Below are 144179 nucleotides of genomic sequence, written 5' to 3' on the forward strand. Positions count from 1 at the left end.
TCGTTCAAACATTCATTTATGAATTCCTTCGAAAAATACTCCAGAAATTAGTTCGGAAATAAATCAAGAAATTTATTTGATAATTCCTTCAGATATTCCTCCAAAAAGTTCCTTTTGAAAAGCCTTAGAAGATTATTTTAGGAATTCTTCCTATTTTTTGGGTATTCCTTCGGAGATTCCATACAAAATTTCTCCGAAAATTCCTCAAGAATTTTCATTACGGATTTCTTCAGAAAATCCTTTACGAATTTCTTTTGGAAATTTCTTAAGGAATGCTTTCGGATTTTTTTCCATGAATTCCTACAATCTCCTTCGGAAACTCCTTGAGGAATTCCTTTGGATGTTTCCTTAGCAATTCCTGTGAAAATTCCTTAAGGAATTCCTTAAAATATTCCATTCGTTCTTTTAAGAATTTCTTCGGAATTTTGTTGAGAATTTCTTCGAAAATTTTTCCTTTTGAAATTGTTTCGGCATTTATTTCATGAATCGCTGGAAAAAGTTTTTCTAGATATTCATAAGGAATTAATTCAAATTTTGCCTAAGGAATTTCTTCAGAACTTCTTCCAGCAACTCCTTTAAAAAATCTTCGGTAATTCTTCCGGTACTTACTGCAGGAATTTCTTCAAAAATGCCTTAATCTTGCCTAAAGTCTTTGTTTGTTGTTGTTTATTTTTGGATTTTTTTTTCGAAAATTCAATTAGTAACAACGTTGCAAACAATTTCATTTTCAATAAATTTGATAGAAAAAAACCTGGAGGAATCTCCGAAAGAAATCTTGGAAGTTTTACGAATAATCTTTTAAAGAAGTCTCTAGAGCAATATCCGAATGAATTCCGGGGGTATTTTTTTTTTCTTAATTAAGAAATAAAATTCTGGAGGAATTCACAAATAAGTTTTTGGAGGCGTTTTTAAAGAAATTTGTATTGGGTTTAGTGCAGCAATTTCCAAATAAACTTTTCAAGGGATTCCCAAAAGAGAACCTGAATGGATTTTCGAAAATAATTCCTAAAGGAACTTCTAAAAAAATTTTTGAAGATAAAATACTTCCCTAAAGAATTCCTAAAGGAATTTCCAGAGGAATCGATAAAGGTATTTTTGAAGGATTTCATGATGGAATTTCCGAAGGAATTCTCAAAGGAAATTACGGAGAAAATCCTAATAGAATTTCAGAGAAAATGCCTACTGGTTTTTCTGATGTAATTCCTAGGTTTCTCCAAGAATTCCTTTGGAATTTTTCTCAGTAATTTATTCGCAATTTCCTCCAGAGATTCCTTTGAAGATTCGTCCAGGAATTCCTAAGGAAATTGCCTCAAAAAGTTCTACAAAAACTCCTCCGTAAACGAATTCCAGAAAATTCTTCGGAAATTCTTTCGGATATATCTTAAAATTTACTTCGGGATTACGTCAGAATTTCCTCCACGTATTCCTTTGTTCAAGAAAACCTTAGGAAATTCGTTAAGGTTCGTTCTTTTAGAAATTCCTTTGAAAATTTCTTAGGAAATTGCTTTAGGAATTGCTTCATAAAATCCTTTAGGAATTCTTTTGGATATACCTTCCGAAAATCATTCGCAAATTCCTTTTGAAATATCGACGGAAAATATTTTAGAATTCCTTTAAAATTCCTCCAGGAATTCATTTACAGATTTCTTCGGAAATATGTTTAGTCATTGAAAGTTTGCTTAGGAATTTCTTTGGAAATTAATACGGAGGATTATTTTAGGAATTCCTTCGGATTTTTTTAGAATAAAAGACGTTGGAAATTTTATAGAAATTCCTCTAGGGGTTCCTTAGCAAGTTCTTTGACAACTTTTCCTGAAATTCCCATAGGAATACTTTCAACAATTCCTTAAACAATTCCTTGGGAATTTCTACGGATACCGTCGTGCGGGGCTTCTTTTGATTCCGGGGGCTACTTTGGATTTTTAATTTTTTGAAAAAACTAAACGGAAAAAAAAACAAATTTGTAACAGAAAGTTGCCGTCCAACTATCAACAAGACACCCGATTGGTGATAATGACAATTTTATAGTAATTTTCTTTATAATTCTTGTTTTAAAATGTCCAAAGTAGCCCCTGATTTTTCAAAAGAAGCCCCGCACGACGGTAATCCTTTGAAAATTCTTTGGTAACTTTAGAAATAAGTTCTTGGACATTTCCCTCAATAATTCCGTCACAACATTCTCAATTTCTTTTGCTTTTTTTCGGGAATCACTTCAGAAATTCCTAATTCAAAGAAATTTCTTCGGAAATTGCTTTTAGGAACCATTCGGAAATTCTTCTAAAAATTCCCTAGAACATTTTTTCCGAAATTTTCTGAAAAGATTCTTTCTGATTTTTCTGCAGGAATTCCTTCGGTTCCCTAATGTAAACTATTTTTGAAATCCGTGCTTCCGGGCAAAATTATAAAAAACCTATACATATAATAAGCAAGGCCTGCGTGCCCAAACCTTTGTTCCTTATGACGAATAAACGAGTCTACATTAAGCAAGGTTTTGTATTTTCTTGGTGTGATTTGTGGGAAATGAGTCGTGGGATCAATAGTGAATCTTACACTAAGTTCTTTCGAAAATTCCTTCAAAAATTTTGCAAGAAATGTCTTTATAAACACTGAGTGCTTTCTGAACCCCTTCGAAGATTTTTTCCAGCAATTTCTTCGGAAATTGTTTTAGGAATTCTTTCGGGAACTATTTATACTCTTTCGGAAACTAATTTTCGAATGAAATCCTGAAATAATATTCTACGGCAGCGGTTCTCAACCTTTTTGTTGAGAGGTACCCCTTCAAACTTTTGCATTAATTGAGGTACCCCCTCTTGAAAGTAGGCTTCCAAGCCTCTTGAAAGAATAATTCCGAGCCTTTTGAAGGGAGGCTTGATAGCCTACAAAAAGAAGCTTCTTAATCTCTTGAAAGTAGGCTTCCGCAGCTCTTGATAATAGGCTTCTAAGCCTCTTTTAGACACGTTTTCTAGCCGCTTAAAAATATGATTCTTTTGCATCTTGAAAGGACGCTTCTGAGCCTCCTCAAAGTATGCTTCCAAGCCTCTTGAAAGAAGAATTACGAGCTTCTTGAAGGTAGGCTTTCGAGCATCTTAAAAAGAGCCTTCCGAGTTTTTTGAAAGAAGGCTTGTGACCTTCTTAAAAGCAGGCTTCTTTTGCATCTTGAAAGGACGCTTCTGAGCCTCTTGAAAGTATGCTTCTAAGCTTCTTGAAAGAAGAATTCCGAGCCTCTTGAAGGGAGGCTTCCGATTCTCTTAAAATAGGCTTTCGAGCCTCTTAAAAAGAGCCTTCTGAGCTTTTTGAAAGAAGGCTTCTAGCCCTCTTAAAAGGAGGCTTTCGAGCCTCTTGAAAGGAGCTTCTGAAAGTATGCTTCCGCACCTCTTGATAAGAGGCTTCTGAGCCCCTTGTAAAGAGACTTTCGAGCATCTTGAATGGTGGCTTTTGAGCTACTTAAAAGGAGGCTTCCTATGCATTTTTAAAGGATGCTTCTGAACCTCTTGAAAGTATGCTTCCAACCCACTTGGAAGAAGAGTTCCGAGCCTCTTGAAGGGAGGTATCCGAAACTCTTGAAAGTAGGCATCCGGATTGCTTAAAACGAGGCTTCCAGGCCTCTTGAAGGGAGGCTTTCGAGCCTTTTGAAAGAAGGTTTTCGAGCTTCTTGAGAGGAGGCTTCCATGCCTCTTGAAAGAAGGCTTCCGAGCATCTTCAATGGAGTCTTCCGAGCCTTTTGAAAAGAACCTTCCGAGCCTCTTGAATGAAGACTTCCAAGTTTTTTGAAAAAAGGCTTCCGACCCTCTTGAAAGGATCCTTCACAGATTTTTGAAAGAATGCTTCCGAATCTCTTAAAACGAGGCATCCGGGTCTCTTGGAAGAAGACAAAGGCCTCTTGAGAGGAGGCTTCCGAACCTTTTGAAAGAACCCAGTCAACACAAAATCATATATGATGCAGCATAAGATGCTAGAGTGGAGACGATATAAGTACATGTTGTATGGGGAAGTACCTATATCGCCTCCTTTTTAGCATCTTATTCGGCATTATATACAATCTTGTGTTGACTGGGAAGGCTTCTGAACATCTTGAAAGGAGGCATTCGAGCTGCTTTGAAGAAGGCTTCCGATAAGCGTAGAAGAATGCTTCTTATTCTCTTGCCACAAAGCAACCGAGCTTTTCTGTCAAAAAAAAGCCTTCATGCCTCTCAAACGGAAACTTCCTAACCTTTAGATTCTAGATTCTAGTTCAAAACCATGTTTCTAACATACTTGTCAACATTTTGTTTAGATAAGGCAGATTGCAATAAATATTTTTTTAATTTGCTTTTTGTCCGATTGTTTTTTTTTTCGTTCAGCAACCCTTCACACGCTGTTCTGGTTTAGGAGGGCAGGGTTCAATTGGCTTTGATTTACTGATCGCCATGCATATTATGTACAAGACAAAGTTTTGAAATAAAATATACACAATTATCAAAACTTTTTCAATAAGCTCCGATTGGAATTGAAATACGTCCGCCATTATGCATTTTTGCCCGAGGTACTCCCTAGGACCAGTGAAGGTACCCCCAGGGACACATGTACCCCAGGTTGAGAACCGCTGATCTACGGTTTTACCTGTGGTTTTACTAAAGGAATTTCCCAACGAGAACCTTAATGGTTTTTGAAAAAATGCCTTCATGGAGTTTCCGCAGAATTTTTTATAGGGTTTTACAAAGGAATTTCTAATGATACTTAGACAAAAAATTGTAGTTTCCTCCGGAAATCCCTTCAGGAACTCAACGAAGAACTTTTTGGCATATTTTACCAACTTTTAAGGAAAATATTCAATTTGGTTGGTCATCGTGCCCAAGTCTTATTCAGCCAGTGCTCATTTTAGTTATGTTGATCATCTATTGAGATTTGTGCATACAAAAACGCGAGTTGGGGAGTAAACTATCCATTGTGGTTGTCATAAGTGGACTCCATCGTGAATGCCCTTCCAGGATCTAAGGGTCACAGCAGATGAACGAAGTAGCACTGCAAATTCTCTAAATATACTAGATACGCAGCCGCTCAAACATTGCCCAATTGTATATGTAACTCAAAGAATAGTAGTTGGATTTTTTCTGAAATTTAGATATATTGAGAAGTAAATCGACTGGAGTTCCTGAATTGGGAATCCTGAATTGGGAAAACTTTTGGAAAGAAATATTAACAAATTAGTCCTTTGACACCAAAGTCTAATTCTCAATACTTCTCAAGGGATACGAAAAGTGCCATTGATTTTTTCATCCACGCCGGTTCACGCCGCCGCCGATAAAAGCCAACGGCGCGCCGCCGTGACGCCGCCGCCGCCGCCGATTATATGACCGGCGCACAGGTCTAAGCAGCATCCCAAATTGACACCATGTAGTTAAGCCTGGAGTGCTCGAAAGAATGATACAATTTAAGAAGCTCCTTTAACGGTAGCATTTTAGAAAGCTTCCAAATCATTCCACAAATGCAACTAATCTCCTTTTAAAGTCTGCTTATATGATGATTCCAGTTGAGATGAGAATCAAAAATAAGTCCAAGGTATTTAAAGTTGTCAACTTTATCTATTGTTGTTGAGTTGAAAACAAGGTCAGTGTGTGGTGAGACTTTCATCCGAGGTGTGTGGAATATCATGTACTTCGTCTTAGATAGGTTTAATGATAAATAAGAGGTTTTCTTCAAAACAGTTATGGAGTAGGCACATATCCTCTTTCATGTGATAAATTATGTCAGTAGAGCTCGAAGCTGTTTACGAAATGGATGTATCGTCTGTGAAAAGACGTGGCTTGTCATGTAACCGGAGATTTGGAAGATCATTTATGTAGATCAAGAACAACAAAGGACCTAGGTTGCTTCCTTGAGGAACACCTACATTTATAGGCGATGAGCAGCTATTCGCACCGTGAGAGCAGACGTATTGTTTTCTATTGGTTAAATAACTTCGAATTAATTCATTACAAGTTGCTCCTACGCCATAATAATCCAGCTTCCGAAGAAGTATTTCGTGATCAATTGTGTCGAAACGACTTTTTAAGATCCAGAAAAAGCACACCGACGATCTTACGATAGATGTCATCTACTAAGTCATTGGCTGCTGTCAAAGTACTCGAGCCGGATCGAAACTCATACTGGTTCCGATACAGAATTTTCTGTTCACGGAAGAACCCTGTGAGCCTATCCACAAGAACTTTCTCTAAAACTTTACCGAGCACCGAGAGAACCGATATTGGACGATAATTATTAACATCCGTCTTGTCGCCAGACTTAAATATTGGGGTGACTTTAGCTGTCTTTAGGCAATCCGGATAACTACCATTTATCAGACATTCTTTAAAAGTGTCACGGAGTAATACAGAAAATAATTGATGATGATTCTTTACAAATGTTGCAGCGACTCCGTCGGGGCCGGGGCTTTTGTTGATTGCGAGGGCATTGATTTTGAGAGTTATTTCTTGCTCAGTGGTTGGAGTGACAAAGATAGAGTTCGGTAAACGATTGAGTGTGTTGAACTTATTGACTTCCTTGTTGCTCCTTATACCAGTGGCTAGCTGGGGTCCGATAGATATAAAAAACCGGTTGAAGTGACTGGCTACTGCTGCTCCGTCGGATGTTATCAGGTCCCCGATCTTCAAGGTCACTTCTTCCGAGGGATTGTTTCTTCTTTCGATGATATTGTTGAGATTTTTCCACGTTGATGTTTGGTTGCCATGGAATAGTGCAATATAATAATTACGTTTAGAAATGTCCTACTCCTTCTGTACTTGACTGGAAACGTGTTCGAACATCGCACGTGCAGTACTGTCTAATGAACGCCTACACACAATTTTGAGGCAATTTTCTTTTATTCGTATCTACTTCTATAAATGTAGAGTCATCCATGGACATCCTGCTTTAATTTTAGCTTTAATAGTAACATTCTTAGTGAACTTAACGCGAAGTTGTTTGTAGATTTCAATAACATAGCTTAGTTTTTCCTGTGCTGACCCCTGGGGAATTTCATTCACTGACAATAAAAAAGCTTCATTGAGTATTGAGTAATATGTCTGCTAGAAGGTTTCAAATAAGAAGCTCTCGGCTCATGTAGGAAAATTATAAGCTGAGGTGGTAAAACAGGTAAGTCAGAAGTAAAAATGTTATACAATATGGGCTCCAGTGTGCTGCTTTGGGGAACACCAGCTCTATCAGATTTCTAATTCTGATAGTTTACCTGCAGTGAGTGATCTGATAAAAAATTTTGGACCAGTTTAATAATGTATAGAGGAAAATTCATCAAGTTTACCATCAAACCTTCATGCCAAACACACTATATCAAAAGAGCAACTCTAGACGAATATCCTTCAGATTTGTTGAGTCGTATTCAAATCGTAACTCTTAATAACTAATGAGTGGTCAGCAAAAATAGAATTCGGCATCAACATTTCAAAAGGGCGTAATTGCTTTTGTACACAAAAGCTTCTCACGTCGCTGGTGGGTTAATTTGAGCCCACCCACGCAATCCAATACCACTAATGGAAGCATAGAATCCTCTCCTTTCATTTAATGGTGGTGGATTGCATGGGTGTGCACAGATTAGCCCACCAGAGACGTGAGAAGCTCTTGTTTACAAAAGCAGTTTTGCCCTTTTGAAATGTTGATGCCGAATTGTCATTAATATGAACCATCATTCTATTTAAAATAATCTTTCCAAACAGTTTGCTTGCTGAAGAAAGCAAACTGATTGGGCGATAACTAGAAGCCTCAGCTGGATTCTTGTCCGGCTTCAAAATTGGAACAACTTTGGCGTTTTGAAAACATTTGTAACCTCTTTAAGCGCTGGGATTGGCTTTTGAGGTTTTTTAAGAATTTTCGTTAATTTCCAAAAAGGTTTTGAACTGGGTTACAACTTCGAGACATTATTCTCAAAGTTGGTATTTCTCAGAATGGCGAAACGTTTTATAATTTACTTTTGCAAATCTTGCCAAATAACTTTCAACGCGGGATCATGAGTTTTTTGTTATTGCCTTCGCCTCACATTTTTAGGACAGATCAGTAGCTGAAGATCGTCGTCAATAATAATGGAGTTGAATTTAATTTCACATTTAGGGATTGCAATGCCTCTGGCTTCGACAATTAAATTTGTCAAAGATACATTATCAGAGCATTATCAATATCACTTTTGGTATCGAAAGGAATAATATATAAATCCAAATCAGCTCTATGATAATTAAAAGTAGAGCTGATTGGATTGTTAATGGGTTCTTGTGAGATTTCAAATGCCACAGGAAGGTGATCAGAGTCAAAGTCAGCATGAGTTACCAATTGGCCACACAGCTGTCAAGACGATCATTTCGGTAAATATTGTCATTTCGATCTCTTTGCAGGCAGCAAGGACTATGTCCAAGGGCTTGACTATCCCTCCCCAGGCCATCTGCGAGCTGTGATGGTCTTTCGTGTTTGCTATTCAATATTGCTTTGGAAGAGGTTTCGGATTAACACGAGTGGTACAATTTTTAATATGTCCGTCCAGCTATTTAGCTTCGCCGACGACATAGATATTATGGCACGTTACTTTAAGAAGATGGGAGAAGCCTACATCAGACTGAAGTGGGAAGCTAAGCGGATCGGACTAGTCATCAACACGTCGAAGACGAAGTACATGATACGAAGAGGTTCAAGACAAGACAATGTGAGCCACCCACCGCGAGTTTGCATCGGTGGTGACGAAATCGAGGTGGTAGAAGAATTTGTGTACTTGGGCTCACTGGTGACTGTCGAAAATGATACCAGCAGAGAAATTCGGAGACGCATAGTGGCTGGAAATCGTACGTACTTTGGAATCCGCAAGACGCTCCGATCGAATAGAGTTCGACGCCGTATCAAACTGACAATCTACAAAACGCTCATTAGACCGGTAGTCCTCTACGGGCACGAGACCTGGACGATGTTCGTGGAGGACCAATGCGCACTTGAAGTTTTCGAAAGGAAAGTGCTGCGTACCATCTATGGAGGGGTGCAGATGGCGGACGGTACGTGGAGGAGGCGAATGAACCACGAGTTGCATGAGCTGCTGGGAGAACCATCCATCGTTTACACCGCGAAAATCGGACGACTGCGGTGGGCCGAGCACGTAGCCAGAATGTCGGACAGTAACCCGGTGAAAATGATTCTCGACAACGATCCGACGTTCACATGAAGGCGAGGTACGCAGCGGGCAAGGTGGATCAATCAGGTTGAAGATGACTTGCGGATCCTCCGTAGACTGCGTGGTTGGCGACGTGTAGCCGTGGACCGAACCGAATGGAGAAGACTCTTATATACCGCACAGGCCACTTCGGCCTTAGTCTGAATAAATAAATAATAATATTGGATCTGTTTTGATGAAAATACCAGGTTTTGAATATGTTTCAGTTATAATGGCAATGTGCACAATCTGGACTGATAGGAAGTTGAATAATTCAGCTTCCTTGCCCTTTAAAGAGCGGGCATTCCAATTTAAAATTTTCAAAGAATTATTTGGATCCATTAAAACGAAGTCCAATAGCAATTTTTTGAGTAAATTTGATAACAACCTGAACAGCATCAGTTTTGGTATTTGCTTTGAACATTGCATCAATCATGTGATGCAATTGTTCATTTAGAAAATCAAAGTCGGAAGCAGACATGCTACCTGAGTCGTCAAAACGAACGTTATTTTCCGTTGAAGAATGGGTATGAAAATCATTCATCGTCGGTAGATTTTCCGAAATGATATTTTGCCTGCTTGCTGCGATGCTTGCATAGGTAGGGTAAGACGATATAATATGCCCCCCTAAGGCAACTCCTTGATAATTTTTTACTTTTCAACGCAATTTATGCAAAGTTTGTGTTATTTGGTAGTCCAGGAAGTCGCAAATGCATTAGCCATGAGTATTCATATAAAAATACTACAGATAACGCGAAATAAAGCTTTTTTGAAAAATCATGAAAAAATGGATATCAAAAAGTGCCTGGGCAATACGCCCCACCTTAACCAAAGACGTTTAATTGCCCTTCATTAGTATTTTATCAATCCCATAATAAAAAAGGCTACAAATCCTTATGCGCTTGACATTAAAAAAACAACAAAGGTCCATTCAAGCAGGTGTGAATTACATTTCAATATTTTCCATACAATTTGGAAGCAACTGCTGCAGGCTCGCTGCGCTTGTATCCAGTTGGTAAGGGCATATCGTCCTGCCTACACTGGGGCGTTTTGGCCAGTGACCATGCCTGCCGTATCCTAATGGAACTATCAATTCTATACTTTCGCCTCTAATGCTATCATGAACATGTACGTCCAAGTTTGGAAGATGATATTAGCATTTCCATATCACAGTGAAACATGTTTTTGAAAATCGTAACATTTTTTAAGATGTAAGCAATTGTATATCATATTAACCACTGAGAAAAGTAATTTTGTTGCCCAACTGAGTGTTCCAGTGCAAGTTTTGCGGACAGTATGCCAGAGTTAAGGGTAAGCGATAACACATTTTTTCCAGACGAAACGAAACGAAACGAAATTAGAAATGCAACTGTTTAATCGGAACGAAGCGAAACGAAATTCAAATTTTCTTCCGAAACTTCGAAACGAAACGAAATCCGGGTCCATTTAATTCGAAATTTTACGAAACGAAACGAAATTTAATTTTTTTCCGCGAAATTTTTATTAAATAGCTTTTTTAGCATTATATGAATAATGCAAAAAAACGAATAAAAAAAATCCGCGGAGAAAATAATTTTGTTTAATATTTTTTGAGTCAAGGTCGTAGATTTTTTTCTCTAAAATAAAATGTTGATGCGACAACCAGTGTTGTAAAACGTCATTTGCATTCTTTTTCATAATTTTTCCAGAACTTTTTTCAGTAGTTAGCTATCAACTATCAAGTATGGCGAACTTATAGCGCTTAAATGTAGCTACAACTTTGTCTAACAAGAAATTGCTATAAGCAAATTATTTTGAGCTTTTTAGTGGAATGTTTTCACCTGTCATAAGACGAGTTTATACAATCCCATTGAATTCCACCACTTAATTGTATCTTGACAAATACGTATTTCGACCTCAACAGTAAGGCCGTCTTCAGTGTCTCGTACTTGACTCGACTTAAGTCGAGTCACAGGTAATGGAACCAATTTTGTGAACAAGGAATGGAGACAGTTTGCGGTTGAATGGGAGTTTCAGCATTCCACGTCAGCCCCTCATCACCAGCAAGCTAATGGAAAATCCGAGGCAGCAGTCAAAATTGCGAAAAGATTGTTGAAGAAGTCGGAAGAATCGACCGTTGATTTTTGGTATGCTCTATTACACTGGCGTAACATACCAAATAAAATCAGATCCAGCCATGCAGCCCGCTTATGCTCGCGCAGTACACGCTGTGGGCTGCCAACATCTTTCGCCGAAGCCTGTTCAAAATGTTCCCAACAGTATCGAAGAGACGCGGCGAAAGGCCAAATATCAATACGACAAAGCAACAAGAAATTTACCGGTGCTGGAAACAGGATCACCGGTCTACGTACAGTTACATCCCGAATCGACCAAACACTGGACTGCAGGTACGGTTACCAATAAGATGAACGACCGTTCTTATCTGGTGAACGTGGAAGGATGATTTGATCAATTTGAAGCCATGAATGTACGTCGCCAGTACAATGTACGTCGAGTCAAGTACGAGACACTGAAGACGGCCTTACTGTTGAGGTCGAAATACGTATCTGTCAAGATACAACTAAGTGGTGGAATTCAATGGGATTGTATAAACTCGTCTTATGACAGGTGAAGAAATTGCTGTAAATATGTAATATGGGGCGTGGGAGGCAAAATATCATTCAAATGACATTATGTCAAATGACACGTGACATTTTGGAGAGATTTCACTCTCTAGCCTCAGATGTTATATTTAGAGTAATATACCTTTGGACAAAAATATAGCACTACTCAAGCGTTATGCGTGCATCTAAAATTTTGAAGTAAATTTGGCTTCCGAAGAAAGTTATGAACAAATTAGTCAAATGACATGCAGATGACATTTAACAAGCCTGGCGACAACATTAAAAAATTCGGAAAATTATTCGTTTTGGTGTATGAATGCGTCATTTTATCCACGGATCAATCCACTTTGCAATTACGGCACCTTTCTTGGCAGCAACAAAATGATTTCATTAAATTGAATATTTTTAAAACGTGTGTTCACGTGTGTGTTCGTTCTATTTTGTTCCAGATGCAAACTAGAATAGTGATCGAACATTTGAAATGAAACTGAATCACTACTGATTTCATTCTACATAATTGTTACCCAAATGCCATAGGACTGGCTTAATTTTACAAAAGGACATAGGTAAGTAACAGATCACTTTGGATCTATTCACCATTTTCAAAAGTATGCCCCTCACCATAAACAACGTGAGAATATTCATCGCTTAATATCGCTCAATATTTCCAACAGATTTCATATTGATTATATCTGTTCATCATTTTGAAAAGTATTACAGATTCAAAGTGCCACCCCTCCATTTCAATTAACATTTTAAATAAAGTCTCCAGGTAAATTTTCGACCAAATTCATGAAGATTTATTGAATCTGTAAAATTTTCCAAAATGGTCTTTTCAACAGATCTAAGCAGTTGATTGCAATACAAAACTCGACTTTTTCAAGTTTTTTACTAAGGTCTGTTGGAAATATTAAATTTTAAATTTGAAGTAATTTTTTTTACGTTGTGAGTTTTTTATGATGAGGGGCATTTTTCATCCATCACTTTTTTTTATGGAGTTAGCCTTGGAAGATAAACGAAAATCGTGACTGCTAGATGAAAACCTTTTTTTGTTCCATGACTTTTTCACAAATTCTTTGGCGCGTGGGATGCGCTGACTCTAGCAACACTTTCAAGCTATCTGCATATAGGCATTAGCTTACAGTGGCTAAACGTCCCGGATTATGTGGAACAGTTTACTTGCCTCGCATTTCCTGGTGCCCCGGAAACGTTCCGAATTCCATGATGAATCTGTAAAGCCGTTATTTCTGCAGCTCAGCAAAATAAAGAACAAATTTCCGTGAAAAATACGGTTATTTGCTGATTTTAGCAATAAAATGAAAGCTAGACAGAGTCGTAGCGTGGACTTCCAGCGCCCTTGGCGAATTGTTTATTGGGCGCCCCTCTTCTACTAAGAGAAATCAAATACGTAAATTTTACATCGGGGCAGCAGGGACTATGTCCAAGGGCTTGACGATCCCTCCCCAGGCCACCTGCGAGTTGTGGGGCTTGCCTAGGATGTGGTGGGATTTGACAGTGGGCCCTGTTAAACCTCTATAAAAAGCTGCATGTATCCGCAAGTAGGCCCCACCAAAGCGACCGTGTGCCGCTCAAAGCGCACAAGCCCAAGTCCTGGTGTTAGGTGGGACGCTAAACAGCCCTGACACGACGGCCCTCCGACGAGACAGGAGGTTTGCGCAGGCCCAATAAGCCGCCTAGAAAACCAATCATTACGAACAATATAAGAGATAATGCGACTCGATATAATCGGCAAAGACCTAGGCGACGAATACAGGATCACGATTGGAAGCTTGGAATATGGAATTGCAAGTCGCTAGGTTTCGCAGGTTGCGACAGGATGATCTACGATGAATTACATCCCCGCAACTTCGACGTCGTGGCGCTGCAGGAGATTTGCTGGACAGGACAGAAAGTGTGGAAAAGCGGGCATCGAGCGGCTACCTTCTACCAAAGCTGTGGCACCACCAACGAGCTGGGAACCGGCTTCATAGTGCTGGGTAAGATGCGCCAACGTGTGATTGGGTGGCAGCCAATCAACGCAAGGATGTGCAAGCTGAGGATTAAAGGCCGTTTCTTCAACTATAGCATCATCAACGTGCACTGCCCACACGAAGGGAGACCCGACGACGAGAAAGAAGCGTTCTACGCACAGCTGGAGCAGACATACGATGGATGCCCACTGCGGGACGTTAAAATCGTCATCGGTGACATGAACGCACAGGTAGGAAGGGAGAAATGTATAGACCGGTCATCGGACCGGATAGTCTGCACACCGTATCGAATGACAACGGCCAACGATGCATAAACTTCGCAGCCTCCCGCGGAATGGTAGTCCGAAGCACCTTCTTTCCCCGCAAAAATATCCACAAGGCCACATGGAGATCACCCAACCAAGAAACGGAAAACCAAATCGATCACGTTCTAATCGACGGTATATTCTTCTCCGACATCACGAATGTCCGCACTTACCGCAGTGCGAATATTGAATCCGACCACTACCTCGTTGCAGTATGCCTGCGCTCAAAACTCTCGACGGTGTATAACACGCGTCGAAGTCGGACGCCGCGGCTTAACATTGGGCGGCTACAAGACGGTAGACTAGCCCAAGAATACGCGCAGCAGCTGGAAGTGGCACTTCCAACGGAAGAGCAGCTAGGCGCAGCATCTCTTGAAGATGGCTGGAGAGATATTCGATCCGCCATTGGTAGCACCGCAACCGCTGCACTAGGCACGGTGCCCCCGGATCAGAGAAACGACTGGTATGACGGCGAATGTGAGCAGTTAGTGGAAGAGAAGAATGCAGCATGGGCGAGATTGCTGCAACACCGCACGAGGGCGAACGAGGCACGATATAAACAGGCGCGGAACAGACAAAACTCGATTTTCCGGAGGAAAAAGCGCCAGCAGGAAGATCGAGCCCGTGAAGAAACGGAGCAACTGTACCGCGCTAATAACACACGAAAGTTCTATGAGAAGTTAAACCGTTCACGTAAGGGCCACGTGCCACAGCCTGATATGTGTAAGGACATAAACGGGAACCTTCTTACGAACGAGCGTGAGGTGATCCAAAGGTGGCGGCAGCACTACGAAGAGCACCTGAATGGCGATGTGGCAGACGAAGATGGCGGTATGGTGATGGACCTGGGAGAACGCGCGCAGGACATAATTCTACCGGCTCCGGATCTCCAGGAAATCCAGGAGGAGATTAGCCGGCTGAAGAACAACAAAGCCCTGGGGTTGACCAAATACCAGGAGAGCTATTTAAACACGGTGGTGTAGCACTCGCTAGAGCGCTGCACTGGGTCATTACCAAGATTTGGGAGGAGGAAGTTTTGCCGCAGGAGTGGATGGAAGGTGTCGTGTGTCCCATCTACAAAAGGGCGATAAGCTGGATTGTAGCAACTACCGCGCAATCACATTGCTGAACGCCGCCTACAAGGTACTCTCCCAAATTTTATGCCGTCGACTAGCACCAACTGCAAGGGAGTTCGTGGGGCAGTACCAGGCGGGTTTTATGGGCGAACGCTCCACCACGGACCAGGTGTTCGCCATTCGCCAAGTACTGCAGAAATGCCGCGAATACAACGTGCCCACATCATCTATTCATCGACTTCAAAGCCGCATATGATACAATCGATCGGGACCAGCTATGGCAGCTAATGCACGAACACGGTTTTCCGGATAAACTGACACGATTGATCAAAGCGACGATGGATCGGGTGATGTGCGTAGTTCGAGTTTCAGGGCATTCTCGAGTCCCTTCGAAACCCGCAGAGGGTTACGGCAAGGTGATGGTCTTTCGTGTTTGCTATTCAACATCGCTTTGGAAGGGTAATACGAAGAGCAGGGATTAACACGAGTGGTACAATTTTCAATAAGTCCGTCCAGCTATTTGGTTTCGCCGACGATATAGATATTATGGCACGTAACTTTGAGAAGATGGAGGAAGCCTACATCAGACTGAAGAGGGAAGCCAAGCGGATCGGACTAGTCATCAACACGTCGAAGACGAAGTACATGATAGGCAGAGGTTCAAGGGAAGACAATGTGAGCCACCCACCGCGAGTTTGCATCGGTGGTGACGAAATCGAGGTGGTAGAAGAATTTGTGTACTTGGGCTCACTGGTGACTGCCGAAAATGACACCAGCAGAGAAATTCGGAGACGCATAGTGGCTGGAAATCGTACGTACTTTGGACTCCGCAAGACGCTCCGATCGAATAGAGTTCGCCGCCGTACCAAACTGACAATCTACAAAACGCTAATTAGACCGGTAGTCCTCTACGGACACGAGACCTGGACGATGCTCGTGGAGGACCAACGCGCACTTGGAGTTTTCGAAAGGAAAGTGCTGCGTACCATCTATGGTGGGGTGCAGATGGCGGACGGTACGTGGAGGAGGCGAATGAACCACGAATTGCATCAGCTGTTGGGAGAACCATCCATCGTTCACACCGCGAAAATCGGACGACTGCGATGGGCCGGGCACGTAGCCAGAATGTCGGACAGTAACCCGGTGAAAATGGTTCTCGACAACGATCCGACGGGCACAAGAAGGCGAGGTGCGCAGCGGGCAAGGTGGATCGATCAGGTGGAAGATGACTTGCGGACCCTCCGTAGACTGCGTGGTTGGCGACGTGTAGCCATGGACCGAGCCGAATGGAGAAGACTCTTATATACCGCACAGGCCACTTCGGCCTTAGTCTGAATAAATAAATAATAATAAATTTTACATTTGTAGAACAATTTGAATATCAATACCTAAAGAATGTTTAATGGTTTAAACATACTTCAAATAGCATTCAATATTCAGAGATGTATTGGAAGCAGATACCTGAAATCCACAAAGAAGGATTGAATAAAATACCCTTAAATTATTTGAAATTTTGTTGTACTTTATTACGCAAATAATGTAAGGAATCTTACAGAGTCGGGTTAGAATCTTATAATAAGGCTACGTTTTGTAGTATGGCCTCTAAATCCCTGAAGAAGGTAATGAAATATACAGCGACACGTCGGAAAATAGACGTAACAACGTTTCAGCTGCTTTATAAGACTGAAAGAGACGACAATAGTCATACAAAATAGAGCATAACAGTCGGAAGCATCCCATTAAAAAGATAACCATTTAGATATTTAGACAGATATCGCGATAAAGGGGTCGAGGGGAGGAAGTTTGAAATCAATCATTTTTGCGTGATGCACTAAATGAATACTTCCTTTATGGTTTTTGCAAGCATCTGTAATCTGTGTTCGGAAATGAGATTGCCAGAATCGCTATCGGAACTAGTCGAATCATGAAGAAAAGTTACACTAAAGTGGATTGGTTGAAGGCCGGAATCGCCATCTGGAGTAAGCCCTTGGATGGTTTTTAGATGCCACTGGACCTAGTTGGGTCAATGAAATAAGGTAGGTTTATCGGTGTTCGGAGTTGGTTGGAATCACTATTAGACCTCTTCGATCAAGTGGGTTGGATGGTGGATGAAATCAACATCGGATCTATTCAGATAAAGGAAAATCCTATTCTGGATTGGGGCTGTTGGTGGTCTCGAGGCTCTTATACACATAGTTTGGTCAAAAGAATCCAACTCTGAAACAATTTAGTCGAGGGCCGGAAACGCCATCGGAAGCAGGAGGACGAAGGAAAATATCCAACTCTCGATTTGATTAATATTAAAAAAGAAGAAAACTCTCCTAGCAACAATTCTAACAAAGCAAATATTTAGGAGTTATCGATATTTATCGATACAGCCGCCGATATAACTCAATGTCATTCAGACTACATGGAGTTTTTCTAAATTAAACAAGCAAATTGATATCAAATCGCAAAACCAAACCACTACCACTACAAACCTAGGAGCAAAAGGACCCTTCGAAATTCTGGATTGGCTGGACTATTTACGCGCTTTTTGTACAATCATTTTATGCCAACAACTCGAACGCAGACCTTTTCGATTATTGCTAAATATTAATTGTTAAAAGCAGCAGCACGTCCAAACTAATAACAAACTGCCCTACGGTAAACGCACCGTACCTGTACGATTGTGACAGAAAATTGGTACGATTTTGAAACAATTTAATAATCTGGATCTGAAGGATCTAGAAAATGTGAGAAAATTATAGATTTCCATAATGTACGGAATCAAAAATATCTGAAGGTAGAAGCTTAGGTCATGACAATGATCTCAATCGGAAAGATATGAATCAGTTCCAGAATCCGAAATAAATGAGATACCAGAGAATGTCTCAAATCTGGAGCATTTTTAAATCTGCAAATATCTAACAATCTACTAAATCAGGAAAACTTCTGAAACGTCACCATCTCCATTTAATTGCTTTCAAACAATGATTCTTTAAACTGAATACTTTCAAAAGACAACGGAAAACGGACAATACTCAGTAGTCCAGTGAGGATTATTTCGCTTATCGAAGAGTTTCTACAACTTGAAGAGCAGAAATCGAACAAGCGCCTCATAATACATTACATATTTCATACACTAATCAGTTAATTTAAATAAAAATATAGCATACCAAAACGATGAGATCTACAAATTATTTTACTTCACTGAACAACATTATTGAAATTAACAAATTGAAAGCTAAATGCGTTTCTGTTGAAGATACAGAATTGTATTACGTAGTGAGATTTAGTAAACGAATTTATATGTATAAAATATTGAGTAGAATTTTAATGGCTTTATTCATCATTCATAAAATAAGGAAATTGGAATTATTAAAAATTAATTTCGAAATTCCGCGAAATTCCGTTTAATTTCGTTAAAACAAAGATTTGCAGTCGAAATTTTTGAAATTTAACGATACGGAACGAAATCAGAAAAACAGATTTCGCCATACTCAAATTCCGCGGAATTCCGCGAAATTTCGTTTCGAATGCCCTAAAACGAAATTTTTCAAAATACCGCATATGCTTAGCCAGAGTCGCTCCAGAATATTGAGCAAACAAACATGAAAAGTTACATCAAAACTGTAACTTTTTGTAATTTGCTATTATTTTCATTGTGTAATACAAAAATGCTTCCACATTTACATAGTATGATGGGTTTACAAATACTTATAGGTACCAACTGTTTTTGACCCTTAATTAGTTATAGTTTTCTAGAAATCAAAGGGGGCGTTTTGCCCAGGTGGGGCGCATTATACCGTCTTACCCTACTAGGTAGGCATGTTTGAAAAATTAGAATTCGACGAACTGTTCGTTACCCGGTGAGAACAGGAGCAAAATTTGTTCGTTGATTGTGGTGGGTATGAATTGCTCGACCGGCAAAAGACTGCGGATTTTGAGCGTTTGAAATATGTTCACCCGGTGAATCTGGGTCCTATTGGAATTTCCCATCATCAATTATGCACGGGAATTCAAAACTTTTTTGCGTGAAGAGTATTCCCAGAAATTGGATTTGTGATTTCCCCCACAATTGGCACATTCAAATTTATTGGAATCTTCCCTCACAGGTTGGGTGACCATATGCAATTTTTCCAAAGGAGGACAATTTCTTCAAATTGTGCCGAAAAGGAGGACATTTGGTTGAAAAAGGAGGACAAAAGGACCCGGCCAGAAGTCATGAACCGAATAACAAAACATGATATGGACTTGATTGAAATAAGAGATAAAAGAACAGGCAACAATATCAAAAATTTTCACCGAAATATCATTTAAATATCAATATATGCTATGGATAAGAACAAACTAATGGCACATGATATTGATCACTTATTACATATAGCATAACTTGATCTTCCCATGATATTTTAGTGCAAAATTTTGATATTATCGTCTGATCTTTTATCTCTTATATCAATCATGTCCATATCTCATTTTGCTATCTTATCAACATTTGATATTAATGAGCTATTTTCGTCTACTCGGGGAGGAATGAAATTATCCAACCAAAAATTTCCTGTATTTGATATTAAATTGACTGATTTTTCAGGGCGTCGAGTCAAATTTATTACGAATTTATTAAAATAAAAAAGAAAGAATAAACTCACCATCTTTGTAATGAAATTCTCGTAAACAAGCTTCAACCTATCTGAATAATGGTTCACAAATGTTTGATATATCAATATGCTAGCATTTTAGACAGGACTGCACAGAATTTTAGCAAGAAAAACTGAAATATGATTATTTTCAAATAACTTTACTATCGCATATATCGCAACGTTGAGTAATAGACAGCTGATTGTATATTACTTAAGACACCTACTAGACTTGCGGAGATTATTCCTTGAATGCCAACAAGTTCATGACATGCGAATAAATCTAGACGGCTTACACCATGACCACGAGTCTTTCAATAGTCGTTTATAGAAATTCAAAAATGTTTTCAGGCTGGATACAACTACGGAGATTTTTATGACGATTTTGAAGCTTTCAGAGTATTATTTTAGGATGATTATAGAATGATGAATCCAAAAAAGATAACAATTATTTTTTCATTTTATGTAAATTTGGAACTTTATGTTTAATTAGAGAGTAAATATACACAATGAGCTTCCAAATATAGTCCACGTTGAATGTAGAATAGGCAGTTAACTTTGATTCATTATTCAAATCCATTCTTACACCATTTTTTAGGAACATTATTATTCTCTTTTTGTGGCATGTCTTCACCTGTTATGGCTTATGGGACGAGTTTTTCACATTCCATAGTAGTACAGGCGACCAGGTTTAGATTTTTCTAGGCAATTTTGAAGAAACATACCATGTGTTACGATCAAAAATTATTCAAAGTATGCTTTCTCGCAGCAAACCTTGAGAAGCGTCATTTTAATCATAGCCTTTTACTCACAGTTTCGTCAAATTACCAAACAATTATTTTCAAAACCTTCTGTTGACATCTATTAATACACTCATCTAATTTACATTGATTTTTATCGAAAACTAGATTGAAATGTTTTAAATTAGAACGAAATTAAACGCAAATGTATATTTACAACCCTATATGAAAGTACAAGAATTCAATTTCTTCTTCATTTTCAAACTAATTAAATACAACATAATTTCTGGTAATTGTTCGAGTTTTCTGTGCACGTTGCTTATTCATTCCCCAATATACTTATCAGTTGATCGTGTATTGCATCAGTCTTGAGCAAAGTATGTAAATCCATTCACCGCAGGAGATGATTCATCGCTGAAACAAGATAATGCCTCCCGGGGGCATTGCTTATCACCGCATGTTGTCCCTCAGTAAAATTCCACACCATTTCAAAGATTTCCGTCGTTTTCCAATCAGAACGGAACCGCAGCATACTTTTCCCAATCGATTTTCCAACTGCCCTGCTACGTTACCTACCCGTTACCAGGGCTGTTATCGCCTGTTCTGCCCAGGCAGCGCGAGATGTCGACACCGTGCCGGCTGTCATCATCATCGGCGAAACGTCACCACGCCATGCAGTTAAGTGCTTTACCGCCATGCAGCGCCACCGGCGCGTCATCAGCGACCTTCATTCAACCTTTTGACGTCTCGTTCTGGCTCAAAATACTGGCCACAGTCGTTCGGTTCATTTAAACTGTGTGTGCACGCCTTCCAGTAAAGGTCGCTAGAAGCTGAAATTGTGCTCTCGTTTTTTTGGTGAAGTAGTGAGTACTATTTTAATTGAAATCTTTATCTACTAGTGAAGAAAGTTGATTATTGTGGTGATTTACTGGAGAAAGGTGCAGTGATATATCGTAGGTGGTGACTGAGCGGGGGTTTGTAGGAAATATCTTTTCGCAATGATGTCGTAATGACCCGAGATAATTTGCAACGATAGTGCAGAACGAGTATCGCTCATATCGATAGTGTGCACAATGGCTGACCTCAGCTCTTCAGATAGCGGATGAGTACTATTGTTTTGGATTTTTTAAATTTTATCATTTTGGGATTGCTACAACGTGTAGATTTTATAGATTTGACATTGATTTAACCTTATAATCATGGGAAAAATTTAGCCGAATTCACTTTCATTTTCGTGAAATTTTCTCCTTGACCGAGAAGAGTTAGGGAGGATATTTCCCCTCTTTCCCTTCCAGACTAGAGGTGGTATCATCGCTCTTGCACCTTTCAGATGACCTCTAGCTGGTGTACGTCGATTCGAAGAACGGCATGGATGGTTCCTTCTAATGCTTCTTACAACAGAAATATGCATTTTTATTTAACCAATTGTTATAATTCAGTCGTCAAACTATGAATTGTCTCACAATTCATATGCAATTTTGATACCCACTCTGGATCGTCGATAGATTCTGCGCATATTGCCAATCAAGTCATGTGAGATTTTCTTTGACTGCTTTCGATTTCGAAAACAAATTAGTCTATCCACCTTCGCCCTCGACAATGGCGTTACCCAGTTTATCCAACCGTAGTTCGCAGTAGCTGAAAATAGCTGCATTCTCTGAGACACGTGTTTGTTTGAAGGGAAGCGATTCTGTAGTTTAGATTGTAGTTCCGAACTTCGATCTTTGAACTTTGAGGTCATGGAATTTTCCAGTGATCCAATCACCGACTGCTCGAAAGAACTAGGAATCGAAGAGATAAGAACCGTATCTCGAAGAAATTGTCTATTTTCACTTTCTCGTTTTCGTCTACCGCTCAGAACATGAGTTTCTCCGACGTCATCGTTGCTGCTGTATAGTCAGCAGCGGGTATGCGAGATAGAGATGACCTTCTTTGAGTCTGTGGGTCAAGTTCAATTACGCTTGTATGGTAAGTAACGACTACAGCTGATAATGAGGCATCCTAGACTGTGAATTTTGTTGTTCAAAAATAACTACACTGCACGCTTATGAACAATTCCGAGCAGTAGCAATTGAAGATAATTGATACGAAATGCTGCTTGTTGTGGACTTCGAGCGGCATGGTTCACTTCAGGGCGCATACACTCTTGTATGTGACTAATCCGAGTTCTAACATTGTGGATCGATTGCTCTTGTAGTATGAAATCTTCTTATTTTAATTAACCTTACGAGTCTGATTGAATCACGTTTTTCAAATGCAACTTTCATTTAGAATCTTTTTCTTCAAAATCGAACACTCTGACGTAGTCAGACAACCGCAAGCTCCATTATGTAACGAACGGTCGGTGCTGCGCATGACAGCGTTCTGTTGTTGTGAATGAAACGGTTCTCTACTACTCCTACCCTGCTATCTAGAACCTCGGTGCAGGAAAGATTAATCGACTTTCGCTTTCGTTTAGGATGCTGACCGACTACTGTGCATAAGCAGCGTATAGGTACGTGTGCCAACGATGTTTGGCTCATAGAAACCAAGCCCAAACTATTATGACGATGTGGTGTCTAGCTGTTTTGTTTGAAAATAGTGTACCGTTGATTACAATAATATGATGCAGTACTGTTGACAAGGACGTACTGACACTTTGAATCATAAAAATATTTTCAATCAATAGATAGATATATTTGGACAACATATTTTTTGCTTTTCCAATTATTCTATGCAATCTTCAAAATATGTTATTGTTTCAGAATCATTTCCAATAAAAGAAATAAAACTTAGCAAAGTTTCGAATGTTTATGATATTTTAGAATAATTTGTAACTTGTGTTATTCCACTGTTTATAGAATACTCAGTTGAACTGAGTTCTGACTGTATTTTTCAGTCATGTTATTTTAATCACATCAATGTTTCTAGTACACACAAAAAAGGTTTCTTATTTCAAATGTATTTTCTCGCAGATATTAGAAGCATGCAAACAAAAAATTCAATCAACCGTACTGTTGTTTTAAATAAATTTGAGTCCAACTTGTGTTAAAACATTCCACTGAGAGAAAATAATTTTCTTATGTGTAAGTTTGCAAAATTCAATCCAATTTTAAGTCATGTCAAATGTTTATTTGCTTGGTGGGAATAACTGCTTTTTTTACATGTGATTGAAGGTAGCCTAGGGCCGAAAATCTCGTAAATAAAGAGAATACAATTCAATTCAATGTGATTGAATTTCCAATTCTTTGAGGTGTGTGGTTCGATTCAATTATTAGTATTGTGTCGATGGATACCATTCAATGTTTAGAACCAACTTGCCTAATTAACCCTAATTTTTCGTTACTCAAATATCGAATGTTTCATAATATAGATAAAAGCACATTGTCTACTTTCGAAATTACATAACTTTAAGCAGAGCTCTAACTTTAGTGGATAATACTTCTGGTTTTTTGTCAACAAATAAACAGAAATAAAATCGAAAAATGAATAAAACTGTCAAACACAACATACCGTAGGGCATCAAAATCCGTAAAATTAAGCACACCAGTATATGAAAATGCTTGTTCAAAATTGGAATCAAATGCAAATGAAACGGTTTTCATCAATACAGATGCACATTTGTTCAACATTTACACATTCAAAACTACGAAAAACAAGATAAAATAATTAATTAAATCAATACTTCCTAAATCCACGGTGCCCCGGTAGACCGTTATTATAAAAAAAAATGTCCATCAAAACCAAGTACAGGGCTCGATTCCTGTGGTAATTCTGCACCTCTTGACCAATTTTAAAAAAAAATCCCTAGGAGGAATCTCGAGAAATCTTGATTTGAAGTTTTTAATTAAGAAATTTCAAAAGAATCTATATTTTAATTCAATAATATCCCCAAAATACCTTCAAAGCCATCCAAAAAGTGGTCCAAGTTGTTTTCAACCAGTTTGCATTTGTTGCCTTATTACAATTATAAATTTTTACAACTGATTAAGCTCACCAAACTGACTTAGGTATGTTTTTTGTATGACTTGAAGTCTGTCTTCAAGTATGCTACCTCTCGTTCAGAACCATTCATGAATTGACGTGCAGGCTGCAGATTCTTTGTTGAATGCCATTCAGATTAAAGTTTGTATTTTTTTTATTGTATTCACAAATGTATTCGAGCATCAGAAGTAAAGATTGTAGTACGGAACAAATTGATAAAAAAAAAACAACAGCTTAAAGATTTGTTTAAAGTAGTGTAGCTGTTAAGCATTATATAACAGGTTAGATCTTCGTCAGATGCTGTAACAATTGAATTGACGGAGCTTTGTCATATTCTGAGATTTCCCCGCAAAAGGATCATCGGACTGGTAATGACTTCAAAGATGGCGGTAAGGAAAAGCTACGATTTTCCAGAGTGAGCTCGGCATATAGAATGAGACCTCGAGAACCAAGAAAAACATCAGGAAAAATGCACAAGAGAAAGAAAAAAATCTACAAGCTTTGTGCATATTCTTTTGGGTTTTCGGTTACGACGAAGATAAAATATTCAATTTTTGAACTTTTGAAAACACTTTAATAAAGAAACAAAATGAACCTTTGCTTATCTCCGTCACTACACATCTAGTTCGGAATTGTTAAGGTGGTTATACAACAAAGCCACAAATCGGTCATCTTGGAAACCACGTGCTTTTTCTAGTGATTTTTCAAGAGCACGAATTGAGATAACAACAACGCCCATGGGGATCACAACATCTGTAGATCATTTGATTACTCATGCTAAGCAATCGACTTTAATTTCAGCATTGTACAAAAAATATTACGCTGGTTTTGAACTTTTGATAATAGGAGTAGAAAACCGTGTGGTGAATTTGAAATTCACCACATGGATTGATTGTATAATCACCTTAATACGATTTTAAAGATGCTCAAGAAGCGCCATGTTGAGTAAATTTATGGGTGAACCAAGTACAGATGAGGCATCAACAAATTGCATAGAGTTCACTAGAATCCCGATCATTCGGATTACGCCATTACTATGCTTAAACATTAACAATTTTCTAATTAATATTTCAATCAGCAAGCTCTGAATGATTTCACAAAAGTGTACGCAAGATACAGCTCTTTGAAACTCGAGCATGGTTTTGAGGCAGTAATTGATGGCTTTGCTAGCAGCTGGAAAAAGCCGCAGCTTCCATTCTCGTCAAAGTACCATATCTTGAATTATCATTTCTCAGAGTTCTGTAGAGGTACCGGAATAGGTTTTGGCTTACATATCAAACATGCTTTTTCTAGTACTTTGTTTAGAACTTTGACGAGATTTGGCATCAAAGATCGGTTAATATGTGCTGTGATCGAGTATAACAGCTTCTAACTACTATTATTCTACACGAACTCTGGTCTTACTTCTCTCCATTATGAACATAAACACTAAATTCAAATTAATTTTTACCTTTCATTCTATTAAACATTGAAAGCAACACTTATACTAAACTCGAGCAAGTTAGCCATACAAAAACATACTTAAGTCAGTTTGGTAAGATAAGTCAATTGTAAATATTTATAGTTCTAATAACGACAACGCATGCTTAGAACCATCTTTGGCGTTGTGCAAGAGAATGGTGTGTGGCGGCGAAGGATGAAACAAGAGCTCGCTCAGCTCTACGGCGAACCCAGTACCCAGAAGGTAGCTAAAGCTGGAAGGGTACGATGGGCAGGGCATATTTTAAGAATGCCAGACAGCAACCCTGCAAAGCTGGTGGTTACTTCCGACCGGCAGGTACAAGAAGAATTGAAGGACATCTACTAGGTGGATTAATCAGGGTTTTTGGTGATATTTTTGGATTCTTAAATGGATTCTTTTGAAATTTCTTAACTAAAAACTTCAAATCAAGATTTCTCGAGATTCCTCCTAGGGATTTTTTTAAAAATTGGTCCAGAGGTGCAGAATTACCACAGGAATCGAGCCCTGTACTTGGTTTTGATGGACATTTTTATTTTATAATAACGGTCTTCCGGGGCACCGTGAAATCAGAATCCGTCTACCGTGGACGGATTTCGAATCAAAGGATCAAAATCCGTACAGCTATGAATTAACTTAGGTAATATTTGAATTAAAACAGACTGATTAACTAACCAATCACTGTAAATAATCCAATACGCACCTTGAGAAGCGAACCCTTCGATCTGTGTTCCGCTTATTTTACTTCACGATTTGCAGGTTATAATTAAAACACATTTACTTTTGGTGGTATTATGTTCTAAACGAAAACAAATGGTGCCAGAAACTCCGCGATTGGGTTGGTGGGTGACGATTTATTTTTGATTTATTTCTTTTAAATTTCAAAGCCTACTGTTTATCTCATTGATTTAAAAGCTTACTGTCAAGTACATATATGAACAAGATTAGATAAATTTATCACAAATCAATTACCCTAAGCCCCCTTCAATTAATTAATATCTCGTTAAGTGGACGTACGTTTTTCGGTCCCCCGCGGTAAACACCATACGTCGGAGGAAGATCTGCTTCTACGATGAGCAAACGAATAAAATGTTATCGACCTCTACTAGTGAAAACGCTCAAAAAGATAACTTCTATCTCGTCGTCATATACACAGTCGTTGAAGGAGAAATCCTGCTTCAAATTCCAGGGGATTCGCATACAACATTGAAACAGATTTAGTTGAAACAAGCTTCCTATACTTTGGAAGTGTCCAGTAGGTATGGGAAAAAAATTGTCATCGAATTTCAAAAACGGCATTGCTCACAAGTTTCATTACCCCAAAATATGACCCCATGCTAAATTTGAGCTCAATCGGACATGATTTAGGGGTGCCTAAAATTCAACAAAGTTTTTAAATTTTTACCCATGAAAATTTTCACAAGGAAACCAAAGAAAAAGTCGAAAATCGAATTCTTGTTTTTGATGCCAAATGACTTAAAGATGCATGAAACGTCAAGATCTGATGTTATTAAAAAAATGAAAAAATTGATTTTTTCTCTTAGAACATTTTTGGGACTTGGAAATTTTTTCAGATGATGAAAATGTTTTCATCGAATTTTAACCCCGAACGATACACAAACGTTTTCGTAGCCACAAATATCCCCCTATGCATTATTTGAGCTAAATCGGACATGATTTGGGGGTGCTCAAAATTTATCAAAACTTTTTTTTTGTCACAAGGGGAAATTTTTGTCTTATTTTTTTTTTTTTTTTTATGCCATAGGATTCAAAATGCATGAACTTTGAGAATTAATTTTTTGAAAAAAAAATCAACTGTTTTGAGAATTCAAAAATTTCTCATGGCGAAAAAAATTTTTCATCGAATTTAAAAACCGAACGTTACGCAAACATTTCATAAGCCATAAAATATGCCCCTATGCAAAATTTGAGCTCCATCGTACATAATTTAGGGGTGCTCAAAATCTCGCTATCAAAATTTTGATTTTTTTTGTAACTTGATCTTTACATGTTGTGTTTTGAATTCATGCGGTACCGTGTAATAATAACCGCGTAAAAATAAACCTCAGTGTAATAAACATTGCCTAGCAATCTGATAATTTTCTCAGTAAATCTGATCTCAAAAGTTTTCAAAGTTACAACAAATTATGTAGGATGGAGCTCAAATTTTGCAAAGGGGCATATTTTAGGGCTTATGAAATGTTTGCGTAACGCCCGGTTTTTGAATTCGATGAAAAATTGTTTTCCCAATAAGAAATTTTTTCAAAGTCCTAAAACAGGCGATTTTTTTTTATTTTTTTTTTTCAAAAAATTCATTCTTAAAGATTCAAGCATTTTGAGTCCTTTGGCATCAAAAAACCAAAAAATATTTCCCCCTTGTGACACCTCTAAATCATGTCTGATTTAGCTCAAATTTTGCTTAGGTGGATATTTTTGGCTACGTTTGTGTATCGTCCGGGGTTAAAATTCGATGATAAAATTTTTACCTTCTGTCCCAAAAATGTTCTAAGAGAAAAAATCGATTTTTTTCAATTTTTTTTTTTTTTTGAAAAAAAGGTTTCATGCATTTTTAAGTCCTTTGGCATCAACAACAAAAACTCGATTTTCGACTTTTCCTTTGGTCCCCCTTGGGAAAATTTTCGTGGAAAAACTTTGATGAATTTTAAGAACTCCTAAATCATGTCCGATTGAGCTCAAATTTTGCATGGGTCATATTTTGGGGTGATGAAACTTGTGAGCAATGTCGTTTTTTTAAATTCGAAAATGTAATTTTCATTGGCACCCTAGTGTCCAGTTCAGATATTTTGGAAGAATGATTCAGCTACAAAGCAAAGGCGGCTGGTTTCGATTTCCGGTCCGGTCTGGGGAATTTTTAGGTTGGAAATTTTTTCGACTCCCCTAGACCTAGACTGATAATTCGAAAACCATTACAATATTTTCGGGAGTTTGCTCGAACCTCAATAAATTTCGGGAATAAAAGTCAAAATTAGTTTAACCATAACCAGCTATCGACACAACACGGCTATCTAGGCTGTTCGTGGAGAGAAGTTCTATCAGTCCTATCTCTGCTGGATTTCCCATTAATATGGGACAAATAGGCGATCTTGGGCAGTATACTGCTTTCACAAACTACTAGTACTTTATTACGACGTTCGGAAAAATACTCACGGATCTGCAATTGTGTATCTTACGATATTTCCGATCAGCCAATAAAAATGATGAAAATTCTTGGGCACTTCTGGTATTTAATATCGAGGCGACTCAGTCTTAGGATGAATGAAAATCCGAAAACATTAAGTTAGATGGCCTATTTTGGCAGCGTTGCATTTCTTGTTCTAAAGCAAAAAGCATTTATCAGAACATGAGTAGAATATGACAACAATAATTTGTCATCTGAGCCGTAGCGTGAGCTCCAAGCGCCCTTGGTGAAACCTACCTTTGTTGGGCGCCCCTCTTTTACTAATAGAAAATAAAATGCCTAAATTTTATATTAGGAGATATATTAGGAATATTTTTCCTCAGTATTGAGGGTCATGGGATTAAATTATATCAGCATTACAGAGTTTCCAAAATATCAAAAATCATTCTAAAGCTTAGATATCAAACTGGAATCTTAAAGGAATATCTGAATTTAAGATTTTTTGGACACATTGTGGTCTGTGAAACCATTAGCAATACTCCATTTCTTATAAAATGCTTTCGCTAAAAATATTAAGCATTATGAAATCCGCTTTGAAATTCTCCGAGAATTCTGACAACAATATTTCTTGAGCTGTCTCGTTTTGCCTTTCTCGTACACCAATGACCACTTCCAAGACGATTTTGTGATAGAAGGTCCGGAGACCCATAGTGTTATACACCAATCATCTCAGCTCGACGAATTGAGATGTTTATGTGTCCGAAATAAAACTCACTCATCTTTTAGGCACTTATCTTGATCTTTGTTTGATGATTTGTTGGCAATAAGTTGCATTTGTCAAAGAATCGTGTCCCATTGTTTCCTATTGAAAACAGGCCAGATCGGACTATGGGATCAAAAGTTATGGCCAAAATATGATTTATATACAAAAAAAAACACGCTAAGAAATTTTCACTCATTTTTTTAGTATATCTGATATACGAGAAAGGCACAAACACCGATAGGTGGATCAATCAGGGTTTTATTTTTTTGAGACGTGATTTTCACAAAACAAACATTAATTTGTCAACAACAACATATCTCCTTAATTTCGGCTCCGTAACGCCTTACGGCAAATGAGCCTTCCAAATAAACGAAAGATTAAAAAAAAAAACATATCTCCTTATTGATGATTCCTTTCAACATTGTCAACAATATAATGACAATTCAAGCAATTCAACGATGATTATTATAAATCCTAACAAATTCTAACAAGACAAAAATCTTATCGCGAAAACTTGTTTATCATGCTTTCTAACTATAGCATAGGCTATAAGTTCCACGTTAGCAACAGCAACCGGGTAGGTGCAGACAGCTTGTTTGAATACAAAATCTATCTTCAGCTCCGGCTCGACCACTTATCGACAATAAACAAAACCGGCGCAAATGATTATTCGTCTACTGAACGCACACATCTGGTTTGCGCGACCTGCCCGCGGCAGGTTATCAGCTGCGAAGAAAACAACACACCTCCCATTGCGTCACCCTTTCCTAGTCTCGAGGAGGTGTTTCTGAAAGCATTGGACGAAAACCGCGCTGCATAAAATAGGGGGACTGCTCCTGGACTTCATCTCATAGCTCCGATATTGGTCTCACGAAAAACAAAGCAAAGTATTTGGTTTGTTTATTATTTTTGTGATTTTTTTCAGCAGTGAGCACGCATGTTAGCAAAAAGAAGCGACGAAATGGACACCGCATTTCTTTGTTTCGCGAAGAGATGAATATATGTTCAGTGAGATGGAAAACGGAACAGTTCCCCTATGTAATTATGAATTTATAGACTTTTATGAAAACAAATCTTCAGGAAACTCAGTTTCTTAAAATACATTGAATCACATGTCTGTGGTTGAATATTTGGCTTTATTGGGGGAAGAGGTTCGGTTATGGGTACCCCTACGTATCTTTTGACAGATAACAGATGCTGTCATTCTGACAACCATCATTTGTTTGCTATAGTAACATGATGTTTTGTACTCAATATCAAACCAAATAGACATCTCTACTTTGAACTATGAACAAATTAATTAAAAACAACACGAAAGTTTCATTTACATTTTTCAACGTGTCATCAATTAAACTGATTCAATTAAAAAAAATGAGTTCCAATGCGTATTTATACAGTAAATTTAATCTATTTTGAGGATCAATAACCATTGCCACGATTGCCATCCATTGCCATTTCTTCACATTCCAAAAAGGCTAGGAAACTCGGTTGTGGGCACCCTAATTTTAACAACAACTCAATCAGTGCTGCTGAAGTTATCCCCTAACTTATTTTTAATGACGTTTTCAAGCAGTTTTTATAATTATTTAAACAAAATTGATAGAAATAATGAGTTTAATTGATACTTTTAATTTATTGGGCATGTCTAGTTATTGTAGACATACTTTTTGGTACTGAACGTTGACCGATTTGCTTGCATTCGACGGGAAATCTTGTCCTATTGCTTTCTGTTGAATATTTTTCAAATCGGACTAAGGGATCAAAATTTATGGCCAAATATGTTTTTTTTATAATGAACGAGAAAGGCACCATTACCGCTAGGGCGATTGATCAGGGGTTTTTTAATGCAATATACGTAATTCAATGGAAAAAAGGAAATCCATTTACCTGTAAGTGCAATTTTAAGCTTTTCTTACGTTATTGTTTTCAATATCCTTCCCAATGCACGAGAAAGGAATGACCACTGAAAGGTGGATTGGTCTGATTTTTTAGTGCCTCCTGGCTATTAGAATAAACAAATTATTCCTTTTCTTTAAAGCTGAGTGGTTTTGATTTTTCTTCTTTATTTTCTGACGAGGTCTAAAAGATGCCCACAACCGAACCACAAAATTGAAATGTTCAAAACTGTCAAATTTGCGAAATTGTCAATAAAATTTACAAAATCGTCGAAAACAATTTAATTTCTTTGCTAATAGTAGGGTTATTTGTCTAGCTTTCCATTGGTATACAAATGTCGGCTTAAGATAAACTAGGACCAAAGTTAAGACAAAAGGGTGCCCACAACCAAATTGTTTTTTATCAATACAGTTTTAAAAGGAAGTCATGAGTAGTAAAATCAATGAAAAAACGATTATCAATTTGTAACGAAACAAAATAATTCTTATTTTTGGGAAACAACGCTAAAAACGGATACCAAACTTTTTGAAAAATCGCAAAATTTATAGAAGTAATCACATGTTTACTAGTGGACGTTCAATAACTGCAAGTCATTCTCGTTTTATCATAAGAAAACAGCATTAGAAAACGAAGTTTTTGAAAATATAAACATTTTTTAATGAATATCTTGATCAACTATGACTTCAAAGAATATTTTAGCAAAGAACATTTTAATATTCATAGTGAAATGTTTGACCATGCTTAATAAAACTGAGTGCAGTATCAAACTTTTTACAAGATTTTTGGTTCAATGTAATAACCATAATCTGTCTAGTCAAGAAAATCGTTTTCAAATACCAGCTTTGCCTCCAGACGCTATTATTAAACAAAATATGTCAACCGACGAGTTCTATATCGCTCAAAGTTTGATATCTACATACTTCATGCCATTCAGGTGCTTTATATGTGCTTGTCATGTATTTTCACCGGCTTTTTATATGTCTTATGAATCGCAAACCGGTCAAACACCTTGAAATCTTGCACAACCTAAGCTATGCTCCGGGTGTTCAACAGATTTGGCGACGTGTGAACCGGACCGTATGCAGACGATATGCCGGCGGACGCCGATTAGCATTTCGCAAGTGGACTTCGAATTCCATCACATCCACAACGATGCACTATACACTGACTGGTTTGAAATGTTTCATGCTCTTATCGTCGGGATCGTCGGATGTCTGATGGAGGAATAGAGGTAATAAACTATAGAGGACGATTGTCGCTGCGGTTCCCTTTGTTATCGTCCCCAAACATGTTGGGTACCTATCTGTCAAAACGTTCTGATTTTTCCCTTGTTTAGTGTTTTTCCCATTTAGTGCCCTATCCTCGCCAGCAAAAGATGTTTCGCCAGTGACGACAGCGACAAGCCTCCTCTATAGTGGATTACCTCTATTGATGGAGGTGACGTCACCGTTGACGCACATGCGCCCTCCGTTTGCTTAAAAGTATCGGTGCACATTACGCCCAATCATCATCGTCAGGCAAATACTATCACACTTTTGTTCTGTATAGTCGGGACACTCACCGTCATCGCAGCAGCACCATCTACCTTAAAATCACCACAATAAAACTGTTCGAACGAACCGGGGCTATATCGGAAGAATGTTACCAAACTGTTATAATACTTATAGGATTCTCCATCGTTTTAGATATCCAAACCGCAAACCTATCAACATGACTACCTACTTCAACTACCCACCAAAGGAAGTCCAGGAGGAGCTGGCCGCCATTGCCAAGGCTATTGTTGCCCCCGGCAAGGGAATCCTGGCCGCCGATGAGTCGACCGCCACCTGTGGCAAGCGTTTCGCTGTGAGTATTCAATAATATAAATAATTTGTAAGACAGCCATAGAGTATCAATAGTGAATAAGTTTCATTCCAAATTTTCGAACGCTATGCGCTATTCTAGTTTGAATCTGGAGTAAAATAGAACAAACTCGCTGGTTTCACTAGCAATGTTCCATTTATGTGCGAAAAATTTCCAATTCAATGAAATAATTATGTTGCTGTCAACAAAGGCGCCGTAATTGCATAGTTGATTGATCCGTATATAAAATGATGCATTCAGAAACCAAATTAATTGAAACATATTTGCATTTCGTGATTCATTCGTGGTTCGAATCTGCAGAAAATAGAACTGAGCGGTATAACAGTTTAAAGCTTTTGAAACTCAATTGTTTGTACGGGGAAAATGACTAGGGTCGGTGTACCAATTGTCGCCATACATAAGAACAACTATTTTTTTAAAAATAAGTAAAAGGCATGTGGGTGGACTTTATATATCAAGCGAAAGGTTTTACTTCATGCTCCTTAGAACAGCTGTGAAAACCACAATAAAATTTGTTATTATCCTCAAAATTGATTAATCCATAATAGGAACCCATGCACCAGTTGTGGCACTATTCTTAATTTTGGTTCCTTATTTGGCAAATCCCATTGTTTTCTTATAGGACTGGCCAAATAGGGACCACTAGTGCGACAACTGGTGCAAAGGACGTGAAAAATTAAGCAAAATCAATTTTTACAATTATGCTTTGCTTGTTTTGGAGGAAATCAAAGGTGTTATCGTGTCATATGAATATGCTTTATCGATATGAACTTGGTTCGCGGTGATTTGATTGGTCATTGGGCATATAAAGCACTAGTGCGACAACTGGTGCTATAGCCACAACTGGTACACCTAGCCTATTTCATATCAAATTCATATTCAAAATTACAGCCCCGAACGATTTGATTCATTTCTGGCCTGAGCATTCTTTGTATGTCAATGCATCTTGTGCGGAATTTCATAAAGTTCTATTAAAAAAATCAACTGACAATAACGGAACAAAACATTTCAAAACCATCATCTCATCTAGTAAGCGGTGCTTATTGAAATAGCGTTGGCTGCTTTAGTTCTTGTTCACGCATGTCGTGACGCAGCAAAGCAGAAATAATAAAAATGACAGTTGTGCGTTGCTTCCGTATTGAGTGGAGTGCCCTTGAAAACGCGAGTACTTTTGAGTTTGGATTTCATGAGGACTGAGGAGTGTCTTTAACCAGTTGATTCAAAAGTATAATATTGCTATTAGGTCGTTACTGTTCGCGTGACTAACACCTGGCAGCCAAAGTACCGGTACTACAAGTGTCAAACCGATGTTGGTGATGAAACAAAACATGCACTACAACATGATGCATAAATTATGGCCAATTGAAGCTTGTTGAAGCATAATTTGGCAAAATAATTTAATTGACTACAGCGCCACTAGCGTTCTAGTACTTATGTTTCTACTATTTAACCTCGGTATTTCTAGTGGTGAATAGGGCCAGGGTTGTAATGCTAACTGCGGTTTTCTTAGTCCCATTTTCAATTTGGTACAGATATGTGTTAAGTTGTACAAAGTTTAAGAACATATTATAAATCAATAACATTATAAAAACTTGAAGAGAAAACGTTCAATAAATTGTGTTCAAAAATTTAATTTCATTTGTGTTTGCTCAGAATTAGTTCTGGTTCGCGCGAAATAGATTCCGCGTCGCGCGGATTCGATATTGCGAATCATTTAAAAACGGACGGTAAAAAGCTTCACACAACAATGATTTGGTTGCAGCAACTCAAATGTGGCCATACTTGGTTGTATATGAGTTACGTTAACTTCTCTACAACATATGTGCTGCTTGGGTGTGCTTTTATGCCGAGGATATTTTCCAACCCAAAACTTTTCTAGACCGGTCCGTGAATTAAACCCACCCACCTTCGGCATTGTCTTGCTCTGTAGCCGCGCATCTTACCACACGGCTAAAGAAGGCCTACATTCGTAATCAGTGAATAAAAATTGAATCGATGCACGTGCGAAAAAATCTATCAAAGTGAACCTGCGACACAGCTTTGTGTTTTTGTCGTAAATAATAATGACAAAGAATCGTTTTTTTTTTTGTCAGCAGTTAAGGACATACGCATTGGCTCAACTATCCCGTATGGACATGATTGGTTGATATCGTTTTTATACCAGGCGTAATTGACTTGGTAGACCATTTGGGCTGAACTCCAGAACGATTTGGAGAACCTAGAACATCGGATTACAACAATTTTGATTTGTAAATCATGCGCATTGAATCTATGTACCTTTACTGATCACCTAGGACCTGTGAATCATCATCGTCCTCTAGTGGAGAAAATCTCTAATACCTTGTCCAAGAACACAATACATATAAATAGTCAGGATCTTTAGATCCAGGTTCTCAATATGAATGAAATTAGACCTGTGCGCCGCCGCCGCCGGTGGTTTTACTCACGCCGCCGCCGCCTAAGATTTTGGGTCGGCGCGCTGCCGATCATAATTTTGCCACGCTGATGACTAATCGCAATAAAAAAAAATAACTTGAGCCGAGTCGCGTAAAATGCGGGACATCGAAGATGGCCTTACAGTTGAGGACGAAATACGTATCTGTAAAGCGATACAATTTGGTGGAATTAATTGGAATAGTACTAAATTCTTCTTATGATAGTTGTTGAAACAGGACAAGGGCACCGCTCTTTCAGCAGGGCAAATTGCAATAAAACATTAGATGCTTTGCTTACCGCATGCTACAAAGCTAAATAAACTTTATTAAAATAAATACATTCGATAAAAATAACATAAATAACTTACAACTGATGGTGTCTCTAAGTCAGTGTGGTGACATACATTGTCTTGGTTAATGAATAGGTTAGTTGATTAGTTTGTGAGTTTGAATGAAGGTTTATCTAGTAAATTTAATCTACTAAGTAGAATAAGCCATGAAATGTGTAACTGATCTTAGACATTCGTTTAAGTCAAGCCCTCATTCAGTTGGGCTCCTAAAACTGTAGATGATTCGTAAATTATGTTTGTTCCGGTACATAAGCTTTTGTGAGGGCATGAATTTCCAAAGCGCATATTCTTTCACTGGTTAAGGCAATCTAGGCAATTTTCGGATTGGAAGTTGTTTCGACTTTCCTGGGCATAAAAGTATCATCGTGTTGTTATGAATTCCTTCGGGAACCCTTTAAAGAATTCCTTCGGAAGTTTATTTAGCAATTCTCTGGGAATTCTTCCAGATCTTCCTGCAGAAATTCCTTCGAAAATGCCTTCATGAGTTCTTTCCGAAATTCTGTCAGTAATACATTTGGAAAGTTTTAGTGTTCGTTTATTTTGTTTTATTCTTTGAAAATTAAATTAATAACTCCATTGGAATGGAGGACCTCCTTAGCTGTGCGGTAAGATGCATGGCTACAAAGCAAGAGCATGCTGAGGGTGGCTGGGTTTCGGTTCCCGGTCCGGTCTAGGAAATTTTCGTTGGAAATTGTATTGGGTTGGAAATTGTGTTGACTTCCCTGGGCAATGGGCATAAAAGTATTATCGTGTTAGCCTCATGATATACAAATGCAAAAATGGTAACGTGACTTAGAAACCTCGCAGTTTATAACAGTGTAAGTGCTAAAAAAAACACTAAGCTGCGAGGCGGCAATGTTCCAGAAGAAGAAGAAGAAGAACTCCATCGGAAACTATTTAATTATCTAATTATTTTCAAATGATTTCCTGGAAGACAATCCAAAAGAATTTCTGAGGAAATCTACGAAGGAAACTCGGAGGCTTTTCGAAGAAACTTTTAAAGAAATCCCTGGGAAATATCCGAAGAAATTCTTGATGATTTTTTCTTTGATTAAGAAAGGAAAAAAAATCTTGAGGAGTTCCACATAATTTATAGGCATCTTTGCCCTAGAATGTTGTCCTTCTATGATTTTGAAACACTAGCGTACCTAGCAGTGGAAGTTAAGCTTTACTGATCAATGAGCATGAGAGCACAGAGAACAGACATACTGGTCCATTCTCAATCGTGTGTAAGGAATTTAACGGTCATTTTGGAATGCAACACAAGTGGCAATCTCGTGGCGGCGCTGGCATCGCAAAGTATCTCTCATCAAGAAGCTGTCAACATTTTAGGCGCCACCACCCACCATAAACATAAAGAACAGATCCTCCTCATCACACTGGATTCAATTCCATATGCGATGTTTCTTTCTCACACTAACGCAAGTGGTTTTGCTGCCATCAAGAAGTGCATGGTTTGTTTTGTGATGAGATGTTTCATTGGTGAACAGAAGCAACCACCTTTGACTGTATTATCATTATTGTAATTCTTTTCAATATTTACTGTCCCTTCCATTAGCCACAGCCACAGTCATCGTCACAGCCAGCAGCGAAGCACTAAAAGGATGAAAACGGCCATAATTTGTGCTCAAGGATATTCATGATTTTTTTACCATTCATTTATGTCCCGCCTAGTCGTTCCATTCGGGTTATGCATAGGAAACTAACTAGCATTTCCGGCAGTGAATTGTTTTGAAACACTATCTCTCTTTTCGATAGTAGTCTACAATTTTAGCTAATCGTAATCTGAACATATTATTAAGAACATATATTTATTCAACAATATGCAATTGAGAAGTGGCACCAGTAGTAAACTCTACTTGGTAATTGGTTGCTTGAGAGAACAAAATGCATTTTGTAGAATTTGTTTTTTGACCTTGTTGGTTCCATAGTGAACGAAAAATAAATATCAACAGTTACCACGTGCTGGAAAAGGCGGCAAGCTTGGTTTCATCTTGGCGCGCAATATTTGTTTGATGCAATGTGACAGCTGGTACGCATTACTCCATGAATGACACCTAGCGCCACCAAACGACGTATTGCCACAGTCAGTATTTTAACGTACTTTGATTTACACAGTTTTTTTGAGTAAAATTTGTTCTAGCCTGTATGTCTGTTATCTCTGATGAGAGAGAGCAGCAGTGCATGCTTTTCTTTTTCTTTCTTCCAGTGCCGTTCGTCGATTGTTGATACACAAAGAGCTCACTTTGGAAATTACGGTTTGTTCTATCATGCCTATCTGTGTTGTGGGAGTTCTCAAATGAATTTTTGGAGGTGTTTTTGGAGGGTTTTGTGCAGAAATTTAAATGAATTTTCGAAGGCATTTTTGCAAGAAAGTCTGAATGTATTTTCAAAAATAATTCCCGTTAGAACTGCTAAAAGAGTTTTTGAAGGTATTTCTAGAAGACTTCCCAAAAGAATTCCTAAAGGTGCTTCCGGAGGAATTCATAAACGATTTTAGGAAGGAATTTCTGAAGGAATTTTCAGAGGAATTATCAAAGGAATTGATAAAGAAATTCCTAATAGAATTTCGGAGGCAATACCTTATTCCTCCAAAAATGTTTGTCTTCATTAAGGAGACTTTCAGCCCTAGGCTGGCTCCCCTCCGACAATCCTGCAGAAATTCTTTTGGAGATTAGTCCAGGAACTTCCTCGAGAATTGCCTCAAGGTGTTCTACAAAAACTCCTTCTGAAACGAATTTAAGAAAGTCTTTCGGAATCTTTCGGTTATTCCTTGAAATTTTCTTCAGGAATTAGTACGAAAATTTTGTTAGGAATTCCTTCGGAAGTTTATTTAGCAATTCCTCCGGGAATTTCTTAAGGAATTCCTCAAGACATTCTATTGAGATTTTCTTTGAAAATCGTTTAGCAACTCTTTAAATTTTTTAAGCAATGCCTTCGGAAATTTCTTCGAGAAATCCTTTTCTTCAGAAATTAGTTCGGATCAATTAGAAGAATTAGTTCGCATTTTCCTTGGGAAAATCATTAAGGTATTCTTCCGAAAATTCCTTCAGAAATTCTTCTAAGAACTCTTTTGGATTTTTTTGAAAAGTTCCAGGACGATATTTAAGAAATTCTGAACAAGTTCCTTAAAGAATATCCGAAGAAATTCCTGAAGGATTGTTTAAAGTAACTCCTGAAGGAACTTCCTTAAGAAATTCTGAACAAGTTCCTTAAAGAATAGAATCCGAAGAAATTCCTAAAGGATTGTTTAAAGTAACTCTTGAAGGAACTTCCGACAGTCTTAGATTTCTATGAAAATTCATTTTGACATTCCGTCAAAACTTCGTTCACAAATTCGGAAATACTTTCTGTAAATCTTTCGCAAATTCCTTTTGAAATATCTACGGAAAATGTTTTAGAACTTCCTTCGGAAATTGTCAAAATATTTTCTAAGAACTTTTTTCTATGAAATATTTTCTAAGAATTTCAAAAATTTCTAAGAAATTCTTCCAGTCGCCCTGTACGATCATGAAGCATAGACGTTAAAAGATGCAGACCATCAAATTCTCGGAGTATTTTAGTGGAAAATACTACGCACAACACTTTGCGGTGTGGTAGAAAATAATGAATGGCGCAGCCGCATGAATCAAGACTTGTACCAAGGGTAAAAAATGCAGAAATGGGTAGGCTGATAAAATACGGCAGATGACAGTGAGCCGACATATAGTGCGTATGCCGCAAGATAGACCGGCAAAAGTCTTGTTTAGCAGAGAACCTGGAAGAGGACATGGGCTCCGGGGTAGAACCCGCATTCTCTGTCTGTGTGCAAACGAGGCAGATGCGCGTGCGGCCGGCGTGCAGGGAGACTGGCGACTAGCGGTCCAAGAATGAGTGACCTGAAACAAGACATTACAGTCGGTTTTGCTCCGGACAACAAGGAGTGTACAACCAACATAGGTATAGGTAATTCCTCTGGAAATTTCTTCGGAAATTTATCCGAAAATTTCTTCTAAAATTAATTTTGGGATGCATTCGAAAATTCTGTTGGGAATTCCTTTGAAAATGTCTGGGGGATTTCTTCGAAATTTTCTTAAAAGGTTCCTACTGATTTTTCTTTGGGAATTCCTTCAGTTTCCAATGTTCTTCCGGAAATTCCTTCAAAAATTTGCAGAAAATGGTTTCATAAACTTTCTTCGACATTACTTCAAGAATTCCCTCGGATAGAAAATTCACTTAAGAATTTCATCGGAAAATAGTTCATTCTTAAATAAATTTCCGAATGAATTCCTGCAGGAAGTCACGCTTCTCGAAACCCTCCCTCCTTCCTCTATACTTTCCTCCAAAAATTCATTCAAGAGCTCCATCAAGAACTTTTTTGGCAAATTCAACAAAATTTCAGGAAAAATATCTAAAAAAAAAAATGCAGCCACTTCAACATTGCCCAATTCTGTATGTAACTCAAAGAATAGTAGTTGAAATTTTTCAGCAATTTAAATATATTGAGATGTTTCTACATTCCAATTGAAACTTGGTCTGCTTTTCAACTTAGTATTCTATTACCATTTCCTCAATTATTAATTGAAAGCTTTTCTGTGCCCGCCATTGCATGAGTATGTATCTCGTGTGGCAAGTACAATGGATACACTATGCCCAGGAAGTCGAGAATGTTTCCAACCCTAAAACATCCTAGACCGAACCGAGAATCAAACTCGCCATCTCCGGATTGGCAATCCTACTCCTTTGCTCGCAAGGCTACTGGAGACAAATTAGTTCTATGACACCGAAACCTAATTCTCAACATTGCTCAGGGACTAGTGAAGCATGATTTATAGTTTGAATTTGATTCATCAAAATCAGAGAATAACAAAATAGTGTTCATTTAAATAACATTTTGAAATCAGGTATTGATTAGTGTCGCCGGCAATTAACTATTTTAAATGTGCTGTTTGATGATCGACAAACGTAGAATATTGCAATTTTAATCCACTGAAGTCGATTTTTATACTAGTGGTTCCTACCCCGTGAATCAAACCGCTTGAATCCATAAATCCGCGTTAGAATTTATTTTTTCAGCCATTGATTTTTTCATCCACGCCGGTTCACGCCGCCTTCGATAAAAGTCAACGGCACGCCGCCGTCGCCGGTGCAAAAGTGACCACCACGCCGCCGCCGCCGATGATATTAAAGGCGCACAGGTCTAAATGAAATATGAAAGATCAGTTGCACCATCTAGTGAAGAAATTCAGAGTTACTATAGTCAGATCCGGTATAGACATGACAATTTGTATATTTTAGCCGAAAACAAGTACCCAACTAGACAGGGTTCGTAGATGTGGCTTGATATCTTGTGTATATGAAAGAAGAGGCAGTATTGGCGGCACCTAGCGGATAAATGTCGATATTTCTAATTCTTTTCGTATAGATCAAATTCTTTAGAACAAATTTGCTGAATAGATCCTGTGAAAATATAATGACCATCATGAGAAAAAGCACCTTTTTATGCCCATTATGTTTATCATATGAAGAGTTTTCCTAGAAAAGCTCCAAATATAATAGACACTATCGCGATCATGTGAGTTAATTCTGAATCAAATTGATCACCATGTGAATGATATTAGTTCATAGTAAAATGTTGTCAAAGACATGTGACACTTTCTCTTTAGAATTTCTCAGTAATAATCGGAAATGCAACTGATCTATAAATAGTTCACTGGCTGTTAAGCGTTACTGATCTACAAATAGATAACTGGGCGCTAACGGGTTAATTACCAGGGATTGAATATGAAGCGGAATGAAATAAAAATCTCTAACTTATCATCTCTGTATACATTCGCGATATGTAGCATACCATGATAGACGATTTTGTCAAGCTGTCAACGATAATTTACTGATTCGGAGACTATACTCCATGATAAATTCCTTCAAAAAAGCTCCAATTGCAGAGAGGAAGGCCCGGTCCTAACGGAGGGAGGGTTCCTATCTGATTAAATAAAATCGATAATCAGAATTTTCTTTAGATATCCAATTTTTCTGATTCTCTATATTCAATTAAATTTTTAAACATGGAAAATGTAATTTAATTAATACTTTTTAGTTTGTTACAGTTGTTCATTTTTTTTCATTCTATTCCGTATTTCCGATTTGTTCAAATTTCTCGATTTTTCTATTCTTCTTATGAGTCTCGTTACGATGTAAAACCGACTGAAACCATCCAAGGAGGGCATGACAGCAAAATAAAATTTCCATATAGAATTTAAAAAAATTATAAAAAATAGGAAATTGCTGATTAAGAAATCAAGTTGGAAGCATTTTTTTTCTTTTCTTTTTTCAAGTGATTTTTCATGCAATAAATAAACAATAAACAACAATGAATTTTCAGATAACAAAAATATATTATCCATATCGAACGCAAAATTTTCAATTATAAAAATAAAAATTCCATCAAGAATCAAAATTTAGCATTGAAAAAAAAAATTTTTTTTCTATGATTGAATTTGTATCAAACCAAAAAACATGAATAAAACATAAGAAAGTTTCCATAGAAGAATTAAAAACCTATAAAATTAAAAACGAATAAAATATTTTTTTAATAATAATAAACGTTTTCAAAAAAGGACCTATAGAAAAAATGCTATGTTTTATTTCTTTATTTTTTTTCTGGAAAAAAATATGCAGAAAATTTCATAATGAATTGTTTTTTTTTCTAATATTGGTTTATTTATGGACACTTTTATGTTTATTTATTGCTTTCACCCTGAAAGATTGGAAGTTTTCTATTTATTATGAAAAATTTCTATTTTTTTATTGGGAGTTTTATTTAAGTCGAATAGCTTTCACTTTCCTGGAATCGATCAATGCAATTATTACAAGATACCTCGTACAATGGGATAACGTTATGTGCTTTTGAAACCATACGATATTTTCAATTGGCTATGTGAAAGCGCAAAAGGAAAGTTTGTTGGGTGACAACTAAAAAACATCGATTCTCGCTGTTATAGTTAACATACCGCAAAAAATATTTTTTGAAGAAAAAATTATGCTGCGCGACGATGCTAGCTTCCACCAATTTCCATGAAATGGGAAACAAATCAAATCAATCAGAGAATACCTTTATCTTTTATCATCAAAAGGTAAACCCTGTCCAAAATTTAGTAGCATCCTCATAGTTTCTATTTTTTCCAATTAAGTACGTTAGTTCACGAACGAACTGCTTAAATTTATCGTTTTCACGGATAAATTCACTCGATACTGTTACGCCCATCAATACTAGAAATGTTTCCACTTTATTCATGAAAAAATAATTCTCTTTTATTTCATCGAAACTAAAAACACATAAAATCCGTTCGAACAATGATGCACTCATCGAAGTTGTAGTTTTATGTAACGTCCCTTCTTTTTCCCCGCTTTGCAGGACATCGGTGTCGAGAACAACGAGGACAACCGCCGCCAGTACCGTCAGCTGCTGTTCACCGCCGACGACCGTCTGCAGGAGAACATCTCCGGCGTCATTCTGTTCCACGAGACGCTGTACCAGAAGGGCGATGACGGTACCTCGCTGGCCGCTCTGCTCAAGAAGAAGGGCATCCTGGCCGGTATCAAGGTCGACAAGGGTGTCGTCGATCTGATGGGTTCCGAGGGCGAGTGCACCACCCAGGGTAAGTAACGATTCGCACCGGTCATTCTGTGCTGGATGGAGAGGCGTGACTATAAAAGAAAACGGGAGCAAGGTTCGAATGCGCTCCAATTGTGCAACAAAACATAACAGTCCGCCTCGGGATTGATTGGGTGACGTAAATAGTTGTTGATTTATTTTTCAATTGTAATCAACCTTCGTAACGCAAGCAATGTCGGCCACTCCAGAGACATTGGCGTAGCCAGGAGATTCCGTGGGAGGCGGCTTAACCCTCCGCGAATTGCTTCAATTTTCATAGCGTAAGAACTCGCATGTTGTAAATCCGTTATATTGACCAATTTAAATGATATCAACGTAATGCTTTCGGGAAAATTGCAAAAGGGATAAATACTCACACGGAGGACATTTTTAGATCCAAATAATAACATACTGGTCCTTTGGCAGACCCGGAACCAACGGAACATCGTTGAAAATAGATTATTGTCTCATGAAAAATATCAAATACAACAATCGTACTGTGGTTAGCATACGATAATACAATTGCTCAATGCCAATAATGCACATTCGGCATGTTTTGTACCAATTTCTACAAAAAAATGTAATAATATTCTTTAACTAAAGTTATAAAATTTAGAAATGGTTCCCTTGCTACGCTAGTGTGTTGGGATATTTATACAAGTTGAGAAAGTAGGTGAAAAAATTCTTCAGTCGATTGTAATCAGGGTATTTTCCCGACTAGTTCGATGAATTGAAATGCTCATTCAATCGTGTCACGACTTCTACTGAAATCCCGTCCCGAGAACTGCTCTTATGATGGCCGAAGAGCTTCTAATTGGACCAATCGCAATCGTTATTTAATTTGTTACGAACAAAATGGGAACTGCACATCAGGGTACAGGATATTCTTTGATGCATGTAACAACACAGCCCTGTTTTTTCTTGTACGTTCTTGTGGCGTAACTGAGATGCAAAAGTGGAAACAAAACTATCAAGCATGGTTTTTTTGTTGTCGCTCAATTTTGTTCAGCTGCACAAAATTGTTCCACTTATATAAGACGCAATCAGGAGGACAAAATAAAAGCTATTGAAAAGAATCAACCGGTGGAAGGGGAAGGAAAAACCTACATATAACAGAATCACAAGCAGAGAAAAATCTTAAATTGGAGTTTTAATCTGTGCTTCAACACTGCTGGTTTAATTTCTAGGGTGTGTAAAAAATGAAAAGAAGTAATGCAACTTGCTACGAGAATCTCGGTTGAGGCTTAGGCTTTGGTCCGATTCGTGAATTAAAATCGAATTAAACTTAAAAGTGACAGTTCGGAAATTATGAAATCCCCCGCTCGTAAAAATGGCTGGTGCTACCCAGCAAGAACAACAAAACATCTATCAAAAATGATTCAATATCTGTCAAAAGTAATCTTGCTCTGCGAGCAGGGTTATTGGGAAATTTTTGAACTGTCACTTTTAAGTTTAATTCGATTTTGATTCACGAATCGGACCAAAGCCTTAGTATATGAAAAGATGGTTGATGTTTTCTTGGCTTCTGTGCACACTGACAGGCATTTGCTCAGCTCATAAAGTTGAGTCGATTGGTGTACGTAGAGTGTATGTAGAGTTTTCTGTTGGAGTCAAATAATATCCTTTCAGTACAAATTTGTATTAAGATAAAAGCAAAAAAGTTAATGATATACCTTCATTATACAGAGGAAGCCTCTAACACGAAATTTAAATTTTTATTTTATTTTTTTTTTGTGTATTTCATTTTGAACTGTTTATTTTCACACTCTAGACGCGTTGGTTCTTACCAGCACACCCTAGTGAGAGCCGGCGCTTCATCTGTCACTAGCAATTACGTTGGAATGCGGCATATCCAGCGGTGGTCGAATCTGGAGCTGAGCTTGGTCGCGGTTTATTGCTTTACATCAGCTGTAGGGAAAATGAAAATTTCTTTTTTCCCATGGAAAAGTGTACAACTGCATGTTTAAAAGAAAGCAATAACGTAGGTAGCCTGCTGATTGACGGTTACCGCTGGGTGCTTCACGAATGCTAACAAGATTCATAATGTAATGCATTAAGTTAGGTCTAATAGGCAGTATGCTTTGTTGGTCTTGAATGAGGATTTAACCAGATTTATGTTTTATGGAAATTTTTGAACATATTAATAAAGTTTTCGAGAGTAATTTTATTCATAGATATTCCTACACCCAAACCAAAAATTGCAAGGATCTGTATCAATCATACATATAAGAAAATGTCTGTCTGTCCATGTGTATGTTTGTGCGTATGTGTGTATATGTGCACAAAAGCCAAGGAATTACTCAAGTTGATTTTTCAAGGAAATTCAATGGAATTTTCCGAGGAAATTCGAAGGAATTTCCCGAGGAAATTCGAAGAAATTTCCCGAGGAAATTCGAAGAAATTTCCCGAGGAAATTCGAAGAAATTTCCTGAGGAAATTCGGAGGAATTTCCCAAGAAAATTCGAAAGAATTTCCCAAGGAAATTCGAAAGAATTTCCCAAGGAAATTCGAAAGAATTTCCCAAGGAAATTCGAAGGAATTTCCCAAGGAAATTCGAAGGAATTTCCCAAGGAAATTCGAAGGAATTTCCCAAGGAAATTCGAAGGAATTTCCCAAGGAAATTCGAAGAATTTCCCAAGGAATTCGAAGGAATTTCCCAAGGAAATTCGAAGGAATTTCCAAGGAATTCGAAGGAATTTCCAAGGAAATTGAAGGAATTTCCCAAGGAAATTCGAAGGAATTTCCCATGAAATTCGAAGAATTTCCCAAGGAATTCGAAGGAATTTCCCAAGAAATTCGAAGGAATTTCCCATGAAATTCGAATGAATTTTCTAAGGAAATTCGAAGGAATTTCCCAAGGAAATTCGAAAGAATTTCCCAAGGAAATTCGAAAGAATTTCCCAAAGAAATTCGAAAGAATTTCCCAAGGAAATTCGAAAAAATTTCCCAAGGAAATTCGAAAGGATTTCCCAAGGAAATTTGAAAGAATTTTTCAAGAAAATTCGAAAGCATTTCCCAAGAAAACTCGACAGAATTTCCCAAGGAAATTCGATAGAATTTCCCAAGGAAATTTGAAAGAATTTCCCAAAGAAATTCGAAAGAATTTCCCAAAGAAATTCGAAAGAATTTCCCAAAGAAATCAGAAAGAATTTCCCAAGGAAATTTGAAAGAATTCCCCAAGGAAATTCGAAAGAATTTCCCATGAAATTCGAAGAATTTCCCATGGAAAGTTCGAGGAATTTCCCAAGGAAATTCGAAGGAATTTCCCAAGGAAGTTCGAAGGAATTTCCCGAGGAAATTCGAAAGAATTTCCCGAGAAAATTCGAAGGAATTTCCCGAGAAAATTCGAAGGAATTTCCCAAGGAAATTCGAAGGAATTTCCCGAGGATATTCGAAGGAATTTCCCAAGGAAATTCGAAAGAATTTCTCGAAGAAATTCGAAATAATTTCCCGAAGATATTCGAAAGAATTTCCCAAGGAAATTCGGAAAGAATTTCCCAAGAAATTCGAAGAATTTAAGGAAATTCGAAAGAATTTCCCAGGAAATTCGAAGGAATTTCCCAAGGAAATTCGAAGGAATTTCCCAAGGAAATTCGAAGGAATTTCCCAAGGAAATTCGAAGGAATTTCCCAAGGAAATTCGAAGGAATTTCCCAAGGAAATTCGAAGGAATTTCCCAAGGAAATGCGAAGGAATTTCCCAAGGAAATGCGAAGGAATTTCCCAAGGAAATGCGAAGGAATTTCCCAAGGAAATTCGAAGGAATTTCCCAAGGAAATTCAAAGGAATTTCCCAAGGAAATTCAAAGGAATTTCCCAAGGAAATGCAAAGGAATTTCCCAAGGAAATTCGAAAGAATTTCCCAAGGAAATTCGAAAGAATTTCCCAAGGAAATTCGAAAGAATTTCCCAAGGAAATTCGAAGGAATTTCCCTAGGAAATTCGAAGGAATTTCCCAAGGAAATTCGAAGCAATTTCCCAAGGAAATGCGAAGGAATTTCCCAAGGAAGTTCGAAGGAATTTCCCAAGGAAATTCGAAGGAATTTCCCAAGGAAATTCGAAAGAATTTCCCAAGGAAATTCGACAGAATTTCCCAAGGAAATTCGACAGAATTTCCCAAGGAAATTCGACAGAATTTCCCAAGGAAATTCGAAGGAATTTCCAAGAAATTCGAAGGAATTTCCCAAGGAATTCGAAGGAATTTCCCAAGGAAATTCGAAGGAATTTCCAAGGAAATTCGAAGGAATTTCCCAAGGAATTCGAAGAATTTCCCAAGGAATTCGAAGGAATTTCCCAAGGAAATTCGAAGGAATTTCCCAAGGAAATTCGAAGGAATTTCCCAAGGAAATTCGAAGGAATTTCCCAAGGAAATTCGAAGGAATTTCCCAAGGAAATTCGAAGGAATTTCCCAAGGAAATTCGAAGGAATATCCCAAGGAAATTCGAAGGAATTTCCCAAGGAAAATCAAAGGAATCACACTAGAAAACTGGAAGGAATTTCCCAAGAAAATTCGAAGGAATTTCCCAAGGAAATTCGCAGGAATTTCCCAAGGAATTTCGAAGGAATTTCCCAAGGAAATTCGAAGAAATTTCCCAAGGAAATTCGAAGGAATTTCCCAAGGAAATTCGAAGGAATTTCCCAAGGAAATTCGAAGGAATTTCCCAAGGAAATTCTAAGGAATTTCCAAGAATTCGAAAATTGGAAATTCGAGGAATTTCAAGGGAAATTCGAAGGAATTTCAAGGAAATTCGAAGAATTTCCCAAGAAATTCGAAGGAATTTCCAAGGAATTCGAAGAATTTCCCAAGGAAATTCGAAGGAATTTCCCAGGAAATTCGAAGAATTTCCCAAGGAATTGAAGGAATTTCCCAAGGAAATTCGAAGGAATTTCCCAAGGAATTCGAAGGAATTTCCTGAAATTGAAGGAATTTCCCAAGGAATTCGAAGGAATTTCCCAAGGAAATTCGAAGAATTTCCCAAGGAAATTCGAAGGAATTTCCCAAGGAAATTCGAAGGAATTTCCCATGAAATTCGAAGGAATTTCCAAGGAAATTCGAAGGAATTTCCAAGGAAATTGAAGGAATTTCCCAAGGAATTCGAAGGAATTTCCCAAGGAATTCGAAGGAATTTCCCAAGGAAATTAAAGGAATTTCCCAAGGAATTCGAAGAATTTCCAAGGAAATTCGAAGGAATTTCCCAAGGAAATTCGAAGGAATTTCCCATGAATTCGAAGAATTTCCCAAGAAATTCGAAGGAATTTCCCAAGAATTCGAAGGAATTTCCCAAGAAATTCGAAGGAATTTCCCAAGGAATTCGAAGGAATTTCCCAAGGAAATTCGAAGGAATTTCCCAAGAATTCGAAGAATTTCCCAAGGAAATTCGAAGGAATTTCCCATGAATTCGAAGGAATTTCCCAAGGAAATTCGAAGAATTTCCCAAGGAATTCGAAGGAATTTCCCAAGGAATTCGAAGGAATTTCCCAAGGAAATTCGAAGGAATTTCCCAAGGAATTCGAAGGAATTTCCCAAGGAAATTCGAAGGAATTTCCCAAGGAAATTCGAAGGAATTTCCCAAGGAAATTCGAAGGAATTTCCAGGAATTCGAAGGAATTTCCCAGGAAATTCGAAGGAATTTCCCAAGGAAATTCAAAGGAATTTTCCAAGGAAATTCGAAGGAAGTTCCCAAGGAAATTCGCAGGAAGTTCCCAAGGCAGGAATTTCCCGTAGAAATTCGAAGGAATTTCCCGTAGAAATTCGAAGGAATTTCCCGTGGAAATTCGAAGGAATTTCCCGTGGAAATTCGAGGGAATTCGAAGGAATTTCCCAAGGAAATTCGAAGGAATTTCCCAAGGAAATTCGAAGGAATTTCCCAAGGAAATTCGAAGGAATTTCCCAAGGAAATTCGAAGGAATTTCCCAAGGAAATTCGAAGGAATTTCCCAAGGAAATTCGAAGGAATTTCCCAAGGAATTCGAAGGAATTTCGCCACGGAATCCGACGGAATTTCCACAGGAAATCCGAAGGAATTTCCCCGGGAAATTCGAAGGAATTTCCCAAGGAAATTCGAAGGAATTTCCCAAGGAAATTGAAGGAATTTCCCAAGGAAATTCGAAGGAATTTCCCAAGAATTCGAAGGAATTTCCCATGAAATTCGAAGGAATTTCCCAAGGAAATTCGAAGGAATTTCTCAAGAAATTCGAAGGAATTTCCAAGGAAATTCGAAGGAATTTCCCAAGGAAATTCGAAGGAATTTCCCAAGGAAATTCGAAGGAATTTCCCAAGGAAATTCGAAGGAATTTCCCAAGGAAATTCGAAGGAATTTCCCGAGGAAATTCGAAGGAATTTCCCAAGGAAATTCGAAGGAATTTCCCAAGGAAGTTCGGAGGAATTTCCCAAGGAAATTTGGAGGAATTTCCCAAGGAATTTTGAAGGAATTTCCCAAGGAAATTCGGAGGAATTTCCCAAGGAAATTTGAAGGAATTTCCCAAGGAAACTCGAAGGAAATTCGAAGAAATTACCCAAGGAAATTCGCAGGAATTTCCCATGGAAATTCGCAGGAATTTCACATGGAAATTGCACAGGCATCGAGATTAAGAAGCTTAAAAAAAGGTTTTGAATAATGCCAACTTTCTTTTATATCAGTTTGAAACTGATTTCGAAAAGCTTTTGATACCGATTTGTTGTTCATGTTTTGTCAAAGTCTGATCTTCATGTGCGTCTTACATTTACTTTTAAAACCATTGCAAGAGTCGATGAACTAGGCAGATAATAATCTTCAAGAAGTTTTGGTGTGAGCGATCAAGAAACATATTTATTGTCGTAGGATTTATATACTCTTGTAATTAATCATAAAACTAAAATTGTTACTTGGGCGTTGAATTCAGCAAAATTTCCCGTAGAAATTCGGAAGAACTCCTCATAGAAATTTGAAGACTTTCTCGTGGAGATTCGGAAGAGTTATTTCGGATGAATTTTCCAAAGGCACTCGAACAATTTTCGTAAGAAGTTAAAAAAACGAATTTTGAAAAATTTTCTCTAAAAAAATTTCGCTAGAAAAAAAGTTTAGTGTAAATTCGAATGAATTTTCTTTGGAAAATCTTTTTATTGAAATTCGGAAGAATTTCCTGAAGAAATTTGCAATTTTTTCCTGTGGAACTACGAAACAATTTTCCGTGTAATGAAGGAGAATTCGTAAGAATTTTCTATGAAAACTTGGAACAATTTCCCGTGGAAACCTGGAACTTATTTTCGTAGAAATGCGATTGATGTTTCCCAAGGACATAACACATAACTGATTTTCCCAATGGAATTGAAATATAGCACGGAAATGTTGAATGAAAATTTAATAACCAACACATCGAGAAAATTTCGCAGCAGCTCAGCATTATTTTCCATGGAAATTCGAGAGAATTGCAGTCATAACCAAACAGACGCAAAAAAAATGTCGGAGCGCCTTCACAACAAACATACTGCCCCAAAAATGTGACCCAGCTAACCTCAGCATGGTTGAACTTTCCGAGTTTCGGATTTTACCACTAATAAGCACTTTCTGTGGTTCAATTGTAGCTTTTCATTAGAGCAGCATTTTCCTAATTTTATTCAACACACGGTCACAACAGTCGAGATAAAAAAAAGCTGTTGTTATTTATTTTCCGATTCTATTTAATGACATGAATTATGGTTCTATCTCCAGTTTCGTTAGTGTTACAAATAAGCTTATTTCCAACCAAAAATATTTACCCAAATAGTTTTTACAATCGTGCTGATTGCAGCCACACATTGCAAATTGCACACGAGTAAACACCAGCACTCATCCATCCCCTATTAGTTCACTGTCACCCATCAACTGCGCTATCATCGTCGAGTCGGACGTAATTATCACACCATAGATCATCAACCAGCACCACCTCCTCCCATTCTCCAGCAAATTTATTATTGAGGCACTGCACAATTACTGTGGTCCCTCCGTTCGCACTCCGAATATGTTGCCTCATCATGGTGCACCATCGAACCCGCTCCTATAATATCAGTAACTTATGCGAGAGCTGCATATCAACTTCGCACCATCCAGTTCCACCAACTACCAGCCACTGCCCCTACTTATGTGGTGCGTGGTGGTGCGCATTAGGGTTGGTGTCAAGTGGACTCGGACCGCAAACAAGTATGGACACGCGACTCCCGTTTCTATCCCGTTGAGTAAATACGGGCGCCACGGCAGGGCAGAAATTTTCGATGTGGCACGTAGGTTGGTTGGTTGGTTGGTGGAGCACCATCATCATCATCCATACGGGAGCCATTCCGCCAGAGTGTGCAAATAATCAGCGGACAGGTAAACAAGTAGAGTGACACACTCCTCCCGCCACTACTGCTGGCAATTAATGGGAAAAATGGTATTATCCCTGTATCTTTGCGGGAATGGTGATTATCGTCGGTTTGTTTGTTTTCAATGGGAAGGATAATTTAATTTGTGTACAACGCTCATCATGGAGGGTATCGGCAGGTTATTGCGCTTCGGCACACCCATCTGAAGCCACATTTGCATCTTTAGTGAGTGAGAACACATGATTACGGGAGTTTTGTTAAAACAATGGTTTTTGGGCATGTGCCGGGAATTGGACCCTGCCGAGAATATCATCGGTAACCCTAGATATATTTTTTTCAACGAACCTTCTCCCGTCTATTTCTTAAAGAATCCCACACTTTTTCTAATGATTATATTTTGTATTTGTCCCTTCACCAGGTTTGGATGACTTGGGTGCCCGTTGCGCTCAGTACAAGAAGGACGGCTGCGACTTTGCTAAGTGGCGTTGCGTGCTGAAGATCGGCAAGAACACCCCCAGCTACCAAGCCATCCTGGAGAACGCCAACGTGCTGGCCCGTTATGCTTCGGTGTGCCAATCGCAGCGCATCGTGCCAATCGTTGAGCCCGAGATCCTCCCCGACGGTGACCACGATCTGGAGCGTTGCCAGAAGGTTACCGAGACTGTGCTGGCTGCCGTGTACAAGGCCCTCAATGACCATCACGTCTTCCTGGAGGGTACTCTGCTGAAGCCGAACATGGTCACCGCTGGACAGAGCGCCGCCAAGAAGCCATCCCCGCAAGAGGTCGCTCTGGCCACCGTTCTGGCTCTGCGCCGTACCGTGCCGGCCGCCGTTCCCGGAGTCACCTTCCTGTCCGGTGGACAGTCCGAGGAGGAGGCCTCCGTCAACTTGAACGCCATCAACCAGGTACCGCTGCTGAGACCGTGGGCCCTGACCTTCTCGTACGGACGTGCCCTGCAGGCTTCGGTACTGCGCGCCTGGGGTGGCAAGAAGGAGAACATCAAGGCCGCACAGGATGAGCTCGTCAAGCGCGCCAAGGTAGGTGCCCCCCGACGGAATGCATTTTTACATTACTCGCGGATGATTGTTTCGTTTTGTGTACTACTTTATGAGTTGCTGTTTCTCTGCGTGGGACTGTGGGTTGTATAATTGTTTGGTTGGTTCGACAAGGACGGCCAAGATGACGGCACGTGGCAATCAATCATCGTCTCGTTACACTTTTCCAGCCATCCAATTTCATCATTTATTATAAGAGACGGTAATGTGCGCTCGATTCCAACTTGGCGAATAAGTGAACGAACAAACGGAATGAAAGGAAAAAAATGCTTCCTTCGGAATGGCCTCCACCGACTGTCTTCGCTCGACCATGTCAAGATGGAGCAGCGCCACGGGTGGACAAGATTGGCTGGCGGATTCTCCGAGCTGGAAGAAATCTGATATCGCTCAGTTGCGACATGCATTGTTATGGCCTCGAAAGGCACGATGCTTCTTGGTCGCCGTTAACCCAGTGCTATTGTGGTGTGTTTGAAAGGTCAGACCGGAATAACCGCAGCCGGTGGGGGAGAGGAAATGGGGAAGTTAAAGATAGTTGGTGACAGCATGCTGGAAAATTGATTGGAAATATGTATAAGGAAGACCTACTGAAACAATAACGATGAAATGGGACGGGATGGTTTTATTTATGCGTCCAACACGCCTCTTATTGAATGGGCGTAAATAAAGAGGATGTAGTTTTATTTACGGTGGAAATTTCTCATTCATATTACGAACGTGTATTTTTAAAAGCAGCAATGAAATTAATTTCGGCTTTGGTACGGTTTTGTGGCCTGGTCAACAATACGTATCCTGTGTGCAATTTTTTAATTGTAAAATTTAATGAAAACAAAATTGAAATAAATTTCGCTATTGCAATCAGCGAACAAACCCTTGATCTGATTACAAATTACCGCAAAACGTAGTCGGAATGAAGTTATCCGATCAGATTTTTAGCTTCCGGACAGCTTCCGCCAGAGGCAAAGCGCGACGATAGTTCTGACCAGCAGCATGATGGTACCCATAAGTAACAGGTACGTCTATTTGTCTGCGCTTAATCGTTTCCGAATCTTTAGTTCCTTCAACTTAGACTTCAACTGAACAATTCGAACACTATAATGTTTAACCGTTTAAGACGAGTTTAGTTCTCTCTGTTTTCAAATTTGTTTGAGAATTTCCTAAATATTTGTATAAGAAATATTTTCAAACATCTTCGAGAAATTCCTTCGAATTCTTCAAATAAATTCCTTTGAATTTCATCTGGAAATTGCTTTCAAACTGCTTTAGGAAGCTCCAACAAATTTTCTCGAGAAAAGATTTCATATTTCCACGAGAAATTCCTTAAAATGTATTCGGGAAATTCCTTCGAAATTCCTCAGGGAAATTCCTTCAATTTCCTCGGAAAATTCCTTCGAATTTCCTCGAGAAATTCCTTCCAATTTTTCTCGGAAAATTTCTTCGAATTTCCTCGGGAAATTCCTTCAAATATCTTCGGGAAATTCCGTCGAATTTCCTCGAGAAATTCTTTCCAATATCCTCGAGAAATTCTTTCCAATTTCCTGGGGAAGTTTCTTCGAATTTCCTTGGGAAATTCCTTCGAATTTCCTTGGGAAATTCCTTCGAATTTCCTTGGGAAATTCCTTCGAATTTTCTTGGGAAATTCATTCGGATTTCATTGGGAAATTCGTTCGAAATTCCTTGGGAAATTCCTTCGAATTTCCTTGGTAAATTCCTTCGAATTTGCTTGGGAAATTCTTTCGAAATTGCTTGGGAAATTCCTTAGAATTTCCTCGGGAAATTCCTTCGAGTTTCCTTGGGAAATTCCATCGGATTTCCTTGGGAAATTCCTTCGAATTTCCTCGGGAAATTCCTTCGAATTTCCTCGGGAAATTCCTTCGAATTTCCTCGGGAAATTCCTTCGAATTTCCTCGGGAAATTCCTTCGAATTTCCTCGGGAAATACCTTCGAATTTCTTCGGGAAATTCCTTCGAATTTCCTCGGGAAATTCCTTCGAATTTCCTCGGAAATTCCTTCGAATTTCGGGAAATTCCTTCGAATTTCCTCGAAATTCCTTCGAATTCCTCGAAATTCCTTCGAATTTCTCGAAATTCCTTCGAATTTCCTCGAAATTCCTTCGAATTTCTCGAAATTCCTTCGAATTTCCTCGAAATTCCTTCGAATTTCCTCAAATTCCTTCGAATTTCCTCGAAATTCCTTCGAATTTCTCGGAAATTCTTCGAATTCCTCGAAATTCGAATTTCCTCGGGAGATTCCGTCGAATTTCCTCGAAATTCCTTCGAATTTCCTCGGAAATTCTTCGAATTTCCTCGAAATTCCTTCGAATTTCTCGAAATTCCTTCGAATTCCTCGAAATTCTTCGAATTTCTCGGAAATTCCTTCGAATTTCGGGAAATTCCTTCGAATTTCTCGAAATTCCTTCGAATTTCCTCGGGAAATTCCTTCGAATTTCCTCGAAATTCCTTCGAATTTCCTCGAAATTCCTTCGAATTTCCTCGAAATTCCTTCTGAATTTCGAAATTCCTTCGAATTCCTCGAAATTCCTTCGAATTTCCTCATGGAAATTCCTTTGAATTTCCTCATCGAAATTCCTTTGAATTTCCTCATGGAAATTCCTCCGAATTTTCTCGGGAAATTCCTTCGAATTTCCTCGGGAATTCCTTCGATTTTCCTCGAAATTCCTTCGAATTTCTCGGGAAATTCCTTCGAATTTCCTCGACAAATTCCTTCGAATTTCCTCGAAATTCCTTCAATTTCCTCAGGAAATTCCTTCGAATTCCTCGGGAAATTCCTTCGAATTTCCTCGAAATTCCTTCGAATTTCCTCGGAAATTCCTTCGAATTTCCTCGAAATTCCTTCGAATTTCCTCGGAAATTCCTTCGAATTTCCTCGGGAAATTCCTTCGAATTTCCTCGAAATTCCTTCGAATTTCCTCGGAAATTCTTCGAATTTCCTCGAAATTCCTTCGAATTTCTCGAAATTCCTACGAAGTTTTTCGGGAAATTCCTTCGAATTTCCTCGGGAAATTCCTTCGAATTTCCTCGGGAAATTCCTTCGAATTTCCTCGGGAAATTCCTTCGAATTTCCTCGGGAAATTCCTTCGAATTTCCTCGAGAAATTCCTTCGAATTTCCTCGGGAAATTCCTTCGAATTTCCTCGGGAAATTCCTTCGAATTTCCTCGGGAAATTCCTTCGAATTTCCTCGGGAAATTCTTTCGAATTCCTCGGGAAATTCTTCCGAATTCCTCGAGAAATTCCTCCGAATTCCTCGGAAAATGCTTCCGAATTCTTTGGAAAATTCCTTCAAATTTCCTCGGAAAATGTCTTCGAATTTCCTCGGAAATTCCTTCGAATTTCCACGGGAAATTCTTTCGAATTTCCACGGGAAATTCCTTCGAATTTCCTCGGAAAATTCCTTCGAATTTCCTCGGAAAATTCCTTCGAATTTCCTCAAGAAATTTCTTCGAGTTACCTCAAGAAATTCCTTCGAATTTCTTCGGGAAATTCCTTTGAATTTCCTCGGAAAATTCCTTCGAACTTCCTCAAGGAAATTCCTTCCGAATTCCTCAAGGAAATTCCTTCGAATTCCTCGGGAAATTCCTTCGAATTTCCTCGAAATTCCTTCGAATTCCTCAGGAAATTCTTCGAATTTCTTGGAAATTCTTCGAATTTCCTTGGGAAATTCCTTCGAATTCCTTGGGAAATTCCTTCGAATTTCCTTGGGAAATTCCTTCGAATTTCCTTGGGAAATTCCTTCGAATTTCCTTTGGAAATTCCTTCGAATTTCCTTGGGAAATTCCTTCGAATTTCTTTTGGAAATTGCTTCGAATTTCCTTTGAAAATTGCTTCGAATTTCCTTTGAAAATTCCTTCGAATTTCTTGGGAAAATCTTTCGAATTTCCTTGGGAAATTCTTTCGAATTTCCTTGGGAAATTCTTTCGAATTTCCTGGGAAATTTCTTCGAATTTCCTGGGAAATTTCTTCGAATTTCCTTGAAATTTCTTCGAATTTCTTTGGAAATTCCTTCGAATTTCCAAGGAAATTCCTTCGAATTTCCTTGGGAAATTCCTTCGAATTCCTTGGGAAATTCCTTCGAATTTCCTTGAAATTCCTTCGAATTTCCTTGGGAAATTCCATCAAATTCCTTGGAAATTCCTTCGAATTTCCTTGGGAAATTCCTTCGAATTTCCTTGGGAAATTCCTTCTGAATTTCCTTGGGAAATTCCTTCGAATTTCCTTGGAAATTCCTTCGAATTTCCTTGGGAAATTCCTTCGAATTTCCTTGGGAAATTCCATCGAATTTCCTTGGGAAATTCCATCGAATTTCCTTGGGAAATTCCATCGAATTTCCTTGGGAAATTCCATCGAATTTCCTTGGGAAATTCCATCGAATTTCCTTGGGAAATTCCATCGACTATTCTTGGGAAATTCCATCTAATTTCCTTGGGAAATTCCATCTAGTTTCCTTGGGAAATTCCATCTAGTTTCCTTGGGAAATTCCATCTAATTTCCTTAGGAAATTCCTTCGAATTTCCTTGGGAAATTCCTTCGAATTTCCTTGTGAAATTCCTTCGAATTTTCTTGGGAAATTCCTTTGAGTTTCCTTGGGAAATTCCTTTGGAAATTCCTTCGAATTTCCTTGGGAAATTCCTTCGAACTTCCTCAAGGAAATTTCTTCGAACTTCCTCAAGGAAATTCCTTCGAACTTCCTCAAGGAAATTCCTTCGAACTTCCTCAAGGAAATTCCTTCGAACTTCCTCAAGGAAATTCCTTCGAACTTCCTCAAGGAAATTCCTTCGAACTTCCTCAAGGAAATTCCTTCGAACTTCCTCAAGGAAATTCCTTCGAACTTCCTCAAGGAAATTCCTTCGAACTTCCTCAAGGAAATTCCTTTGAACTTCCTCAAGGAAATTCCTTCGAACTTCCTCAAGGAAATTCCTTCGAACTTCCTCAAGGTAATTCTTTCGAACTTCCTCAAGGAAATTCCTTCGAACTTCCTCAAGGAAGTTCCTTCGAACTTCCTCAAGGAAATTCCTTCGAACTTCCTCAAGGAAATTCCTTCGAACTTCCTCAAGGAAATTCCTTCGAACTTCCTCAAGGAAATTCCTTCGAACTTCCTTTGAACTTCCTCAAGGAAATTCCTTCGAACTTCCTCAAGGAAATTCTTTCGAACTTCCTCAAGGAAATTCATTCGAACTTCCTCAAGGAAATTCCTTCGAACTTCCTCAAGGAAATTCCTTCGAACTTCCTCAAGGAAATTCCTTCGAACTTCCTCAAGGAAATTCCTTCGAACTTCCTCAAGGAAATTCCTTCGAACTTCCTCAAGGAAATTCCTTCGAACTTCCTCAAGGAAATTCCTTCGAACTTCCTCAAGGAAATTCCTTCGAACTTCCTCAAGGAAATTCCTTCGAATTTCCTCAAGGAAATTCCTTCGAACTTCCTCAAGGAAATTCCTTCGAACTTCTTCAAGGAAATTCCTTCGAATTTCCTCAAGAAAATTCCTTCGAACTTCCTCAAGGAAATTCCTTCGAACTTCCTCAAGGAAATTCCTTCGAACTTCCTCAAGGAAATTCCTTCGAACTTCCTCAAGGAAATTCCTTCGAACTTCCTCAAGGAAATTCCTTCGAATTTCCTCAAGAAAATTCCTTCGAACTTCCTCAAGGAAATTCCTTCGAACTTCCTCAAGGAAATTCATTCGAACTTCCTCAAGGAAATTCCTTCGAACTTCCTCAAGGAAATTCATTCGAACTTCCTCAAGGAAATTCCTTCGAACTTCCTCAAGGAAATTCCTTCGAACTTCCTCAAGGAAATTCCTTCGAACTTCCCCAAGGAAATTCCTTCGAATTTCCTCAAGGAAATTTCTTCGAACTTCCTCAAGAAAATTCTATCGGACTTCCACAAGGAAATTCCTTCGAACTTCCTCAAGGAAATTCCTTCGAATTTCCTCAAGGAAATTCCTTCGAAGTACCTCGAGAAATTGCTTTGGTTTTTCTTTGGGAAATTCCTTCGAACTTCCTCAAGGAAATTCCTTCGAACTTCCTCAAGGAAATTCCTTCGAACTTCCTCAAGGAAATACCTTCGAAGTTCCTCGAGAAATTCCTTTGGTTTTTCTTTGGGAAATTCCTTCGAAGTACCTCGGGAAATTACTTCGAATTTCCTCGGGAAATTCCTTCGATTTTCCTCGGAAAATTCCTCCGAGTTCGAACGATTCGATTTGCTATTTTCTAAACTAAATTCTTTCTAGTTTCCTTCAGATTTTTTTAGAAAATTCTCTCGAAAAGTCAAAAATTTGTTTTGATTTTTTTTCTTTTCACCACGCAAAATATTCCATTTTATTCAAATTCTTTTAATTTTCATAATATTTTTTTTTTTTAATTTCCTCTGAATTTGTTTATGAATTTTCTTGGAAAATTATTTCGAATTTGCATAAGATTTTTTTTCAATTTCGACTAAATTCTTTCCCATTTACACTGAAAATTTTTTTGCATCTCCATTCTCCAGTTTTCCACGGAAAATGTTTTCCTCGATTCCTTAATTTTTACTTTGGAATTTGCTTTCATTATTTATTGAAAAAAAATCGTCATGAAAAATTTGTTCACATGAAACTCAATTCTTTGTCTATGGAGTCATTTGGGGTTAAAAAAAACGTTGATTCCGGCAGATTGGGTATTTTAGTTCAAAATTGAATTATTATTTATATTTAAAACAGACCTTTGCCTCATATGCCGCTCTTGAACAATCAACCAACCGCATCACCCACATAATACATTTAATGAAAATCCCACGCCCCACGCAGAGACGAAGAGCAACATATACCTAGTTAGTGTTTTGCCTGCACAGTTTGTCATCGTTATACTTCCTTCTTGCGTAATAATAACCGCCAGCTCGCAGCAAGTACTTCCCGAGAATGGTTCCCAAACCTTGAATGAGCCCATGTTCATAATAACTGCGTTGTTTATTTTCCATTTACTCGTATTTTCGTTCCATTTATTATCCCGCAGTTTCATTTCATTTCTCCTGCATAATATCAATACCCGCCCGGTCCGCCATCCTAACCCCGTCGCACCAACGCAACGTTGAGTTGCGTGATTTCCTCCGGTGCAGCTTTTGCAAACGAAATTGTATCACAGTTAACAGCGTTGAGTAACGTCGGCTCGCACCTCACGGCACTGCACAGCCACACAACTTGTCAAGTTCACGGAATCCGAAATCTCGGTCAAAGTCGTTGTTTCTTTTTTTATCTAGGGTGAGAAACATTGGAATTTACATACCAACCGTGTTTGAACATGAAAAATGCTGTGTTTGCTTTTGCGGCAACCAATAAAATTTTCAAATTTTTCTATCCCAAAATTTGAATTTAATTGAGACCGTTTGAAAAAGAAAATGGTAACTAGACCTATTCCGACTGTTGTTCTTTTTAGTTGAATTTTAAAAATCTTGCATGCTAATATGGTTATCACCCTAATTGCTAAACGTATTGACTCTATACCGTGGTGCTTCGATATTCGTAAGCCTAAACACTTCAATACATGTGAAAGTGACTCCAAATGTTCTTTCTAACCTTTTTTCGTTAAAAATAATGAGAATACCGCGTTTCGTTTACCATATTTATTACTTTTCAATCCTTGAAGGTAATCGAAGATTTATGTAGAAGATGGATATCAATCCTATACGGTAGCAGCTGATTTCAAGTTTACTTTGCGACACAGCGCGTATGCTAACCAGCGTGGTCGTTGAAGATCCATTTGTGTAGAATCCGGATTTTATAATTGGGAGCTTGTACCCCAATCTAAACAGAACGAGAGCTGTGTACTATAGTCTGATGAAGGTTGTTGCCTACCAGCAACGGCTCGTTTCGGGAAACTGCTTCGGGTTTGATGATTTATTTGGTAACGATGATATAAAATGTGGTTCTTAATGGAGGTAATTGATGTCGGATTTGTGTTGGTGGATGGAATAATGACACAGTTATACCGCTTTTATAATTGGCTTGTTCAACATGTTGACTACAACCCAAAAAAATCTAATTCTAATTTCTAATGAAATTTTCCTTTGCAAGCTCACTTCAACTATTCCTTTTATCCAGATTTCCACTAATAATTTTAACCATGCTTCTCCATAAAATTTCTCACCTCATTCCTAACCGCATCCTCAAAATCTCACCAAACCGCCCCCAATCCGAATTGGCTTTGTTTTCTTTTGTTTTTGTTTGCTAAAAAGACCCTCGCATTTTCAGGCTAATGGATTGGCATGCCAAGCAAAATACGTCGCCGGTTCGATTCCCTCGTACGCCGCCACCGCCAGTTTGTTTGTAAAATCACACGCTTACTAAAAACCGCGCCTGTGACCGCGCGCACACACACATACAGACACACAAATCTGGCAACACTGTACTACCACGGTCTGCAACACTGGTTTGATTGGGCTGCTCCACTCAAGTATTGTCGAATACAAATACGCGCACACATACACAAACAGAGCGACACTTGAGCAACAACAAATCAACGCGGGCAGCATCAACGAACAATCGGACCGAATTGGTTGTAAACGCAGTAGGGGTGCGGTGAAGCACATACAATCCTATTGTTATTGTTGTCCAATGAGATTACATCCGCATTTACACGTTTTCAAACTACCTCCTTCTGAATCGGAACACACCGGATGAGACAGATCGATGTACTTACAGTAGAACCATGTTTTGGTAATTTAGAACAGGAGAGAGCAATAGGACTAACTTCAATGGGCATTCATCGCAGCGAGAAGGGAATGCGTGTGTGTGTGTGTGTAAGCAGGAACTGAGAGTCGAACCGCGATGAATCCAGATGAATCGAGAAAAAAATTGCAAATTTCTGTTCTTCCCCTTATTAGATTAGATTGTATCTAACCTCGAAAAAAGTAATCCCTTTGCTTATATATGTGTGTGTGTTTCTAATTATGATTCCCCAATTATTTTAGCTTGTTGCTTGTTTTAGAGCTAGGTTGAAGTCGATCACTATTTACGTTTAAAGTTATGCTTGGTTATGTTAAAAAATGAGAATGGTTTTATGAAACAAATATAATTGGCACCTAAAACTGCACGATTTGGCTTTTGGTTTTATTTTTGCTTTAAAAATACTGTTTATCCGCACTGTATATAGTTATTAAGATATTATTATAGGATAAGAAAAGACTTTGCCATCAAAAGAAAGAAAAATATTATATTGAAAAGGTACAGGTAAGATTTCTGCATAATCAACTTTTTATTCCACGTTTAAAGACGCTAGTATACGCTTATAGATTTTCAATATCACACAAATTTACCATTTTACTGTTGAGATTTCATTATATTGTTGGCTTAGCCACGGGCGTCCTATGCAGCATTCGTATAAATCACTTCAATGCAACTACGCATCGTTTTACTACAATAAATTTTGGTTGATATTGCTGATAACTGACCTAAGTCCTTTCATCAAAATTATAGTTTCCTCTTCTGCGGATAAAGATCCGTACACTGTAAAAATTTCTGCGAAATTTCCTCAAATGTTTATAATTCAGCCGATTTTTTCATTCCACTTGCTAAGATGTATTTTTAAAATATTTTCCAAACGTTCTTTTGTATTTTTTTCTATGAAGAATAACTACAGAATTACATGAATCGAATTACTCATAATATTGGTTTAACACTCGAGTACGCGCATTGTTATGTTTTGTACCGCACTAGGGAAAAATCATTGCTAGCGCTACACAGCATTGAGCGATCCATGGCCGCCCACGTTCCAAAGGGTTAAGATTGTGAAGAGCCAATTTCAGAAAATTCATTGAGTAAAAACGAAAACTAACATTTTTCAATACTACATTTGTGAATTACATATTGAACTCCACTTTTTACTTTATGTAGTGGAATTAAATGGAATAGTACGTCTTATGACAACTAAATTCATTCTACTAAAAGCTTAAAATAATTTTCTTATCATGAAAAAGCATTTTTTTTCTGACTATTTCGTGAAGTAAAGTCACTCATAACTTCATCCATGTCCAGTTTTTGCGCCATGTCCTTGTGGAAGTGCAATATGGCCACAGAATTCAGCCGCTGTTGTCCCATGGTGGGCGCAAGTATGTCTTCAGTCTCGAAGTCCCGAAAATGACCGCTCACGTGTTGCAGAACATAAAAGTCGAATTTCTCAAAAACTCGGCAGATCTTGCACCAGAATCAGAAACATCACTTTCGGTCAAAATCGTGAAAAATTCAACCAAAACGGAATAGTTTGATAAAACAGATGACATATACACGAATTTGTCTGTCCATTCTGTTGGGCACAAAGTTCGAAGTTTGATGGAATCTTTTGATTTAATAGACTGGAATATCGCGAGCTGTTTTGGTGAATCCCTGACGAAGTTCAGGAATAGTCTTTATGGGGTCTTGCGCCACTGAAAGAATGAGTCAAGCAATGGACAAACAAAGATCTCCTTTCATTATCAAGAATGTTAGCTTGCACTTAATTTTGGCCACCAGCCTTATTCCTTGCTTGGTCATAACACTGCCCTCTACAGCTGGACAGCGTCAAATCAATCAATCCTTAATGAAGGAATAAAGCGTGGCGGATGTTTTACATTTCACTTCCTAGAAACAATGGCTTCCGAATTATTTCTGCCAAAACGGATGCAAAATGAAAAATGTTCCTTCCATGGAATATCTGCCAGGTCTTGCCGCACATAATAGCATAGTAAACAGCTAATTTTATCAACTCAAGGAGTTACCGAAGTAAAGGACGAGAATTTCGTTTTGGATAACATGGCTACACCAAGTATACGATTCGCGTTTCAATCGAGATTTCAGCCCCCTGCATTTTCACAGCGCAAATTCAACAAATTTATGAAATAAGTTGCATCATCATTGTGACCACGGATTGCTAGACCCTGAGAAGCTAAGTATACAATAGCAATTACAAGATCTTTTTCAAGCACGCCCAGTTAACAATGTTTTCTCTCTTTTTTGATCGGAGATCTGCGCAAAAATGTTATCTGATGCTCGCAAAGCTATAGGGTAACGGTACCAATAGTGGAGGTATTAGTAGATCTACAAACGAAAATATTTAAAAAAAAATGTTAATTATGGGAAATTTACAGCTTTAATATCTTAGCCAATAGATAAACTATTAAATGAGCTGAAGAAGGATCCCACGATCAAGAGCTCGGCCTTCCGGGAGCTCATTGCCAACTCATTGGGCAGTGACGGTAACGTAAGAGCTCTAACGCAGGAAGCAGTGGTCGAGTGCAGAGACCTGGACGAGATGGTGACAAAAATGAGATTGATGTCATCTAACATAAACAATTACCAAATATTGCTTCCACCACTAATGGGTACACTGTTCCTTTAGTGGCGGTAAAAATTAATTTTGGTTCCCATAGTGGTGCTATCAATGGATTTCTAACGGGACTAACCACAATTGGTACAGTTGCCCACTATAGGTGCAAGGAAGTCAATTTAATTAAGGAAAATCATTGTTTTCAATAGTTTTTCTAGCGATATCTTAGAATAAGTTGCATTTAACAGGATGTTTAAAGCACGACGCATCAACTCAAACCATCATAAACGGTATATTTATTATGAGACGCTCCAAAATAATTAATCGGTATATTTATGATAAATCTCATTGAAACCCCACTACCTCCACTATTGGTGCTACTTCCACTAAGGGTACGGTTACCCTAGTAATCTAGAAAATGCCATAGTTTCGTGGTAGGTTAAAACTGACCATGCGAAGGCCACGCTACAGGTTCCGAGAACCCGTAATTTCCGGTAAAAAAGCCAATATAGAACTTCAAATCAAGTCAGTCTTCCGACACCTCGACACCCGACACCACGATTTCTAACGAGATTTTGATAAGTTTGAGGTGTCGGAAAACTCATTTGTTTCGTACTTTGATGTTGGCATTTTGTACCCGAAACTCCGGCTTTGCAGAACCTGTTCTGTTGCCATTGCGTGACTAATTTCACTCTACCATGAAACTATGGCGTTTTCTTTATTTCTCGTGAGATGCTGAGAAGTTTGAGGCGTCGGAAGACCCATTCATTCTGTGGTTCTATGTTTTCCTGGGTTTCTGGGTTTCGGTGGTCATCCGGAAGCCAATTTATGTCTGTATGACTATTGTTGTCAACCATTCACATTGACCTTTAATTACTCATACTAAAACACTGCTATGACGCTCAAAATTTCAAAATACGTAGCATGTGCTCAAAAAATGACTTATGACCACACTTCAAAATTCCCCCGTCTGAAAGACCCGTTACTTTCTGGAACTACTATTCCCCTTGGTCACAGTTGAAACCGCTTGCATTTTGGTTGACAATTGATCGAGAACGAGCTGTTTGAAGTTGTCCATATTCGTCCCGACAGTTTGAGGGTTAAAAACGGGTCTACTCAAAATTTGTGTAAAAAATACCACTTTATTAAAATGCTTGTAACATGGCAATCGTTTAGCATTAGCATTTGTCCCGGCCACGTCCTTGCGTATGCTGAGGAAGGGGAAGGATGGTTTGTTGGACACCTACTTAAGAAAGATGTAGAGAGCTCTACGACCTCTCATAGATGTCACGGGAGGTTTTGGGTTTGTGTGGCAGGTTATAACAGTAGGAATCATTTTGGTAGAACGTGAAACACAGAAAGAACTAAGATAGAAATACAAAGTATGTAAGGTACGAGCCTGGAATTGAATCCACGACCTCCTGCTTATAAGGCAGAAGCGGTAGCCACTAGACCACCGAGCTCGTCACCCCATTCCGAGTCGATAAATACGTATTTAATTTTCTTTTAGAAAACGTCTTCAGTGTTTTGTTGGAAATGTTCAACAGAAAACGAAAAGCATCTTTTACTTAATTTTTTGAGGTTATCCTATTTTCAACAAAATTGCGTTGGATTTAACGGAACTTTTAGTACGTCAAGCTTAGAGTGTAAATGTTAATAATAAGAATTAGTTTTTCTGATAACTTTGTCCAGCAGGCAATCGATCTCGCTATCTCCGGATTGGCGATCCTACTCCTTTGCTCGTAAGGCAACTGGAGATCCAAACGGCACTTCTGCAGTTTCACAAAGTCTCGAAGTATGGCTTCCATCTGGCAGCCACCTCGTTCTTATCTGTCAGCAAATTTCTTTCTTGGTCATTGAACATGGCGGTAGCTGGCGCTGTCTTCCTCCACACTTTATTGATAGTTCCATATAACCTCCGCATTTCGTTCTCCATTCTTTCCTGCCCTCACTAATCATTTGATCTTAACTGTTTTTTTCTTCCTGCGGTGGAATTGTTTTTCGGCTGCTCTTGCTTCCCTAACAGATTCAACAGATCCTATTTTCCTGGGAAATAAATATATTTGACATAACCAGCACAGCTAAAATTATTACAAAAGTGCAAACTTTAAGAATTGACTACGTTTTTACCTTTCTTGTATTTTTTATTTATTTTATAATTTAATTATACAATGAAATGAAGGCTGTTGAGTATGCCACCTTTGGCGCGATTGAAACACCTATTGAAAGCAGCTTTTTGTGAGCAGCTTCAATGCTGTATATGATAAATTTATTTTAGCATATTTTCATACAATATTACTTAAAACTACTTACATTTTAGTGCACGAATCGCGATTTGCCAGAGGCAGGTTCGTTTCACACCAACTTTGAGTTCATACTGATTTATTTAACCTTGAACAGTGTTGCCAGTTTCACAGTACTAATTACTACCCCAACAAAGGCATTGTAGTTAAATACGTTTTCTTATAAGATGCTTCATATTTCGATGTCATAATTCCATTCGTCTTCCAAAATGCTAAAGTTTGATACCCATTTTGCCATAGTTTGTGATATTTTGAAAATGGCCGATTTTAGTGCCCCTGGAGGCTTCCCAAGGGCCTTGGAACTGGCCCCAGTGTGGCCAATATCCTCAGAATCATATCTGGATGTCATGATTCCGCTAGTCTTCCAGAATGCTGAAGTTTGATACCCATATTGCTAGTATGGAGCAAAAATATTGAACTGTCCATTTTGGGCCGGTTTCCGAAGGGTCAGTTCAAAGAAACCACGGTGTTGGCCAATTCTGGAACAGTTGTCACCATGATTTTTGTGTTTGACATAATCTCCACATACAAATCTACCGAAATGATATGAATTGAGCAAAGCAACATTTTATTGGACGTATAAAGCCAAAAAAGGAAGTTGTGGTCAAATTTACTGCATCTGACCCAGTGACCCACCGGAATAACTCCGGATAGGAGGACCACATCACAAGTCCCAACATGTATTCTGAATTCTGGGATCCGTACGAGCAGAACAGTGATAAAACCAGGCCAATACGACAAAAATGACGAAATGGCAGTGATTTGATTCTTGTTCCTTCACTCAGACCGATACAAACCTAAAATATGTCGAATTGATTATTTCATTATTCAAACAATTGAAAAAAAAACTAAACATAATTTAGGTACCAGGTTTAGCGTAAATTGGTTGACGTTTGGTTATTTACTGTGTAATTTGTTTTGGTTCAAGGCAAACCATTTGAGTTCCAATCTTCTTCTTCTTCTTTCTTCTATATATAAAAATGAGTTAGCATTCGCTTTGAGACGATATAACTCACGAACGGATGGACCGATTTGCAAAACTTTCTCACTAATCGATTCGTCTTGAGATCAGCTGTGTTTGTACATACTCAGAGTTGATCAATTAAACGAGGAAAGTAGGAAAATTGTCAAAACGTTTTATATTTCATGAATGTTAAACTCGAAGAAACTCACGCCGCCATTATCAAGCGCAAAATACTGGAATGGGCTGGAAGGTGGACCAAATCGCCGGGTCTATTCGGATCAAGTCAAATCCGAATCTGAAAAGGATTTTTCGGTGGCTTGAGATACTTCTGCACATAGTTGGGTCAATAAAATCCAACTCTGAAGTGGATTGAATTATGGCTCCATGTACTACGAGTTACAAGGTGGGGTTAGTGGATTTGGAGAAACGAAGAAAAATCAAGAACATGTTTCTTCAAGAAATTGATGCCTTAATAGCAATTCCAACAAAGTAGATATCTAATTACCGGAATTCCTCGATGAAGATGCCGATGTAACTCCATGTAATACGAGTTACAAGATTTTTTTCTCAAATTAACACAAAACTTGTTTGAGAATTCGTGACAGAATTCTTTCTTGTTGAAGATTCCTCATGAATTGTGTCGGATTAAACTGACTTGGGGGTCCTAAGGCTACTATTTCGCCTATCCTTGCTGGAGGTGGTTGGTTCCCAATCCCAGGTCCAATTTAATTTCCTTCTAAATAACTTTCCCTACACTCCTCATGTTCCAGCAGCCGCTTGAACCCAAAATGGATTTCCAAACCTCTTCCATCTTAGTCCGATGATATGTTATTTGGCATAAACCGTTTGACATACAAGTTGTGTTATCACTGATTTATGGACTAATGCCAAATATGTTCAATTCTTTATAATTATTGTCATTTGAACATTATATGAGCAATGCTGTTTTTGTGAAGTGAATTAGAGAATGTACATAACAATTATGTCTCGTAGGTGCATTGGTAGTGTCAACGAAAATGTTATGCTATTTACCTTTTTTCACTTATCGTCTTTTTGCCTCTGGGTAAGGATATGTTACTAAAAACCAAGTACAAAAATATCGGAAATGCGAATATGAAAATTGAAAGTGATCATTAGCAAAAACTATTTTATTTATTATACGAAAAAGGAAAATTCAATGAAGGTAATACTAAAGGAGATCAATCATCTTATTGTAAGCACACTTTGTCCTGTATAAGTCGTGGAATTGTATGCTTCCATCCTCAAAGAATGCATTTTCAAGACAATAGGCAAAGGAAAATAGGATTACTTCTTCCAAAGAATGCATTTGCCCGTCATAAGGCAAGAAAGGATATAGTTCCTTCTTTCAATTCAGGCAAGGAAATATATGGTCCTTTCTTCCAAGGAATGCATGTTTCAAGTAGAATGCAAGAGAAAACATCATTCTTTCTGCCTGCATTTTCCCTTTCTTGATTTTAAAGCATGCATACATTCTGTCGAAAAAGAGAAAATATTATTTGTTTTTGTTAAAAGATCACTCCAAATTGAACTTTTGATAGAAGGCGCGGGGGCCTATGAAGTTATATACCAATAGACTCATGAAAATGGGTCAAATCAAAACGGGGCGAAATGGGGCAAAACAGACCACAAAATAAACAACTAGAATTTCCAACCCTCGAAATGACCTTCAAACGGGGGTCTGATGTTTTGGTTGTGTTTTCGTAGTTTCTTCTGCTTTTCGTTTATGGAACTGTCAGTGTGTATCGCATCTATCTCTTTTCTTCTCGTGATTATCCTTATGGCTGTCAGTGCGGAATTTTCAATGTTGACTACGAAACAAACCGTGGTGGAGGTATACAAGTGTCAGTCCCGTGCCTCCAAAGGATTTATCTGAATTTTTCCGTCAGGAACACATTTTTGGGTCAACTAACCTTGGCGGATATAAAACATCCGTTTTTCTCCTCGAATTTTCCCACTGTGTAATGTGGGGAAATTTGGTAGTTCCTTTTGGAAATCTTTAACTAGAATCTGTAAACATTGTGGTTGTGACGGTGTTGTAAAATGTCGTTTGCATTCATTTGTTGAATTTCTTTACCAAACCATCGGATGGCAGATTTTAATACAGTTCTGCATAAGAACCTTACAGAAACTGTATAATAATTTGGCATTTACAATTTCGGAAGATTTTAATACAATTGTTGTATTGAAATCTTACAGATTTGTATTATTTTAATACAATATCTGTATAAAATGCTTACAGCAAGATTTTATACAATAATTGTCAGATTTTTTGGGTGTTCATACGCTACGTATTAACCCGTAAGGTATGAACTCATATAGCGCTGAAATGTGCCTCGAACTTTTGCTGAAAATTGTAATCTGAAGCGTGAAAGCCAAAATGTTATTCAAATGACATTTATGTCAATTCGCTTTCATGTCTCGGATTCCATATTAGAGCATTGAACTATTCAGGCATTGTCAGTCAACTGTTATAAGATGAGCTTAGAACTATGTATTACAGTTAATTCCGCCACGTATCTGAAAAGATTACAACGAGGTGAAATTAAATGGAATAGTACTAAACTGGTTTTGTGACAAGTGAAGACATTGTAAGAGCTTATCCATGAAGAAAGTTGTGGCGATATGACAATGACATGCTGGTCCATTTGATAGCATGCATGTGGAGCTTCCTTCAGAGAGCAAAATGCCTTCTGCGGTAAAAGCTTCAAACGTGTATACGCTTACATATTTTTACAGATTTTTGGCATACCAGACCCAACCGGTGGATTTTAGCTTTTCTAACAATTCTGCATAAGAATCTACCAAAACCTGTAGAAGAACTGAGCATATGCCAAAATGTTAGATTTTTATACAAGTATTGTATAAGCATCTAACAATTTTGTAAGTTTTTCTAACAATATTTGTTTGATAGCTTACATTTTTTGTATAAGAATCTAACAATTTCGCATATGCCCAGTTCTTATACGGGTTTTGTTAGATTGATTATACAGAACTGTTAGATAATCCAACAATCGCCGGTTGAGTGCAGAAAGAGAGCTGCGGACGCGTGGTGTATTGTTCTCTAAGATCTGCCACCAACATGCTTTTTTGCTTCCATGACGTTTTTCGGTAGCTGAAAATCATTACTTTTTCAATGGTGAATGTTGCCAGGGGGCTCTCGAAATTTTTTTGAAACTTAGGAATGCCATCTGCTAGCTGTGTTTATTGACTGTCGCATGAAGTACCTACTCACGTTAAGGAAAACTCGTTTTGCTCAAAGTGATGATTTCAACTTGCGCATACATAACAAGCGATGATTGTTTTCTGAATAGGTGATGAAAAGGCCATTTTGTCAGAGTGTTAATCAGAGTTGGATGTAAATTTTTCTACAGAAAAACAATCACTAAACAATATGATTTAGGTTTCTATTACGAAACAAACAAATTAATCATTGATTTGAATTGGCAAATTTTGATTGTGGCGAACACCTGATATGTTTGCAGATTCGAATGATCACAATATTTTGCTTACGCTTTGCAGAGCTTGCAGCTTGTTTTTGGCACTTTTCACCCTGAAGAACAGTGTTTTCGTGATGCCTGCCGGACGTTATCCCACGAGCCGCTTGTCTTGAAAATCAATAAGTTTACTACGAATGGTCATGATACAGCAAACAAGTTAGTTAGCATCAATATGTTATATTTCTAATAGATATTCGGCTTTTCTTAGAAATAAGAATGTTCGTCCGATAATAATAATAACAGATTTTTTGTTTTTACAAAACAATCATAAGCAAATGTTTTTCAGCGTGAGACAATGAACAGTTATTAATGATTACATATTTAACTTTTTTGGTCTACCCGTGCCGTCCCAAAAACACCCGGCCCGGGGCCACCACATGGTTGCTCGCCTAGCACCACAAACCTAGAATCAACTCTCAGTTAGATTTGATTAGCAGCTCAACCGGTCTCGGCCGGTCCTCTCAGGAATGAACGGTTTGAAAAATTGTGTAACCGAGCGGCTGTGGGCGCACATCATCTGAACCTGTGGAGCAGAACCGCTTCTGCGATTAGCACTTGAAGATTTTTTCGTTAGCACAATCCGCAGACGGCTGGCTGTTTACCGATGCAGCAAGCCAACTAGGGAGAGTGGTTCCCGAGTTTCATTGACTGGAATCGCTGTCGAGTGTTTGTCTAGGGGAAAAAACAGCTTCACAATCAATGCCGCGTGGAGGTGCTGAATAAGTTATGAATTCTGACTACACCATCGGCCATGAGAGTTGTCGCGTGCGACATCGTATACCCACTGTGCGATCTATACTTGGAGTAGAGTAGAACCACGTGGGTTACAGGAATGTTGATGACCGAATCATCATATAACAGCCAATAATTGAGAATTTTGTTATATCGCGAATTCTGGCATTTGCATCTTAAAATTAATAAGGCAAAGTTGTTTTGACATTGACAAATATCGGTGAAATATTGATCCACGAAAACCTAAGTTCTGAGTTTGAACTTTTTCATTATTCCGTGGTAAAAAAATGCATAGCGAACAAACTCAGTGAACCCCACTTGCAACAGTTCACGCCAAGATTGATGAGTTGTTTTCGATCCGATCAAACTTCTCCCGTTGGTGCCATCCGTCGGGGTCGGTTTCCGGGAAACAACCGCAAAGTAACCTTCACCTCAGTTCCCATGAAATGTTGCCCATTAGATCCAGCGACAACAGGGCTGACTGGTGCGTGGTGGTAGTTTGGATGGCACTGATGATGCCCCTTGCCCGTACCATCGTCGTTGTGATGTAACCATCTGGGGTTGAGCGTAATTAAAAACTTTTCCGTACCGGACCGGACGGGCTCATATGTGTTCGTTCACTTGTTGTTTTCTAATGCTCGTTTAGAGGAGTGCTTTCCACGGGTGGTGGCTCAGAGAGCCATGTGCCGTTTTCCCAAGTGGAAAAGGGATTATTTAGGTCAAATCTGTTGGTGGATAGGTTTCTGAATATTATTCGTGAAAGCAAATGCGATGGTTGTAATTTAAAGTTGAGTCATGAGGTAAGATAAATAACAAATTTGGTTTGCAAAAAAATATTTTAGATTCATAGAAATTTTTAAATTAGTTCTCGTTAGACCTTCCAACTTCATATCTTCTGCGAAAACAAGTTTCTAATTTGATGGTAAAAAATGCAATAAATCGCGTATTTACCGAGTAGCATTGCACATCGATTAGATCAATCCGAACGACCGAACCGAAAAGGTCCATCCAACTGGATATGGATGTTGATTCTGCCCTATGTGAAGCGAGCCAAAACAACTTTACGACTTTTGGAATCGTTGGCTTTATATTGCCATTACGATGCGATGCTAGAAACAGCTGCAGCTCCATCTACATTACTTGATTTAGATGTTGATTCGATGAGTGCATCTGGCACCCACTTCCCAACAACAACAACATGAACTAACCCAACGCAACGGAAAACAACAAGGTCACGGCCAGAAAAGACTTCATGGCGACGACCGTTTGTGGTTGTTTGGGGGCGCACGCTGTGGGATAAATTTTATGACGGTTTCTTTGGAATCAGCTGATGGAGGAAATTCCGACCGAGTTGTCAAGAGGCTCGCCTAGGATGTTTACGGTGATCTTTCGAAAATAGCGCAGCCATAAAACTATTTACTGCCCATGAATTTAAATTCGGTGTAAATCATTTGCACATCAATACGTTCTGGATTCCTGAGCGATAAATCACTAATTGGATGATTTGGGGTGATCGGACTACATCGTTTAGCTTTACGAGTGTAGCCTTAGCAACTCTGTATTAGATCATTGTCGAGTTTCGTTTGACGGTTGTTGATATTTAGCTTGACTGCAATATTAAATTCAGTCTTTTTATCCGCTTTATATTTTCGATACAAATTCTTCATGATTTGTTCAACAATAGGATGGGAATATGCAAAGAGACACCTAAATATGCGAATGAGGTCTGTTAATCCCTCTCGATACAATTAGCATCGGCAGTTGGTCCGACCTGTTCTTAGATGTTATCCCAATTTCTTTGCAACTCAGCATTTTAAACAACCGTAATGGTCTTATGGACTTCTCTGGTTTTACACATATACAGTCGAGTGATTCAAAATTTGGCTTTTTCGCTCCCTATGCTCAAACAATGATATTTGCTGTTTTAATAATCCTCCTTAAACTATAGCTAATTCCGAAGTAATTTGACTGAGCACGTGCATTTTGAAGTTCGTATCGAAATTGCTATGAAAACAGAGAAAATTCTCTCTGTTTTCATTTCGTTTCGTAGTTGACAGTCATGCTCTTTCTGTCGCAGCAGGGTCGAATGCATGTTAGATGGAAATCTTCTGAGCGCTGAAGAATAACTCGGATTGTGATGGTTTTGTGGAAAGCATTTTATATGATGAAAAATAATGATGATAATTATTTATTCTCCACTTATTCAACATGAATTGTTTAAAAAACAGATGCTCTCTAGAATTAACATGAAGTATTTAACTTAAACCTAGATTTAATAGAACAAATCGAATAAATTTTCAAAGTTCAAGAGCCAATGCGGAAGACAATTTAAAACGTAGGAATGGTTGTAAAACGAATATATTTGATAAATAAACATGATTTCATAAATTGTTTCAATTCTGCTCCTTGAATGGCTTAATATACTTTGGATTTCAACATTTTTCACGTAGGACAACTGTACGATTTGAATGGGATGTATATATAAAGTAGAATATATTAGAATATCAAACACGATTTTCTGTTGGTTCTCAGAGTATATTGGTCATTAGTTTCCATCGTCATTTTACATTAACAAGTTATTCTACATTATTGATATATAAACATAATTCATAATTCAACTAGTATATTCCAGTGACTCTGGCAACACTTCTACCAATTCTGGTTTGTTTTGATTACTCATAAACATTTGTAGTGCAATCCAATATTGCTAGTGATGTTGCATGCAAGTCCAGGGTGGGGATAATATTCTGACGTTTATTTGACAAGACGTCATTCAGTCTGTCATCCAAATTGTTTGTTGTGATCGCATATTCCGCGACGATCGCGATCACCTCGCGAAAAGTTTTTTAATTAATCCGCCGGTATTTTCGCGTATTTTAACACTTCCCCGCAATTTGGATGTTGAGACGTCCCAATAATCTTCGATGTGCGTCTCTCGGGAGGCCCTTGGTGAATGCATCAGCCGGTTGATCCTCGGAACGGATGAATTTTAGTTGTAATCTTCCTTCCTTGATGTGATCCCGTATAAACATGTATTTGATGTCCAGATGTTTCATTCGTTGGTGTGATCGAGGTTCCTCCGCGATACTAATACATGGAACATTATCTTCCATAATAATGAATGGAATGCTACCCACATCCAATTCTTTGAGGAATTTCACAAGCCATATTCCTTCAGTTACAGCTGTGCAAAGTGCAATAAGTTCTGCTTCGGATGTTGACAAACTGACCGTTTGTTGTCGTTTCGTTGACCATGAAACTAAGCTTCCAAAAATTCGAAAGCATATCCTGAAACCGATTTTCTATCATCAGGATCATTAGCGAAATCTGCATCCGCATATCCCTTGACAATGTGTGTGTAAGGTCTCTTCTCATATTTTATCATTGTATCCGTAGTCCCTTTCAGGTATCTAAGAATACGTTTCAAACCAACCCAATGAGCATCAGTCGCACAACTCTGATATTTACTTAGCGTATTGACTGCCGCGCTAATGTCAGGTCGAGACGTTAGTGTTGAATATTGCAAACACCCAAGCAGTTCCTTGTAGGGATGAGCAGTTTCTTGCTGATTTGTTTTAGACCATTTTACATTTGAATCGAGCGGTGTCACCACAGGTTTACAATCAATCATACCGAAACGTTTCAAAATCTTCTCAACGTATCTTGATTGTGATATTTCTATCGTTTGATTGTCAAAATCTCTTTTAATTTTCATTCCGAGAAAATATTTGACCTCATCAAGGTCCTTCATTTGGAATAGCCTTCCAAGTTCTTCTTTTATCCAATCCAAATTTTCCTGATCGTTGGCTAATATCAGTATGTCATCCACATACAAAAGCAAAATAATTCCTTTTGCTTTGGATCTATATACACAACAATCACTTTCAAGGAGAAAATCCCAATTCTTTGACTGCATCGTCAAACTTCTTATTCCAATTTCTGCTTGCTTGTTTCAATCCATACAAGCTTTTATGCAAACGAACAGTCTTCGCTTTACCATTTTCGTCTGCTGGAAGTTTCATAAAAATATCTTCATCTAGATCACCGTACAAAATGCCGTTTTACATCCATTTGGTGAACAAGCATTTTGTATTCATTTGCAAGAGCCAATAATAATCGGACGCTGTCCATTTTTGCTACTGGTGCAAATGTTTCACTGTAGTCAAACCCTGGGCGTTGTGAACATCCCTTTGCTACAAGTCTTGCTTTGTATCTCCCATCTTCTTTCCTTGTGAAGACCCATTTTGATTGTATTGGTTTGATGTTGTTTTTGTAGTTGACCACTTCCCATGTTTTATTATCGTCTAGTGATTTCATTTCATCGTCGATTGCCTCCCGCCAGTGCTCCCAGTCTTCCAGTAGTTTTAATTCAGTGATTGATTGCGGAATGCAACCATCAATAACTGGCGCTATTTTTGCAGAGAAATTATGAAACGTAGTCTGTTTTCTGTTTCTCGTGCTTCGACGTAATTCTAGCTGTTTCTCTGTGGGTTGTTCGTAATTATCTGACTCCGATGTATCATATGCTTGTGCATGATGATCGTTTTCGACGATTTCTGATTCCGATTCTTCGAATATGCCATTATTTTCCACGGAAATCGTTTCTTCAGAATCTTCCCGATCCTCTGATGCAATTTCTTCTGGAATTTTGGTTTCCTCGTTGCCATATTTCTCATCGGTATTCTCTTCACAAGTTTCTCTTGTAATTATTTGAGAGAAAACCAAATCATTTGAACCTGCAGACTCACCGATATATGGTGTTTTCGATTCATCAAATACTACATTCCTGGCAATTTCAATTTTCTTCAAAGCGCCATTCCATAGCCTATAGCCATTATTCGCGTAGCCCACGAATATCAATCTTTTAGATTTGGAATTTAATTTTGTTCTCTTTTCTTTTGGAATGAGTTTGTATGCTGTACATCCAAAAACTCTAAGATTTTTTTTAAGTTTGGGAGTTTTCCAAACCATTTTTCATATGGCGTCTTATTTTCTTGTAATGCTACCGTAGGGGACTTGTTTGTAAGGTATGTCGCTACATAAACAGCCTCTCCCCACATTTTCTTAGATAACCCACTATCATGAAGCATTGCGCGTACTTTTTCCATCAATGTTCTATTGAAACGCTCGCTTACTCCATTTTGCTGAGGAGTATACGGTACCGTATATATCATCTGAATTCCTTTACTTTTACAGTAATTCTGGAACTCTCTATTTTGATATTCCCCACCGTTATCTGTACGAAATTTAGACAGTTTCTGACCGATTTGTGCTGTACTACATTCGTAATATTTCTTAAATTTTCGAAGACTTCATTCTTTGATTTCAGAAGATAAACCACGGCGAAGTGCGTAAAGTCATCGATAAATGTTACCAAATAACGATAACCATCATGAGTTGCTACCTCCATAGATCCACAAACATCGGAATGAACTAGTTCCAATGGTCTAGTAGACCTTGGCAACTGCAAACTATTAAACTTGTTGCTAACTTGCTTCCCCGCAAGGCAACTTTCGCAAACATCTGGCAAACTGCCAACACTTTCTTCACCACAGTCGATACCTTCAACCATGCCATTTCTTACTAATTTCAGCATATTACTTTTGCCTAAATGTCCCAATCGTTTATGCCATGTTTCGACATTTATCTGGTCCTTTCCTACTAATGCTGAGGTTACATTGCCCTCCAACTCCAATTGCAAATAATAAAGACCATTCTCCATTATCCCATGGGCGATAACCTCCCCACCATACATAAAAGTAACTTTCTTTCCCATAGAATTCACCCTTCTAACTGAAAGGAGATTCACATCTAGCTCCGGAATAAAAAGCACATTATAGAATTCGAGTTTCTTTATTTTGTTTTCTCCGACAACACTGCTCACTCGTACCTTACCTCTCTTCGTACCCCGAAGAGTTGTTCCTGATTTAGCAGTTGCAATGACGACTGGCTTCTCCAATTCTTCCACATCTTCCAGCATTCGCTCGTCATTCACCATGTGGTCGCTGGCTCCTGAATCGACCACAAATCTCACTTTCCGTGATGTTTCACCGTTGCCGCTGGTTTGAGTCATCAGTGCATGATGGCGACTCTGGTTCTTTCCCTGCCATCGGGGATGTTGACATGCTTGTTGACCATTCCATTGTCCTTTCTTCTTCTTCAACGGGCATTTGTTTTGTAATGGCCAGTTTCTCCACAGCCAAAGCAAACGTTCACGTGCTTTTTGTTCGACTTCAGTGCGACGTCATCGAACCCTCTGATCCGCCTTCCACCCATTGTTTCACTATCGATCATTTCTGCATCCAAATACATGCGTTTTATCTCACCTAGCGGTTTACGACACAACTCATCGTTTGGTAGCACAGTCAATGCACCCTCCACATGCTTAAATCGGTTTGGCATCGCAATAATTAGAGCATGGATCTTCTCCGCTGGCGTTAGTCCAGCTCGCATTCTTTCCAGCTCTCGAATGATCAGATCGTATTCATCAAACAAACGCTGAAGGCTATCAAAACGTTTATGTTTGAGATTGAATAGACGATCTCGCATCGTGATCATTGCTCCAGTTCCAACTTTCTGGTATGTGCTGACCAACACATCCATCACTTGCTTCGCATAATCTAGGCCAATCAATTGATTTAAAACCTGATTATTCACCATCAGCACTATTTCGTCTAAAGCGTCCATATCTTCTTCCATCCGTTTCTTTATTTTTCTTTCCTCGCTGCTTCTTCTTCGGGTTTCGCTCCCGGCACCGGGTGGGCATATTCTTCTTCCACGGGAGTCCTCAACAGCGTATGCACCAGACGCATCTTATTGAGATGGTGCTCAATCCGCCATTTCCAAGCAGGGAAATTCGCTTCGTTCCCGTCGAATACGCACGAACGGTCTCCACGATAGAGCGCCGCAACGGACGACGGCCCTCGCTCAAGAGGAATGCGTTCCGTCTTGTTGTTTACTACTGGTTGACCACCAGCTAGTTCCCCATCGGTAACCCCGAGGGCAATATCTTCCTTCTTACCAGGCATCTTCTTCAACTAATCGCTTTAGAATAACTTCACTTGGCTCGACTTTCTACCAGTTAACCACTGGGCCCATAACCTATTAGAATATCAAACACGATTTTCTGTTGGTTCTCAGAGTATATTGGTCATTAGTTTCCATCGTCATTTTACATTAACAAGTTATTCTACATTATTGATATATAAACATAATTCATAATTCAACTAGTATATTCCAGTGACTCTGGCAACACTTCTACCAATTCTGGTTTGTTTTGATTACTCATAAACATTTGTAGTGCAATCCAATATTGCTAGTGATGTTGCATGCAAGTCCAGGGTGGGGATAATATTCTGACGTTTATTTGACAAGACGTCATTCAGTCTGTCATCCAAATTGTTTGTTGTGATCGCATATTCCGCGACGATCGCGATCACCTCGCGAAAAGTTTTTTTAATTAATCCGCCGGTATTTTCGCGTATTTTAACAGAATAACCTTAAATAAAACGTGGATTGGTAATGCATCAATTCATCCAAAATTCAGTTTAAATTATATCACATTCACACGATTCGATTTTGTTAGAAGCTGTATCATTGATTGTCGAGTAGAACGCAATGGTTCAGTTTCCATTTTTGAAAAAAAAAATACTGAGTTGCCCTTCATACATGGAGATACTGGTGGAAATACATTTTAGTTCGATAATATTTCTTGAAAATTGGTCCAATCGTCCTTTTTTTATTTATTTGTGAGAATTCCCAAAAGTATTTAAATTTTTCTATCAAATCTCCGTTCGATCATAGTACAAAAAACTTTTTAAACTTAAAAATAAATTGAGGAATAGTCTGATTCCCCGAAGAACGGCGCACCCAACTAATGAATGTAGCTTCGCTCATTATCCTTAATGAGAGCTTCAAATCAAGACAAAATTTTCAAAACGACTTATCTGCTTTTGTAAACAAAGAGTCAAACGAAGATTTGACGAATCTGATAGCTCTCCCACGCAAACCAACACCATCAATAGGTAGGTGAAGGATTCCGCTACCTGTTGATGGTGTTGATTTGCGTGGGAGAGCTATCAGATTCGTCAAATCGTCGTTTGAATCTTTGTTTACAAAAGCAGATAAGTCGTTTTGAAAATTTTGTCTTGAAATATTCTTCGAAAATCCCTTTCCATATATTTTTTTATATTTTTTTTCGTAGAAACTTTGTTCAGAAAAATGTTCGATTGTCGCCCCACAAATGATTGATTTCGCAAATTAAATTTTAAAACTCTCCTTGAATTCAACCCTGTATTAGCGTGCAAATGAGGAAACATGGAAACGTCAAGATATATTATCTTGCTGCAGTCTGAACTACTCGTAATAATTGGATACCCTCTCACTTAACAAAGTCATAAATAGCCCAATCTGAATAGGCTATAAGGAACCAACTCTAACCGACGGTTTTGTTTGCAGGGCAAGGAACTTGCGTTTCCTTTTTACTTCTGCTGACGGGGTGGCATATATTTTCAATCATCAGAAGAACCCTCGCAGAGTGGCCACTTTTACCTGAAAGTAAAACAGTCTACTAGACTGTACCCGTATACCAGTCAAATGGAACGTGAATTATGGAAAGGCAATATTCAATAGATTTGCAAGCATCGAAGTAGGCTTTATATGAACCACAATGGAGAGCCATTAAAATATTATTCAAAGAAATCGTGGCCATTCTTCATATCAGTTAAATGCATTTGGCGATCCTGCTCTGCCCATGATAGCATAAATGTAACATTTGCATTTTGGTTGATTTTGTAAATCGTATGTCAATCCTCCCCACAAACTCAATCATTTCCAGCTTACCACAGATAAGAAAGATAGTAAAGCCTATTTTACTGTTGTGGGATTAGATGCAGTAAATTAAGCTTTCTGAGAGATTCACAGGCTTTTTACAAAATGAACAAAAATGCGAGTGTGCCAAATATGCGATCATTGGCAGTGCTGGACTTCCTCATTTTATGGTAAGTGCATATTAAAATACATATTTTGCGAACGGTGCAAACTTATTCCTTCAAAAGTCGGACCAGAGCAAAGGTGAAGGTCGGCATAAAGCTGACTCCTTATCATTAAACGTAACTTTTGGATGTTAGTACCAATTTTCAAACTATAAACCTATTTGAAAATGATTATCATCACCATGCAAAATGCGTGTTGCTCGATCCTATAAAGAGTGCGAGTAGTGCTCGCATACGGTGCACAGTACGACTAAGTATTGCTGATTTTTATAATGAGACATGCGTGGTGCAGATGATTAATTTTCACCGACACTTTTTCGTGTCCCTAAACTAACGACTAAAATGTTGCATATACCCGGAAATCCCGAGATCCCGGAGTTTTCCTGCAATATTTAAATAATTCTCGATCTACAAAATAAGTAACGACCAAATCGCAAATCGGTCCCGATTTGACTTCCGTCCCGTTATTGCAGCTTGAAAATTGAGGTTGCTGACAGCTCACATCGGCTGGGCCAGCTGGTTCCAAACTCGATGAAAATAAGAACAAATAGCCGTCAGAACAGTCAACCCCAGATCGAGGTTTGCCTTTTCGTTCTTTTCTGGAGGATACATTTATCCCCCAGTGGTGCGGATCGAATCGATTTGGTTGTCAAACTGAAGCCAAAGTTTTCTATTGTGCCGGAGCCAAACATTGAAGATTGTAATTAATTGCATATTATTCGGCAACTCGGCCGTACGAAAACCATTTTTTTGTTAAATATCTTGGCTGTGCATATGCACAGCATATGTTTCGAAATGGACAAATTGATATGAAATTTGCGAAAAAGAATCCACGTGTCTTGGAGGGACTCGAACCCTCAACCTCCTACTCTCTAGATAGGCGTGATAACCCCTACACAACAAGACCACTTAAAGGTCACGTTTGCGGAAAAGCCATCAGAATCCGAGTACCAACCTCCACCGCGGTTAGCTCTCTTTTTTGCAAATTGAATATCTTTCGGATGCTTGATTTGCCCAATCTCCACATTTGCTTTACTGTTGTATATCCACAGCCAAGCGAGTGCACATTGTTTATTAAACGAGAGGATCGCACTCCATGCCCCCCAGCAACGGACTGGGCGGGACGGTATAGAATGCGAATTCAATCGCACTCTGCTGTGCCAAAGGCTTGCTTGGCTAAAGCATTTGATGAGTTTGATTGCCTTTACGTAATTGAAGATTGTGGTTATGTTCGTTTTAGATCTTATATCGAGAAGTATTATTATTATTTGGGGAAATAATAAAAAATAAACTTAGTTTGAGTTTTGCATTTTTTGTAATAAATGTATTCACATTATATTTCGAGTGGATAATTAGTAGGAATGCAACTAAAAAGCACTCGTTACGAAATTTCTCGAGATTCAGCAGCTGATTGGAGCAGGAATATATGTATACCATCGTAAAGTCATGTAGAGTCTCGCCCATTTGTGCGCCTTCATGCAGCATGGAAAGAGAAATTCGAAGAGCGGGAAATGTTTGACAACCGTGTAACTGCAAAATAATTTTGCTTATGGGATTGATTTCAAAATATTCCGCTATTCGCTTGAGAGCAGAAAAGCGACTCTATCCGCAGCACCCAGGTGTGCCCTTGAAAACGCGAGTTCATTTAGTTTTGGATTCCGGAAAGCTTGTCCTTAAGTTGAATTAATGTTGGCGCAGAAAAGATCAGGAAAAACCTTTTAGCGTAAATTTAACGAATGTGTTTAATTTTATCGAATGCTGCGGAAAAGTGAATGTATATTAACTCCTCATAACATCTTTTTTGAAGATTAACGTAAATAAAGATATAAAAAAATCTTTTCTGTAGAGATTGAGCTATCTTTACAATTGTAGAAAGTAAATTGGTAATCTACTTGTCGAAATATTTTTGAAGTGGAAAGTAGATATATGAAAAAATAGAATGTTTTTTCATAGATTGGGTGTTTATGTCGGGTTGGGTATTCATGTCGGGTTGGCGGACAAGTGCGAAAACCAATAATTATTGATGGAAGTAAGCTTGTGGCGTTTATTCTTTCGTGAAGAACATTTTCGGTTGATTGGAGAAAGCGAATTCCGAAATCCGATGCCACTTCTTTGTTTTGTCTCACGAGTCACTCCCAATGAATTTCCCGACGAAATACCGAGAAAATTTCTAAAGTAATCTCGAGGAATTTCCGGATGAAGTTTCGAAGAAGTAATCCGGATGATTTTCCCGAAAAAATTCAGAATAATTTTCTGAGCGAGAATAATTTGACGAATTAATCGAGGAAGTCCCAAAGAACTTGTCGAGGAAGTCCCAAGGAATTGTCGAGGGAATTTTAAAAGAAAGAATTTGTAGAGTAAATCCCGAATAATTTCACGAGGAATATCCGAAGAGTTTGTCAAGGTACTTCCGAAAAATTCCTCTAAGGAATTATCAGGAATTTCCCAAGGAAACTTCCGAAGGATATCCCGAGAGAGGAAATTTAGGAAAGTTAAAGAAATTGTTGAGGAAGTCCCGAACAAATTCCCGATGATATTCCGAGAATTTTGCTAGGATGCTCCGAAGGGTTTATCGAAGAAATTCCAAAGAATTCGTTGCCGAAATTCCGGAGCATTTGCTGAAGAAATTATGAAAAATTTACCGAGGAAATCCCGAAAAGTTTCTAAGGGAAAATACGAAGATATTACCATATTACTAAGGAACTCCTGACGAATTTCTTAGAGGATTTCAGAAGAACTTCCTGAGGAGGTGGTTCCGATGAAGTTTCGAAAAACTTTCCAAAAAATACGATGATTTTTTTGTTATTTTGGGATATTTTTCAGATTCCTACATATTTCAGAAAATTTAGTCCCGCGAAAAACTCCGAAGTTTTTTTTAATCGAATGCAATAAAATGTTGCCGCTCCGATACACAGCACTGGCTAAGATAACCCCCAGCATGACCTCGGCAAAATCACGACAAATGCCTCCGCCAACGATTCATGGCCCGGCGCACGTCTCTATGTGAGACGCCCGTAAGATCAATGGTGCTATTGTTTATCGGAAGAATCAAATTGCTGTGGGGAATGCTCACATTATTGCGAAATTTTTTTTAGACTAAATGCCTGCACAACTGTTCTCGGGTTTACTACCCGAGCTTAGTTTTCCTACGATTAGTTACCATTATGTTGTCACTCGAGTTTCAGCGATTTATGCGGAAAAGGCATTGAAGGGTAACTACTCCCTTTGGTGGGGTGTGATCCCACGAAAACAGTACGTTAGACAAGTGCTTTCCCTTCTAATTATTTTGTCGCTGATTTGTTGACAATTTACAGTTGTACAGCCAAAGCTACATCTGTTCGAAGATAGTAATATCAACTGTCAGGACTTGAATTTCAAGCGAAATTGGGTTATTGAAATAATTACTTCTAGGCCAGGAAAACGCCAACAATGCAATAGTGTAATCTTTCTGAGGAAAGATGTGTAACATGAACAAGTCTAACATATCTGTCCTTCACCCTCATGACAGATCATAGCAGCCATCAAAACATACAATCGCAACCAGTCAATTTCAGTCAAGGAGCTAGACTTTACTAAGGTCGGTTATGTCGCATTTCGAATATGTTGAGGGATTTCCACATGCAATACTGAATTGCACAGTCCAAATATTTGTAGAAATTGGCGAAGCCAATCCGTAATTTGATGAAAGTCGTGGAAGCATGAAAGAATAATTTTATTTCAGATTTTTGAAGAATCTGCGAGAATCCTTGTAACTGTCAAGAAATTTCCTAAAAAAAGCTAGAGGAACTTAAAAAAGAACTTTATGAACAAAACTGTCGTAGAAATTACCTCCCGGAATCCAAAATTAAATGCACTCGCGTTTTCAAAGGTACACCATACTCAATAAAGGTAGTCCGCCCTGACGTAAGTCTCATCGTCCATGATGACACAGTGAGGCTTCGTTAGCATTTGGCAGTACAGTTTTTGGTCCCGTGACTTTCATTCCGTATTTTGCTATTTGTCACGATTTGGAGCCTTCAGCCCTTTCGTATGCAGTCCCTCCCAGCCCTTGTCTCTCTAATCGAAAGGCCTTGGACAGATTCAATTATTAGGCCACATCCCTGACCGATGCATTTGGATTAGGCTTAAATGCTTCCATAACACGCTTGGGATCCTGATCATTAATGAAACATCCATTCTGATCGTATTTCTCCTCCTTTCCATAGTAACGTTTAATCACGCGAATCACCAATGACTGCACGATTCCCAGTTGTTTTCCGATTTCCAAATTAAGGATTTGACAGGTGTTTTTCGGGTGACGCCATTTTTCCCCCAATTTTCGAAAAATTGGCAACGAAAAAAATATAGTGTAAGCCAGAGGCCTTGATAAGAGAAACGCGGATATAAGATGCAACACTGCCAATACTGCAGCCAATCTTCTTCAATCAAGAACAACACACAAATGTAAAATGCGTTCAAAATTTGTTAATTCATAAATGTTACTTAATCGAATTTAGCCGTTTTCAGTATTTGAAACACAGTTTTGGCTGCTTGACTGGTCTCTTGCTCGATTGGCTCGCCCTAATCCATACTGGGACATAGTAAAACGGAAGCAAAAGACCTTTTGAAAACTTTTTTGTGTCTTTTTTAAAGCGATTCTTGAGATACAATCGTAACAATATATATAGTATATAAAAAACAAATCATAGTTCTTCATTTAGTCAAAATTTCATATTGTCGGAAAAGCAATCAATGTAAAGAGAAGGAGGGGTCCCCAGAATGGGTTTTTGGATGATAAACTGGGTTGGTGCTAGCTAAACTTCTTTATAACTTTTTTGGTGTTTGACAAACAAAAGGTTTGAACGACTATAGATGCCTTAGCTCCGTGGCTGCAAAAAAATGAAATTCGTGCATTTTAAAAAGGCATGATAAACCGATCAAAATGCTGTAATCAGGCTAAGTGTTGTTCGTGGTAGTTTTGTGGAGGGAATGCGGCTTTCCTCTGGTTGATCTGAGTATACAAATCTAATTAAGGGATAATCAAATGGTATCACATTAGAATCTAACTTCAGAACTTCTTCAAGATTTCTGGGGCACAAAAATAAAAAAAAACCGGCTAAAGTAAAAAACCGTTTTTATTTTTGCTCTCATTGCAGTATGCTAAAAAAGTGATTTCCAGTGGTCACGATCACCTACGAAATTGACATTTGTGCTGAGTGATAGAACGGCCTTTGCGGCAGCTATCTTTGTACTCTCTTGTGATTATCCTTCTGGTCTTGTTGTATATCCCGTAATTACAGGAAAGAATCGTACTTCAGGTGGCAGCAAATAATGTCTATAATATTTTTTATTCGGGTATAATCCAGGCGATTGGAGCTAGACCTCGAATACACGGTAAAAAGCGACCCGCCCCTTGCAACCTGCAGATATCCGTAATATTTAGATTTTTCTCGTGGTGCATTATAATTCGAACGCTACGTGGTGAGAGAGCTTTCATCATCGATTTGTTCAGCATGGGTTGTCCGTTTGCTTTGATGCTGCTACATAAATGCCCTTTGACGTAGCTGTTGGAGCTCATAAATATTGTCTTAAAGTGAACATTGATATTTACTAGATAGTTGAGGAATTTCAACCAAAACCGTTTCATTATGATTTTTAGCAAACAACTTCAAATGAATTTAGGTGCAAATTTTTGAAAGTTGATTAAATGATTATTGTTAAAAAATAATCCAAGAGACATATTCCAGAAGCAACTTCTCGAATAATTGTTTGATCAAATTCTGGATAGTTGTTTTTCAGTAGAAATCCTGGCAAGAATTTGTAGAGCATTAGTTACAAATGAAAGTTATAAGCAAATTCCTGAAATAATCTCTGAAGGAAATCTTGAAACATTGATAAATAGAATTCATGTAGTATCCATATAATTATTTTATTAGAAATATTCGCTTTCGTTTTTTTAATAGTTCTGTAGAGACTTCTTTGAACCCATCATATGACTTTTGCTACCTGATTAGTGATTTTACAAATACTTGTCAATAATGACGTTAAATGACGTTGATTTATGAATAAATTCCTGGAGAAAAAAAGTTTTTGCAGTACTTACATGTTTAAGCAAAGTAAATCGACGCTAATTTCTAAAATATTAAAGACTACTCGCTGTATTTTTCACTCCCTTACTAAGGAAAGCTTTCACTGTAATTTTGTGTCTCTTATGTGTTCACTTTTTGCTCCATTAATTGAAACATCCGCTTCAAATGACTGCCGTCTCTCGAACAAATCTTTTAGCAGAATTTTTTCCCTACACACAAATCCGAATCGAACCATGGGGTGTTCGAGCTCGGGCAAAAACAAACGACATTTAGGATCGAAATTTGCAATTTCCTCTTCGATATGGCACCGGGTGTTTTCACTTCACACCCCCCCCCCCTCCCTTACACGGCTTCCTCCCTGATGCCTTGCTGAAACTTTAGCAACACGGTCCGGTCCTCATCCTCCGCGGGGAGCCATCCGTGATGAATTTGCATCCTGCAGCGACATTACGCCAGTTCTATGTGGAAACCTCTTCCCCCTCCCTCCCATTTTGGATGAACCTCCGTTTGCTTCCCACGTGATTGTAGAACCCACGCTTGGATCGATTCCGCAACACATCCGACCATCGCATCGTTGCAAGAGCAGTGCTGACTTGTGAATAATTGATTGCAGTGTTTGTCTCTTGCTGCCTCTGGATGGGACGCGTTGTCCATCAGCCGTTGTTTAGTGTTTAGGATGGTCAAGCCGATGGTTCACATCCTTCCCAGTTTGCAGTTCACTGGACGTTGGACCACACGGTTCATCGCAATGTTGACGATAGGGTATCGCTCTTATTGGCCAGGGTAAACGTACTCATTTTTCACGAAAGATATTCACATGTAATCCTGGTTGGGTAAATGGAGGAACTGGGAGTGAGGCGGAAATCGAAGTTCGAGGCTTATGTTGACGAAAAGCCAACTGCACTTGCTTGAATGGTGATTCCTACCTTGTGGATCAATGGTTCTAATTAAAATTCCCATTTATTTCAATCATTCCAACACCGTCCCAGTATGGTGCGTTCAATCTGATTTCCATTCAACGATGCAAAGTTCAATCTGGGCCAATAGCAGGAAGTAAGCATCGCACTTGATTCGGTTCCTGGCTCGAAATGAGATTGATTCCTCTGTTTGTCACCTTCTCCATTGAGTCGGAAATCAGCTGGACGGCAACTAAGTCAACGGTGGTATTGTGATTTGCATCTATAAATATGATGATTGATATTCTGGACTGCACTCGAAGCACTGTTGACCAATGGAACGGCGAACGGAAATGGCCAATTGGAATATGGGGGACGGTTCTGGGGAGAAAATATTCAAATCGCATTTCAATCCCCGAAGCGCTTCAGTAGGTATGTCGGTCGAGATTTGAATACGAGATTTAGCGACAATGAGCATGGCGGATGCCCAATCGCCCATGCTCATAGTTGAGGGAGTGCGTCTGATCAGAAATTTACACCGATATTGACCGTATAGTTAGATGTGAATATCTAATGTGCGAATATATTCTAAAATAGTTGATGCAAGTTTTTCATAATGGTTTGTTGGTTCACTTATTTGATTTGTCTGAATATTTTTTAAAGACCTTTTTAAAAGAAAATTCAAGAAAAACACGAATTATTTAGAAACAAGTCGCATTAGCCAAATCACTAAGATACTTATCTTACCAATAAAATAATAAAATAATATAAAATAATAAAAAAGGAATCATATTCTATAGGTGGATTACCTTTCTTAATTAATTATGTAACACAGCTTTAACAGAAGTATTTCAATATTTTTTTCCCACGTGAAAAGTGATAACAACTGATTAGTTCTAAAGAAGAGACGATTGAATGAAAAGTGTTTATGTGCAGTTCTAGAATCAAATTGACCCTAACCGTTCTTAATTTCGAAACTTTGATGGCAAAATCTTCATTACCTATCAACCGAAAAAAAACCCAAATAATCAAAACTTCCATTTTCTTCTCTCTTTCCAGGCCAACGGTGACGCTTCCTTGGGCAAGTATGGTGGCGGTGTTGTCGGTGCCGCCGGACAGGGCAGCTTATTCGTCGCCAACCACGCTTACTAAGCGCCCCATCCTCCCCGCTAGACATAATCCCCCCTCCAGCAATACCTCTCCTCCTCGACGGAAAATGTGTCGTCAGGCGGGCTCGCACGTTATGGCCGATGTCGTTTGCAAGCAACATAATACGGCACACTTGACCCTTGTAACCTCAGCATATATTTGTCGCATAATGGTATGAATAATTGTTGGCACTCACATTCTCCCTGGGGAAAAGGCTTGATGATGTGCTTCGTAGAGCAGATTTATAGAACTCAAAGAAATCAACACAATAAAATCTCATCTGTTAGAAGCTGGTAGTTGAACTCGAGAGGGCATTGATTGATAAGACAGGACAAAAATTAATCTAATCACAATTATTATCAAACAACAAACTATAGTAATTTGTTGAACATGTTGGCTAAGTGAATGTAGAAGAGGCCGTGCTTCGTAAGTCTAAACAATAAAAAAAATCAATTGCAAGTAAGATCCAGCGTAGGGTTGAAAGCAACACCATGCCCCGGTCATCACTAACATGTAAGCAAGGTTTTCGTTTTGGGCAATAGTCAAGCTGAACAAAAAGTTTACTCATTTTGCAAAGTCATGTTACAATAAACAGTTATCACACGAAACAGGTCAATCGACCCGAACGGCAAATCACAAATTTTACTATCCAGAATATTCTGAAACCCAAACCAGTCATGCGAAGGAGAAGATTATTAGGATTAAAATGTTTCGTTTTAACTTTAATTTTACGTATTTAAACAAAACCAATGTTATTACAAAATGGACTACAGTCGGTTATTAAACTAGACAAGGAAATAAACTGAAGGGTAATATTAAAATTGAAAAGATCGTGTTTTTGTCTTTTTTGCAATCCGAAAATATGGGCAAAATATCTTCTTGCTTAAAACAGATACAAATATGCAACTGTACCACTAAAGATGACAACTTTTGTATAGCATTTGAAACGGAATTATTAAGCTTTGCCTATAATTTTCGCTTCTTTATACCAGAGTTATAAATAAATCCACAGTGTTTAAGGCTGGCTGCTCGAAGGTAAGTATTTTGATATGAAAACTTATTGAATAAACTTTCTAAACGTTGAGTCCATCACTTTCATCAAACATTTTTATCGATAAAGTAGAAAATATTAACATCCAGTTAATACCGCATCAAGCATTCGGGTGCTAATTGAATCGTTTGAATCGCTCTTGTGAGGGTACACGGTAATGCAAATATTTTTATCGTGATATCCAATAATCAGTGCAAATGGGAACAACATTTTTTTTTTCAAGTTATGAAGAATGAAGTTCCGGGGAATATAGACCCATGTTTTTACATTCATTATTATAAGCAATGTTGACCACGTGGAAGTGCCGAATTCGAATAACATTGGAAATTTTGCATTTTCGGTTGGCTAAAACAATTGGATTTATCGTGGTGTCGAAAAGGAAAAGCGAATCAATTGGCAGTTTACATGAGGCTACTACTCGCAAATGTTGCCCTCTTCTGTACTGGGGCGCGTGCATATCCCGAGGCGTAGAATCGACAAAAACGAATTATACTACGAATCTAAAATAAAAAACAATTCCTGAATTAAAATACTATATTGTTGCGTTGACTCTTGAGCTTTGAGAAATATATCAGGATGTGCAAAATGAACTGGAGATCTTATATATTTTTTCTTAATTTCAATAATTAATAATGTTTTGAGCTGAATTACTGCCTTTTCTCGCAAAACTTTTTCATGTTAGTTAGAGATCATCCATATATTATTAGAGAGTGTGACAATACATACAACATTTTTGGATGCTTCTAATCTCATACTTGCGCAGCCAATACTTGAAAGCATCCTGGAAAATGACGGTTTTCTAAATTCTGTCATTTTTCTTTTCATACGGCCAAGCCAACTACGCAGTATGTACCGCAGAGATGATTTCTAGATACTGAGCGACTTTAGAATTTGTAAAACCTTAAAGTCGATCCATACCATGAAATCGAGGGGAAAGGAAGAAAGCGTGGACCTCCCCTACCAAACGCTTCCTGTTAGTATAAGTAGTAATGAAATATAATAATAATGAATTTTTCGTTGGGAGCGAAGCCATTTAAAAGTTATGAAATGCTCCATTCGGCAAATGATGGTTGACGTCGTTCAGAATAACTACGTTCACTATAAATTAGAAAAGAAGGATATCATCATTAGTAGACGGTAACGTAAGCTTCTTTCCTCGGTGACAGATGTCATGACAATTCTGAAAATAAAAGAAGTACTAGCACAACATTAGAAAATTGGTCACTTTTATTAAACTCATGTTATTTTTGAAATGCTTTTCCAGACTGCTATCAGAAATCAAGGGGGTTTAATCCTTGATTCCAATCAAAGAAAAGCATTACAGGGATATGAGTATTACTATTTGCGGTCGGGAAGCATCTAGAAAATTGGAAGGAAGGATTAGTATAGTATTAACTTAATGACCATCATTGGGGCTGTATCAAGTCTGTTGATGTAATAAGTTTTTTTTCTTGTCTTTATTAGTAAGGTTATACGATAACACAAATTTTCCTGACGAAACGAAACGCTTTGATTAGTTCGAAACGAAACGAAACGAAATCGAGGACCATTTGATTCGAAATTTTACGAAACGAAACGAAATTTAAATTTTTTCCTCGGAATTTTTATTGAATATAAAAAAAATCCACGAAGAAAATTATTTCGTTTAATATATTTAAAGCCAAATATTTTTAACCAAATGCCATAGGGAGAATCTAGCTTAATTTTACTAAAGGACATAAGTAACAGATCAGTTTTGGACCTGTTCACCATTTTCACAAATATGCCCCTCACCATAAACAACGAAGAAATATTCATCGCTTAATATTTCCAACAGACCTCAGTAAAAATAAATAAAAGGCGACTTTTTAACTGCAATCAACAGATTTATTTTTTTTTTGATCTGTTCAATATTTAGAAAAGTATTACAGAGTGCCATCTTGAATAAAGTCTGCAGGCAAGTTTTCAACCAAATTCATGAAAATTTATTGAATCTGTTAAACTTTCCAAAATGGTCTTTTCAACAGATCTTCTTCTTCTTATTATTCTTCTTCTTCTTCTTCTTCAACAGATCTAAGCAGTATGAATATCGTTGATTGCAGTAGAAAACTCGACTTTTTCTCAATGTTTACTTAGGTCTGTTGGAAATATTAGGCGAGCATTTTTTTGGTTATGGTGAGGGGCATTTTTCATCCATCTCTTTTTTCTATGGAGATAAACGAAAATGTGACAGCTAGATGAAAACCTTTTTTCGGTTCATCTCTTCACTTCTCACTCACTTTTTGTGAGAACAACTAGAAAAGTTCTATGGTACCCCGCGTTAGGAGTTGAACCTTAACAATAACAGCCGCTTAATCTGGCAACAACATCACGTAATTAGGCATTAGCTTACAGTGGCCTATTGTTCCGGATTATGCGGTTCAGCCTACTTGTCTCGCATTGCCTGGCGCCCCGGAAAACGGTCCGCATTCCATTATGAATCTACAAAGCCTGGAGATTCAATCCATTGGAAATGAAATGTAAAGAAATCTATAACAGATTTAAATAATTGAGAGAATATAGGGAACTTGAGCCTACTGAAGCTGAGGGTCTTGAGGGTCTACTGAAGATATAGGATGAAGGCAATTTTGAGTATCTAAACGATATTCATAAAATTACAGAATGTACAGTCAGTTTTTATTCCTGCAACCCAGAAAAATAAAGAACATACTTCAGTAAAAAAAATACTATTATTATTTATTTCCTGATTTCTAGTAGAATATTGTTTTTTCCAAGCTCGTTTATTTGGTAGGATCAGGCGTGTATAACACTTTACGGAACCACGTTTCTTTGTGATATGTACAATCGACATAATCTTATTATTAAATTAGTAATAGGGGGAAATAAGCCAACGTACTCGTGGTGACTCGAGGTTAGGTTTACAATGTTTAAGGATGGACGGGGATTAGGATTCGGGAATCAAGGAATTTCAGCAGCTCATCCGGTCATTTGGCGTCAGGGACGATGTGGTGTGTCTTCGTGCTCGAGGAATGGTTTGAATGGGAGCATCTTCCAGATGGCCAGAGCTACAGCGTTCTACGGAACAGAAAGACAGAGAACAAACAAAACAAAAACTTTGAAGAAAAAGAAAAAAACTAAAATATCAGACTTTTATGTCAGAGGAACAAAGAAAACTATAAATGGCTTGCATATAGACCGATCCCTCACGATCCCTCAAAACAACTCATAGTAAAATATTTGCTGTGTTTTAGCAATAAAACGTCACAATTCTCGGCAAAATGGTACGTGTTTGCTGAAAGCTAGGACATGATGTGACCATTAAATCGATATTGCCTTGTTACTATTTAGTTAGTAGCTCTGACGGTGGTCGCCAGTGTAACCAAATTAATTTGGTACAGAATCTTTCAAAAAATATGTTTTGAAATTAGTTGTTTATCTTCCTCCTATCCATTATTTATGTAAGAGAAGCTAAAGATTCAAATACAAAAGATTTCACTTGAAATATGACTATTTGATAAAAAATGAATTTAATTCCTAAAATCAACAATTATAAAGCTTTGCAGACCTTGAGAATAATGTATAAGTCTTTGGCTATTGAATCTAAACTATTTTTATGCCAACAAACTCAAACGCAGTCATTTACGTTTATTGCTAATATTAACTTTTAAAAGCAGCAGCACGTCCAAACTAACAACAAACTGCCCTACGAAAAACGCGCCGCACCGACACGATTGTGTCAAAAAATCGATACAATTTTAAAGCATTTGAATAATCTAGTTCTGCAGGATCTAGAAAATGTAAGAAATTTCCATAATATACGGAATCAAAAATAAGTGTAGGTAAATGACAATGATCTCAATCGAAAGGATCAGAATCTGTTACAAAATCTGAAATAAATGAGATATCAGAGAATACCACAAATCTGGAGCATTTTTAACCTTAGTAAGATGTTGGGGTCAATATGACCCAAAACGAAACTTCAAAGTAGAATAACTTTTTACCTGATAATCCGATCGTTCTGAAATTTCTTGACTTTTAATATTTTGTGGAAATGAAGCATCTGACATGAAAAAAGTATTTTAAGGTGCAACAGGAACGACCCCACAAAAAAAGTTACGAATAAGATGTTGGGGTCATATTGACCCAGAAATGTAAATGCTTATAAAACAGTCAAATTATAATAGAATTGCAAAGTTAATATACCGTTCGAAAGATAAACTCATCAATTTTGTGGCTATGTGGTGATATGCTGGTTCTGGTGACAATGGCCACCGGCAAACGACTTCCACGGGGACCTTGTTGGTCATATAAGGGGAGCATAAAAATCGCTCCATATATGCCATTCGATCGCTAATTCTTCATATATTCCCTTAAAACGGTAATGTATGGTCCATGAGAGGGCTTCCGACGGAAGTGGCCACTCCTGGTACATGCAAGATGCCCCCGGGGAACCCGCAGGAGGGGACATTTCCGTTTTAGCACCAAAATATACCGTGCGGCGGCTCTGTCGTCATGATTTTCCACAAAATACATGATAATGCGCTTGAAATCGATATAAGACCACATTGGCCACTCATGGTACATGCAAGGTGCCCCCGGGGAACCCGCAGGAGGGGACATTTCCGTTTTAGCACCAAAATATGCCGTGCGGCGGCTCTTTTGTCATGATTTTCCCCCAAACAGATGGTTATGCGCTTGAAATCTATAAATGACCACATTGGCCACTCCTGGTATATGCAAGGTGCCCCCGGGGAACCCGCAGGAGGGGACATTTCCGTTTTAGCACCAAAATATGCCGTGCTGCAGCTCTTTTGTCATGATTTTCCACCAAACAGATGGTTATGCGCTTGAAATCGATAAATGACCACATTGGCCACTCCTGGTGCATGCAAGGCGCCCCGGGGAACCCGCAGGAGGGAACATTCCCGTTTTAGCACCAAAATATACCGTGCGGCAGCTCTGTCGTCATGATTTTCCACAAAATAGATGATAATGCGCTTGAAATCGATGAAAGACCACATTGGCCACTCCTGGTACATACAAGATGCCCCCGGGGAACCCGCAGGAGGGGACATTTCCGTTTTAGCACCAAAATATGCCGTGCGGCGGCTCTTTTGTCATGATTCTCCACGAAATAAATGATACTGCGCTTGAAATCGATAAAAGACCACATTGGCCACTCCTGGTACATGCAAGGTGCCCCCGGGGAACTCCCAGGAGGGGACGTTTCCGTTTTAGCACCAAAATATGCCGTGCGGTGGCTTTTTGTCATGATTTTCCACCAAACAGATGGTTATGCGCTTGAAATCGATAAATGACCACATTGGCCACTCCTGGTGCATGCAAGGCGCCCCGGGGAACCCGCAGCAGGGGACATTCCCGTTTTAGCACCAAAATATGCCGTGCGGCGGCTCTTTTGTCATGATTCTCCACCAAATAGATGATACTGCGCTTGAAATCGATAAAAGACCACATTGGCCACTTTTGGTATATTCAAGGTGCCCCCGGGGAACCCGCAGGAGGGGACATTTCCGTTTTAGCACCAAAATATGCCGTGCAGCGGCTCTTTTATCATGATTCTCCACGAAATAGATGATACTGCGCTTGAAATCGATAAAAGACCACATTGGCCACTTTTGGTATATTCAAGGTGCCCCCGGGGAACCCGCAGGAGGGGACATTTCCGTTTTAGCACCAAAATATGCCGTGCAGCGGCTCTTTTGTCATGATTCTCCACGAAATAGATGATACTGCGCTTGAAATCGATAAAAGACCACATTGGCCACTCCTGGTACATGCAAGGTGCCCCCGGGGAACCCCCAGGAGGGGACGTTTCCGTTTTAGCACCAAAATATGCCGTGCGGTGGCTCTTTTGTCATGATTTTCCACCAAACAGATGGTTATGCGCTTGAAATCGATAAATGACCACATTGGCCACTCCTGGTGCATGCAAGGCGCCCCGGGGAACCCGCAGAAGGGGACATTTCCGTTTTAGCACCAAAATATGCCGTGCGGCGGCTCTTTTGTCGTGATTCTCCACCAAACAGACGGTTATGCGCTTGAAATCGATAAATGACCACATTGGCCACTCCTGGTATATGCAAGGTGCCCCCGGGGAACCCGCAGGAGGGGACATTCCCGTTTTAGCACCAAAATATGCCGTGCGGCGGCTCTTTTGTCATGATTCTCCACCAAATAGATGATACTGCGCTTGAAATCGATAAAAGACCACATTGGCCACTTCTGGTATATTCAAGGTGCCCCCGGGGAACCCGCAGGAGGGGACATTCCCGTTTTAGCACCAAAATATACTATGCGGCAGCTCTGTCGTCATGATTTTCCGCCAAACAAATGGCTATGCGCTTGAAATCGATAAATGACCACATTGGCCACTCCTGGTTCAAGCAAGGTGCCCCCGGGTATTCCGTATGAGAGGACATTTCCGTTTTAGCACCAAAATATGCGGTGCGGCGTCTCTTTCGTCATGATTTTCCACAAAATAGATGATTATGCGCTTAAAATCGATAAGTGACCACATTGGCAACGCCTGGAACCTATGAGGGGGCCCCAGGGAACCCGTAGAAGGGGACATTTCCATTTTTACACCAATATAAGCCGTGTGGCGGCTCTTTTGGTGTTTTCCCATCGAACAGATAGACGTGCGCTCGAAATCGATAAGTGACCACATTGGCTACATTTGAAACCTATGAGGCTCCCTCGGAGAACACGTAGAAGATGGCATTTCCATTTTTACACCAACATATGTCATGCGGCGGCTCTTTCGTCGTGATTTTCCTCCAAATAGGTGCCCTCGAAATCGATTATTGACATATTGTCCACCCTTAGAACCTATGAGGTGCCCGCGGGAGCCCGTGGAAGAGTACATTTCCATTTTAACACCAAAATATAACACGCGGTGGCTCTTTCTTTGTTATTTTCTACCACAGATAACAGATATTGAGGCTGGCATCCGAAACGTGTGTAAACATCGGCAACCGTTCATTCAAATGTATTTTAAATTGGGACCGCGTTTAGCAATCCATTGGAGATGGCGCAAGGATCATTGTTATTGAAAACGCAGCCCGAATGCGGCAGACAAATCCATTGGCTGCGTTCGATGGTTCTTAATTAGCTGCGTCCGTATGTACTGCCGCAATCAGTTGAGTAGATGGCAGTAGTGGGCCAACGTATATCAATTCAAAAGTTTACACAGGATTTTCAAGAAAATTTGTTCTAGCTTAAATATCTGTTATCTGTGTTTCTACCATGTGCTTTGAGTTGATTAGTGATACTGTCTACTCTTGAAACTTTTGAGATGCCCTGCGAACCCGTAGGAGAGGACATTTTCATGGTTATATCAAATGTACTGTGCCGCTTGCGGCAGCTCTATCTTCGTCTATCATTGTCTACCCTGGCCACAAGTCTTCAAAAAGTTGGTTATGCGCTTGAAATTCTTCTTCATTTGAAATTGAGTATACTGAGTCAAATTAAAAAATAGTTTCTGGGCTACTGTGATGATTCCTTCGAACAGCTCTCCAAGGATTTTCTATTCCGCATCTCGATATTACTATTAGTCGATTAGTCCCTTCAATATCGACTTATAGAAGTTTGAGGTTTTCACCGATCGCCGTGGACAATGATATGAAAACGCAACATTTTGATATAAAAAAAATCTCTCTTTCTGTGAGACTCCTGCGAGTACCTTGTAGGTTGAAGATATTAAGTTCAGAATGAATGACCTATTTGATAGAAAAAAACAAGATTAATCTACCTAGTGGTGATTATGCCTTTATCGTTCGTTCAAAAGGGTTGAGAAATATATAAGAAAAGTCTAATATAACACTAATAGGTAGATAGCCCTTATTTTTCATATTTGTTTATTTGCATTCTAAAACTTTCTGCTGAACGCAACTTATTGCAAGCCAATCGGATGAGCGTAAGTGCCAGAAAAGTGATTTTCCCATGTAGCTGCTGAAATTAGTATTTTGGCCATAACTTCGGAGCCCATAGTCCGATCTGGCCAATTTTCAATAGGAAACAATAGGGCAGGATTTTCGTCGAATGCTATTTACTGCGAGCAATTCTGTTGAGGAAAAGTTCCTCAAAAGTGAGTTAGATTTTGTGTGCACAGACACTTTCAATGAATTCTTCAAGGCACTCCACAATTACCGAAATTAGGCCTGGAGTTCCCCCGGGTTGATATTAGATTTCAAGGGCATGTCCACGGGCCGATGTCCACGTAAAGTTTTTTCACGCTGCTTGCACGCCGCGTTCACGCAAGGTACCCAGCATCAAATGGAGTAATGCACACGTAAACGTGTGCACGACTACATTTGATGCCGCATACCTTGCGTGGACGCGGCGTGCACGCAGTTTGAAAACACGCTACGTGGGCATCGGCCCTAAGTAAGAGTAAGAGTAAGAACGGAAATGTCCTCTCCTATGAGCTCCACGGCGATACTTCATAGGTTCCAAAATGGAAAATGTGGTCACTTATTCATTTCGGTATAAAAACGGAAATGTCACCATCTACGGGTTCCCCGTGGGCTTCTAATTGATTCCAAGAGTGGCCAATGTGGTCACTTATCGATTTCAAGCGCATAATCATCTATTTTGTGGAAAATCATGACGAAAGAGCCGCCGCACGACATATTTCGGTGTTAAACGGAAATGTCATCTTCTACGTGTTATCCGAGGGAGCCTCATAGGTTTCAAATGCAGCCAATGTGGTTCAAGAGTGGCCAATGTGATCACTTATTGATTTCGAGCGAATAACCATCTCTTTGGTGGGAAAACACACCGAAAGAGTCGCCGCTCGGCATATTTCGGTGTTAAAACGGAAATATTTTATTCTACGGGTTCCCTGGGGGCCCCTGGTAGACTCCAAGAGCGGCCAATGTGGTCAACTATCGATTTCAAGCGCATAATCATCTATTTTGTGGAAAATCATGACGAAAGAGCTGCCGCACGGCATATTTTGGTGTTAAAACGGAAATGTCCTCTTTTACGGATTCCCCGAGGGCACCTCATAGGCTCCAAGAGCGGCCAATGTGGTCACTTATCGATTTCGAGCGCATAATCATCTATTTTGTGGAAAATCATGACGAATGAGCCACCGCATGACATATTTTGGAGTTAAACGGAAATATTCCTTTCTACGGGTTCCCCAAGGGCACCTCATAGGTTCCAGGAGTGGCCAATGTGGTCAATTATCAATTTCGAGCACATAATCATCTATTTTGTGGAAAATCATGACGAAAGAGCTATCGCACGACATATTTTGGTGTTAAAACGGAAATGTCCCCTTTTACGGGTTCCACGGGGGCACCTCATATTCTCCAAGAGTGGCCAATGTGGTCACTTAGCGATTTCAAACGCATTATAATATATTTTGTGGAAAATCATGACGACAGAGCCGCCGCACGGTATATTTTGGTGCTAAAACGGAAATGTCCCTTCCTGCGGGTTCCCCGGGGAACCTTGCATGTACCAGGAGTGGCCAATGTGGTCACTTATCGATTTCAAGCGCATAACTATCTGTTTGGTGGAAAATCATGACGAAAGAGCCGCCGCACGGCATATGTTGGTGCTAAAATGGAAATGTCCCCTTCTGCGGGTTCCCCGGGGGCACCTTGCATGTACCAGGAGTGGCCACTTTCATCGGAAGCCCTCTCATGGACCATACATTACCGTTTTAAGAGAATCTATGAAGAATTAGCAATCGAATGGCATATATGGAGCGATTTTTATGTTCCCCTTATATGACCGACAAGGTCCCCGTGGAAGTCGTTTCCCGGTGGCCATTGTCTCCAGAACCAGCATATCACCACATAGCCGCAAAATTGATGAGTTTATCTTTCGAACGGTATATTAACTTTGCAATTCGGTTATAATTTGACTGTTTTATAAGCATTTACATTTCTGGGTCAATGTGACCCCAACATCTTATTCGTAAGTTTTTTCTAATATCCGAAGAAGGTTAAATCTGAAAGGAACTAAAAATCTATCAAATAAAAAAAAAAAACTTCTAAAACCTCATCTTCATTTCACTATTTTCAAAAATAGTTGTTCAAGCTGAATGAAAGTATTCGGAAAAGAAAAAAGACAGCGGAAAACAGACAATACATAATAGACCATCAGTGAGGAATATTTTGCTTATCAAAGAGTTTCCTACTACTAGAGCACAGATCGAACCATCGCCTCATAATACATACATTACATAATACTTACAAGACCGCATCGTGCTTTCGTGCTGTGCGGTTCTTTCTCTCTTTGCGGAAGGAAGTTTTTAATACTACCCGAAGCTATTTTAATTTCAACGGTGCTTCTTAGCGCTGTTTGTACCCACTGATCCCGTTACGATCTTTGCAAGGACCCGTGCCTTCGTTTTACGTTGGACCCGTTTGCGGAAGTAAAATTCCGACAAGCGGTGGTAATCCTGCAGGGACACCGTTCTGGGAAAAAACCTCTTAGAAGGTCACGTCTCCACGCTCAGCCATGAGCATTAATGAAAACAAGAGGAAGGGGGAGTCTCTGAATTCTCCACTTCCTTCAAAGAAACAAGGTTTCAAGACCGTCCTGCCAAAGCGCGGAAAAAATAGAAGGAAGCTGGAGAATTCAGATATTCCTTCTAACTCTAATATCGGAAATAATTCTTCTCCAATCGAACTGAGCAATCAGTTCGATTTGATTAATGATGAAATTGAGCAAATCGAATATACCTCTAGCCCAGGTGATTCGATTCATGCGAGAAAGCAAAGGATTCCGTCAATTGTGGTATCTGTTGCCGAGTTTTCTGGTTTCCGGAATGAGATTTTGAGTAACCTTCAGGGGATCAAGGTTTCATTTCAGATTGCTAGGAAGGGTGGCTGCCGCGTTTTGCCGGGATCCTTTGACGATCGCAAACGTCTTCTTCAGTATTTAACTGAGAAGCGCCATAAATTCTTCACATACGACGCCAAAACTGAGCGATTGTTCAAAGTCGTCTTGAAAGGTCTCCCCAGTGATGATAAATCACTGGATGAGATTAAAATTGAAATTTCTCAATTACTTGGATTTTCACCAGTCCAAGTAATTAAGATGAAAAAGAAATCCCACTCTGGTACTTCCCAGAGGGGCATTTCTCAAGAATTTTATTTAGTTCATTTTAACAAAAGTGAACTAAATAATATGAAAAGTTTGGAAAAGGCCTGTATTATGTCTTATGTCCGTGTTACATGGGAACATTTCCGCAGGCCTGTGGGAAATTTCCAAAACCCCACCCAGTGCCGTAAGTGCCAAAAGTGGGGTCATGGAACCAAACATTGTCACATGGATGCTAAATGCATGATTTGTGGTGGAACCTCTCACGCCAAGGACGCATGTCCTGTGAGAGAAGATTCCAATAAATTTAAATGTGCAAATTGTGGGGGCAATCATAAATCCAATTTCTGGGAATGCCCTTCACGCAAAAAAGTTTTGAATTCCCGTGCAAAATTGATGACGGGAAATTCCAATCGGATCCCAGATTCGACGGGTAGAAATTTTTCAAACGCTCAAATTTCGAAACCGGTTACCGGTCGAGCAATTCATACCCATCACAATTCACAAACAAATTTTGCCGCTCGTCAACGGGTAGCAAGCACTTCAGTAAATTCCAATTTTTCGAATGTACCTACGTATGCAAACATCGCTGCTGGTAGACAAAATTTGTCTTCTCAAAATGAGGTTTATACCCATGTCCCAACGGAAAATAATGGTCATGTTGCCGATTCAGGTAGCATGACTGCTTCCGATTATGATTTTTTAACTGAACAATTGCATAACATGATTGATGCAATGTTCAAAGCAAATACCATACCAGAAGCTGTTCAGGTTTTAATGGATCTAAATAATTGTGTGAAAGTTCTAAATTGGAATGCCCGCTCTCTAAAGGGTAAGGAAGATGAATTATTCAACTTCCTAACAGTTCATAATGTGCATATTGCCATTATAACTGAAACCTATTTAAAACCAGGACTCTTCATTAAACGAGATCCAAATTATTTTATCTACAGAAATGATCGTCTTGACAGCGCCTGTGGTGGAGTCGCCATTGTCATTAATAGACGTATCAAACATAAATTATTTTCTTCGTTTGAAACCAAAGTTTTTGAAACCTTGGGAGTTTCTGTTGAAACAAATTTTGGCCAATTTTCCTTCATTGCAGCCTATTTGCCTTCTCAATGCAATGGGCAGCAAAAGAATTTGTTGAAAGCTGATCTTCAAATTCTGACTCGCAACAAATCAAAATTCTTTGTAATTGGTGACTTCAATGCCAAACACCGTTCTTGGAATAATGCTCAAAGCAATTCCAACGGCAACATTTTATTTGAAGATTGTTCTGCGTTATATTATACTATTCAATATCCCAATGGCCCAACTTGTTTTTCATCCACTCGAAATCCTTCGACAATTGATTTGGTTTTAACGAATTCAAGTCAGCTGTGTGGCCAATTGGTAACTCATGCTGACTTTGACTCTGATCACCTTCCTGTGACATTTGAAATCTCACAAGAAGCCATCTATAATCCAATCAGCTCTACTTTCAATTATCATAGGGCTGATTGGGATTTATATAAAACGTATCGATAGGAATTTTGATGTTGATATTCCTCTCGATACCAAAAGTGACATTGATAATGCTCTCGTATCTTTGACAAATTTAATTGTCGAAGCCAGAGGCATTGCAATTCCTAAATGTGAAATTAAATTCAACTCCATTATTATTGACGACGATCTTCAGCTACTGATCCGTCTTAAAAATGTGAGGCGAAGGCAATACCAAAGAACTCGCGATCCCGCGTTGAAAGTTATTTGGCGAGATTTGCAAAATGAAATTAAAAAACGTTTCGCTATTCTGAGAAATACCAACTTTGAGAATAATGTCTCGAAGTTGGATCCCAGTTCGAAACCCTTTTAAAAATAACGAAAATTCTTAAAAAAAAAACTCAAAAGCCAATTCCAGCGCTTAAAGAGGGAAATAAAATTTTATTAACAAATGGCGAAAAGGCTCAAAAACTTGCTCAGCAGTTCGAGAGTGCCCATAATTTTAGTCTAGGTCTCACTAGTCCAATTGAGGATCAGGTTACACGGAGCTTCGAAGACATTCTCAATCAAGAGAATGTTTTTGACCCTTCGTTGGGAACTAATTTGGATGAAGTGAGATCTATTACTAGAAAAATTAAAAATATGAAAGCCCCGGGTGATGATGGTATTTTCTACATACTTATCAAAAAACTTCCTGAGAGCTCTTTATCCTTTTTGGTTAATTTATTTAACAAATGTTTTCAATTGGCATACTTCCCAGATAAATGGAAAAACGCCAAAATTGTTCCAATTTTGAAGCCGGACAAAAATCCAGCTGAGGCTTCTAGTTATCGCATGAAGGTTTGATTGTAAAATTGATGAATTTTAATTTTCCTCTGTACATTATTAAACTGATCCAAAATTATTTATCAGATCGCTCACTGCAGGTAAACTATCAGAATTCTAAATCTGATAGATTACCTGTAAGGGCTCTGGTGTCCCCCAAGGCAGCATACTGGGGCCCATTTTGTATAACATTTTTACTTCTGACTTACCTGATTTACCACCAGGGTGTCAAAAATCTTTGTTTGCAGATGACACAGGTCTCACAGCCAAAGGGCGAAGCCTTCGTGTCATTTGTAGTAGATTGCAAAAAAGTTTGGATATTTTCTCCACTTACTTGCAAAAATGGAAAATTTCCCCGAATACTTCCAAAACTCAGCTTATAATTTTCCCACATAAGCCGAGAGCTTCTTATTTGAAACCTTCTAGCAGACATATTGTCACTATGAATGGGGTTCCAATTAATTGGTCTAGCGAAGCTAAATATTTAGGACTTCTGCTAGATCAAAAATTAACTAACCAAATGTAACAAATATATTAAGTGTCTATATCCACTTATAAACAGAAAATCAAAACTTTGTCTTAAGAACAAACTTTTGATTTACAAACAAATTTTTAGACCTGCCATGTTGTATGCTGTGCCAATATGGACTAGTTGCTGCAATACCAGAAAGAAGGCACTTCAGAGGATTCAAAATAAAATTCTGAAAATGATTCTGAAGTTGCCTCCGTGGTATAATACCAATGAACTTCATAGAATTTCTAATATTGAGACATTGCAACAAATGTCCAACAAAATAATTTCCAATTTTAGACAAAAATCGTTGCAATCTTCTATTGCAACGATTAACTCCTTGTACCCTTAGTATAAAATAGGTTAAGATTAGTTTAAGTTGAAAACATTGTAATTCCTACATGGTTCAATTCAACCAGAGGAAAAATTCTAACTGCCAGAGGCAATTGAAATGTATTAATAATAACTAAAAATATAACATAGCAAATAAGGATGATAGTGTTAAGAGAACACGGAACACCTAGTCTAAGAGATGAATGCATGTATTAGATAATTAACAAATAAAATTAGTTAAAAAAAAAACATAATACTTACAAAACTCAGTCAACTTAAACAAAATGGGACATACCAAAAGAATGAGATGTACAAATTATGTTTACGTCACTAAACAACATTATTTAAATCAAAAGATATGCATTACGTTTTTTACTTGAACACTTTCAACTAAACATTGAAGAAATGTTCAAATGGAAAGCTAAAAGCGTTTCTGTTGAAGATACAGAATTGTATTACGTAATGAGATTAAGTGAAATTTTGAATAGAGTTTGAATGCTTTCTCCAGAAGCGCAGCCAAGTTTTTTTATGACATGAAAATTGAAATTTTAACAAATTCATTTCGAAATTCTGCGAAATTTCGTTTAATTTCGTTAGAAGCATGATTTTTCTGTCGAAATTTTTGAAATTTAACGATACGAAACGAAATAAAAAATGTCAGATTTTGCCATACTCAAATTCCGCGGAATTTCGTTTCGAATGCCCTAAAACGCAGGCCCAGGCGCAGGCCCAATAAGCCGCCTAGAAAACCAATCATTACGAACAATATAAGAGATAATGCGACTCGATATAATCGGCAAAGACCTAGGCGACGAATACAGGATCACGATTGGAAGCTTGGAACATGGAATTGCAAGTCGCTAGGTTTCGCAGGTTGCGACAGGATGATCTACGATGAATTACATCCCCGCAACTTCGACGTCGTGGCGCTGCAGGAGATTTGCTGGACAGGACAGAAAGTGTGGAAAAGCGGGCATCGAGCGGCTACCTTCTACCAAAGCTGTGGCACCACCAACGAGCTGGGAACCGGCTTCATAGTGCTGGGTAAGATGCGCCAACGCGTGATTGGGTGGCAGCCAATCAACGCAAGAATGTGCAAGCTGAGGATTAAAGGCCGTTTCTTCAACTATAGCATCATCAACGTGCACTGCCCACACGAAGGGAGACCCGACGACGAGAAAGAAGCGTTCTACGCACAGCTGGAGCAGACATACGATGGAGATCCGGCTCCGGATCTCCAGGAAATCCAGGAGGAGATTGGGCGGCTCAAGAACAACAAAGCCCCTGGGGTTGACCAACTACCAGGAGAGCTATTTAAACACGGTGGTGAGGCACTGGCTAGAGTGCTGCACTGGGTCATTACCAAGATTTGGGAGGAGGAAGTTTTGCCGCAGGAGTGGATGGAAGGTGTCGTGTGTCCCATCTACAAAAAGGGCGATAAGCTGGATTGTAGCAACTACCGCGCAATCACATTGCTGAACGCCGCCTACAAGGTACTCTCCCAAATTTTATGCCGTCGACTAGCACCAACTACAAGGGAGTTCGTGGGGCAGTACCAGGCGGGTTTTATGGGCGAACGCTCCACCACGGACCAGGTGTTTGCCATTCGCCAAGTACTGCAGAAATGCCGCGAATACAACGTGCCCACACATCATCTATTCATCGACTTCAAAGCCGCATATGATACAATCGATCGGGACCAGCTATGGCAGCTAATGCACGAACACGGTTTTCCGGATAAACTGACACGGTTGATCAAAGCGACGATGGATCGGGTAATGTGCGTAGTTCGAGTTTCAGGGGCATTCTCGAGTCCCTTCGAAACCCGCAGAGGGTTACGGCAAGGTGATGGTCTTTCGTGTTTGCTATTCAACATCGCTTTGGAAGGTGTAATACGAAGAGCAGGGATTAACACGAGTGGTACAATTTTCAATAAGTCCGTCCAGCTATTTGGTTTCGCCGACGACATAGATATTATGGCACGTAACTTTGAGAAGATGGAGGAAGCCTACATCAGACTGAAGAGGGAAGCTAAGCGGATCGGACTAGTCATCAACACGTCGAAGACGAAGTACATGATAGGAAGAGGTTCAAGAGAAGACAATGTGAGCCACCCATCGCGAGTTTGCATCGGTGGTGACGAAATCGAGGTGGTAGAAGAATTTGTGTACTTGGGCTCACTGGTGACTGCCGAAAATGACACCAGCAGAGAAATTCGGAGACGCATAGTGGCTGGAAATCGTACGTACTTTGGACTCCGCAAGACGCTCCGATCGAATAGAGTTCGCCGCCGTACCAAACTGACAATCTACAAAACGCTAATTAGACCGGTAGTCCTCTACGGACACGAGACCTGGACGATGCTCGTGGAGGACCAACGCGCACTTGGAGTTTTCGAAAGGAAAGTGCTGCGTACCATCTATGGTGGGGTGCAGATGGCGGACGGTACGTGGAGGAGGCGAATGAACCACGAATTGCATCAGCTGTTGGGAGAACCATCCATCGTTCACACCGCGAAAATCGGACGACTGCGATGGGCCGGGCACGTAGCCAGAATGTCGGACAGTAACCCGGTGAAAATGGTTCTCGACAACGATCCGACGGGCACAAGAAGGCGAGGTGCGCAGCGGGCAAGGTGGATCGATCAGGTGGAAGATGACTTGCGGACCCTCCGTAGACTACGTGGTTGGCGACGTGTAGCCATGGACCGAGCCGAATGGAGAAGACTCTTATATACCGCACAGGCCACTTCGGCCTTAGTCTGAATAAATAATAAATAATGCCCTAAAACGAAATTTTTCGAAATACCGCATATGTTTATTTATTAGGGAGATTTTCAGCCCGAGGCTGGCTCGTCTCCGCTGTAATAAGTAATAAATAAATAAATAAATGACTAATCGACAATTTCATAAGCACTACAGAATTGAGAAAGAAAAAAGAAAAAAGGTTCAAGAGATCTGAAGTTTGAAATTTAGGCGTTTGGTGACCTTTAATAAAGTGTATTTCTTAACTGATTGTGCGAAATCGTTTGTGTAGTTTTTATACGGGGATGTCTTTGGTAACATATGTGTAGCTATGTGATAATATTTGAAATACATGGATCAGTGGCGTAGCCACGGGGGTGGTTTTGGACATAAATCCTCCCTCCCCAGAGACAAAATTTTTGGAAGAAATTTTTTTCGAACCCTCTCAAATGAAAAAATGCTCAGAAACAGTGTGCAGCGCCAGCGTGGGTCACTTAACCTTCTCCCCGGCTACGCCGGTAGAGGTTATAGACGGCCCATGGCTTGTGAGGATGATGAACCGCAAACGCGATGATGGGCTTTCGGCCTTCGAAGTGGCGACGGAACAGCTGAACGCCATCATCGACTTTGCGTCATCGAAGCATAATATCAGTAAGGACCTCAAGAGGAGCTTACTGAAACTTCTAAAGTCGATGTTGGACGCCAAGCTGGAGAGGGCGGTCGGGACGGCCAAGTGTAAAACCGTGAAATCCGAGGAGTCGAGGTCTACCCAGACTGAGGCTCAAGGATTCGCGGGCTCGGGCAAGGTCGAATCGACCGAGGGCGTGCCAGCGAAGACGGTGGTGCCAAAGTCTACCCAGACTGAGGCTCAAGTATTCGCGGGCACGTCGGGGGTGACTGCTCCAATGGAGCAGACACAAAAACGGGGGAGATAGTCTCCAGGGGATGAGCTCCTTGGGGGCCGCTATAGAACGCGGAGGGCTACTACCCCGAACAAGGGTAGTGGGGCTGGGAAGTTGAACCCCGGCCAGGTACCTCCAAAACCGGGGGAGGAAGGACCTGGAAAGGTTCGTCCACCCAGGAAAGACGATGGTAAAGGGTTACGGCAGGCTGAAAGCTCTCAGCCACACCAGACCAGGAAAATAGAGGGTCAAGAACAAGAGGAAACCGAAGACGTCAAGGGCCGAAAAGAAGGCCCAGGCGAATGAGGGTAGCAAGAAGTCTAGGGTAGGCGCCAATCGCTCCAGGGGCGATGCCCTAGTCATCACGGCGGACGAGACGTTTTGAAGGCGATGAGGAGTGACGTCAAGCTCGGTGAACTCGGCGCCGACGTACGTCGCATAAGACGTACCCGGATGGGCGAGATGATCCTCGAGCTGAAGCGGGGCGTCTCGCAAAAGGGCGCCGCCTACAAGAAGTTGGCGGAGGAGGTCCCAGGCGAGACGGTCAAGGTGAGGGCACTCACTACGGAGGTGAATCTAAGGGTTAAAGACCTGGACGAGATCACCGAAGTCGAGGAGCTCGTCACGGCACTGCAGCGACAGTGTGAAGTGGAGACGCCCACCGCAGCCGTTCGACTACGGAAAGGTCCGGCTATCTGCAGCGGACGCCTCCAAGGTAGTCAAGTTAGGGAGCGTCAAGGTGGGATGGTCGGTATGCCCTGTGGGCATATACGAGCAACCCGAAGTTTGCTTCAAGTGCCTGGAATGGGACTGCAAATGCCCTGATAGAAGCAATCTCTGCCGACGCTGCGGATTGAAGAGGCATAAGGCACAATGCTGCACGAACCCTCCCAATTGTTTGATTTGTTCCAGCAAAGCTGTGAGCCCGGCGTTTAAGCGTGCTGCAAAATCACAGTGCAGGTAACGCAGCTGGCTTGATCGGCCTCGCCCGAGTGTTTGGTGTGCGCAGGTTTAGAGGAAACGGCGGAACACGTGTTGTTCGTGTGCCCGCGTTTTCGTACAATGCGTGACCACATGCTTGCCACATGTGGTCTGGACACTACCCCGGACAACCTAGTCCGGTGTAAAGATGAAGTTGGCTGGAACGCCGTTTTATCGGCTATCGTCCAAATCGTCTCGGAGCTACACAGAAGGTGGCGCATGGACTCGAAGAATGGCTAGTTCAGGTGCAAATAAGAGGTGGTCCAAGGGTTCGGAGTCGGCTTCATGGGTCATACCGGTGGTGATGCCCTGTGGTCGAACTCGATTCTTTTATCGAACAAGTGGCCGCGCGAAGAACAACTCTTTCCACCTTCCGAGGACATAAGGCGTGGTAAGGCCATCTGTAAAGCCGGCAATGCGCTGGCACGATACCATGGTGTTCTTCTAAGAAAGCGAGTCACGATGTTCGATGCTGCAAGGACACGCAGCTAACCTCAAGGGTGCGTTGTGCACTGGCCCCCCTTTGATGCATTAGTTTCTGGTTGTACCGAAGGGACGATGGGCTTGGCGGCAATGGAAACGGTTTAGATGGGGATGTAGTCCTGCCTCCCTCGTTTGCTGTTGGAGGTGGTCCCTAACCCCGCACTTCCAGGACAACCTAGGATGTCTGTTGAGCAGATTCCCCCTCCATTGCTAGAAGAAAAAAAAACAAAAAAAACACACACACACATACAGATATCACCTCAGTTCGTCGAGCTGAGTCGATTGCTATATAACACTATGGGTCTCCGGGCATCCTATCAAAAATTCGTTTTTGGAGTTATCATATAGCCTTTCGGTTGTACGAGAAAGGCAAAACCCTTCCGCCTTATATTCTTTGATATTTAAATTCAGAATATAACGGGGTAGAGGTTTTCATTTATTTTATTGATTTATTTATTAAAAGTTTTCAAAGCATTTTGATCGAAAAATATATTTCCAGAAGATGAAAATATTATTGATAATTGATAGGTAATTTTGCAAAAATATTAACAACTGTAAGCGAATGTTATTATTTCTAAATATTTGGCAGTGTACTCATATTGAGTTCTCTTATATACAAAAATCCGCTATTTGACTCACTTCTAATCTTTAAACACGCTTTTGACACAATTGTTACTACCAATTTATTTTTCGTGGGTCGATTATTACACTAGATTCAATAAAACAATGAGTTAAGGCACATCCACATTCACAATCAATTCACATACAAGCTACATACAAATAAATTATTAGCTAGCATATTATCATAGACAGAACAAGATTATTAATTAATTGCGATTACCAAATGTTTTGCAATAGAAATACTGCTCATTACACTAGTAAACATAAGGTCATTGGGTTGATCTCACCAAAGAATTCATCTTACTAAGGGCCTTGTTCCGAATAACCACCATAGTCCAACGCCAACGTAATCAATCCGCAGCTAAACAAGTTAGGTCCTCCTGCCATAAGATTCACTTTACAAAGACTTCATTTCTTTGATTAAAAAAAAAAAACAGATTTCAATTTGCAAGTAGGGGGAATGACGGCTTTGGCAGGTTTTGTTCTATTATTGACAGGGGGTTTTTAAGTCTGACTAGGTTCAAATTTGACCTAAACATTCTTTGCATATCCCCCTGACAAAAACCCCCCTGACAATAATAGAACAAAACCTGCCAAAGCCGTCTTTCCCCCTATTCAGGTTTCATTTTTGACCAGCCAAAACAGAACAAAACTACAAAAATAATGGAAACTGCACCGAAGTAAAAACAATCGCGTCCGCCCTGCGAAAATTTAAAAATTCTGGATCAATATATTAAACACAATTCAAAACCTCTTGTATTTACCATTGCTTTAGGTATGGCTTTAATAAGAACTCTCATTGCCCAGAGTACAGCCATAGCTAGAAAGTAGCACACAATCAGAATTAGGATCGATTCACCAGTTAGGATCTGGAAGGGAGCTCTCGATACTGCACACCAAATTAAATAAAACTGTCGTCATGCAACAGTTAATTTCCAACAAGGGAAAACAATCAACCGAAGCGCTACCTGAAAAGAACAAATTTTATTTTGCGTGTTACTGTTGTTATATTGCCTTAGAAAATTTTCTTGCCGACAGTTCTGTTTTCGGCTCACACTGTCAGCTAGATTTCGGCTCGGTTTGACATACACATTTTTTTAATCTGTTTCTCCCTCTCAGGTTAAGGTCGCCATTACTGGTGAATCTAACCTAATTGTGGATCGAACTACTTTTATAATAATGTTGCTTAATATGATCAAAGTTTTGAAAAAAACTACAACATCCATGGGTGAATAACGTAAGTCATGTTACATATACGAGCATTTAATTCCATTTAACAAGGAATGTGATTTCACCTCTAAAAGAGTATTGAAACAGACTGAAACACGTTAATAAGCTATCAATGTTCACCTACTTTTAAGTATCCTTGATCGAATGTAATTGAATTTATTGAAATAACTGGAAATGAATCCAACCATCGCTCTTTCAATTCACATTGGATATGGCATCGAGAGACTCAATCACTGATACATATGGTGAACTGCTGCATAGTGGGAATGTCACTCAATCACTGATACATATGGTGAACTGCTGCATAGTGGGAATGTTGCATTCAAAGGTTTGTTTTAATGTTGGTCTCCATGGATACAAATCTCTGCTGAAGAATTATTACTTAAACGTACTCATGCTAGACCACTTGTACTGAAAATACGTGTCATGGATACCAAAGTAGCTAAAATACCCTTACTAAACTAGCATGAAAAGCACGCTATGACAAACCACTTTTCTATTTTGGACAACCTCATTGGCGGGCAGCATTTCCAGCATTAACAACTATTTAACTGCGCCGGTTGCAACGAACAAACTGCAGTTTAATGTGCCGACCGCAAGTGACCAAACATGTTGATCCTGCTGGGCATCGTTTTGGTGATTCTGCTGATCTTGCTCATCGACGGCACCAGGAAATATCATGTGGCCAAATTTGCCCGTTCGATTCCAACTGCGCATCCCAACTACCCGGTGCTGGGTATGGCCACGATATTCCTTGGCCACAGTGAGGAACGTAGGTTCGAGAACTTTATGCGGGCTCTTCGTCGAGTGGATCGCATCGCCAAGGCATGGCTGGGTCCGCAACTGATCTTCCACGTGGCCCATCCCGAGCTGGTGCAGAAGATTCTGACGGATCCGAACTGCTGCGAGAAACCATTTTTCTACGAATTTTCCGGGCTCACTCATGGATTGTTTTCTGCGAAATGTGTGTGACGAATATTTTGATTATTGGAAAGTGTTAATCATTCGAAGCATCGTTCTAGATTCTGTGTGGAAACCGTACCGAAAGGCTCTTAATCCTACAATGAACGTGAAAATATTGAACAGTTTTGTGCCGATATTTGAGAAGTTTTCCGAACGGATGGTAGAGAAGTTGAAGTGTCAGCCCGAAGGGATTCCGGTGGATATATTGGATTTTACTATGGAGTGTGCTTTGGAAATGGTGTGTGGGACTACGCTTGGGACAGATCTCAAGAAGGGCTGTGGAAAACGGAAGTTTCTGCAAAGTATGCATGTGTATGTACATGTGACTGGCTGTTGAAATACTAAAAGAAATGTTGGTTAATTTGTATCACTTTCAGATTTATTAGTAGGGTAGCTACCAGAACTCTTAGTGTCAGTCTGTACAATGAGACGTTCTATCGCCTGACGAAAGCCTATGCTGAAGAAGAGGCCGCAAGAGAGAATTGTCTGGATTTTTCTAAACGTGTAAGTATACTGTTTAGTTTTGCAATTGTTTTAAAATTAACATTCCAACATTGATTACATCCGTTTTGCCTTTCTCGTATACAAAGTATACGTAAAGGCTATATGTTTGCTCCAAAAACAAACTTTTTATAGAAGGCTCGGAGACCCATAATGTTATATACCAATCAACTCAGCTCGACGAATTGAGGTGATGTCTGTGTGCGTGTGTGTGTGTGTGCACCAAAAGAGCAAAAAGTCTAGCTCACTTTTTTGTACTTACCTTTGATCGATTTCTTCGTAACAGGTTGCATTCGACGCAGTATTCTACCCCATTGTTTCGCCCCATCGAACTATGGGCTCAGAAGTTATGGCCAAAATATATTTTTTTTCATACCAAAAGTGCGTAGAAATTACTCACTTACTGATAATGACGCTTCTTCATTAAGCGCATGTTAAAAGAAAACCTACATAGGGTAAATCACTACTTGGGCCTATGGACCCGATTCCCGGCTCACTGCACAGAAAACTAATGAGTTATACTGTTTGGAAGCCGTAGGTTTATGGTTGATAATTTTTAAAAAGTCTCCCTTTTATCTCGCACAACACTCAACATTCTTCAACCATTTATTTTACTCCTAATCGATCCAATTATAGAAAATGAAAATGTAGATTTCAAACTTTCGCTCTTCGTTGCCACACCAATAAGCCGGAGTGATTCTTTCCACTTTTTCCACTGCTTTAAGCTGTTTTTCACCACACAATAATGCTAAACTAAGGCACTTCACTCTTTTTTGACCCCTTCGGGAGTGTCTATAATTTCGCTTTTATTTGTTCGTATCACTAGGACTTATATAAACATATTGGAATGCATTTTGAAACGTATCCTCAAGCCGAACAAAAAATCACTTTGGCCCAAGAACTTCTAGCCGTACAGTGCTGCCAAAAGGACAGGAGTCTTATTTTAGTATAAAGGTAATCCTTCATCGTAAATAGGAAAACTGTCTAATACGTTGACGCTTTCATGTTATTTATAATTATTTATTTATTTATCATCAGACTAAGGCCGGAGTGGCCTGTGCTGCACATAAAAGACTTCTCCATTCAGCTCGGTTCATGGCTGCACTTCGCCAACCACGCAGTCTGCGGAGGGTCCGCAAGTCGTCCTCCACCTGATCGATCCACCTTGCCCGCTGTGCACCTCGCCTTCTTGTTCCCGTCGGATCGTTGTCAAGAACCATTTTCACCGGATTACTGTCCGACATTCTGGCTACGTGCCCGGCCCACCGCAGTCTTCCGATTTTCGCGGTGTGAACGATGGATGGTTCTCCCAACAGCTGATGCAACTCGTGGTTCATTCGCCTCCTCCACGTACCGTCCGCCATCTGCAACCCACCATAGATGGTACGCAACACTTTCCTTTCGAAAACTCCCAGTGCGCGTTGGTCCTCCACGAGCATCGTCCAGGTCTCGTGTCCGTAGAGAACTACCGGTCTTATAAGCTTTTTGTAGATAGTCAATTTGGTACGGCGGCGAACTCTATTCGATCGGAGCGTCTTGCGGAGTCCAAAGTACGTACGATTTCCAGCCACTATGCGTCTCCGAATTTCTCTGCTGGTATCGTTATCGGCGGTCACCAGTGAGCCCAAGTACACGAATTCTTCAACCACCTCGATTTCGTCACCACCGATACAAACTCGTGGTGGGTGGCTCACATTGACCTCTCTTGAGCCTCTTCCTATCATGTACTTCGTCTTCGACGTGTTGATGACTAGTCCAATCCGTTTAGCTTCGCTTTTCAGTCTGATGTAGGCTTCCTCCATCCTCTCAAAGTTACGTGCCATGATATCAATGTCGTCGGCGAAACCAAATAACTGGACGGACTTCGTGAAAATCGTACCACTCGTGTCAATCCCTGCCCTTCGTATTACTCCTCCAAAGCGATATTGAATAGCAGACACGAAAGACCATCACCTTGCCGTAACCCTCTACGGGTTTCGAAGGGACTCGAGAATGCCCCTGAAACTCGAACTACGCACATCACCCGATCCATCGTCGCCTTGATCAACCGTATCAGTTTATCCGGAAATCCGTTTTCGTGCATTAGCTGCCATAGCTGGTCCCGATCGATTGTATCATATGCGGCTTTGAAGTCGATAAATAGATGATGTGTGGGCACGTTGTATTCGCGGCATTTCTGCAATACCTGACGTATGGCGAGCACCTGGTCTGTGGTAGAGCGTTCACCCATAAATCCCGCCTGGTACTGCCCCACGAACTCTCTTGCAATTGGTGTTAGTCGACGGCATAAAATTTGGGAGAGTACCTTGTAGGCGGCGTTCAGCAATGTGATTGCGCGGTAGTTGCTACAATCCAGCTTATCGCCCTTTTTGTAGATGGGACACACGACACCTTCCATCCACTCCTGCGGCAGAACCTCATCCTCCTAAACCTTGGTAATCACCCAGTGCAGCGCTCTAGCCAGTGCTTCACCACCGTGTTTAAACAGCTCTCCTGGTAGTTGGTCAACTCCAGGGGCTTTGTTGTTTTTCAGCAGGCCGATCTCCTCCTGGAGTTCCTGGAGATTCGGAGCCGGAAGTCGCATGTCCTGCGCGCGTGCTCCTAGGTTCATTACCATACTGCCACCGTTGTCTGCCATATCGCCATTCAGGTGCTCTTCGTAGTGCTGCCGCCACCTTTGGATCACCTCACGCTCGTTCGTAAGAAGGTTCCCGTTTATGTCCTTACACATATCGGGCTGTGGCACGTGGCCCTTACGTGAACGGTTCAACTTCTCATAGAACTTTCGTGCGTTATTAGCGCGGTACAGTTCCTCCGTCTCTTCACGGTCTCGATCTTCCTGCTGGCGCTTTTTCCTCCGGAAAATCGAGTTTTGTCTGTTCCGCGCCCGTTTGTATCGTGCCTCGTTCGCCCTCGTGCGGTGTTGCAGCAATCTCGTCCATGCTGCATTCTTCTCCTCAACTAACTGCTCACATTCGCCGTCATACCAGTCGTTTCTCTGATCCGGAGCCACCGTGCCTAGTGCAGCGGTTGCGGTGCTTCCAATGGCGGATCGAATATCTCTCCAGCCATCTTCAAGAGATGCTGCGCCTAGCTGCTCTTCCGTTGGGAGTGCCACTTCCAGCTGCTGCGCGTAGTCTTGGGCTAGTCTACCGTCTTGTAGCCGCCCAATGTTAAGCCGCGGCGGACGACTCCGACGCGTGTTGATCACCGTCGAGAGTTTTGAGCGCAGACATACTGCGACGAGGTAGTGGTCAGATTCAATATTCGCACTGCGGTAAGTGCGTACGTTCGTGATGTCGGAGAAGAATTTACCGTCGATTAGAACGTGGTCGATTTGGTTATTTATAATTATCTCGATTTTAAAAAGTAAAACAATCACGTTGTCGTGGAATGTGAATATTTTTGTTTACGTCGCATTTTCTACCGTCCCGAGAGAGAGAGAATGAGAGTAAGATGTAGAGAGATTGAGTAAAATATTGCGTATGCCGAAGAGACTTGGGGTATGCCGGAAAAGCCATCGCTGTGACTGAAATGAGTGCTGCACCATGTTAATTTAAATCAAATAAAAACTTTTTCAAACGGAGTTTAGCAAGAATAGCTATATTTTAAGCAGAGGTGAACCCCATTGCAGTATTACACGTAGAGGTGTGCGCCACCGCCGTCAGTTTTTGGCACGCCGCCACCGCCGACAATTTTGCATCGTCGCGTCGCCGTTTTGATATTTGTCACGCCGCTGATCTATAATTTTCCACGCCGGTTCAAATTCAAAGAAGTCCGCAGAATTTCCTGATATATATCCCCAACTCATAAAGTTGAAACTCCACTGAATTTTTCGTGAAACTATCAACGATTTCCTTGAAAAAACTAAGAAGAACTTCGAGTCCGAATTCCGTTGGAATTGCTAAGAACTCCAGTTGAAATAGAATGTTGAAATGCAAAGAATTCCTCGTTAAAATAAAATTTTCGAACAGAGAAGGGTCGTTTGGCAGAAGGTCATTTGGCCGAAAGCCAAATGTAGTTTTGCCAAATATGAAACCGTTTAGCCGAAGACCATCTAGCCTAAAGTTTTTTCGCCGAAAATGTCATTTGGATGAAACCTATAGCTATAGTATACATACAGTCGAAAATGTTGTTCGGCCGACGAGTTTGGCTGAAAAAATCCGTTGGCCGAATAGCTCAACTTGTCGAAATGGTCGTTTGACAGGACATCCGGCCAAAAGTGTCGAAGTGTTTTGCAGAAAGGTCATTTTCGTGCCAAATGGCTCTTTCTGCAGAACAACCATTTCTACCAAACGGCATTTTCAGCTAAATGATTTATTCGGCACCATAATAAAGACATAAAAAAATATTCGGCTAAACAATCATTTCCGCCAAACGGGAGTTTCAGCTTACTAGGGCAAACAACTTTTTTGTCCAAATTACGATTTTGGCTGTATGTCGCTTTCTACCAAATTATATTTTTGGTCAAACCATTTTGGACAAACGGTCAGTTCAATTCCCAATACAATTCGGCTCACTTTACTATATTTATACGAATTACTTACGACCAAACGATGGGAAGAGCTATTTAGCCGAAAGGGGTTTGGTCGAATACACCATTAGACCAAAACCCATCTGGCCGAACATGTCATTTAGCGGAAATGGTCATACGATCAAAAAAGTCGTTTGGTCGAATAGGTCATTTAGCAAAGCATACCTTTAAAATGCCAAATTGAGGAATTTACTGTATATTGACGCAAATTTGTACTTGGGATTAGTACCTTTTCCTATACAGTAGCAGTTGTATTGGGCAAGTCCTTACAATCACGAAAGGAAGAGGGGGAATGTTAGATGGGAATCCATACCAACTTCATCGATGTTTCGGGTAGGAAAATTTGTATTAGTGGGTAAAGTGAGTATGTAATAGGGAGCTCTATTCAACAATATAGAGCGATTGTCAATAATATTATATGCTGGAAAATTATTTAAAATATTCATTAATTTACTTACAAACCGTCCAAAGCAGTTCAAGTAACCCGCATCTTGCAAATGTTTCGCTACATAGGGGAACGGCTTGCAACTTCATCTCATGGCTCCTATTTCCATCCCATCAAAAACAAAGCAATGGAGAGAAATTTGGTTTGTTTATTGTTTTTGTGAGCAGTGAGCACGCATGTTGACAAAAAAAAAGCGACGAATTTGGTGCCGTATTTATTTGTTTAGCGATGAGATGGGTATATGTACAGTAAGATGGAGATCGGAACAGTTCCCCTATACCGTTTTGACTTAAATCCCGAACATGACTCATATTCCGAATACGGCTGAGAGATTCATATGTCGTGTAAATTGATGGTTTGGTGGTTTGTGAAAATTTAAAAAAATCGCGTTGTATGATGGGTGTCCGAAATTTAACGTGGAGAGAATTTTCAAACGAATACAAGCTATATAATATGAGACATGTTCGGAATTTGAGTCAAAACGGTACAAAACACGTTCTATCGCACACTTTTTCATCGAACGCTATAGAACTAGAAACTCGGATCTCGATAATGTTCTGCGTCCTAGCTAAAACACGTCCAATCGCGCATCAATCAATTTTCTCACTAAATCGCGCGAACTGTTTGCCCACTTGACAGTGTGGTAGTAGCGGATTGTGTTAAAATAATAATCGGAGATACGATTATTATTTTAACACAATCCGCTACTACCACAGACAGAAACACGATAAAACAGACACTGATTGATTTTCATTTCGTCCGTACAAAACAACAAAATAGGACCGCCCGAACTATTTGCTTATTGTCAGATTCTGTGGATGTTATACACTCAAAATAATCCACACGTCCATGCTACGTGGAAAATCACGTAGATCGCAGAAAATGAACTTCTTTACAGTTTTATCTGACAAAGGTAGCCATTATCGGACATAATATAGACGTTACACGAACATCCTGTCGCTTTTACGGTTACGGCTTCATCACTGTTACGTGAAAATCATGTACACGACTGATGTTCATTTTGACAGCTAATACTTGCATTCATTCTAAAAATGTACTGATCAGGCTTCGTGCCCAAAAAGATTTGTTGCTTCCTAATTTTAAAGTTAAACACAGTAACATTATTATTTGTTTGTGAAACACCAACTGTATGGAAATATCGTAGATAGAAATATGTAAAGGTAAATTAGGGATAACCAAAAATGGTAGCTAATTTTTGTGTTTCAAGTGTATGACAACCGGAGCTAGCGAAGCAAAAAAAACTACGCCAGTGAGAGATTATTTTCTAAATTGTGCTTGAATCAAATCGTACATAAATGTTTGCTTATATTTACAGGAAGTTAATTGAATCGTGGAATTAACTCAGATGGCTGTCCTGGAACCCATGCAAAAAAATGCAATCAATTCTTGTCTACCTACACATCCACTATCAAAAGTTATTTTACAAACTCTGTTGGGAATGACATTATGAATCGAGTTAAAAAAATGTGAACTATTTTAAATAAATGTACCTAGTTGAAATCAAGGTTAAAATATCTAAAAAGCTAGAGAAGTTTTTATTTTTTATTTCACTCGATGAAATATTTGGACTAATAATAGTCAACGAAAAATAACTTGTATTTTATTCAAAATATTAATAAATTTCACTGAAGCATCATTGAAAAGCTACCGCATCATATCGTGTAAGTCACCAAAAAATCACGTAGCTGTCACGTGACACTCAGGTGAAGTGAGTGTTCATGAGTTCATTTTTTGCAAGTAGTTACGTTTCACGTAGCACTTACGTGGAAAAGGTGATGGAAAAAAGCCACCTATGTTTTCACGTAATAATGACGTTTGGATTATTTTGAGTGTACACTGCGCGGCTGTTGTAATGTTCCAAAATGGGTGCTTGCACAACACTTCTCGCGGCTAATCACTGTCGAAAGATATGACCGCACTAAACGATACAGCACAATGCTATTTATCAGGGTTTGCAGAAATCGCTCTCAATAGATAACAAACAACGATAAAAGAGAGGCACAAACCTCTTCGATAACAAGCCATGAAAACGAAGCTATCGCACTTGTATACAAGTTGGAATAAAACTGATTCAGATACGCGGCGGGTTTGATTAAACGCGTTGTTCTCGCTCATTTTATGTTGGGGACTTGTTTTACACAACTGGGCGAAAAAAATAAATAGAACAGGGCCCCCCCGCAAATGGGGTAGTAGAAGAAATTTATCATGGGTTGTAGCCCCCCGAATCAGTTCATTATCGTAGCAGCTACCGAAAAACTTCTCTCATGGTGTGCTACCTATCGAGAGTGTATACAGACGTGATAAGTGAGAGATTTTCTCATTCTCCTTTGGATTCAAACCCTTATATTTACCCATAAGAATCAAGTAAACGGGATGCAGAAAGCGCAGCCATACCTTTCCTGCATGGTACGCCGCGTACAATTTTTAGAAAATCAGACAATACTAAGCAGAAACACGACAAAACAGGCACTGGCTGATTTTCACTTGGACCGCACCGAACAGCAAAGTCGGACCGCGGAAGCTATCTGCTAACTGAGTAGAAACCCGACAAAACAGGCACTCTCGTTTGACCGTTGGCTCGTAGGCAAATTATTGGCCGAAAATATTCATTTTCATTTATTCAGACTGAGGCCGAAGTGGCCTGTGCGGTATATAAGAGTCTTCTCCATTCGGCTCGGTCCATGGCTACACGTCGCCAACCACGCAGTCTACGGAGGGTCCGCAAGTCATCTTCCACCTGATCGATCCACCTTGCCCGCTGCGCACCTCGCCTTCTTGTACCCGTCGGATCGTTGTCGAGAACCATTTTCACCGGGTTATTGTCCGACATTCTGGCTACGTGCCCGGCCCACCGCAGTCGTCCGATTTTCGCGGTGTGAACGATGGATGGTTCTCCCAACAGCTGATGCAACTCGTGGTTCATTCGCCTCCTCCACGTACCGTCCGCCATCTGCACCCCACCATAGATGGTACGCAGCACTTTCCTTTCGAAAACTCCGAGTGCGCGTTGGTCCTCCACGAGCATCGTCCAGGTCTCGTGTCCGTAGAGGACTACCGGTCTAATTAGCGTTTTGTAGATTGTCAGTTTGGTCTTGCGGAGTCCAAAGTATGCACGATTTCCAGCCATTATACGTCTCCGAATTTCTCTGCTGGTATCATTTTCGGCAGTCACCAGTGAGCCCAAGTACACAAATTCTTCTACCACCTCGATTTCATCACCACCGATGCCAACTCGCGGTGGGTGGCTCACATTGTCTTCTCTTGAACCTCTTCCTATCATGTACTTCGTCTTCGACGTGTTGATGACTAGTCCGATCCGCTTGGCTTCCCTCTTCAGTCTGATGTAGGCTTCCTCCATCTTCTCAAAGTTACGTGCCATAATATCTATGTCGTCGGCGAAGCCAAATAGCTGGACGGACTTATTGAAAATTGTACCACTCGTGTTAATCCTTGCTCTTCGTATTACCCCTTCCAAAGCGATGTTGAATAGCAGACACGAAAGACCATCACCTTGCCGTAACCCTCTGCGGGTTTCGAAGGGACTCGAGAATGCCCCTGAAACTCGAACTACGCACATCACTCGATCCATCGTCGCTTTGATCAACCGTGTCAGTTTATCCGGAAATCCGTGTTCGTGCATTAGCTGCCATAGCTGGTCCCGATCGATTGTATCATATGCGGCTTTGAAGTCGATGAATAGCCCAAGTAACATTTTAAGTTTTATTCCGCTCTAAGAATGGTTTTCAAGATCAATTTATAAGATCTAACAATAAAACCGAGTAATACACGGCAACCTTCTGATGACCACTATAAGAGTGAGATATTGCCAAGTGGCCCTCTCCAGATAACCACTATAAACCTATTATAAGAGCATTTAGAAAAAAAAGGGAATTTGGCTGCGGCAGCTGTCAAAATGTTGCATTAAAAAAGAGAAACAAATCTTTGCAGAAAAATAATAACAAAATGGATTGTTGATGAAAATTATGATGATGACAACAAAACAATATTTTATTTCAGGTTGTTTTTTCGATTCAGTACCATTGAAAAGAAGTGCGCTTCTGATGTTATGGTCAAATGTTGTGAAAAAAATAAGGTTGAACACCACGCGCCGGCCATATAACGTAGTTCAGGGAAATAAATCGAAAATATTGATTACCACAACATCTAGGATGTCCACTAAATCGATTAGTATTTTTGCCCAAACTATTAATTAATAAAATTATTTATCGGAAAAAGTATGATAAGCGGTGAAAATTTCGTTAAATCATGCATTTCAGTGATATATTTCGCTGACTGCGAAATGCTTTTCCGTTTTCAATATGGCCATCATGGAATTTGATCAGAAAAATTTTGCTTTTATAAAACACCGTCATAAACTCTTCGCAATACAAACATTCTTATGGGGGTAATTCATTTGACCACATTATGACCATAAATTGTAGCTTTATTCGAGCGTTGAAAATTGGATTTATTACGCTCTTCATCACTACCCTAAATCTGTTTATATGGTCAATAGGCATTTGACGTTTGAAGCATTTTTCAGCAGATTTATGGGAGGTTTATTGATAGCAATAAGAGCGCCAATAAAACTGTGCAATCAGCTTCGTGATTGCTGTCATAAGTCCGCAATAAGAATTAGATAAATCCAAGAAGCATGGAAATTGTTACTTGGGAGATGATGTGTGGGCACGTTGTATTCGCGGCACTTCTGCAGTACTTGGCGAATGGCGAACACCTGGTCCGTGGTGGAGCGTTCGCCTATAAAACCCGCCTGGTACTGCCCCACGAACTCCCTTACAATTGGTGCTAGTCGAGGGCATAAAATTTGGGAGAGTACCTTGTAGGCGGCGTTCAGCAATGTGATTGCGCGGTAGTTGCTACAATCCAGCTTATCGCCCTTTTTGTAGATGGGACACACGACACCTTCCATCCACTCCTGCGGCAAAACTTCCTCCTCCCAAATCTTGGTAATGACCCAGTGCAGCGCTCTAGCCAGTGCCTCACCACCGTGTTTAAATAGCTCTCCTGGTAGTTGGTCAACCCCAGGGGCTTTGTTGTTCTTCAGCCGGCCAATCTCCTCCTGGATTTCTTGGAGATCCGGAGCCGGTAGAATTATGTCCTGTGCGCGTTACCCCAGGTCCATCACCATACCGCCATCTTCGTCTGCCACATCGCCATTCAGGTGCTCTTCGTAGTGCTGCCGCCACCTTTGGATCACCTTACGCTCGTTCGTAAGAAGGTTCCCGTTTATGTCCTTACACATATCAGGCTGTGGCACTTTCGTGTGTTATTAGCACGGTACAGTTGCTCCGTCTCTTCACGGTCTCGATCTTCCTGCTGACGCTTTTTCCTCCGGAAAATCGAGTTTTGTCTGTTCCGCGCCTGTTTATATCGTGCCTCGTTCGCCCTCGTGCGGTGTTGCAGCAATCTCGCCCATGCTGCATTCTTCTCTTCTACTAACTGCTCACATTCGCCGTCATACCAGTCGTTTCTCTGATCCGGGGGCACCGTGCCAAGTGCAGCGGTTGCGGTGCTACCAATGGCGGATCGAATATCTCTCCAGCCATCTTCAAGAGACGCTGCGCCTAGCTGCTCTTCCGTTGGGAGTGCCACTTCCAGCTGCTGCGCGTATTCTTGGGCTAGTCTAGCGTCTTGTAGCCGCCCAAGATTAAGCCGCGGCGTCCGACTTCGACGCGTGTTGTACACCGTCGAGAGTTTTGAGCGCAGGCATACTGCAACAAGGTAGTGGTCGGATTCAATATTCGCACTGCGGTAAGTGCGGACGTTCGTGATGTCGGAGAAGAATTTACCGTCGATTAGAACGTGGTCGATTTGGTTTTCCGTTTCTTGGTTAGGTGATCTCCATGTGGCCTTGTGGATATTTTTGCGAGGAAAGAAGGTGCTTCGGAAATTTATGCATCGTTGGCCGTTGTTATTCGATACGGTGTGCAGACTATCCGGGCCGATGACCGGTCTATACATTTCCTCCCTTCCTACCTGCGCGTTCATGTCACCGATGACGATTTTGACGTCCCGCAGAGGGCATCCATCGTATGTCTGCTCCAGCTGTGCGTAGAACGCTTCTTTCTCGTCGTCGGGTCTCCCTTCGTGTGGGCAATGCACGTTGATGATGCTATAGTTGAAGAAACGGCCTTTAATCCTAAGCTTGCACATCCTTGCGTTGATTGGCTGCCACCCAATCACGCGTTGGCGCATCTTACCCAGCACTATGAAGCCGGTTCCCAGCTCGTTGGTGGTGCCACAGCTTTGGTAGAAGGTAGCCGCCCGATGCCCGCTTTTCTGCACTTTCTGTCCTGTCCAGCAAATCTCCTGCAGCGCCACGACGTCGAAGTTGCGAGGATGTAATTCATCGTAGATCATCCTGTCGCAACCTGCGAAACCTAGCGACTTGCAGTTCCATGTTCCAAGCTTCCAATCGTGATCCTTTATTCGTCGCCTAGGTCTTTGCCGATTATATCGAGTCGCATTATCTCTTATATTGTTCGTAATTATTGGTTTTCCAGGCGGCTTATTGGGCCTGCGCAAACCTCCTGTCTCGCCGGGGGGCCATCGTGTCAGGGCTGTTTAGCGTCCCACCTAACACCAGGACTTGGGCTTGTGCGCTTTGAGCGGCACACGGTCGCTTTGGCGGAGCCTACTTGCGGATACATGCAGCTTTTTATAGAGGTTTAACAGGGCCCACTGTCAAACCCCACCGCATCCTAGGCAGGCGCCACAACTCGCAGATGGCCTGGGGAGGGATCGTCAAGCCCTTGGACATAATCCCTGCTGCCCTCCAATATATCGAAAATATCGTACTTCGAAATAGTCTTTTGGCCGAAAAGGTTATTTGACCGAAACGACTGAATGGCCATAAAGATTCGTTCTACATTGGGAACGAATCTTTATATATGCAGTCTTCGGTTTTTTCGAAAGGATGACGAGGGATACACCAATGTTTGTCTACGATGCGCAACAATCACAAAATAGATAGATTAGAAGCAACATTATTAATTATCAATCGTATGAAAGCAAGCTCGCTTATCATAATGCAGGAGAGCATCGCAACTGTGAGGTGTTTCCAATTTGAATATTATATTAAATGAAAATGTGATGATTCAACATTGAAATCAAGATAATCTTTATCATGCCATGAAGCACATAATCCGAATAGGTTATTACGATGTACGATATTAATGTTATCTCTTTTCATGGCATTCTTTTCATTATTAGAACATTGCTTTTGGGTTGATAGTATTCCGAATACTTTTTACCAAAAGTCGAGCAACTTCAACGACATGTAAAAAGGAAACCGAAAACACCAAAACTGAGCATTGAACATTTAACTGAGGGTAAATCTAGGTGAGGCATCACCTTTTTAAAAATCGATATTTCTTCAAAATAATCCGATAAATGAAACTTTACTTATTGTTATTGATAGTTTAAGGAATCATAGTGTAGAAGACTTTTGAAAGACAAAAAGTCAGTTACATACATGTTAGAAAAAAGTCAAATTCGGGTGCGATGCCACACTGCCAAAAATATCTATATAAGATATATGTTTCACCGTTATAATTTTTTGCAATAGCTCCAACCTAAAATAATCGATATAGAACCACACATAAATTAAATAATTGCTAATTTGAGACCACACATAAAGTTTATTTGGATATATTTTATTAGTTGTTCGCGTGGAGAATGATTATGTGTGCTCTAAATTTCAACCAAACACCAAACAAATTCATCGTTTAATAGTTAACAGCCCGAGCGCGGTGTAAGAATGGATTTTGTTCGAGTTTGTCGAATCAATATCAATACAATATCAGTTACATACCTTTAAAGGTTCCCCCAAACACACGCGATACGACAGTTGTGACGCGATTCTATCGCTTGGCGACAGCGATTCTGTCGCCGTTGGTATGGAAGTGTAAATAGAACATTGCCTGCAGCGACCCAACGATAGAATCGCGGCGGCTAGTTGTCGCCGTCGCGGCGATGAAATCGCTTAGGTCTGGGGCAGCCTTAACTCCTTTCTTTTCTACTTTAATATTGTTTACCCCAATCTCCAATTAATTATAAAAAAACAATTTCAGCTCCTGAACACCCAACGCCACTAGGGAAAATCTTTTGTATAATTCCAACGCGAATCGTATTCAGATATACAATATAAGTCGCGTGACCCCTTGTTAGATCAAATACTGTTATACTATCTTCTGACGTTTCGATGTTCCGTATAACAAATAAAAAGTGTTATAAGGGTACAATTTTTGCTACCCGAGTTACACATATGTTATGTGACCAAATGGTATCCTGTGGTTCAGAGCAAATATTTAAATCACAATTGAAATAGCCTTTATGAATTCTTGGTATACGATAGAGGCAAACAAATCTTTGAGGAACGAGATCATAAAAAAAATCAAGGCGACCTCACCAACATATTTTCTATAATAAATCAAAGATATAGTTTTGAAGATATGGTTATAGTTATAGTTAATAGGTTTATCTTACTTGTCTTTATAAGAGTTTGTACAATTCCATTTAATTCCACTACTTTATTGTATCCTTGACAGGTACGTATTTCAACCTCAACAGTAAGGTCGTCTTCAGTGTCTCGTACTTGACTCGATTCACCTCGACTTCACATTCCACTAAAAGCTTAAAATAATTTTCGTATCACGTTTATCTTGATAGAAACTATTTATTTTTACAAATATCGCAGAACCAAAATTATTAGCAAGCATAGGTGGTGATATGTTGTCCCTATATAATGAAAATGCATCGACTTGTTTTATATTCTCAGATCATCGAGGAAAGACGCCAGGTGCTAGCAACCAAACCACAGAGCAATACATTCGAGGAAAACGACGAAGATGATGGCTACACGGTTCGGCGCCCAAAGCTGTTCATCGATCAAGTCCTAAGCGACAAAAATTTCGAAGCCGATTTTTCAACGCAAAGTTTAAGCGAACAGATCCTTACCATCATGGGGGCGGTACGTTTTAAGTTCCTTCATCACTAACTTCTGATCAGTTATTTTGCACATTTTAACAGGGCTACGATACCTCCGCCAACATGGTCGCTCACTGTTGCCTTTTTCTGGCAATGTTTCCGGAGATTCAGGAAAAGCTTGCATTGGAGATCCAAACCGTACTTCCGGACAGTGTGCAGGACCTGACAGCCGACACGCTGAAATCTCTTCCGTATCTTGACAAATTCTTCAAGGAATGCTTGCGACTCACCCCGGTTGGATCCACCATTGCGCGCGTCAACATGACCGACATCGAACTCGACGGGTGCCGCATTCCGAAAGGGAATATTTTCGTTTTCAACTTTTTCGTTCTTCACCGACGGAAGGATATTTGGGGTCCGAATGCGGAACAGTTTGATCCGGAAAATTTCTCCCCGGAACGCGCGAAGGGAAGGCACCCGTTTGCCTTCCTACCGTTCAGTGGCGGGTCGAGAAACTGTATTGGCGCCAGGTATGCCATGATAAGCAACAAGATAATGATCATCCACCTGGTGCGCAATTTCCGGCTGAGAACGAAGATTCGCTACGAGGATTTAAAATATCGTATAAATGTTACGTTGAATTTGGCTTTCAAGCATTTGATAACGCTGGAAGCCAGGCGCTGACATAAGAAGGCAATCACATTTTCCCGGAGTGGGTTACATATGCAGTGTGCTGGCTGCCGGATGCAGTTTCCTTTGTTGAGCAAAAACTGGTGACATAAATAGGTTATTTAATAACGGTAAACAGGCAATATAGAAAGTGGAACGCAAATTGAAATCCGAAAGCTTCATATAATATTATAAAATATGGCACCTATTGTGTATAGAGGTTGGCTTTGGACAAGGTATAGCTATAGCAATTACGAGAGGGCAAATAAAGTTTTTGCCGGATTCCGGCGTCATAAAATCCGAAAATCCTTTCGAAATATGCTTTAATCGACAATTGCATAGCATTTAATATTATTACGAATTAAATTTAACCGGAGATATACTCTTTGATCACTTTCTATTAGTAAAAGTGTGGGTCGGTAAGGTGGGGCCCTCCTTAGCCGTGCGGTAAGATGCGCGGCTACAAAGCAAGACCATGCTGAGGGAGGCTGGGTTCGATTCCCGGTGCCGGTCTAGGCAATTTTCGGATTGGAAATTGTCTCGACTTCCCTGGGCATAAAAGTCTCATCGTATTAGCCTCATGGTATACGAATGCAAAAATGGTAACTTGACTCAGAAACCTCGCAGTTAATAACTATGGAAGTGTTTTAATGAACACTAAGCGGCGAGGCAGCTCTGTCCCAGTGTGGGAATGTAATGCCAATGAGAAGAATGTTCAGTAAGGTAGTGGCAGTCATAAGATAATTTTTGCTTATGAAAGGTGTTTTCTGGATCTTCTCGCAAATCTTCTGAATATCCATGGAGAAATTCTCCTGAAGTTTCTTCTTTTGATTTTCTCTGATTTTCTTTGATTTCCATAGGAAGTTGTCCTGAAATTACTCAAAAAACGCTTCTGACATATCATCTTTATGTTAATTTTATTTTCATATGAATACTTAATTTTAGAAATGGCGGAATTGAATGGAATACAGTCAAACCTCCATGAGTCGATGTTCTGTGACTCGATATCGACTCATGGAAGCAAATTATGCCATATTTTAAAATATTTTCTGGGTTACTGTGATGGTCCCTCCAAACGGCTTTCCAAAGATTTGCTATTCCTCATCTCAATATTTCCATGAGTCGATGGTCCCTTCAATATCGACTCATGGAGATTTGACTGTAATACGATGTAGGGGAAATGACGACTTTGGCAGGTTTTGTTCTATTATATAATTAATTTCATAAAATTTGGTCAACAAAAATCCCCTGCCAATAATAGAACAAAACCTGCCAAAGCCGTAATTCCCCCTAACTCGTTTTATGACAAGTGAAGCCATTTCGCTAAAAAGCTCCAAATAATTTTCTATTCACAATTTTATGATTCCCCTTGCATGGTTTGGCCCACAGACATTTTTATCCAACACTTTCCGACACGACATGCAACGATGATTACAAACGACATGAATGGTGCCATTTTAGCAATTTAGCTGCCACATGCAATCCAATCAAAATATTACAAACATCCTTGTCAGTCACTGTCGACCTCTAGTTAGAAAACATCGGGATAGTAAATTACTGGCTCGTGTCAACATGTTTTTTCACGTCTGTATTTATAGACGTAAGTCAGCCTACGCGAGAGGATGGAAAATTTCCGGCTCCTACTTTTTTTTCTTATTTCAGGCTCAAATAAAATAAAGGTAAGAATTATCCCAATAATCGTTTATACATACAGGCTGTAAATGCAGTCAGGATACATTGAAACTGTAAAACGTGCATAAAATTAAAATACACGTGAAAAACTCCACCTGTATGTAATAAACTGTACAAAAAACAAAACAACGTTCATTCGGATAAGAACACTTTTTCACGAAACATTCAACAACAATTAGGTTTTGGTTCCAGCCGTTGTGCAAAAGTGGATGTCTTGATGCAGAATTTCGCGTGACGAGAGAATCAGAGGATGAAATAAGTGTCAGCCACAGCTACAGTCCGATCCCCGAGCAACCATCCGTAATGTTTGGAAAATCCGCCAAAAGTTTTTTTCCTCTCATGTGATTTTACGTCAGCTTCAGACTTGAATTTGAATTTTTTTTTCCGCGACGTGAGATATGAGATATGCTGGCCGTATATAATCCCACACATGGGAAGAGAATATTTTCCGGCAGAAAAATGAAGTTGCGACTTGTGCAGAGATGTACAGCCACGGCTATATATCTACCATATGTCTGCTCTACTAGACCGAGCATTTCATCAAGTGCTACCGCCACATCGTAAATCAATCTTCACGAGCGATTGGATTTTTCGGGGCACCCAACTCCCCGAGGTTGCCGAACTAAAACTCAGATGAAATTTCATCACAACCACGACGATGGGATTGAAATTGATGACATCCAGTCTGGTCTGGATCAACATTATTTCTCGCCTATTTGAGCATTTCAAGGCTGAACGGCATCAGCTATTTGATGTGCGAATTGGTTGTGGATTTGGGTCAAGAAATTCCCATTTGCATTTGAATTGATCAGGGTGAATGTTCCGATAGTCGAGGATGTTCCTGTAGTTGCGATAGAGTTGTTTTTACACAATCTATGGATTAAACGCAGCAACCCATTTAGTCTATCAACGTGCTGAACTGTCATTACACGAAACAAAAGAAAACAGGTTGAGATTTGCATCAAAATCGATGAAGTTTTCTTAAAATAGTTTATCTTTTTCTCTGCTTTGCACCAATAGTTGCGGTAGTGTTCCTATACTTGCGAGTCCTATATGAAAACAACGGGACTCGCAACTATAGGAACAAGAATTAAAAAATACCGTAATTGGAACACTGCACCAATAATTGGATGCATCATTTAATGTAAGCGGATTCCATATCTGCTGCGATTGGATTACATTTCGTTGAAAATATAATTGATGTGCTTTCAAATGAACACTTAAGGTAAGTGAAATTAATTACAGGCCATTTGGCCGAATGCCACTAGGCCGAACAGACCATTAGGCCGAAACCCATCTGGCCGAAAGTCGTTTTGCCGAAAGGGTTGTTTGACCGAAACGGCCAAATGATCCTTTCGGCTGAATGATCCTGTCGGCCAAACGACCATTTCGGTCAAACAAACCTTTCGGGCCAAATGATCCTTTCGGCCACATGACCCATTCGGCCAAATGACCCTCTCGGCCAAACGACCCTCTCGGCCAAACGACACTCTCGGCCAAACGAACCCATTCGGCCAAATGACTTTCGACGACCGTTTCGGTCAAACAACCCTTTCGGCCAAACGACTTTCGGCCAGATGGGTTTCGGCCTAGTGGCATTCGCCCAAATGGCTTTCGACCGAATGGGATTCGGCCAAATGACCCTTCCCCGTTATTCTAGTTGGGGAACTGGTCTCGGATAACCTGCTGGGCGGACGCCATGCAACGATTTCTAAACCGTGTTTACACTCACCAAAGCGCTCGTTAAGTTGTTTGATCCCTGCCAGAAGGTGGACCTCAGAAGATCGTGTCGTGGGAGGGGTATTGAGGATCATCCTCAGGATTTTGTTCTGTACTTTTTGGAGTTTGAGGTGATGGGTTTTAGCGCAGCTCTTCCAGAACGGCATGCCGTATTCGATCACGGAGAGGATGATTTGCCTGTAGACAGCAAGCTATTTCAGGCACAATGAGGGAAAGTGTACAGCCGTTATAACAAAACGTTGCACACTGTCACCGTCTTGTCAACCTGTTGCCGAAAAATAAGCTTGCTGTCGAAGGTCAAGCCAAGGTAGTCAGCCTCGTTTGCCCATTTCACGGTCACTACATTGTGGATGATTTTGCAGTCCTCAGCCGCAACAAGCCTGGGGGATTTCGAGTGGGGAAAGATGATGGTCTGGGTCTTCGCCGTGTTGATTCAGATTTTCCGCATTGGAACTTGCTCCACTTATTGCGACCCGGAATATCCTAGCCGACAGACAGTTGCGAATGATTTTCATCAGGTACTTGGGAAGATTGTAGCGATGTAGTGTGTACACCAGACCATCATACCATACATTGTCCAATGCCTTCTCGACATCGAGTAACGCCATGGTGGATGTGTAAGTGACATGCTTGTTCCGTTGCACCGGGTTTAAGACCAGTACGTTGGTACTGCCTGTTAGTGATATTTTGCAGACGGATCAAATCTTTGGTGAGTGTATCAATGGTTAGGGTGTTGCATACCTGACCGGTCTTTGGTACATCCTGCTCGCGGGCTAGGGAGAGCGTCTCTTGGATGGCGTGCAGCTGCTCGTTGACGTCTTCGGATGACACCGGATGCCGCTGGTAGTCGATGTTCTCGTCCACGCACCGTTAAAACCGACACCAGTCGATTTGGTGATAGTTAGGCCGGGTTAGCTCGTGCCGATTAACCGAAGTTCCAACTTCCGCCACCACCGGATAGTGGTCCGGGCTGAGCTCCTGGAGGACGACCGGCTGGGAGACGTGATCGTTCATGTTCATGATGAAGATTTCGAGGTTTCTATGGGCCCCGGAACGTGTCACTGGGTAAGACTGTCAGGGTTCAGGATCGCGTAGTGGGCATCGTTGGACCAGACGACTCCGTTCCGGTTTGAGACGGTGTTTTCTCGCGATTGGTGCTTTGCGTTCAGGTCTCCAGCGATGATGAGCTGCTCCTGCCGCCGAGTGAGCTTAAATATATCCCTTCGTAGTGCCGTCAACGTGCCGTCGTCGACTATGACTTGTGTGGGATAGTAAGGGGCAAGCCAGAGTAAACGCGACGAGCGATGCGACGCGACGCGACTCATGTAAAAGAATAACAATCAATATCAACAGGCTGTCAAATTGCATTGTCGCGTCGCGTCGCATCGCACGTCGCGTTTACTCTGGCTTGCCCCTAAGCCACGATGAACGCGACGACTCCGACGGAGGTGTGACATCCTTTTTTTTTTTTGTCTTTGTTTAGGAGACTTGCAGCCCGAGGCTGGCTCGTCTCCGGGCGGTGTGACATCCTCTCCAGCAGCTTCGATGATTTTGAGCTTGACGGGACGTCTGATCACATTACCTTTCACGAAAATCACTTCTCCTCGTTGAGCGTTGATTTATCGTGGAACAAAGGCTGATGTTTCTTCCTTTTTTTTCGTGGTACCCAGTGGATTGCCGGCGTCACCATTCATTCTTGAGCGAGGAGTTGGCTGTTGCTCAAGAGAAGCTTTTCACTTCCCTCGTCGGAAGCAACATCCTTCTATGGACGCTTTCGCGTTTAATTCGCGACTGGGTTGTCCGTGGTATCTTCCATGATGGGTCCCGGAGAAAATATAGCCAACGCGATGAAGCGAAAACATAAACACAGCGTAAACGAGCGAGAAAGCACGTCCGTACGTTCTGTTGTCACAAACTGGAATGAGCGTGTGTCAGAGCTCACACCCTGTCGATGCCCGTCTCTTATGCAACGTACACACCAGTCAAGCAGTTTGACGAACATTGACTCCGCCCCAAGAAATCGCTTCGGTTGCTGTTTTGTTTGAACGTGTGTGAAATTGTTTGATCAACCATTTGACAGTTGGCGGCTCGGTTGGAAAAAATTAAAACGGTTTGATTTTGGTTTGAGTTGTCGGGGGTGTGGAGTCAAGGTTCGCCGAACATGTTTGAGCATTTGTAGTGAAGTTGCACAAACCCCCATATATTCTTTGATGGTTGGTGCTCAAGTTGGCGCTTCGGTCGTTCGTATGTGATATTGTTGGTCGAATAAATTGATTGTTCGTGCCGCTGTTGGTAAAACTTGAAGGATGTTCGAATAAACGAGAGGTGGAGTCAATGTTGGTCAAATTGCTTGACCGTGTGTACTTTCCATTATACTGTGCGACGTTGGCAACGGAAATGATTGTTTACGTCAACAACCACTAACCACGCCTACCAAGTTTTCAACGCTGTCATTTTGCAATATTTGTCTTCCTTCGATTTTATTTTTAATTTAATGTATGCAGTCAATTCTGATAATTGACCATGCCTGTTGCAAAAATAAAAAATAACACGAGTAAGAAAATATTGCATTTTTTATTGCGCTTTTTGCCCTTTACAAGAGTTTTGCAAGTATCTTTTTCCCACAGTCATCTTTTTCTCGCACTCAATACACCCAAAAAAACTGATTTTCCGTGTATATTGTTTGTGTGTGAGTGCTCAATTTGAAAACAAATAGACGTCAAATCATGGCGGGAATCGATTTAGTGTACACGTTTACATGTGTCTAACGAGTAATGGGTTATAATTGGCGATATCAGTAACAGAAATTGATCAACGTGAAATGAGAGTGCGTGTGTGAAAAAGAATCGGGCAAATCACAATCTACACATAACTCTTCAAATTGGTGAAATCGGCAATATTGAAGTGATTTTCTTAGGCCTGAAGTTAAAAAAATACACATCTGGCCTACCAATTTGTTCGTAGAAAGTGTTCAGAAAGTTGCCCGACAACATCTAGAGCATAAAATCAACTATTGTGTTAGAATCAGGTAACTGAGCAAAAAAATGTTGTCATGTTTTAGCCTTTCTCGTTTATGTCGTCTGGCCGAAAGGGTCGTTTGGCCGAAAGGGTCATTAGGCCGAAATACTCACTACTCCCTTCATACTACTCACTTTTCACAGCAAGAAGTGATAAATGAAGAGTGAGAAGTGAGACGTCTGAAGTGAGTAGTGAGTAATGCGAAGTGGGTGGAGAGACGTCTCACTACTTACTTCGCACTATTCACTTTTCACAGTGAGAAGTGAGAAATGAGGAGTGAGAAGTGAGACGTCTCACTTCTCACTCCTCATTTATCACTTCTCGCTGTAAAAAGTGAGTAGTGAGATGTCTCACTATCCACTTCGCACTACTCACTTATCACAGTGAGAAGTGAGAAATGAGAAAAAAGAAGTGAGAAGTGAGACGTCTTACTTCTCTTTCTTCATTTTTCTCTCCTCCCTGTAAAAAGCGAAAAGCGCGACGTGAATAGTGAGACGTCTCATACCTTGCGTTTATCACATCACGTCTCGTACCTTGCGTTTATCACTTTTGACAACAAGAAGTGATAAATGAAGAGTGAGTAGTGAGACGTCTCACTTCTCACTCCTCATTTATCACTTCTCGATGTAAAAAGTGAGAAGCACAAAGTGAGTAGTGAGACGTTTCACTACTCACTTCACGCTCCTTTTTTTACAATAAGAAGTGAGAAATGAGGAGTGAGAAGAGAGATGTCTGCGAAGTGGGTAGTGAGACGTCTCACTACTCAATTCGCTATTCTCACTTTTTACAGCGTGCAGAGAAAAATTTTTTCATTTCATTTTTTCATTCGGCTAAATGACCCTTTCGGCCAAATAACCCATTCGGTTAAATTACCCTTTCGGCCAAATGACCCATTCGGCCAAATGACCCTTCCGGCCAAACGACCCTTTCGGCTAAATGACCTATTCGGCCAAACGACCCATTCGGCCAAACGACCCATTCGGTCAAACGACTCTTTTGGCTAAACGACCCATTCGGCCAAATTACCCATTCGGCCAAATGACCCATTCGGCTAAATGACCCTTTCGGGCAAATGACCCGTTCGGTCAAATGACCCTCTCGGCCAAACGAGCCATTCGGCCTAACGAACCATTCGGCCAAACGACCCATTCGGCCAAACGACCCATTCGGCTGAACGACCCTTTCGGCCAAATGACTTTCAGCCTAATGACCCTTTCGGCCAAACGATCCTTTCGACCAAATGACTTTCGGCCTCATGGTCTGTTCGTCCAAATGGTATATTCGGCCGAACAACTTTCGGCCAAATCGCTTTCGGTCGAATGGGTTTCGGCCAAATGACCCTTCCCCCAACCCGGGTAGAAGCCATGAACAGAATAACAAAACATGATATGGACTTGATTGATATAAGAGATAAAGAAACAGGCAACAATATCAAAAAATTGCACCGAAATATCATTTAAATATCAAGATATGCTATGGATAAGAACAAACTAATGGCACATGATATTGATCACTTATTACAAATAGCATAATTTGATCTCCTCGTGATATTTTAGTGCAAAATATTGATATTGTCGTCTGATTTTTTATCTCTTATATCAATCATGTCCATATCTAATTTTGCTATCTTATCAACATTTGATATTATTGAGCTATTTTCTTCTACTCGGGAAGATGACCATACTGTAGAATATTGCAATGCAATTGTCAGGATTAGATTTTTTTAATAATTAAAAAAACACACCTAACATGTAAAAATATGTAAGCAGCAAAACTTTAAAAATAAAAATGAATTTTACTACTAGGGTACGAGCTCATTCTTACAAAGCATAACATGACGAACGCATCAAATAGGAAGAAAAGGAGTTAGCTAGAAGAAGCTCTCAAAAATTCAAATCAAAATATTGTTAAGATATTCAAGACTACTCCGAACGTGACGGACAACGGTGTGGCAGCCACTATGTACGATCAGGAACCAAAAATTACGACACGGGTCTGGGTGGAATTCAAAAACCGCGATACTGGCGCTTCCGGGTTGTTCTGGCTCTAGCAGCCAATTCAAATTAATTAACAGTAACGTATGAGCAACAGTAACTGATGTAAAACACGTGCATTGCTCGGGAGATGGTGCTGCAGAAGTGTTTAGTAGATCTTCACTTTCTAAATAAGTGGATTTGCTGACGCATTTGAAGGAGGGCGAGACTGGCTTATCGGAAAAGCAGTTCGGGTTCCAAAAAGGAACATCAACGGTGGAAGCAATTAACAAGTCATTGAAGTTGCAGAGAGTGCATCCAGAAAGAAAAGATTCAGCAACGCGGTGGTAACGGTAAGATCGCATTTAACAGTACTTGCTAAAAAAGCCATTGCCGCAGCACTGAAAGTAATGTCTTCCTGTGTTTGATCCTTGGGACCTACGGATGAATATCAAGGAGCAACAGTAGCCAAAATGGCAGAGGAAGGTGGGAAGGTGGCCCCATCGCCTAGTCCCAAGTGTGTCTGCATGGATTACAGACCTCATAGAGAGCTAAACTTTGGCTTGGCCCATTTCTTAACAGGCCACGGATGGTGGTACCTGCATAGCTTCAGACATGCGGCTTCCCCCTCCTGTCCACAATGCTCAGACATGACTAAAACAGGAGGAGAAGGCGGAGCACTGAAGCCTTACCGCGACATGTGCGACATCTGGATTTGGTTTTAAATGTAAACAACAGTGTTAATTCTCTACCATCTTTTTGTTATGGCGAAGCAATTTTTATGCACACTTTTGTTTTCGTTATTTCATCAAAATCAATCATGCAATATAACGATGTGGTATGCTTGAAATAGCACTCGAAAAAGAATTAATTTGCAGTAACTAATCGAATATAAATATGGACGCATTGACGATTGCGTCCTAATACCGGTTCTACACTTCAATGCAGAGCACACGAGCTTTGTTCGCCAGTAACACGCGTACGGGGCCCTTGGACTGAAACGGCTGAGCACATCCTGTTCACATGTTTCCGGTTCGAAACGGAGAGGATGTTGAGCGATGTTGGAGACATGCGGAATGGACACTACCATCGATAACATCGTCAGAAGAATGATACAGAACCCAGAGCAGTGGAGAGCGGTCGCAAGAGTGACCTCCAGGATAGCCAATACCCTACAACGAAGATGGTGCACGAAGCAGCAGCAGGCCGTCATTGCGGTTTCGGGAAGTTCAAAAACGAGAGTTCAAATTTATTATTTTGATATACATAAATACATAAAACAACAAAAATGCTTTTTCTTAATTTCACTTTTTGAAGAATCATAATTCATAAATTGATAATTAATTACTCACATTTCCTTCCACTTCCAAGTAACGGTGAAGATGGGCTTGGCCAGGAGTAGTAATGCTTTTGGGATTTTTGTTTTAGATTGAAATCAAGAACTACTACAACACCCACCTTGCTTTCTGATAGTAATCTGCATGGAGGTTTCAAAAGAAAAACATGACTATCACTAATGTCCAATCTACGAGGTGTACGTCGTAACTATGCTATGCTATGCTAATCATAATTCATAAATTGAAAATTAATCAGCACCACGCTCGATCATACAAATCGTTGAATACTGTTGAGATATTTCATATTTTTCTCCGCTCAATAAAAACAAATTCGCGGAAATTTTTCTCAACAATATGACATCACCTGTATTGTCCCATTTCCCGAACCGGCAACGGAACATGAAAATTCGATCGCATTAGAAGCCAAAGAAGCACCCAATAATAATGGGATGGGACGACGTGGCACCGAACATGTAATCACATTTTCGCCGATAAATTGTTCACTGGATGGATATTTATCGCGTGGAAAATTGAACACCACAACTAATGGCATGTTCCCGCAGGTCGAAGGTTATCCAGCGGGGAAGGGGTCATTGCATATTTATGCCAATCGCTCGCCGAGCGTCCCAGGATACCCGATAGCAGTCCATCTTCCCGATGGACAAGTAAAGTTTTGAAAAATACATAAATTCCCATGTGAGTTCACATTGGCGTAGAGTCGCATCGCAACCTCATCCCGGTTACCGCACGTCCGTCCCCAGAAACGATGCTATAAAAAATTTAAAGCTTCGTCGTGTAACGCGGGAATTTCGGATGAATAGCCAGCGCTTAGCGCTCGATAGGGTGGAATGTCCTTTTTTGTTACGACTACGGATCATACTCTGGATTTTGGAGACTGGATTATTCGTAAATTGGAATCATCTAAATTCCAATGAAAAAATCTATTTGATCTGATCATTTTTACTTGAAAAGGTCGCACGTGATAAATATTTCAAATAATCTTAGATTATAATGATTTCAAATTTATTTTTCCATGATGATTTCATGGGCTTCGTGGTAAAATGACTAACGTCTCTGCTTCATATGCAGGAGATCGTGGCTTTAATACCAGGTAGAATTGAAAATGGACTTTAAATTGTTTCCATATTATATCCTATACAACTCGAGTTATTCTGACAATAACTGTTAGTATTCAAAATTAATGGAAGCTCGTTTAGGAATCCAATTAGAATATACCATCTTGTTATATCTAACCATTAGATTCCATTAAAATTCCTCATAAACTGTGGCGAGGGGGTAAACCGTGCAGGGGTAGCTTGCAGCGGACGAGAGACTGCATCAACAATCCTTTCCCATCCCAAAAGACGTGGCTATTGTTGTAATTTGCCATTTAAAAATACTAGCGCTCTAGGGCTGTGTGCATTGAGGCTGGAAAGGAAAATCCTATGATATGTTTCCGACAAAATAAGTATTTATTAGTTTTGTGGAAACATTGAACGGAATAAATTAAATGAATTTTGTTTATAAAAAAAATGTAAATACAAATCGCAAAGTAGGCCGCACAAAGCATTCGCTTTTGATACCCGTAATTGATAAAATCACCCTGCCTTTGCTGACAATTACGGCGAATGGCGAGCGGCTCCAATATGAAGCGATGTTGCAACTTTTAAGTAATAGGCTTCCGGCAGCAGGGCATTCGGGCAATTTGAAGCGAAATGATAAAGGATACCCTTTTATGGCAATTGAAACGCATTTGCCGAGATTGATGGCCAACGGACACATAACGATGGGCATTTGATTCGTCGAAAATCGAATGCATAGAATTCATTGACATGGCTTCGGGTGGAAATTTTAGATCCTTTTTACAAGGTCGATTGAGCTGAATTTATTATGATTGCAACTCATCTAAAGCCATTCAAGTTCAAGCTTTAACTAACAAAGCAAGTAATGGAAGGAATATAATATTTAAAAGGGATATCATGGTGTCTTTGACCAAAGGGGCTTATATTAAAAACATCAGTATCGCTAAAACACCTACTACACGAAAGTATAGGTTTTTTCTTCCACATAAGTGCATTTTCAAGTTCTAGAATCCTCGATAGAACATTTTAGTTTACCCACGACATGGAAGAGGAGAGCATATACTTTTGCGTGGTGGGTGGTGGGAGATCCTGATTTTGTTTTAAAATAATTAATACTTCTACATAGATGCCAAACAGCACAAGTCAGACAAAAATGGTTACACCAACTTGATTGTGACTGAATCTGGTCATATATGAGTTGCAGTAATTTGTACAGAACATATGTGGTGCTAGGGATACATAAAAGCATTCTCTCTGCAGGCTGTTCAAGCTGAAAAAAAAGTATTCTTCATATCGTTATTGTCCGAAAATTATGCACTTCCATTATTTAACTGCAAAATTTGTACAGAAACGGCTTCAGCAACGTGTAAGATTTTATTTTGAACGCTCACGTGGGCCAATCTGAAAAGAAACTAACGGCCAAGCCGCTTTTCTGACCGTTCGGAAAACTTGCTGATATTGCAGTGAAAAGAAAATTGTAACTGGATGCCATAACATTTTATGCCTCAAGCGATGAAAGGAAAAGTAGCATGGTTTGCTAGTTCTGATTTCTTCTGTGGAGCTTCCCATCTGGAAGGTTGGATATGCTAACGTAAAACCGTTAAGGGGATGTTGCATAGTAACAACACCCACACACAAACCCAAATCACTTACAGCACCAGCAGCAGCAGCAATGTTAAGCATGGAAATGCCCCGGAGTGCAGAATTCAAGTGTGAGCCAACGGCACAAGAGCCACTGCTGAGAGAACGGAAAACACGTGTGCAAGTTCTGTGCTGCTTGATAACACCACCTGGTTGCATGTCCCATTGCAGGCACTAATGGATAAAAGGCTTACTTTCACTCGGTTTTGCTGACTAAGATGGTTTCGATGTACGTCGGTGACGCTCACTACTAATGGTGTACTTTTTCTTGGCCCTTCGTTGCCATTCGATCTCGACTTGGCATTTCTTTTAAACTTTAATGCTTTTTTCAAAAGGGAATAAAATGCAAACTTTTTCCACCAAAAGTGGACCCATGTGGGAAAAAAAGAGTTTTTTAAAAAATCAAATCTACGAAATTACTAGACTCATTGCAAACAATGGAGCTGTGTTTTTTCGGCTGTTGGATCACATTGAGAGTTGTCATCTTCTTTCTACGAACAGTCTACAAACGTGTGGTTTCGACACCCTATACAGGAGACTCCTAATTCACAGTTTAACGCGGCTTTATGCTTACCGTTCCTATGAATGAATGGTTGGGAAGGTCTAATAAGAAGTTATCCGCTAACGGAGACTGTGAATCACCAGGGAGCTCTTCCCAATATTGAGCCCTGGCTGTGCTACCTAGACCTGTGCGCCGGTCATATAATCGGCGGCGGTGGCGGCGGCGTGAACCGGATGAAAAAAATCAATTTTAAAGCGGATTTTTGAATTCACGTGGTTTTTCATTCACACCGTACGAATCGCACGTATAAAAATCGACTTCAGTGGATTAAAATTATAATACAAGGATTTTGTTTTTACACGATTTTTTTTCGCTCGTATTTTTGATCGTGTGACTTCAATTTGCTACCAAACTCTTCGCAACATGTTTAAAAAAATCCAGAATAAATCTTTTCTTTGGTAATTAATATATGTTAATATACGTTAAACATTTAGGATGAGTGAAAATTGAGAAAATGTAAATCGCGTAAAAACAAAATCCAGTGTATTCTATATTTGTCGATCATCAAACAGCACATTCCATAGTTAATTACCAGCGTCACTAATAAGTACCTAATCTCAAAATGTTATTTAAATTGAAACTATTTTATTATTCTCTTATTTTGATGAATCAAAATTTAACAAATTAACAACTTTTCGTAACCCTTGAGCAGTATTAAGAATTAGACTTCAGTGTCATAAGACTAATTTGTTAATATTGTTTTCCAAAAGTTTTCCCAATTCAGGATTTTGATAAACTCCAGTCGATTTACTTCTCAATATATCTAAATTTGAGACAAACTCTAACTACTATTCTTCGAGTTACATATACAATTGGGTAATGTTTGAGCGGCTGCATATCTAGTACCTATATTTAGAGAATTTGCAGTGCTACTTAGTTCACCTGCTGTGACCCTTGGATCCTGGAAGGGCATTCACGATTGAGTCCACTAATAACAACCACAATGGACAGTTTACTCCCCACCTCGCGTTCTTGTATGCACAAATCCCAATAGACGATCAACATAACTAAAATGAGCTCTGGCTGAGTAAGACTGGGGCACAATGACCAACCAAAATGAATATTGCCTTCAAAAGTTGGTAAAATATGCCAAAAAAGATCTTGGTGGAGTTCCTGAAGGAACTCGGAGGAAACTACGATTTTTTTTCTAAGTTTCATTAGAAATTCCTTTGTAAAACCCTATAAGAAATTTTTGCGGAAGCTCATATAGGATTTTTTCAAAAACCATAAAGGTTCTCGTTGGGAAATTCCTTTAGTAAAACCACAGGTAAAACCGTCGAATATTCTTTCAGGATTTCATTCGGAAATTTATTAAGGAATGAAAAAGTTTCCAAAAGAATTCCTAAAACGATTTCCGAAGAAATTGCTCAAAAAGTCTTCGAAGGGGTTCAGAAAGGACTCTCCTAGAGAATAGCGAAAAGAGTTTATAAAGACATTTCTGGCAATTTTTTAAAGGAATTTTCGGAAGAACTTAAAAATACTTCTTCCGAACTGTAAAATACTTCTTCCGAACTTGGCCAACTTCACTATTGATCCCACGACTCTTCTTCTTCTTCTTATTGGCATTACAACCTCACACTGGGACAGAGCCGCCTCGCAGCTTAGTGTTCATTAAGCAATTCCACAGTTATTAACTGCGAGGTTTCTAAGCCAAGTTACCATTTCTGATACTGATACAATGATACTTTTATGCCCAGGGAAGTCGAGACAATTTCCAATCCGAAAATTGCCTAGACCGGCACCGGGAATCGAACCCAGCCACCCTCAGTATGGTCTTGTTTTGTAGCCGTGCGTCTTACCGCACGGCTAAGGAGGGCCCCCATCCCACGACTCACTTCCCACAAATCACACCAAGGAAATACAAAACCTTGCTTAATATTGACTCGTTTATTCCTCATAAAGAACAAAGGTTTGGGCACGCAGGCCTTGCTTATTATATGCAGTGGCGTCGCGTAACCTCACTTTTTTTTTTTTTTTTTTTTTTTCCAATTTCGTTTATTTGGTAGGCTCAGGCGTGTATAACACTTTACGGAGCCATGGTTCTTTGGGATATGTACAATCAATATCATTTTTTTATGAAGTTAATAAGAGAAGGGAAGAAGCCAACGTACTCGTGGTGACTCGAGGTTAGGTTTACAATGTTCAGGGATGGAAGGGGATTAGGATTCGGAAATCAGGGAATCATCATAATCAAAAAATGTCAGCTGCTCATCCGGTTATTTGGTGTCAGTTACGATGTGGTGTGTCGTCGTGCTCGAAGAATGGTTCGACTGGGAGCATCTTCCGGATGGCCAGAGCTACGGTGCTCTACGGAACAGACAGGCAGAGACTTAAAAAAAAACCCAGATTAATCCACCTAGCGATGATGGTGCCTTTCTCGACCTTCGTAAAATGTGTGTGCTTGAAAATAGATGAGCTAGTAGCTAGGAGTAAAAAAGACAAATTCCTTTGTCCGTTCTATGAAAATCAGATTATTTATGGCAAAGATATTGTAGATCCAGTTGAAAACCGAAAATCATATGTTGTCCCATTCCCGGATGTCGCGACTGCATTGCGAGTGGTGCCCGACTATGGCACAGTTGCGCACTACTCGCGATGCAGTTGCAACATCCGGAAATGCGGGAAAATGCGATTGTCGCGAGACCTCGGTTCGGTTTTCAGCTTGTTCTACAATATGCTAATAAGAATTTCGACATTTTTGTTTCCTTTTCCAATCTTTTTGACGTACATACCCCTGTTTTATTTTACCCAGTCATATATTTTAAGGATAGCACTTTTGGATGTAAATTGAACTGAAGCTCCGACTACACAAAAAGGAAACGAAAATGTCATTCCCATCAAGCGAGCGGAGGGCAATATTTGTTATGATATAAATCTCATGACCGTCTTTCTGCCAAACTCCCGTATGAAGAGGGTGGGAAGTGTATCAGTGTGGAAGCATCCGATAGTTCGTTTTCGGAAAGAAATTATAGCCTTTCGGTACAACTTTGTTGCACAAGAAAGGCAAAAAGTATTTTGGCCATAATTTCTAAGGTAATAGTCCAATCTGGCCAACTTTCAATAAAAAAATAATAGAACAGAATTCCGCGTCTAATGCAATTTGTTGTGAGTAAATCGGTTGAGGGTAAGTCCATTAAAAGTCAGCTAGACTTTTTTACTCGCTTTTTTATAACACATAGTATATTTTGGCCATAATTTCTGTGCCCATGGTCCAAATTTTCAATAAAAAACAATACGACAGGATTCCGCGTCGAATGAAACTTGACAGAGACATCATCGCAGTTCGTCGAGCTTATACGTATATAACACTATGGGTATCCAGGCCTTCTGTAAAAGTTTGGTTTTGGAGCGAACATACAGCCTTTTCGTATAAAAAGGCAAAAATGGTGTTTCGGCCATAACTTCCGATCCCATAGTCCGATCTAGCCAATTTTTAATAGAAAACAATGCGACAAGATTCTGCGTCGAATGCAATCTGTTGCGAGCGACCTGAGAAACACACATATTGCACATCAATCACAGTAACTTATATATGACCGGATTCAGTCACAATATGG

General features: G+C 39.8%; 2 protein-coding genes and 1 long non-coding RNA gene across 6 annotated transcripts; 2 read left to right on the plus strand and 1 right to left on the minus strand.

The window, feature by feature from the left end:
- Positions 1-21204: 21204 nt before the first annotated feature.
- Positions 21205-90096, plus strand: LOC134220953 (fructose-bisphosphate aldolase-like). Of its 4 annotated transcripts, XM_062700114.1 has the most exons (6): positions 21205-21357; positions 33400-33559; positions 43756-43999; positions 52729-53348; positions 61597-61671; positions 89179-90096. In XM_062700114.1, exons 2-6 carry the CDS (start codon positions 33425-33427, stop codon positions 89269-89271), a joined length of 1167 nt encoding a protein of 388 aa, XP_062556098.1. In that variant the 5' UTR covers positions 21205-21357; positions 33400-33424; the 3' UTR covers positions 89272-90096. The 4 variants fall into 4 exon arrangements, with proteins under 4 accessions (XP_062556098.1, XP_062556097.1, XP_062556095.1 ...); XM_062700113.1 differs by lacking the exon at positions 61597-61671; XM_062700111.1 differs by lacking the exon at positions 89179-90096 and having other exon boundaries at positions 61597-62437.
- LOC134225153 (uncharacterized) lies at positions 65904-67027 on the minus strand. Its single transcript, XR_009983180.1, has 3 exons — positions 66959-67027; positions 66776-66899; positions 65904-66691 (listed from the first exon to the last, which is right to left on the minus strand). It is a non-coding gene; the product is annotated as an uncharacterized LOC134225153 (long non-coding RNA).
- A 22008-nt stretch (positions 90097-112104) lies between the features above and the next one.
- On the plus strand, positions 112105-127726 carry LOC134220502 (cytochrome P450 4c21-like). The gene is made up of 5 exons (XM_062699569.1): positions 112105-112459; positions 112518-112770; positions 112836-112962; positions 126760-126951; positions 127011-127726. Exons 1-5 carry the CDS (start codon positions 112105-112107, stop codon positions 127590-127592), a joined length of 1509 nt encoding a protein of 502 aa, XP_062555553.1. The 3' UTR covers positions 127593-127726.
- The last annotated feature ends 16453 nt before the right edge of the window (positions 127727-144179 follow it).

Source organism: Armigeres subalbatus, chromosome 3 (genome assembly GCF_024139115.2).
Source record: "Armigeres subalbatus isolate Guangzhou_Male chromosome 3, GZ_Asu_2, whole genome shotgun sequence".
Lineage (NCBI taxonomy): Eukaryota > Metazoa > Arthropoda > Insecta > Diptera > Culicidae > Armigeres > Armigeres subalbatus.

Bases quoted from the DNA above. Each gene is read 5' to 3' on its own strand.
- LOC134220953 (XM_062700114.1), top strand. From the start codon at position 33,425: ATGACTACCTACTTCAACTACCCACCAAAGGAAGTCCAGGAGGAGCTG. The intron at 44,000-52,728 runs GTAAGTAACGAT...TCCCTTCACCAG, and splicing joins GGGCGAGTGCACCACCCAGG to GTTTGGATGACTTGGGTGCC. The intron at 53,349-61,596 runs GTAGGTGCCCCC...TCGCATTTTCAG, and splicing joins AGCTCGTCAAGCGCGCCAAG to GCTAATGGATTGGCATGCCA.
- LOC134220502 (XM_062699569.1), top strand. From the start codon at position 112,105: ATGTTGATCCTGCTGGGCATCGTTTTGGTGATTCTGCTGATCTTGCTC. The intron at 112,460-112,517 runs GTGTGTGACGAA...GCATCGTTCTAG, and splicing joins TGGATTGTTTTCTGCGAAAT to ATTCTGTGTGGAAACCGTAC. The intron at 126,952-127,010 runs GTACGTTTTAAG...ACATTTTAACAG, and splicing joins TCCTTACCATCATGGGGGCG to GGCTACGATACCTCCGCCAA.